This window comes from Homo sapiens, chromosome 20 (assembly GCF_000001405.40).
Source record: "Homo sapiens chromosome 20, GRCh38.p14 Primary Assembly".
In the NCBI taxonomy this organism is placed as follows: Eukaryota; Metazoa; Chordata; class Mammalia; order Primates; family Hominidae; genus Homo; species Homo sapiens.
Window position 1 is genome coordinate 31317218 of NC_000020.11, and position 122640 is coordinate 31439857.

The 122640-nt window shown below is 41.5% G+C and overlaps 3 protein-coding genes, 1 non-coding gene and 4 pseudogenes across 13 annotated transcripts; 4 read left to right on the plus strand and 4 right to left on the minus strand.

Annotated features, from left to right (window-relative positions):
* Positions 1–23956: 23956 nt before the first annotated feature.
* HAUS6P2 (HAUS augmin like complex subunit 6 pseudogene 2) lies at positions 23957–27836 on the minus strand (annotated as a pseudogene).
* RNA5SP480 (RNA, 5S ribosomal pseudogene 480) lies at positions 39653–39761 on the plus strand (annotated as a pseudogene).
* DEFB117 (defensin beta 117 (pseudogene)) lies at positions 43558–43686 on the plus strand (annotated as a pseudogene).
* On the plus strand, positions 51384–56706 carry DEFB118 (defensin beta 118). The gene is made up of 2 exons (NM_054112.3): positions 51384–51491; positions 55640–56706. The coding sequence occupies exons 1-2, from the start codon at positions 51434–51436 to the stop codon at positions 55951–55953; spliced, it is 372 nt and encodes a 123-aa protein (NP_473453.1). The 5' UTR covers positions 51384–51433; the 3' UTR covers positions 55954–56706.
* Positions 56707–59101: 2395 nt separating this feature from the next.
* On the plus strand, positions 59102–59229 carry LOC124900462 (small nucleolar RNA SNORA40). The gene has a single exon (XR_007067765.1). It is a non-coding gene; the product is annotated as a small nucleolar RNA SNORA40 (small nucleolar RNA).
* A 716-nt stretch (positions 59230–59945) lies between these two features.
* Positions 59946–73432, minus strand: DEFB119 (defensin beta 119). 7 transcript variants are annotated; one of them, NR_073152.1, is made up of 4 exons: positions 73206–73432; positions 71106–71142; positions 61170–61174; positions 59946–60134 (listed from the first exon to the last, which is right to left on the minus strand). NR_073152.1 is itself a non-coding variant. In NM_153289.4 (2 exons), the coding sequence occupies exons 1-2, from the start codon at positions 73264–73266 to the stop codon at positions 60029–60031; spliced, it is 255 nt and encodes an 84-aa protein (NP_695021.2). In that variant the 5' UTR covers positions 73267–73373; the 3' UTR covers positions 59947–60028. The 7 variants fall into 7 exon arrangements, 3 of the variants coding, with proteins under 3 accessions (NP_695021.2, NP_001258138.1, NP_697018.1); NR_073151.2 differs by having other exon boundaries at positions 59947–60222; positions 61135–61174; positions 73206–73373; NR_073153.1 differs by lacking the exon at positions 71106–71142 and having other exon boundaries at positions 59946–60222; positions 61135–61174.
* A 14195-nt stretch (positions 73433–87627) lies between these two features.
* Positions 87628–101305, minus strand: DEFB121 (defensin beta 121). 3 transcript variants are annotated; one of them, XM_005260383.3, is made up of 4 exons: positions 101277–101305; positions 95791–95954; positions 95405–95665; positions 87628–87868 (listed from the first exon to the last, which is right to left on the minus strand). In XM_005260383.3, the coding sequence occupies exons 3-4, from the start codon at positions 95424–95426 to the stop codon at positions 87696–87698; spliced, it is 195 nt and encodes a 64-aa protein (XP_005260440.1). In that variant the 5' UTR covers positions 95427–95665; positions 95791–95954; positions 101277–101305; the 3' UTR covers positions 87628–87695. The 3 variants fall into 3 exon arrangements, with proteins under 3 accessions (XP_005260440.1, NP_001165303.1, NP_001011878.1); NM_001171832.2 differs by lacking the exons at positions 95791–95954; positions 101277–101305 and having other exon boundaries at positions 95405–95621; NM_001011878.3 differs by lacking the exons at positions 95405–95665; positions 95791–95954; positions 101277–101305 and adding an exon at positions 88878–88998.
* A 2916-nt stretch (positions 101306–104221) lies between these two features.
* On the minus strand, positions 104222–111963 carry DEFB122 (defensin beta 122 (pseudogene); annotated as a pseudogene). The gene is made up of 3 exons (NR_045677.1): positions 111801–111963; positions 111326–111418; positions 104222–104461 (listed from the first exon to the last, which is right to left on the minus strand). The product of NR_045677.1 is annotated as a defensin beta 122 (pseudogene) (transcript).
* Between the last annotated feature and the right edge of the window lie 10677 nt (positions 111964–122640).

Genomic DNA, 122640 nt, shown 5'->3' on the forward strand with positions numbered 1-122640 from the left:
TCCTTAATGGTTTTAACACAAATTATGGTCCTTGCCTGAATCAATAAATTCTTTAGGCGTTGCAGAATACAATTCAGTAAAATATAGCTTTCCCTCATCAACAAGAGCTATTTGATTACTAGAAATACAGCTCTTACTGGAGAGGCAGGATAAATGCTTAATTCTTTCAAATTACTTATTGGTCTTTGAAGTAAGTAGTTTGCTTAGTAGCTGCTTCAAATGGTGACATATGAGTTTTTCTGGTTATCCCATCTCTGAGTATCTTTAGACAATCATGCCTTTTCATTGATTCATTGTATTCCAGTCCATTTTATTTGTTACTATTTTTGATGCTCAAATTGTTATAACCTTATCAAGTAGAGATTTCCTCTGGCTGGATTATATATCCCTTTACATGACCCATTCGTTTTTTAAAGCTTTGATGATTTCTGCACAAGAAAATGTCCTGGGCTCACACTGTAAGTCCACAGCACTAGACCAGGGTTCAGCCATTTTTCTAAATGGCCCTGGTTGCTTTGAGTGAAGACTTGACTTGCAGACCAAAATCTGGGCACTTATGCTCATTGCTAATACGGTGCTATTGGTTCTAGTCAATTTAAGTTGGAAAAACTAAAATATTTACATTTTAATGCTTGTGAGGTTTCTGGATTCTGTTTAGCCACCTAAATTTAGGTCTCCTTACAATACTCCAAAAGTCATATATATCATATGAATCAATAAGAAAAGCATATAAAATTATCCATAACAAATGCCTACAATATAATCAAAAGACAGAGCTTCCATATATACAATTATAATTTGTCAAGTAACAATGGCAAATAAATAAGGCAGATATTCTTAGGTTATTCATTATGTTGATATGTGATAAGATGTCCCATATCACTCAGCCTGTGATAATATTTTATAAATGTTCTTGTCTCTATTTGAGAACAATTTGTATCATTTGGATGCAGTGTTCTGTATATTAGATTAATCCTACTAACTGGTGATTACCACATCTATATTCAGAGGAGGATTTCTAAGTCCCCGACTTTAATTATGGATTCATCCATTCCTCTTTATTTCTGATGATTTTTATTTACATATATTTCCATGCTGTATTAATAAAGGTACAAAAATATGTTTGGAAAACATGTCTTCCCAGTAAGTTGAACATTTTATCACTACGCAGTTATACTTTTTATCTCAATAATGCTTTCTTTCCTGGAAGTCTATTTTGTGTGATATTAATTTAGCTAAACTGCTTTCTTTGGGTTAGTGTATTTCCTATTCATTTCAACTTTATTTTTTTAATCCCAAATACTCATCTCCTAATTTATGTGCAATTTTAATTTTATCTTATTGTTTTTGGTTAAGAAAAATACTATTGTTATTATTTTATCAATGAATGATTGCAAATTTGCCACATATTTACAAGTATTGACCTTCTGTCTAAAGCTTCTCTCTTAGAATTTCCTTTGGTGATAGCCTATTATAGAAAATTCTCCTAGATTTTATCTGAAAATATCTACAGTATATCTTCATTCTTAAATTACAATTTCATTAGGTGTAGGAATATATGTGAGAGTTATTCTTCCTCAGCACACTGAAAATATAGTATCATTGTCTTCATGCTTTCTTTGTTGATGCTGAAAAAGTTGCTGTCAGTCTAATATTTGCTCCCTTGCAGGTAATAGGACCTTTTTCTCTAGCTGGTTTCAGATCTTCTCCTTGTTTTCATTATTCTACATTTTCCCTGTGTTCTATCTACATGTGCATTTTTCATATTTACCCTGGTTTTGATTTATTAGGGTTTTTTTTGAGTCTGAAAGATTGGTGTTTTTCATCAGTTCACAAGTTCTCAGTCATGTTAACTGGTACTATTACTTCTGCTCCCATTTTCTCTCCTCTTTCCTTCTAGAATTCCAAATAAACATGTTTAGGACTTCTCACTATATTTTCTATGTCTCTTAACCTCCCTTTTATTTTTTTAATCTTTTTGTCTATCTGCACTAAATTCTGAATAATTTCTTCTGAATAATCTCTTAATTCACTAATTCTCTCTTCAGCTATGTCTAATGTAATGTTAAATCCAAGTTTTTATTTTCACGTTATTTCAAGTTATTTCTATTTATTTTTCAGATCTGCTTCCTTTTTTTTTTTTTTTGTGATGGGGTCTCACTCTGTCAGTCAGGCTGGAGTGCAGTGGCATGATCTCAGCTCACTGCAACCTCCACCTCCCTGGCTCAAGCAATCCTCCCACCTCAGCCCCCTCAGTAGCTAAGACTATAGGTGTGCACCACCACATCCAGCTAATTTTTTGTATTTTGGTAGAGACAGGGTTTCATCATCTTGCCCCAGGTGGTCACAAACTCCTGAGCTCAGGCAACCCACCCGCCTCGACCTCCTAAAGTGCTGCGATTACAGGCATGAGCCACTGCACTTGGCCAAGATCTGCTTGCTTTTTATTTATAATTTCAAGTCTTGATTTTTTCTTGAAACATATTAAAGATGATTATTTTTTCTTTTTTTTTTTTTTTTTTGAGATGGAGTCTTGCTTTGTCACCCAGGCTGGAATGCTTTGTCACCCAGGCTGGCCCAATCTCATCTCACTGCAACCTCTGGCTTCTGGGTTCAAGCGATTCTCCTGCCTCAGCCTCCCGAGTGGATGGGATCACGGGGACATGCCACCACGCCTGGCTAATTTTTTTTTTTTAGCAGAGAGGGGGTTTCACCATGTTGGCCAGGCTAGTCTTGAACTCCCAGTCTCAGGTGATCTGCCCACCTTGCCCTCCCAAAGTGTGGGATTACAGACGTGAGCCAATGTGCCCAGCCATAAAGATAATTACTTTCTATTCTGTGACTGACAACTTCAATATCTGAATTGTTCCAGGTTTGAGTTTACTATTTATTCTTTCTGCTGCTTCTCATTCATAATGCTTTATTTTCTTGAGAGTTTTGTGATTTTTGTCTGCGAACTGATCATTTTCTTTAAACTTTTTTAAAGAGGTCTAGGATTAAGATGAGTTCTTCAGAGAATATTTATGTTTACTTCTGTCAGGCAACTAAGGGCATTACCAGTCTGGGCCTGTGTAAATTAGATTCTCAGCTTTAGATTTTTCATATCATCAGAGTGCCATGATTCAGGCTATATACTAAGTGAGGGCCTGCTTGGGATTACAAAATCTCAGAGGAGACTCCCTTGCACACACACACCCAATCTTCTCATTAACTAAATTAAAAACAGTTCATTTTCCTTGCAATCCAACTGGGGAGTAGGGATTGTTTCCAGCTCACTGTTATTGTAAAGACGCAATTCTTTGAAGTCCCATATTGATGCAGGAGTCTCTTATTAGGTTTTTTACCACTGGTACTCTGGATAGTAATTTCCATTTCTCAGTTCCATAAGGCCATGAAAAGCATAACTCAAGTTCATATGGTTCAGGAAATACCCTCAAGGTGGAAACTGTTTCAGTGTTTCTTTTCCTAAAAGGACTCCCTTCTCAATTCAATTTCTTGGTTCCATATTATTTAATTTTTGCAAGCTTATGAAATCATTTAAGAAAATATGAAAAATATCCATTTTAGAGATGTTTTCAGCAGAAAAGTACTCACTCTGCCATGGAGTTCAAGGCAAATGCTTAAGCCCAATGTTAAGCTTTGTTGCTCAGCATGGCTACTAGGGAAAGAAGATTCTTTCTGCCTATTCTTGAAATTTGGTTGCTATTTGACCAGTATCTTCTCTTTTGCTTTTTCTAAACAAGTCTAAATATGTCTGAACCTCAAGGTTATGTGCAACTTGAGTTTTTTTCAAACTTAGGTTTCTTTATCCTCTTATAAATTAGACAGTGTCACTTTATAATCTCCTTCAGGTAAGTACTTTACTGCCCATAAGATTATCTCATGCCCCACCAGAGAAATCTTTGAACTAAAGAAGTAATAAAATATTTTCCCAGTGTTGGACTTACCTTTTAATTTGTGTATGGTACATTTTGCCATAGAGAAGTAATTAAATTTAAGTAGTTAATTCTTCATAGCTGTTTTCTGGTTTTGTGCTTACAAATTTCCAGCAAAGTCTCTCTAAATAGTAAGTAATAAAGCCAACATTCATATCCCAAACCCTCAACTATATCCATTGTACCACACCATCTCTACATATAGTGAAACAGCTGGAGAAGGCTGACTCCTTTCTAGATAATGCCAGTTGCAGCTGCGATATCCATTGTTCTATAGGTTTTTGTGGGGGGTTTTTTTTGTGTGTTTTTTTTTTCCTTTCTAATATACCAGAGGTGCATACCATTATCTTGGTCCATACAAAATTTTTGGCATCTTTATAGCCCTCTTTAATGTTTATTTATTGTAATGTTTTTATTCATTTATTTTAAAAATAACGAGTCCTTCACAAATACAAGAGCTAAAATAGCATCAATAACTTAAATTTAAATACTCCTGTATTCCTCTAAAATCCCACACATCCTGCCTTTCCTTATCCACTCCCCAAGAATTTAACATATTTATTTGTATTTCTAAGTAGCATAATGGTAATTTTTATTGTTTAAAGTTTAATTTTGGGGAGAAAAATAAAACTGGGAAAAAAATAGTTTTATTTTTAAAAGAGGTAACAAAGTCTTCTTTGGTATGCATAGTCTTCTAAGATTTGTCTTTTACAATCCATAATATATTATTATTATTAAAATTCAACTATTGTGTGTAGCTGAATTTTACTTCTTTTCCCTGATATGTAGCTCATTCTTTGAATATATCACAATTTATTTATCTATTTGCCTGTCAAAGAACATTTATGTTCCTTACAGTTTGTAGCTTACCTTTTTACTTTCTTTTGGGTATCTTTTGATGGACAGAAATTCTTATATTTTTACATACTCAAACTTATCAATGTTTTCAATATAATTTTCAATACAGTGCTCACATGAAGACTCAGGTTATATATACATAAAATTTCAAGTGCACCCGTTTTCATAAAAGAAATGGAGTAAGTGAATTCCTCCACAGCTGTCACCATAAGTTCTCAGCATTTTAGTCTATTGAAATTCCTCCACAGTGATGCTCCCCTTGACAATACATTTATTTATTAGCACTCATTTCATGCTTATCCTTCTATGAAGGGCCAGGTATAATAAATTCTTCAGTACCTAAATAAACTAAAAATAATTCCAATATATAAACAATGCTCAAAGTCATCCCTTGTTTATAAGTATTTGAATAAACTAAAAATTATTTCTTCTATTTTCTTTGGATCAGGATGGCAGCAAAAAAAGGATATTTTTTTTCTTCGCTGAAGTTTTGGAAAGAAGGAATGCCTTTGTGTCAGGCTAGTATATGGCCTCCCACAGAAACCCAAAACAGTAGCTACATCTGCTGGCCTCCTGGTAGATCCCAGAAAACTACCAAAAACTTTTACAGTCCTTGCTGCATTTGAATCACAGTGCCCCTGTATGTCCCCTCCCACATCCAAACAGACAGGGGACTCCTCCCTGCTGCCTGGCATGCCTTCTCAGCAGGCCTCACATAGATAGGGAGAATAAGTGCTGCAGGGAGCCCTCCTCAGAATGAAACTCAAACCTGATCTAATTCCGCCCCAGTCTGAAGGGATTGCCCTCTCCCAATCGCCCTGAATAGGAAGACCACTACGAAATACTCAAAACTCTCTCAGAATCCACCAGAGCAATGGGCAAAATGCTGACACAGAGAGAGGTGCAGGAAGGTAGTCTCTCTCTCTCTCTCACTCTTTCCATCCGGACAGAGACACACGGCTGCATCACCCAAAGCAAATGTCAGTACCTTTTTTAAGTTCCTTATTACCACGGTTTTTTGGGTAATACTTTGTATCGCCATCAGACTTTGTATCGCCAACATCAATTTATTTTCACTTCTAATATTTCCTCATTGCTCAGTCTGATAGTCAGAAGAAATCTTCTTTTGAATTTCACCATTGTGTGTGACCCACTGAATGCCTGTGTGAAGGTCACTTTCCTTTCTGAGGCTCAGTTTCCCCATCTTCGTCTTCTTCACAAAACAATCTACAGGGTATAACAGTGTTGGTGGGATATTTTTTAAAAAGAAAACAAAAACACTGGCAGTGATTAGTTCCCATATGTAGAGAGAATTGAGGAGCAGCGCAAGAAAAAAGAGAGTCTGGATGAGGGAGACGAGAAGGACAGAAAGATGATTGTGTTGACTTTGAAATAGTGGAGGGATGTGAGAAACTACTCTCAGGGTATTCTTGTGGAAATGCTCAGCTTCAAGAGGTGCCCTCTCTGATCATACCAGCCTTTTTCTTCCTCTAGCCAACTTCCAAATTCTAACATTTGAACCATTCAGTGCCTATGAAGTTCTCACCCAAGGAATTTGGGAAGTTATGGAGAAAGGCCTCTGGATATTTTCATTTGGAGGAGGGAACAGAATAAATTTTAATAGACCCCGATCTACCTGATTACGTGGCTCCATTTAAGCCTAACACAGATTCAAGTTCCACACAACTACAGACCAATCCCAAGTTCTGATCACTCACACTTTTGTTCAAATTGAGCCTAAACTCTGTTTCCATCTTAACTCCAAACTCCAACCCTACTCTACCCAAGGTCTATCCATGTTTAACCCCAAGACAACCACAACCTAACTTTACTACCACTAGCTCCAGTTCAGCCCATCACCCTGCCTAATCCCTATATCCAGATTCATTTGGCCATAAATTTCACCCCCTCTCCAGACTACCTCATACCAATCCTAATTCCCCCAATACAACTCCTCACCTAGTATTTATCCCGAACCATCTTCCAAATATCTCCCTAACTGCAAGCTCCTCTTCCCACTGTTCAACAAAATTCATCCCTGGTGTCCAATATCTCTCAGAGATCCCTACCCCTCCTCAACTGGGACTCAATCTCTTGCCCTTAACCCTTCATCTAATTGCATATTGTATGAGTCACAGTTTTATCAGTTATCTTAACAGGGATTATTTAACATTTAAGTGTAATATTAGTGTTCATATTAATAAATTTAATATTAACTTTAATATAAAGATTTGTTATATAGGCATTTAAGAATTGAAAAAAATAAAGAGGACACTCAGCTATCACAGATGTAGCAACTGCAGGAATCAGCTACCAATTCCAGGGTGGGAATAACAAGAAAAAAGGTTGGAACCATTAAAAATAAATTAGAAGCTTGGAGGAAGATACCTGCTGAGCTGAATTTCAGATCTCTGAGGAAGGAGCTCTGCTCAGCTAGAACTAGTATCTATGAGGCATCATGAGGCTGGCTGTGTTGGAAAATTGCAAATTGGATTCAACTGTGCTAGAGGAATGCCCTCCCAGTGTTGGGGTGAAGAAGCAAGAATGAGTGATGCTGTTGGCAACAGGAAATAAATAGGAAGCCCTTAGGAAGTAAATAGGAAAGAGTTCTTCCCCCTCCAACTTTGAAATGTGCTCCTGGCACCGCCTATTGGCAGAGCTTAAGGAAACATTCTGCAAAGGAGAACCCCTGTTTGTAGTGTGCTAGCCTCAGCATTGCAAAGTAGAGCATAGACGGTTGGATGTGAAGCTGACAGACAACAGGCAATAGCATATTAAGTGACAAACATATCAGCGCCAGCCTTGACTGACACATGCCCAAGTCTTCCACCCTTCCACCACTGCAAAAGCAGCAACCTCTTAAATCCACCTTGGCAGAAAGCCACAAAGAGATGCTAACATGAAATGGACATGGGGATAACTTCATCAAGCTGCCTGAAACCAGGCTTCAGTTGCTGGCCACCCTACACAAGACCAGAATCCTAAAAAAAGACCAGAACTCCAGCACACTTGAGAGAGTCCTATATTATTTGAATTCCATGAAGCAGATTGACAAAGATCAGGATATGAAACTCTGTGGCTGCAGGGTCCCAGGAGAAGTAGGTGACTGATTTATGAAGGATGCAAAATAATTTTTGCAGCAAGTCTGAACTCTGACTATATTAGCTCCTGAAGCATGGTGGGGTATTGGTCAGCAAAATATAGAGAGAGGCAATTTATCTGAAGTCAACATAACAGAGATACAACATTTAATATATATTCCATCTAGACATTGGAATGGGAAAGTGAGATACTGGCCAGCATCCATAACAAAAGTGGGCTTTCTCTCCTGGTAAAAGAAAATCATTTGTCCTTTCAGAAAATGAGTAACAAAATAGCTAAAGCCCTCGCCTATTAATAATTACTTTAAAGTAAATGAATTAAACTTCCCAATCAAAAAGGGAGAGTATATGAATGGGTTAAAAAAAAAAAAGAGTCAATGATATGCTGTCTACAAGAGACTCACTTTAGATTTGTGGGCACACATAGACTGAAAATGAAGGGATGGAAAAAAAAAATACTCCATGTAAAAGGTAACCAAAAGAAAGCAAGGGTGCAAGGATGGCTATACTTATATCAGACAAAATAGACTTAAAGTCAAAACTATCTCTAGGGACAAAGAAAGTCATTATAATGATAAAAGGGTCTCTAGGGACAAAGAGAGTCATTTATAATGATAAAAGGGTTAATTCAATAGAATGATATAACATTTATAAATATAAACCTACCCAACACCAGAGCACATAATTATATAAACCAAATGTAGACAGATCTGAAGGGAGAAACTGGCAACAATACAATAATAGTAGGAGACTTCAATACCCCACTTTCAAAAATGGATGGAATATACAGACAGAAAAAATCAATAAACAGCTGACTTGAACAATATTATAGACCAAACGGACCTAACAGACATAGAACTTTCTATTCAATAGCAGAGGACTACACATTCTTCTCAAGTACACCTGAAACATTCTCCAGAATAAATCACATGCTAGGTCACAAAACAAGTCTTCAGAAATTTAAGAAGATTGAAATCATATCAACCATCTCTTAAAAAAAATAGGTGGCCGGGCGCGGTGGCTCACGCCTGTAATCCCAGCACTTTGGGAGGCCGAGACGGGCGGATCACGAGGTCAGGAGATCGAGACCATCCTGGCTAACACGGTGAAACCCCGTCTCTACTAAAAATACAAAAATTAGCCAGGCATGGTGGCACGCACCTGTAGTCCCAGCTACACAGGAGGCTGAGGCAGGAGAATGGCGTGAACCCGGGAGGTGGAGCTTGCAGTGAGTCGAGATTGCACCACTGCACTCCAGCCGGGGCGACAGAGCGAAACTCCGTCTCAAAAAAAAAAAAAAAAAAATAGGTATAGGAGGAACTTAACACAATAAAGCCCATACTGAATCTCAACAATGAAAAGACCTCGACACTGAAGGCTCTCAACACTGAAAAAGCCCTTGGCAGACAGCCACAAAGAGATGCTAACATGAAATGAACATGAGGATAACTTCATCAAGCTGCCTGAAACCAGGCTTCAGTTGCTGGTCACCCTACACAAGACCAGAATCCTAAAAAAAGACCAGAACTCCAGCACACTTGAGAGAGTCCTATATTATTCATAATCAATGAATTGAAAAACTAACATAATCAATGAGGATAAACTGGAAGTTTTTTCTCTAAGATCTGGTACAAGGCTAGGAGGCCCACTCTTGCCGTTTCTACCCAATACAGTATTAGAAGTCCTAGTCAGAGCAATTAGACAAGACAAAGAAATAAAAGGCATCCAAATTTAAAAGGAAGAAGTAAAATTATCTCTGTTTCCAGATGACATGATCATATATATAGTAAACCATAAAGACTCAACAAAAAAACCCTGTTAGAACTAAGAAACTAATTCAGTAAAATCGCAGGATAAAAATCAACATACAAAAATCAGTGGCATTTCTATGCACAAACAATCTGAAAAGGAAATTAAGACAACAGTTATATTTACAATGGCAACAAAAAGCATAAAATACTTAAGAATAAGCCTAATCAAAGAGGAGAAAGGCTCGTACAGTGAAAATTATAAAACGTTGCTGAAGGAAATTAAAGAAGGTACAGGTAAATGAAAAGACCTCATGTTCATGGACGGGAAGAATTAATATTGTTAAAATGTTCATACTACCCAAAGTGATCTAGAGATTCAATGCAATCCTTATCAAAATTCCAATGCCATTTTTCACAGAAACAAACAAAAACACTAAAATTCATGTGGAATTACAAAAGACCCCAAAAAGAACAAATCCATCACACTTTCTGTTTTCAAAATATATTACAAATCTACAGTAAATGAAACAGCATGGTACTCACATAAAAACAGACAGATAGACTAACAGAACAGAATAGAGATTCTAGAAACAATTCTACACATTCAGTCACCTAGTCTTCAACAAGGATGCCAAAAACATACCCTTGGGTAATGGGTATTTTCTTCAACCTATAGTGTTGTCACCCTCATAGAGGCAGAGCGTACAATGGTGGTTGCCACGGTGGGGGAAGGGGAAAATGGGGAGATATTTGTCACAGGGTACCAAGTTTCAGTTATGCAAAGTAAGTTCTGAAGATAATATGCAGTATAGCGATTACAGTTAGTAATATATACGTGATATTTGCTAGTACATGGTAAGTGTTCTCACCACAAAAAAAAAGGAAAAAAATAGCAACTATGTGAGGTAATGGATATTTTAATTAGCTTGATTGTGGTGATCAATTCACAATGTATACATATATCAAAACAATTGTACAATGTAAACATATAAATTTTTATTTGTCAATTATACCTGAACAAAGCTAAAAAAAAAAAATTTGTTATCATCCCTCACAAAAAAACCATTAGTCCTTTTGTGTAAGACACAAATAATAATGAAAAGCGTTTTTTAAGAAACCCTTTAAAATAATAAATTGTCCTTCCCTCCTGTTGTGTAAGAGCTATGGAGCACTTATGCATTCAGCCTTGTGCTAAGCACCATAGGAACAAAGAAGAAAGCAAAGAGATGAGAATAAAAATTGAGGGTAGCAGGAAGAGAGGGAAGATGACAAAAGCAACTACTTTGTGTCAGGCTCTGTCCTAAACCCAACGTGGGCAGTAAGTACAGATATAGATACAAAAATGGAAGTTCCAAGAGAGGTGTTAACCTTCCCAAGCTCATGCAGCTCCTGAGAACAAGGATGGGAATGCAGATTTATCTGAAGTCTTGAACAAAGTACATTTTCTTCACAGAGTCAGGGTAGGATGGAGGACAGTAGAAGAAATATTTATAAAATAATAATGTATCAATATTTTCTTAATACTCATTATTAATTTAAATGTGTCCAATGTTGGTTTAGATAAGAAACCTCTGGGGTCATCATACTTGTTTGTTCTGTTTTTATGGGAGGAGTGGGAAGATCCAGTGATTGCCATCTGGTTTTTTATCTTTGAGAAAAGATAAAATATGGCAAATATAATAAATAGGACAACCAAGTGGAATTACAGACCTCAAGAAGGTTAAGGTTAACTTCACAGGGCAGAGCAACAAACTTTGAAGTCTGGGTATTTTACAAAACTTCTTTGTTAGCATGAATCTTCAAAAGAATAGTTTTATCAACCTGAATATTACCTGCTTTCCTCACAAACTGCATGGGAGCGGGGAACATTTTCTCCTTGTTGAAATTTACTTCACCAACAGTGAGTAGAATTTATAGTTTCAAGGACAGGTGCTGGAATCTCAGTGATCACTAAGAGGGGGACGGAGATGCAAGTTTAAAGCTTACAATATAGAAAAAGACAAAAGAGAGTTTTTAATAAACAAAATATGAGCATGTCATGTTTTACATTGATGGTGCCCCTCTCTGTTGCCACTCAGTGGCACTTTACTTAGACTTGAATTTGTAGAAGATATTTTAGCTCCTTTTTTTCAGATTTATTTTTCCAGTATGCATTACTCCTTAATATACATGTAAGAACTTTTAATTTTCATTAGTAAAGGTTGCAAATTATGCAGCATTCTATAAGTGTCACTGCTAAATTTGAATGGTTTCTTCCAGCTCCATTACAATACTGTATATTTTAAAGGCAAGAAAACAGAAGTGAATAAGTGTTAAATTTTTTTTCCTTTTTGAGACAGAGTTTCTCTCTTGTTGCCCAGGCTGGAGTGCAATGGTGCAATCTCACCTGACTGCAACCTCTGCCTCCCAGGTTCAAGTTATTCTTCTGCCTCAGCCTCCTGAGTAGCTGGGATTGCAGGCTTGCACCACCAGACCTGGCTAATTTTTGTATTTTTAGTAGAGACAGGGTTTCACCAGGTTGGCCAGGCTGGTCTCGAACTCCTGACCTCAGGTGATCCACCCACCTCAGCCACCCAAAGTGCTGAGATTACAGGCGTGAGCCACCACACCCAGCTGATGTCTCCAAATATTCAGAATCCTTCTATATATACTTTCCATTTGCCAAACCTCTTCCATCAGGGCCCATTCACATTCGTCTTTTCATCCTTCACATTCCCTTTTCTACATTCAAGTCTTTCTGAAAACTTCTTTGCCTCTTAATCAGATAACTCTCACTGCCGATTTCTCATTTATATGCAACTTTGTACAAGAGATTGGTTCAATCAATTTATGTCAAGTCTTTGTTCTCCTGAAAGACACCCAATTTGGATAAGGATTTGTAAATTGGGGCTTCAAAGCCACCATCATCTGCAAGACTCAGTCCAGCCAATAAATTATAACTTAATAAATCATTGCATGCATTCAAAAAAGAAAATAATAGAGCTTAATCTTTGAAAATCCATATCTGTCCTTAGTCTTCTTTCAGTCTCATGGACAGCACAAGTCTTGGCCACTCTAGCTACCCACGGTTTTTTCAGAGTGTCCACTAGATTTAAGCAGTCAACAATAAGATGTTTCCAGAAAGGTCACACAAACTATACATATCAAAATATATGCTGTGTTGTACCACCCAGGTGCCCATAAGGACTGAAGCTTTCATTTCCCCAGCAGCCAGGAGTGCTGGCTGCTGACAATTCACAGCTGAGTCTCTCTCTCCGGGAATTTCCCTCTACTGAAAGAAGCGGCCATAACCAAGATCTCCACCTTCTCCCCAGGAAGAGCCCTATAGCCAATATCTGGTCAAAGAGAAGGTTCAATGTCCCCCAGCTCCAGCTGAGGCCTCTGCTGCAACTGCATTCTATTTTTTTTTTTTTAAGACAGAGTCTTGCTTTGTTGCCAGGCTGGAGTGCAGTGGCGCAATCTCGGCTCACTGCAACCTCCGACTCCCTGGTTCAAGCTATTCTCCTGCCTCAGCCTCCCAAGTAGCTGGGATTACAGGCATGCACCACCACGCCCAGCTAATTTTTGTATTTTTAGTAGAGACAGGGTTTCACTATGTTGGCCAGGATGGTCTTGATCTGGCCAACTGCATTCTAATTTAACTTCTCCCTCTGCCCAATCCTGCTTCTTCATTTCCTTACAGATGTCGTATGAACCTCCTACATGAAAATCTCTCCCAATCTGCTTTCAGAGAACCTAACCCAAGACACAACTCCTGCAAGAATGTTTCAGTCATTCAGAAGATCAAAAGAAGGTTTTAGGCCAGGTGTGGTGACTTACACCTGTAATCCTAGCACTTTATTAGAGAGAGATGGGAGGATTGCTTAAGGCCGGAAGTTTGAGACGGGCCTGGGCAATCTGGCAAGACTCCATCTTTACAAAAAAATTAAAAATTAGCCAGGCATAGTGGTATACATCTGTAATCCCAGGTACTTGGGAGACTAAGATGGGAGGATTTCTCGAGTGCAGGAGTCCACGGCTGCAGTAAGCTACAATTGTGCCAGTCCAGCTTGGGCAATGAAAGGAGACCCTCTCTCTAAGGAAAGGAAGAAGAAGGAGAAGGAGAAGGAAGAAGGAAGAAGAAGAAGGAGCAAGAGGGGAAGGGCAGGGGGAGGGGGAGAAGGAGAGAAGAAGGAGAAGAAGGACAGGAAGGAGAGGAAGAAGGAGAGAAGGAGAAGAAGGAGAGAAGAAGGAGAGAAGAAGGAGAGAAGAAGGAGAGCAGAAGGAGAGCAGAAGGAGAAGAAGAAGGAGAGAAGGAGAGAAGGAGAAGAAGAAGAGAGAGAAGAAGAAGAAGAGAGAGAAGAAGGAGAGAAGAAGAAGGAGAGAAGAAGGAGAGAAGAAGGAGAGGAGGAGGAGCAGGATGAGGAGGAGCAGGAGGAGGAGGAGCAGGAGGAGGAGGAGCAGGAGAAGGAGGAGCAGGAGAAGGAGGAGGGGGAGAAGAAGAAGGAGAAGAAGAAGGAGGAGAAGGAGGAGAAGAAGAAGAAGAAGCTTCGAACTTTTCACAGAAATGTGCTCAAGGCCCAAAGACAATGGAAAAGAACAAGATGATCAAGAATGGCAAAAATGGAGCAGAAAGAGGAAGGAATAGCCAGGGAACTGAGGAGAGGTAAAAGAAGTCCTCTGAAACAGGGCTGTGGTATACATTCCTGAGATGCCTCACTTTTCTGGGTGTTTGGCCAAACTCATTTGGCTGAACTACATGGTAGAATCTTGTTAGTTGGCAATGGATTCACCAATGCTGAGCCTACGGAATATGGCAGGGGAACTCACAACCTTCATGTACAGCTGCCATCAGTTCCACAGGATAATCAGGGGAATTCAGAGCACCCTTCTTAAAGTTGTAAGTTTCACCAGAAACAATATGGCATTATATTCTGCAAGTATGACATTTTTAGTGCAATCCAGGGTATGATGAGGATTAATATAATGCTGTTGTTGACAACCTCACAAGCCAGGAACACTGGCAACTATATAAAAGGCAGGTACCTCTGTATTTTCCTACCATGGTGATGAAACAGAGAAGCACCAATCCTGCAAGGTTGAACCAGTATCAATCTATTCAAATGTTATGCATATTGTCCCAAGGGAAAGTCCTGGGAATTTCTCCCTTGGTGCCGTGTGGTATGTGAGCAAGCATTTTAAAACATTTAGGTCTTTTACATATAAATAAGATAGTTGAATGGATTTATTGATGTTGTGTCTTTGGGATCTCATACTCAAAAGCATAGCAAAAATACCTAGACACAATCTTATCATTTCAGTTTTAATCTTTTAAAGTGAACATTCTTTACCTTACAATTGAGGTCCAATGGCCAATCTGTAAAGTTCTGTAGAAAACTATAGCAACTATCAAACCACAAGATTTTGCTTAGTGTCAGCACTATTGACTTATTCTTTGAAGGAAAGGAAAAAATTTACATTTTTTCTCAAACTTCCCATGTTGTGAGATATGTCCCATATAAGGACTTATTTCCTGATTGGAAAATGAACACGTTATTGGCAGAAATAGGTTGTGTATTTATGGGAAGAAGATGAAGAAGAAGAATCTAATTTTTAGGAACAAACCAGTGAAGTCCAAAGCAAGATCAACCAGAAAGTTGAATGCTCTCTCATTGGAAATTTTCAGTAATTGTTTCAATGTGGAATTCACTGTAGCAGTGTAGAAGTTACTTGAAAACTCTGGTATTTTAGGGGCGAGATCAATGGCAGAGTGGGTCTTCAGCTGTTCAGGTAATTTTAAGACATTGTTAAGAAGTGGGTCATTTGTCTCTGTGCCTAAAAAAAGAACACGAATTAAGAACAAGATGTTAAACGGGAGCCAAGATGGCCAAATAGGAACAGCTCCGGTCTACAGCTCCCAGCATGAGCAATGCAGAAGATGGCTGATTTCTGCATTTCCATCTGAGGTACCGGGTTCATCTCACTAGGGAGTGCCAGACGGTGGGTGCAGGACAGTGGATGCAGCGCACCATGCGCAAGCCAAAGCATGGTGAGGCATTGCCTCACTCAGGAAGTGCAAGGGGTCAGGGAGTTCCCTTTCCTAGTCAGAGAAAGGGGTGACAGACGGCACCTGGAAAATCGGGTCACTCCCACCCGAATACTGCGCTTTTCCAATGGGCTTAAAAAATGGCACACCAGGAGATTATATCCCACACCTGGCTCAGAGGGTCCTACGCCCACGGAGTCTCGCTGATTGCTAGCACAGCAGTCTGAGATCAAACTGTAAGGCGGCAGTGAGGCTGGGGGAGGGGTGCCCGCCATTGCCCAGGCTTGCTTAGGTAAACAAAGCAGCCGGGAAGCTCGAACTGGGTGGAGCCCACCACAGCTCAAGGAGGCCTGCCTGCCTCTATAGGCTCCACCTCTGGGGGCAGGGCACAGATGAAAAGACAGCAGTAACCTCTTCAGACTTAAATGTCCCTGTCTGACAGCTTTGAAGAGAGCAGCGGTTCTCCCAGCACACAGCTGGAGATCTGAGAATAGGCAGACTGCCTCCTCAAGTGGGTCCCTGACCCCTGACCCCCGAGCAGCCTAACTGGGAGGCACCCCCCAGTAGGGGCAGACTGACACCTCACACCACCGGGTACTCCTCTGAGACAAAACTTCCAGAGGAATGATCAGACAGCAGCATTCGAGGTTCACGAAAATCCACTGTTCTGCAGCCACCGCTGCTGGAACCCAGGCAAACAGGGTCTGGAGTGGACCTCTAGCAAACTCCAACAGACCTGCAGCTGAGGGTCCTGTCTGTTAGAAGGAAAACTAACAAACAGAAAGGACATCCACCAAAAACCCATCTGTACATCACCATCATCAAAGACCAAAAGTAGATAAAACCACAAAGATGGGGAAAAAACAGAGCAGAAAAACTGGAAACTCTAAAAAGCAGAGCGCCTCTCCTCCTCCAAAGGAACACAGTTCCTCACCAGCAACAGAACAAAGCTGGACGGAGAATGACTTTGACGAGTTGAGAGAAGAAGGCTTCAGACGATCAAACTACTCCGAGCTACAGGAGGAAATTCAAACCAAAGGCAAACAAGTTGAAAACTTTGAAAAAAATTTAGACGAATGTATAACTAGAATAACCAATACAGAGAAGTGCCTAAAGGAGCTGATGGAGATGAAAGGCAAGGCTCGAGAACTATGTGAAGAATGTAGAAGCCTCAGGAGCCGATGCGATCAACTGGAAGAAAGGGTATCAGTGATAAAAGATGAAATTAATGAAATGAAGCGAGAAGGGAAGTTTAGAGAAAAAAGAATAAAAAGAAACGAACAAAGCCTCCAAGAAATATGGGACTATGTGAAAAGACCAAATCTACGTCTGACTGGTGTACCTGAAAGTGATGGGGAGAATGGAACCAAGTTGGAAAACACTCTGCAGGATATTATCCAGGAGAACTTCCCCAATCTAGCAAGGCAGGCCAACATTCAGAATCAGGAAATACAGAGAATGCCACAAAGATACTCCTCGAGAAGAGCAACTCCAAGACACATAATTGTCAGATTCACCAAAGTTGAAATGAAGGAAAAAATGTTAAGGGCAGCCAGAGAGAAAGGTCGGGTTACCCACAAAGTGAAGCCCATCAGACTAACAGCGGATCTCTCGGCAGAAACTCTACAAGCCAGAAGAGAGTGGGGGCCAATATTCAACATGCTTAAAGAAAAGAATTTTGAATCCAGAATTTCATATCCAGCCAAACTAAGCTTCATAAGTGAAGGAGAAATAAAATACTTTACAGACAAGCAAATGCTGAGAGATTTTGTCACCACCAGGCCTGCCCTAAAAGAGCTCCTGAAGGAAGCACTAAACATGGAAAGGAACAACTGGTACCAGCCACTGCAAAATCATGCCAAATTGTAAAGACCATCGAGGCTAGGAAGAAACTGCATCAACTAACGAGCAAAATAACCAGCTAACATCATAATGACAGGATCAAATTCACACATAACAATATTAACTTTAAATGTAAATGGACTAAATGCTCCAATTAAAAGACACAGACTGGCAAATTGAATAAAGAGTCAAGACCCATCAGTGTGCTGTATTCAGGAAACCCATCTCACATGCAGAGACACACATAGGCCCAAAATAAAAGGATGGAGGAAGATCTACCAAGCAAATGGAAAACAAAAAAAGGCAGGGGTTGCAATCCTAGTCTCTGATAAAACAGACTTTAAACCAACAAAGATCAAAAGAAACAAAGAAGGCCATTACATAATGGTAAAGGGATTAATTCAACAAGAAGACCTAACTAACTATCCTAAATATATATGTACCCAATACAGCAGCACCCAGATTCATAAAGCAAGTCCTGAGTGGCCTACAAAGAGACTTAGACTCCCACACAATAATAATGGGAGACTTTAACACCCCACTGTCAACATTAGATCAACGAGACAGAAAGTTAACAAGGATACCCAGGAATTGAACTCAGCTCTGCACCAAGCAGACCTAATAGACATCTACAGAACTCTCCACCCCAAATCAACGGAATATACATTTTTTTTCAGCACCACACCACACCTATTCCAAAATTGACCACATACTTGGAAGTAAAGCTCTCCTCAGCAAATGTAAAAGATCAGAAATTATAACAAACTGTCTCTCAGACCACAGTGCAATCAAACTAGAACTCAGGATTAAGAAACTCACTCAAAACCGCTCAACTACATGGAAACTGAACAACCTGCTCCTGAATGACTACTGGGTACATAACGAAATGAAGGCAGAAATAAAGATGTTCTTTGAAACCAACGAGAACAAAGACACAACATACCAAAATCTCTGGGACACATTCAAAGTAGTGTGTAGAGGGAAATTTATAGCACTAAATGCCCACAAGAGAAAGCAGGAAAGATCCAAAATTGACACCCTAACATCACAATTAAAGGAACTAGAAAAGCAAGAGCAAACACATTCAAAAGCTAGCAGAAGGCAAGAAATAACTAAAATCAGAGCAGAACTGAAGGAAATAGAGACAAAAAAACCCTTCAAAAAATTAATGAATCCAGGATCTGGTTTTTTGAAAGGATCAACAAAATTGATAGACTGCTAGCAAGACTAATAAAGAAGAAAAGAGAGAAGAATCAAATAGATGCAATAAAAAATGATAAAGGGGATATCACCACTGATCCCACAGAAATACGAACTACCATCAGAGAATACTACAAACACCTCTACGCAAATAAACTAGAAAATCTAGAAGAAATGGATAAATTCCTTGACACATACACCCTCCCAAGACTAAACCAGGAAGAGGTTGAATCTCTGAATAGACCAATAACAGGCTCTGAAATTGTGGCAATAATCAATAGCTTACCAATGAAAAAGAGTCCAGGACCAGATGGATTCACAGCCGAATTCTACCAGAGGTACAAGGAGGAACTGGTACCATTCCTTCTGAAACTATTCCAATCAATAGAAAAAGAGGGAATCCTCCCTAACTCATTTTATGAGGCCAGCATCATCCTGATACCAAAGCCGGGCAGAGACACAACCAAAAAAGAGAATTTTAGACCAATATCCTTGATGAACATTGATGCAAAAATCCTCAATAAAATACTGGCAAACAGAATCCAGCAGCACATCAAAAAGCTTATCCACCATGATCAAGTGGGCTTCATCCCTGGGATGCAAGGCTGGTTCAATATACGCAAATCAATAAATGTAATCCAGCATATAAACAGAACCAACGACAAAAACCACATGATTATCTCAAAAGATGCAGAAAAGGCCTTTGACAAAATTCAACAACGCTTCATGCTAAAAACTCTCAATAAATTAGGTATTGATGGGACATATCTCAAAATAATAAGAGCTATCTGTGACAAACCCACAGCCAATATCATACTGAATGGGCAAAAACTGGAAGCATTCCCTTTGAAAACTGGCACAAGACAGGGATGCCCTCTCTCACCACTCCTATTCAACATAGTGTTGGAAGTTCTGGCCAGGGCAATTAGGCAGAAGAAGGAAATAAAGGGTATTCAATTAGGAAAAGAAGAAGTCAAATTGTCCCTGTTTGCAGATGACATGATTGTATATCTAGAAAACCCCATTGTCTCAGCCCAAAATCTCCTTAAGCTGATAAGCAACTTCAGCAAAGTCTCAGGATACAAAATCAATGTACAAAAATCACAAGCATTCTTATAAACCAATTAACAGACAAACAGAGAGCCAAATCATGAGTGAACTCCCATTCACAATTGCTTCAAAGAGAATACAATACCTAGGAATCCAACTTACAAGGGATGTGAAGGACCTCTTCAAGGAGAACTACAAACCACTGCTCAAGGAAATAAAAGAGGATACAAATAAATGGAAGAACATTCCATGCTCATGGGTAGGAAGAATCAATATCATGAAAATGGCCATACTGTCCGAGGTAATTTATAGATTCAATGCCATCCCCATCAAACTACCAATGACTTTCATCACAGAATTGGAAAAAACTACTTTAAAGTTCATATGGAACCAATAAAGAGCCCGCATCGCCAAGTCAATCCTAAGCCAAAAGAACAAAGCTGGAGGCATCATGCTACCTGACTTCAAACTATACTACAAGGCTACAGTAACCAAAACAGCATGGTACTGGTATCAAAACAGAGATATAGATCAATGGAACAGAACAGAGCCCTCAGAAATAACGCTGCGTATCTACAACTATCTGATCTTTGACAAACCTGAGAAAAACAAGCAATGGGGAAAGGATTCCCTATCTAATAAATGGTGCTGGGAAAACTGGCTAGCCATATGTAGAAAGCTGAAACTGGATCCCTTCCTTACACCTTATACAAAAATTAATTCAAGACGGATTAAAGACTTAAACGTTAGATCTAAAACCATAAAAACCCTAGAAGAAAACCTAGGAATTACCATTCAGGACATAGGCATGGGCAAGGACTTCATGACTAAAACACCAAAAGCAATGGCAACAAAAGACAAAATTGACAAATGGGATCTAATTAAACTAAAGAGCTTCTGCACAGCAAAAGAAACTACCATCAGAGTGAACAGGCAACCTACAAAATGGGAGAAAATTTTCACAACCTACTTATCTGACAAAGGGCTAATATCCAGAATCTACAATGAACACAAACAAATTTACAAGGAAAAAACGAACAACCCCATCAAAAAGTGGGTGAAGGACATGAACAGACACTTCTCAAAAGAAGACATTTATGCAGCCAAAAAACACATGAAAACATGCTCACCATCACTGGCCATCAGAGAAAAGCAAATCAAAACCACAATAAGATACCATCTCACACCAGTTAGAATGGCAATCATTAAAAAGTCAGGAAACAACAGGTGCTGGAGAGGATGTGGACAAATAGGAACACTTTTACACTGTTGGTGGGACTGTAAACTAGTTCAACCATTGTGGAAGTCAGTGTGGCGATTCCTCAGGGATCTAGAACTAGAAATACCATTTGACCCGGCCATCCCATTACTGGGTATATACCCAAAGGACTTAAATCATGCTGCTATAAAGACACATGCACATGTATGTTTATTGCGGCACTATTCACAATAGCAAAGACTTGGAACCAACCCAAATGTCCAACAATGATAGACTGGTTTAAGAAAATGTGGCACATATACACCATGGAATACTATGCAGCCATAAAAAATGATGAGTTCATGTCCTTTGTAGGGACATGGATGAAATTGGAAATCATCATTCTCAGTAAACTATCGCAAGAACAAAAAACCAAACACCGCATATTCTCACTCATAGGTGGGAATTGAACAATGAGAACACATGGACACAGGAAGGGGAACATCACACTCTGGGGACTGTTGTGGGGTGGGGGGAGGGGGGAGGGATAGCTTTAGGAGATATACCTAATGCTAAATGACGAGTTAATGGGTTCAGCACACCAGCATGGCACATGTATACATATGTAATTAACCTGCACATTGTGCACATGTACCCTAAAACTTAAAGTATAATAATAATAAAATAAAAAAAAACAAGATGTTGTTAAATATGTGAGGAACACATTTCCTTACAGTGGGAGGCAGATACCTCAGGGCTGGACACCATGTTTGAAGTTGGCTCTTGGTGGGGCCCTTTCCAGAGAGGTTTGAGCAAATATCCACTGACTAAACTTGATATGAAATCCATTGCCAAGCTTATTCAACGACATGCCATTCTGGATCAATTAGAGGGCTTCTTGTGAAGAAGCATTGGCACACTTCCTGAGTGCCTTGCAATAATCTAGCTCAAGATTACCTAACACAATTCTTCTTCTCCCATGATTGGTCCCTGAAGAGGTAGCAGAGCTTTAACCATTAATATTTCACAGTGAAGGCTGTGAAGGCATTGTTTTGTACAGTGTGGCCCAAATACCATCAAGAGGCAAGGTATATACAAGTCCTTCTGCAGACAGTCATTGCATACATATTTACACGTGGGCATGGTTCTGCCCTTCCTAACAACATGCACAGAATCATTGAAATATATTTATCTAGACCACATTTCACACATATAAAAATCTATCTAAATAGTTACAATAGGCCTCCAAATGGAAGTATAAGCTACTTTCTTTACCTGAACACCATAAAATGAAATCTCTTTTACAATATTGTAGAGTAATTCTGAAAGACTCTAAAGCATACTAATCGAGGCTAATTATTACTAAAATGCTGTCTTTCTTTCTGTATGTGTGTCGTGCCAGAGATTACATAAGCAAAGTAAGACAGCAAATATTTGGTGCAAAAGAGCAGCTACTTGTGAAGGCCAACGCTAGTCTGCATGCAAGAGATGCCTGTCACTCTCTGAAGGTCTAAATTTGAGTCCTGATATTGGACAAGGGGAATATCTGTGAGCACTACCAGTTGAACACAGGAGCATAGGTACATGAGATCAAGAGAAGGTCACCATCTAGCCTGGGTGAATAACTGAAGTTTTGGTACCTTATAATCAACACTGTAGATGTTAAAAGAAGGATCATTAGAAATTTTAGCTACTCCAGAGGCAAGGGAATTGTTATTCTTTTTATAATTGTCTACATTATAAAATGCACTTAAGGTTAAGTGCATAATGAGAGTCAAAGCTCTTTTGAGATATGAAAAAACACAATTTCTCAAGGGTAAAATGTTGACTACCTGTACAAAGTATACAGAAAGCAAAGAAGTATTTGCTACGGCATATTGAGAACATAGTATATATCTTAAGTTTAACTTTCTTTTCTCTGATCTATCAATCTTTTCTCCTCTATTTAGTTCAAATTTATTGTTTTCATTAGCTTCAATAGATCTTGATATGTACATATGTGTATATATACAATATATTTTTAAACAAACTAATGAAATTTTTGATTTATATTTTTGTTAAAATGTAAAACTAGGATTTATATTTAGTTTAAATATGAGACTAAATATTAGACTAAATTAGACTCAATATAAACGTTACACCACCCACTGAATGGATTTGTAGTTTGACGGTTCCTTTTAAGCACCTTCTTAAAAGGAAAAGATGAGAGTTCCATCTTTTTTCTTCTTTAAAATCATTCTGCCCCAGTCTTCACTTATCATCACATGCACTTTACTCCACCAAACATCATTTCTCAAAATCAATCTATTTGAATAATCATTAAGCCCGTTTAGAGCTTTCCCAGTCTTAAAATTTGTCATCACACACAACGTGTGTGATGTCATGTGTGACTACACATCCCAAGGCCTTTCTCACTTTTTCTGGTTAATACAGAATGTCCCATAAAGAAAGAATAAAAGGTCAGGTGCAGTGGGTCATGCCTGTAACTCCAGCACTTTGGGAGTCCAAGGCGGGTGGATCACTTGAGACCAGGAGTTCGAGACCAGCCTGGCCAACATGGTAAAACCCCATCTCTACTGAAAATACAAAAATTGGATGAGCATGGTGATGTGCGCCTGTAGTCCCAGCTACTCAGGTGGCTGAGGCATAAGCATCACTTGAACCCCGGAGGCAGAGGCTGCAGTGAGCTGAGATCGCACCACCGCACTCCAGCCTGGGCAACAGGGCGAGACTCTGTCTCAAAAAAAAACAGAAACAAAAAACAATAAAAGTTGTATATTTCTTTAAAATGAAAGATCAGTAACTTCAATGGCTATTATATTAACCACTTAGTAAAGGTACAACAAAAACTACACATCCTTATGTTAACTAACTGAAATTATAATAAATTAGTTAAGCTACTTTTGTCACTTAATGTTTGCAAGGGTACTCAAGAAATCAAAATGGCTTCCCATTGCTTGACATTTGCTTTCCAAATACTTCACATTTCAACCCTATATCCCTACAAAGAGAAATAATTCAACATACTTTCCTTACCTAAAAATACTACAGGAGGCTAAAAGGCATTTAGAATTTTTTAGACCTTGAAGAATAATGTTACACTTCCAACATGTATTTAACTTATAAATCAGTTTCTATTCTGTTGCATAGCTTCAGTCTAAGTACATCATAGTTATATTAACTCCGTATTGCTTCATCTTGTCAAGTCAGACAAAGATTCTGTTGCATCAAGGCTCTTATTCAAGATGTCTTCTTCGTTTGAATTAGGTAGAAGTTCTCCAAAACTACATGGTATTGTGGTCAATCTTTGTTCCACTGGAGGAAACTTAATTAGTGGTGAAAGAGACTTTTCTTTCACCAAGGGACATGTGTAAATGTGGTTTTGCATATTCAATGTGCACATCATGAGTGTCCAAATAGTTAAGCATATCATCTGTTTGCACATTTTGGGGAGTAGGGCTCAATTCTGGTTTGTGTCTTTCAAGTGTTTCAAGATTAGACAGGTAAAATTCTTCCCTTTTCTTGGAAAAAGATTTCTTCAGAGCCTCATATCTACTGCAAACAGCCTATAGATTGAAGTCTGATTCTGGAGTAGTTTGTCCATCTACCATAATATCTCCTAGAAAAATGCCACTGTCCACAGGACTATTTGGCTCTAGTTTAAACTGGACTCTAAGCTACTGGAACTTTTAACACTTAGGGGACCACCTTCCTCCGGAAAAGTTTCATGCCAAATGTAAATATGCTAAAATCAATATCCTTACAACTCTTAGAACTAATTCCGCTTGATATCTGAAAAGAGTTCCATAATGTAGTGTTATTCATGGAAGGTTTGTTACAGGAATCCTGTGAATGGTCCAATATTTTCATATACTCCTCTTTACTGCTACCCAGCTCATCTATCCCATTGCTGATGGCAGGGGAGAATGTCTTCTTGGCTAGTTTCTGAAAGCTTGGTTGGTAAAGCTGTACATTCCAAATCTTGCTTGCAAATTATTATTATTTTTTTTTTTTTGAGACACAGTCTGGCTCTGTCACCCAGGCTGGAGTGCAGTGGCATGATCTTGGCTTACGGCAAGCTCCGCCTCCTGGGTTCATGCCATTCTCCTGCCTCAACAGGCGCCCACCACCATGCCCTGCTAATTTTTTGTATTTTTAGTAGAGACAGGGTTTGACCGTGTTAGCCAGGATGGTCTCTATCTCCTGACCTCGTGATCCGCCCGCCTCGGCCTCCCAGAGTGCTGGGATTACAGGCGTGAGCCACCTTGCTGGGCGCAAATTATTTTCTTACTCAACAAATCAGACTGATTTTGTATTGGTGGTTCACCCATATGATTGATCACCATGTATTTCTGAGGCACACACTTGCAGTCTCATTTCAGTCAAATGAGACTGGCCGAAATCTCATACAGTGGTTTAAGAGAAAACCGACTATGCTAAATCCTCTTTGATTACACAAATCAGGTAATGATCCCAGCAATACTTCTCTGTGCTCAGTATCCGTTTGAATTGGTTCTGTAGTTCTGTTTTCTTCCATTTCAATAGTTTTTCTCCATGAGCTCCTAATTTCCATTGTCAAGTTTTATGGGTATGGGAAATCTGGTTCCTTGTTCAGAAGAGGTTAGAACCTAGAGAGTCAATTAGTTCCCCTAAATTTACTTATTTTCTCTCACAGAGCTGTGGTGAACCAAATAAAACTGCTCCAACAACCCCTTCTAGCAGATGATCTTGCTTTTTTTTGGAACTGACCACTTTTTTTTAGCTGGCAGAGACCCTCCAAATGCACTACTCTCTGTTCTTTGCGACATCTGATAATGGAGAATCTTCCACTTCAAAATCTGGTATTTTCTTAGAAATTGTTTTATTTTTCTCTTTGGGAGTTCTCATCTTCCTGTCCTTTTCAAGTGGTGTAGCATTGTTTCTATCTGATGATGAAGCTGACTGCAACAAGAAAGAGGCAGGGCTGTTGGCTAGATCATGTACAGCTCCCAAGGTATCATTGTCTCCTCTGCAACCATTTTCTTGGTGATGTTGCTCAGGTGTACCTAAGGCCAAAATCTGATACAGTGGTTTCTAACAGAAACCAGACAACGATAAATTCTCTTTGATTAAGCAACACAGGTAATGATTCTGGCAATATCAGTGAAGCAGGATACTGAAAAAGAATACTCTTTGCGTGCACTTCTGAGGGAAGACCAAATGAAAGGGGAGACATAGGTGGTAAAAGATCCACAACTGGGCCGGGCGCGGTGGCTCACGCCTGTAATCCCAGCACTTTGGGAGGCCGAGGCGGGCGGATCACGAGGTCAGGAGATCGAGACCATCCTGGCTAACACGGTGAAACCCCGTCTCTACTAAAAATACAAAAAATTAGCCGGGCGTGGTAGCGGGCGCCTGTAGTCCCAGCTACTCGGGAGGCTGAGGCAGGAGAATGGCGTGAACCCGGGAGGCGGAGCTTGCAGTGAGCCGAGATCGCGCCACTGCACTCCAGCCTGGGCGACAGAGCGAGACTCCGTCTCAAAAAAAAAAAAAGATCCACAACTGGAGTTCAACTTTTAATTAGAGTGAAGGAAGACAGACCAAGAAATTCTTTCCACTTCCTATGCCATTCCCCTTGCTTTTCAACAATAGAATGTCTTATAGTTGTGAGATCTTTTTATTCTATAGCTTATATGCTTCAGATCTGATTATCTTTCCCTCTAAAATTTGGTATCTTTTTCCAGGTAGTGAAGGTCTATTGTCAATCGTGCTTGGTCAGCCTGACTTTCCTATTTCATTACTTTCAAGGCTTCATTATATAACAGAATAACTTAAGAGTTTCCATTTTCCAGACTCATAAACATTTCCTATGTGCAACTGACACATCTGTCTCTCAATTTTGTCAAGAGTCAACTAATAGCATTAGTTCCATCTAAAGCATATCGGTTAGACTAAGGACTGAACTAACAACTTCTCTTTTTCCAGAAACATGAGTGTTTCATTCACTGATGTTCACAAAGGCCCAACCTTTTGAGTTTTTTCTTCTATACTACTTTGGTCACCCATAGGGTTCCATTTTTTTAAATTTGGTTTTGCAGTTCTATACATCTAGATCTCAAATTTCAGACATACTTAACTAATAATTGTACATTTTCCTGAGATTTTGGGGTAATACAATCTGCTCTTTGCAAAATTTGTAAACATTTGTTACGTGCTAAATGGCATCTGGCATTGCGCTTGTGCAAACTTTGTGATTTCACATTAAATGTCTGCAAAACATAAAGAATTTTTAGAATTGGTTTTCATATATTTTATTACAACAAATCTCGCAAGATGTTACATCAGATGAGTAAACAGAACCGCTAGGAGAAATAAATAGTGAACAACAATTTGAGGAAAGCTTCCACATTCAGCAGAAATCCTTGTTAACCATTCACAGCAATGTTTCCTGAATATCGTATCACTTTCTTGGTCAAATGGTGGCCAACAAAATTTAAAAACTTCTTTGGTGAGAGACTGGTCCAGCATTTGAAACAAAAAATAAGAAACTATATGAAAGCCATCACGGTTCAGCTTATCAAACATGTTCACTCCAAGGTGCTTATTTGACACCCTTTGCAGGCCATGGTCAAACCCGGGCCTGGCTCAAAGCTGAGCACCTGCCGATACATTCAGAGATGCTTGTTCTGGAAAGAGGTGATCCAGGCCAAGGTCATCCTCATGATAGGCACGGTGACTGCAAAGAAAAAAAGCACAAGCCCTAGCGACTCTTGGGTCCTCAGGATCCCTCCCTATGGGCAGCCTGAGGTCTCAGAGGTCCCTTCTTTGCCACTGCCTGCATCTCTCTCGCTGGAGCCATTTCACCTCAAAGGGCTGTACAGTCTCCAGAAAATGGAGCCTGTCATGGGAATGTGGCCGCAGCTGCCTACTCGAAGCCTACAATATGTTCTTAACTAAACAGTAATTAAAGGACAATGTAATTTAAGCTTAAAAGTTCTAATGTTTAAAACATAAGCACCTTGTCAAGCACATTTTTGGACAATGTATATAATCCGTTGGTATAAACTACCTTCATTTGGGTAATCTGAAGAACAAATTAATTTATATCCATGAGAATAAATAGATTTTTTTTTAAAATGAAGATAATATGGTAACGATAGACTTCACTTTCTGCATCTCTCCAAATTTTATTTAAAAGTGTCAAGATAAATAAAGATTTACAAGTGCCATAATATTAAATTGTTCTAAAGCTCCTAAATGATGGATTTTAGAAAACATAAGTTAATTTTAAAGGATAATGAAATCACAGCTTATAACAACAATTTTACAGGGAAACAAGAACATTATAAAACTAGGCCCAGCTGGTTTAACTGATGAATAAACTCTACATAAATAGAATACTGTCTGAAGTTTATAAGAACCAAATTTATATGCACTACATGTTTAAATTGTGGCTCAATTTAATTGAAGACCTATGTTTTTATTTATATATTTAAATATTATAATTAATAAAAACATCTGATTTACAAATTAAGTGTAAGGAATGTAGGTATTTAACTGTTTTGTAAAATAATAAATAGATTAAAAGTCTTAAATAGACTAAAAATCTCATGTTTGTATTTTTATTTCCCACTGAGGCAAATTCAGAGAGAACAAATATAGACTTCTTTTAACCCAAACTTTATCAAAAAATAAAAATGTTTCCCCTGCTTGGGAGTATTAATGGGAACTGGATATAACTATAAAATCTCTCCCTCAACTAAATAATATTAAAAGCTTTGTGGAAGGATTTTATAATCCTTTTTATGATTACTCATTAAGCCTAAAGTTAATTTGCATATCTTTTATTCCCCATATTGTACGTGGAAGGAACATTAAGGTCATTTAACTAAAATTAGATTTTGCCTTTTCTCATCCAAAAACATTTTTAAGTGAAAGTATTTATATCAGAAAACAAGAACACCATTAAAATTATTTTTAAGATCTTTGTGATTTTGACAGAGTTCTTTATACATTTTTTATTTATATATTTTATGTTATTCCTGAGTATAATATTCCTTTTGACCAAAAGGTTTTAAACAATTCAGTACTTCAATTTCTTCATTTGCAAATAATCTTTTCAAGTACAAACCTATTATAAGATTCAGTCCTCCAAAGATGTATTTCTTTAATTTTCTTAATGTATTTGCACACCTTACAAGGTTTAATTGATGGCTCAACTCCTCAAGCACTTGCCACTTTCTCCCAGGCTGGAGTTTTTTTATTGAAGTGCTAACAAATTTAAGGCACTTGGAATTTGGGTTTGATTTAAAATTGTTTTCCCTGAAAGTTAATAAAACCTTTACACCCTTTCCAATAACCTCCATAGACAGGCTCACCTATCTAATGTAGAGATACCTTTTAAAGGAAACCTCTTTCTCTCCTCAGTCATATCACATCCACACCAACATTCAAGGGTCACACGGCTTCTGCAACTGTCAGCTATTTAGGCAGCATCAGAAAGCATCAGAAAAATGGACATGTTGGTAGGATTAGAGAAACCTCTTGGATTCTCACTCCCTGTTTCTCAATTTGCATGGGCTCACACATAGGAAAAAGTCTCACAATTGTGCCCACCCTGCCCCACCCCCTACCCCCCTACACCTCCCGGGCCCAGGAACTGAATCAGCACAAGAAGACATCTTCCACTCCCTGTGATTTCATCTCTGACCTGACGACCAATCAGCACTCCTGACTCACTGGTTTCCCCCCACCCACCAAGTTGTCCTTAAAAATTCTGATCCCCAAATGCTGGGGAGACTGATTTGAGTAATAAAAAAAATCTGGTCTCCCACAAAAAAAAAAAAAAAAGTCTCACAATCAAAAAACAGAAGAAACTATAGATTTTTGGTCCATCTGTAAATTGCATAGCAACCCCTTAACTTCCAAAGAAAAGGATGAAAAATGAAATTCTATTAAGAAAAGAAAACACTTACCCAGCTGCTTTGAGCATCCTGTGAATTAAAACTTGAACTCGCCGGGCACAGTGGCTCATGCCTGTAATCCCAGCACTTTGAGAGGCCAAGGCAGGTGGATCACCTGAGGTCAGGAGTTCGAAACCAGCCTGACCAACATGACGAACCTTGTCTCTACTAAAAATACAAAAATTAGCCAGACGTGGTGGCGGGCACCTCTAATTCCAGCTATTTGGGGGGCTGAGGCAGGAGAATCACTTGAACCGGGGAGGTGGAGCTTGCAGTGAGCCAAGATCGTGGCATTGCACTCCATAGCCCAGGTGACAAGAGCAAAACTCCATCTCAAAAAAAAAAAAAAAAAAAAGAAAGAAAGAAAACTTGACCTCCAGGGAGCAGCAGTTCTCCAACACTGAAGACAAGCAATACTCCAAGTTAAAGGTTTTTGTCTCTGGGATCTTTTGTACACCAATCCTGTTCCCAAACAGTCAAGGCACAACCTCACTCATTTGCCCAGAAGCAGATTAAATCTACACTAATTAACAATGAGAGGAGGTGGAGCAATATGGGTGAATAGAACCCTCCAACAATTGTTCCCCCCACAACCCAGCCCACTCACAGGAACACCAAATTGAACAACTAACCATGCAAGAAACTACTTTCATAAGAACCAAAAATCAAGTGAGTGATCACAGTACCTGGTTTTAACATCATATCAAGGAAAGAGGCACTGAAGAGGGTAGGAAAAACAGCCTTGAATTACTGACACCACTCCTCTCCCATCCCTTGGTAGCAGCTGCATGGTGCAGAGAGTGTGCTTGGGGGAAAGGGGGTGCAGTGATTGTGGGACTTTGCATTGGAACTCAGTGCAGCAGAAAGCGACATGAAGTGGGATTCAGATGGCACCCATGGAGGGAGCATTTGGACCACCCCTAGCCAGAGGCAAATCACCCATCCCAACAGTCAGAACCTGAGTTCCACCTAGCCCCACCACCACAGGCTAAAGCACTCTGGTGTCCTAAATAAGCTTGAAAGGCAGTCTAGACCACAAGGACTGCAATTCCTGGCTAGGTCCTGGTGCTGTGCTGGGCTCAGAGCCAGTGGACTTGGGAGGCATGCGACCTAGGGAGACACCAGCTGAGGTAGCCAAGGGAGTGCTCACATCACTCTTCCAACCCCAGGCAGTGCAGCTCTGAGAGAGACTTCTTTCTGCATGAGGCAAGAAGAGGGGAGAGTAAAGGGGACTTTGTCTTGTAACTTGGATACAAGCTCAACCACATTAGAACAGAGCACCAAGCAAAGTTCCCAGGCCCCCATTCTAGGACCTAGCTCCTGGACGACATTTCTAAACACACTTTGGGCCAGAAGAGAATCCACTGCCTTAAAGGGAAAGTCCTGACAAGTCTTTGTCAGTCCTGACAAGATTAATTACCTGCCAAATAAAGAGCCCTTGGGCCTTGAATAAACATCACGGGTACCCAGGAAGTACTCGCCGCAGGCCTTGCATGAGACCCAGGGCTGTACTGGCTTCAGGTATGACCCAGCATATTCCAGCCATGGTGGCCATGGGGAGGGACTCCTTCTGCTTGAGGGAAAAGAGAGGGAAGAGTAAAGGGGACTTTGTCTTTCAGCTTGGGCACCAGCTCAGCCACAGTGGGGTGGAGTACCAAGCGGGCTCCTGGGGCCCCTGATTCCAGGCCTTGGATTCTGGGCAGCATTTCTAGTCCCACCTTGGGCCAGAGGGAAGCTCACTGCCCTGAAGGGAGAGATCCAGGCCTGGCAGCATTCACCACAAGCTGACTGAAGAGCACTTGCGCTTTGCGTGAACATCAGCAGTAGCCAGGCACTACTTGCCATGGCCCTGGGACAGTGTTGGCCATGGGAAGACCCTCCTTCTGCGTGAGGAAAGGAGGGAAGAGTGGGAAGGAGTTTGTCTTGTGGCTTGGGTGCCAGCTCAGCTGCAGTAGAGCACAGCACCAAGAAGATTCCCAACTCCATGCCCTGGTTCCCAAGTGGCATTTCTGAACCTGCCCTGGGGCAGAGGGGAGCTCACTGCCCTGAAGGAAAGGACACAAGCCTGGCTGGATTTGCCATTTGCTGACAGAAAAGCCCTTGGGCCTTAAGTAAACGTCAGCAGTAGCAAGGCCATGGGCACCACAGGCCTTGAGTGAGACCCAGTGCTGTGCCGGCTTCACGTCTGACCCAGCATAGTCCCAGTAGTGGTAATCACAGGAGTGTCTGTGTCACCCCTTCCCCAGCTCCAGGCAGTTCACCACAGAGAGAGAGACTCTGTTTCGTTGGGGGATAGTAAGGGAAGAGAACAAGAGGCTCTGCCTGGTATTCCAAGGAATTCTTCTAGCTCTTATCCAAGTGAAAGTTAGTATGAAAAGGCTACATAATTATATGTGATTTGGAAAAGGCAAAGGCTATAGAGCAGTAAAAAGACCAGGGGTTTCCAGGAACTTGGGGGGAGGAAGGAGGGTGAGATGAAGGAAATTTAGGGGATGGTAAAACCATATTGTATGACACTGTCATGGTGAATACATGACATTATGCATTATGAAAACCCATAGAACTTTATAGCCCAAAGTATGCAAAGTAGTTATGCACATTTTAAAAACTGTTTAGGAGGTCAGGGAGTCCCAGGATAGAAGGCAGACCATGACAAAAGACTCTTACTGGGTTACAAATGTGAGAAGTAATCACACTGAAAGGAGTTGGGAGGGTAAGAGCTGACCTGACTAACTTGGGAAATGAACAGGGTCTCTAAGACTAAAGGCAAAAAGGACTGCACATAAGCATCATATACTAGTTAGTAAAGTTACTTTCCCTGGGGATGTGAGTTAACATACACATGTATATTTCTTTGTCCTGTCAGCTTAGAGAGTCTAGAAGCAATGACACCCCTGTAGCAATAGGAATATCTAGTGTCCAGAACTTGGTTTCTAATAGCATTCTCTAGTAAAAGAAACAGGCTTCCTTGGAGAAATGACTGACTCTAGCACTTGGGCAAGAAATATACAAGATGAGCCTGAAGAAGAATTTTAATCTAAGGGAACATGTGGCACCATGACAAAGCTGTGTGTTAGGCACTGAGGAAGGAGCTGAGGTATGAATGAAACCCTTTCCCTGAAGGCAATGGGAATTCATTCATGAAGAAGGGAGATAGACCTGTTTAAAGAGAGTAGCCATGTTTCTGTTCCGCAAACTCACTGAGGTCATTTCCACCTCATGGTCTTGGTTCTTGAGATTTTCACTCCCTGAAAGTCACTTTTTCTGGATTTTCCTGTGGACAGGAACTGTGAGATCTTCTACCAAGAACCAACACCAACTCGTCAACCATGAGGAAGAGAACCTGCAGCTCTAGTTGAGCCTTCAGAGGACTAACATCTAACTGCAACCTCATAAGAGACCCACAGCCGAAAGTACCCTGCCAAGCCACTCCTGAATTCCAGACTCACAGAAACTGTTAGAGATAATGGATTTATATTATCATTTTAAGCCACTAAGATATTGGGGTTGATTATAATACAGCAATAGATAATTAAATGTTTGTCATGCCCCAGGTATCAGCAGCCTCAGCATGGTAAGACTAAAGGAGGAGGTGCTCCCTGGCTGTTCACTCCCATAACTTTGATAGAGGAATTGGGCTATGGGGGAGTAATCTTTAGCATCTGCACACAAGACAGAGGTGGACTCAACATCAATACCCTTTTGCTTAGGAACTTATGCTTGGGAACTCATCTTTGCCTTCATAATCTAACAAACAAAACAATAGTATCTTTGGTCATATATTGAGCCTTTAATGTGATGAATCCTCACAATAAGGTAGATATTTTTATCTTTCTTTTCCAGAATGGTGGCTCATCCAAGAAAAAAAATTGACACAATGTTATACAATGGTTAAATGACAGCTACTCTTGACTCTTCAGAGGCCAGACCAGGACAATAAGCAGAGAAGGGAATTATGTCTAGAGGGGAAAGGAATCCAATAGAGAGCAAGAAGTTGAAAATACAAGGGGATGAGAAGTGATTAATGGAACAAAGACCCAGAGGAAGCAACAGATAATGGTGTCAAGAGGCTCAGGGGAAATATTGCCTTGGACAAAGAGAGGATAGTCTCTTTTAAAGAAGATGAGTGTTTTGCAGAAAGTATATCATAATGGTTAAGACCAAAAACTCTGATGTCAGACAGACTTGGATCTGAATGCTGGCTCTGTCACTTATTAATGAAGGGGCAGTTGTGGTCATTCACCTGTTTAGATGCCCAAAATCTGCACTGACTTATCGTCAGGTAATTCCTTGTCATATGAGACAAAGTGAAAGAGCACATCTTCTCTGAAGACAGGAAGGCCACAATTTTGCTTCTAGGGTAAAGGCATGTGACCCCCAGTTTATTCTGCTCAAGATCCTAACTCCAGGATTAAGTCACCCACCATGGCCCATGTGTCCTCACCAATGGTTATGGAGTTATGATCCTGTGGTTGGCAGCCTCACCAAGAGGCAGTTCCCCACAGGGTCATGAAGTACAGACAAAAGCAGTTTATTTCTACTACATCCTCTTTCAAGAGAAACTAATAGAAGAATCAGATGAAAATTTAAATTTTTAACATAACACAGACTTTCCAGGAAATAGAAATAAAGCATAAAAAAGCACATAACTTAAAGCATTTTGGTCAGTTTAAAATTGTATTAAAAGAAATAAAGGATGGTCCAGAAGTAACAAATTGGTGGTCTAAAAGATGAAATGGAAGAGATATTTCACAATGGAAAACAAAATACAATGAAATGAAAATTGTTTATTTGCGGCATTATTCACAATAGCAAAGACTTGGAACCAACCCAAATGTCCAACAATGATAGACTGGATTAAGAAAATGTGGCACATATACACCATGGAATACTATGCAGCCATAAAAAATGATGAGTTTATGTCCTTTGTAGGGACACGGATGAAATTGGAAATCATCATTCTCAGTAAACTATCGCAAGAACAAAAAACCAAACACCACATATTCTCACTCATAGGTGGGACAATGAGATCACATGGACACAGGAAGGGGAACACTCTGAGGACTGTGGTGGGGTGGGGGGAGGGGGGAGGGATAGCATTGGGAGCTATACCTAATGCTAGATGACGAGTTGGTGGGTGCAGCGCACCAGCATGGCACATGTATACATATGTAACTAACCTGCACAATGTGCACATGTACCCTAAAACTTAAAGTATAATTTAAAAAAAAAATTGAAAAAAAAAAAAAGAAAATTGTTAGCTGGGGTAATGCTTCCTGCACATTCCTCATGCTTTCATGAAAAAACCTGCTACACTCTCAAAGAGGGAAAAGTATTTTAAAGAACACTTTCATGCCACCTCTATAAATAATAAGCTCAAGAATTAGAAAGAAAAAAGTAGAAGTTACAATTAGAAACATAATAGAAGCAAATTTCTCAGAACTGAAGGAAAACATGAGTTTTTAGATTGAGAGGATTCACCAAGTCCCAGGGATATCCATGAGAAAAAGCACATTATCTAGAAACAAATTTTTTTTTAAATTATATTTCCAGGATAAAAAGGCAGTGTCAGAAGCTTCTAGGCAAAAGATACAAGATACCAACAAAGGAAAGAGAATCAAACTAACATCAGACTTTTCATCTGCAATTCTGGAAGAAACACAGTACAGTGGCCAACCACAATGGCTCATGCCTGTAATTCCAACACTTTAGGAGGTCAAGGCAGGAGGATTGCTTGAGGCCAGGAGTTCAAGACCAGCCTTGGCAACATAGAATTGTATGCACCATAAAATAAAGCAACAAAATAAGTATGTAATGTAAAAACTACTAAAAATATAAGAACTTGTTTAAATGCTTAATCACATGGGGATTTTAATATAGTTCTCTGAGTATTTTACCCTTCAAGTAAATAGAAAATAAGTAAGAATATTTACATTGATTAAGGGAGTGAAAAGCTTAATTTAATAGAGGACGTTGTCCCATATCATATGAAAGAACCAAGTTCTTTGGCAAAAAGAAATCATTACTAAATTCCCAAAACCAAAGATTATCAGTCTCTTGTTTCTGACCATAGTCCATTAAGGCCAGAAGTCAATCACAAACAAAAGTGACCAAAGGAAATAAACCACCTGGAAATTTATTCAGAAAAATAACATTAAGCCCCTCTTCTCGAGCTTTATTAGTTCTTCTGTGGCCAAACAGGCATGTAAGTATATGGTTATATGACTCCTTTCCACAGGGGCTGATAGAGAGTGAAAATGAACCCTAAGAGAAACAAGACTGAGGTGGATCCTGGGTGACAGCTGGATGCGAAGTTTGCTCTGTGTGTTGGGCATTCACAGAAGTGACTGTACTCTTTCCAGGATGCCCATGTCAGAAGTAGCATTCCCATGACCCTTCACCTACCCTGGGAAGGGGGCATTTCAGGCCCTGTTATAAGCATCCTTTCCCCAACTCTCCTGCCTGCTAGTCACTCTTCCTCTCTTTACCTCAGTGCTCCCATCTGTAAAATAAGGAAGTCTGACCTATTTTATTTCAAAGAGCCTGATGTTATACATTGTCTAAAAATGGGTTTACTACAATGTGTTTAACAGATTTAAGATTTTTTAATGTGTTAAAAATATGTGTATAAGAAAAGAATATTAAAATATTAATATTATTAAAAGAATACTAAAATATTCTTTTCTGAGCCCCCTAAGTTTAAGCCCCTGGCTCTGGAAACAAGGAGTTTTCAGTTGGTTCTGATGCTATGTGACGAGTGTTAGGATAGAATGGGAGGGGATATTGAGCAGAGATCCCAACACTCCCATAGGAAGGTAGACTTCCTGGTTTGTGGATCCTCTCTGTATATACTTCCATGACAGTTTTACCTTTTCTTCCATTCTTCTGCCTCCCCTCAGTGTATCTAGAACAGAGCTCTGAGTGGGGAATAATCAGTTAATGCTACTGGGCAAAGGACCAATGTCCCTTTATACTTCTCTTTGCCTATGACTCATGCCCTGGACCCCGCCCCATGGAAGCAAATAAAAACCTGAGTCCAGAGCCCCATTGCAGGATGTTCTCAACTCCTGGATCTGCCACATCCTTCTCAAAGACCATAAAATTCTTGCTACTGGCTCTTACTGTATTTTTGGTCCTGTTCAGATGTTCCCAGGTAAACAGAACCAAGGAAGAAGGGAAAAAGAGCTAGCATGGGGAAGTGTCCATGGAAGGCTTAATATCTTTTCCTTCATTGAGATAGGGTTTTTGGGGATGGTTGATTAGGCTTGAATTTATTAGAGTGCTTTCCTCCTAGGACAAACCTAAGGCCCCATATTGGGAATGTGTATCTGGCCAGGATCCCTGGAACCATAAAATAGGGCACGGTGTCTTATGAGAAGTCCTTTTCATACTCAGCTATAACCTCAGCATCCCAAATTGCACATGGTGCTTTGCTCCAATGTCCCAGTGACCCAACTGAGGGGCTGCCTGACTTCAGCTGTCTTTCTAATCTCTACGAAATCATGAGTCCTGAGGCCTTTCTTGGACATTAAGTTCTATTATCACTTCATATAAAGTTCCTGTACTCCTATTCTGGGATAAAAGTATCTGCAGACCAGCTATGTGGACGAAAGTACAGGCCCTTCTGCTCCTTTCCAACCATAAAAGTCTGTGATTTTTGTTAATGATTTCCAGTAAGATTTCACAAACAAATGGCCAGAGTTTTGAAACTACTGCTTATGAAGGCCTGAATAATTTTTAGACAAGGTACCATTCTCCTCTTCTGTCTGACACTTAAAACCTTTTTTCTATGCATATATAAATCCACATAAATATATATGTACCTGTACTTCTTTTTTAACCAAAAAAGGTAACTATACTTTGCTCTAAAATTTTTAAAATTCAGCAATATATTCTAGACATCTTCCTTGTCAGCACATAAAATTTTGCCTCATTGCTTCTGGAAATTACATGTTATTCCATCATATGGATAGATCCTAATTTATATACATCTAATCTCTATTGAGTGTAAAATGAAATATTTCCAGATCTTTGATAAAACAAACAAAACTGCTACTGACCTTTTGCATATATATATATATATATATATATATATATATATATATACACACACACACACTTTTTTTTTTTTTTGAGATGGAGTCTCACTCTGTCGCCCAGGCTGGAGTGCAGTGGCGTGATCTTGGCTCACTGCAATCCCTGCCTCCTGGGTTCACACCATTCTCCTGCCTCAGCCTCCCGAATAGCTGGGACTACAGGTGCCTACCACCACGCCCAGCTAATTTTTTGTATTTTTAGTAGAGACGGGGTTTCACCGTGTTAGCCAGAATGGTCTTGATCTCCTGACCTTGTGATCCGCCCACCTCGGGCTTCCAAAGTGCTGGGATTACAGGCATGAGCCACCGTGCCTGGCCTTGCACATATATTTTTATATACTTGGGTAAAAATGTCTAAACAAGTTCCTAGAAGTCAATTTGCTAGGTCGGGTAAGTGTATCATTTTGTTTTTAATGAGCACCTTTTCTAAGTCTCCTTGGGTCATACATGACTGGATGAAATCACTTGGCTTCTAGGACAAAAAAGTAAAAGCTTTAGAAAACTCAAATTAACTTTTTCATGCAAACCTAGAAAAATTTGGGTTGTGGCAACTTCTCAACTGTAACACTGGTGTGAAAGAAAAACTAAATACTTTAAATAGTGAAGAAAATGAACTTTTAACCTAGAACTTTATATCCATCTACACTGCTACTTAAATATAGGAGCATAATAAAAAATATTATCAAGCGTAGGAGGACTCAGAATGCTTGCCACATAAAGACTGGAGGAAAAACTCAAATAAAAAGAGAAACAAATTGTACCACTGCCCTCCAGCCTGGGCAACAGAGTGAGACCCTGTCTCAAAAAAAAAAAAGAAAGAAAACTGGAGTGGCAATCTTAATATGTGACAGAGAAGAATTCACAGCAAAATGTATAATAAATGACAAAGAGATGGTTTACATACTGATAAAGAAATATTTGAGGTTGAGCACAGTGACTCACTCCTGTAATCCCAGCACTTTGGGAAGCCCAGACGGGAGGATGACATGAAGCCTGGAGTTGGAGGCCAGCCTGGGCAACATAGTGAGACCTGCATCTCTACAAAAAAAGTTTTAATTAGCTGGCCATGGTGGTGCATACCTATAGTCCTAGCTACTTGGGAAGCTGAGGCAAGAGCTCAGGAGGTCAGGGCTACAGAGAGTGAGCCATGATCATGCTACCACTACACTCCAGCCTGAGCAACAGAATGAGACCTTGTCTCTAAAAGATTATTATTATTATCATTTGTTATTATTGAGCTACAAGAACATATTAGCAACTATAATTTCAGCTTTCAAATTTACAAAACAACAAATGACAGCACTTCATGGATAAGTCAACAATAGTATTTAGAGATCTTCAACTCAAATGTTAACACTTGATTGAGAGCAACACATTGAAGGTCTAGCCAATATATTCAATAAGTTTGAATGTATTGAATATATATTTATATCTGGACATTTCTGTGCTCAACAGAGAGTAAGCATTCTTTTGAGCACATATAAAAATTTGCAAAAATGTCCCACATTTTAGACCACAAAGAAAACTTCATTAAAGAATAGCATGCCAAAAAAAAAGAACAGCATACAGATTGTATTCCCCTACATAATAAATAAAATTAGAAATTAACACTAAAAGAATGGCAAAGAACTCATATTTAGAAACTAACACATTAGTCTACAGACATACCACCCTAAATGCAACAATCTTGTCTGATCTCAGAAGCTAAGCAGGGTCAGGCCTTGTTGGGACTTGGATGGGAGAAACTAACACATTAGTAAATAAACTTTTCCCTACCTAAGAAATCACATTTACTAACAAGCAAGTCACGTGGATGAACCAAGAACAAAATGGTGAGGTAGACCCCCTGACTGTAATAAGAGGGCATCATAAAGTTACACAGCAAAGGGCATGGATCCCAGAAGGGATAAAAAATTGGAGCCTTTTTTACAGTCAGTCTACTACATGGTATTAGAAGTCAGGACAGCATTACCTCGGAGGGGAAGAGGAACATTAATGACTGGAAGAGGTCATGAAGAGGTTTTGTAATCCTTGTTACCTGAGTAGTTTTTTCTAAGATGATTCATCCAGCTGTATACCAATAATTAGTGTACATTTCTGGAAGTATGTTCTACTTCCGTTTAAACTCAATTTTTAAAACTCGTGCATAGATTTGTTACATATAGTGTCTAGATGTATACTTTACATAACCTTATCCAGATTTCCTTCAGCTGTTCTTCTTCTATCCTTTTTTTCAGCATTCAAGCTGATTCTTCTATATCCTTTGGTCATTTAGCATGATATGTGGTATCACTGAAGTTACACAGGGTAGCAAATTTCAGCCATTGTTAGTTAAGCACTGAATCCAGTTCCTAAAGGGTTCCCAAAAATCCTTTGGGAACTATTAAGATTAATAATACAACATCAAGGCATGATGAAATGGACAATGATATCAGATGCATTTCCCAACTTATTTTTCTTTTTTCATTAAAGTATGTGGCATTAGAAAAACTATTCAGATTCATTTAGCAATCAATAGCCAGATTTTGTTGTTGGATATCTAAGTGATGGTGGTTCTAAAAGTAAAAATTGTCAGTTGCCTGTACTCTATCCCATGAGACTTGGTAAATTCTATGACTTACCTATACGTTTTCTGTAAAATGACCAAATGCCTTTTACAAGCATTTCTCAAAAATAAAAGCAAGCAGATTTCCATCCACCTTGGAGATGTTACATCTTTAAGCTAAATGTTCCTAAAATTAATATGGAACCATGAAAGACCTTGAATAGCAAAAGCAATCTTGAGCAAAAAGAACAAAGCTGATCACATCACACTACCTGACTTCAAAACATACTACAAAGTTATAGCAACCAAAACAACATAGTATTGGCATCAAAACAGACACATAGACCAGCAGAACAAAATAGAAAACCTAGAAGTAAATTCACACAACTACAGCTAACTGATTTTAAACTAAGGTGCCAGGTACACACAATGGGGAAAGTATAGCCTCTTCAATAAGTGGTGCTGGGAAAACTGGATATCCACATGCAGAAGGATGAAACCAGACTCTTTTTTCTAATCATATACAAGTATTAACTCAAAATGGATTAAAGGCTTAAATGTAAGACCCAAAACTATGGGAAGAAACATGGGGGAAAAGCTCCACAATATTGGTCTAGGCAAGGATTTTTTGTATAAAACCTCAAAAGCACAGGCAACAAAAGCTTGTCTAATCACATATAGACAAATGGGATTACATTAAACCAAAAAGCTTCTGCGTAGCAAAGAAAACAACTAACAGAGCAAAGAGACAACCTACAGAATGGAGAATGTATTTATAAACCACACATCTGAAAAGGGACTAACATTCAAAACATGCAAGGAACTCAACAACAACCAAAAAAAACCCAATTTTAAAATGGGCAAAAAACCTGAATAGATATCTCTCAAAATAAGACATACAAATGGCCAACAGATATATGAAAAAAAAATGCTCAACATCACTAAGCATAAGGGTAATGTAGATCAAAACTACAACGAGATATCACCTCACTCCATTCAGAATGACTACTGTAAAAAAAAAAAGGATAGCAAGTGTTGGTGAGGATGTGGTGAAAAGGGAACACTCACATACTGCTAGTGAGGATGTAAATTAGTACAGACATTATGGAAAATGGTTTGGAGGTTCCTCAAAAAATTAACAATATAATTATTATATGATCCAGCAATCCCACTACTGAGTATATATCCAAAGGAAATGAAATCAGTGTGTCAAAGAGATATGTGCACTCATGTTTGTTACGGCACTATTCACAATAGCCAAGACATAGAATCAACCTCAGTGTCCACCAGCAAATGAATGAATAAAGAAAATGTGACATATATACGCAATGGAATATTATCCAGCCATAAAAAAAAATGAAATCTTGTCATTTGCGGCAACGTGGATGAACCTAGAAGACATTACGTTAAGTGAAATAAGCCAAGCACAGAAAAAGAAATACCATGTGATTGCACTCATATGTGGACTCTAAAAAGTTGTTCTTATAGAAGTAGAGAGTAGAATAGTGGTTAACAGAGGATGGGGAAGGCAGAACAAAGGGAAGAAGGTGAGAAACGGGTCAGTAAGTATAAAACTACAGTTAGATAGGAAGAATAAGTTCTGGTGGTCTATTGCATAGTAATATGACCAGAGTTGACAATAATATATTGTATATTTCAAAATAGATAGAAGAGAGGTGTTTGGATATTCTCATCACAAAGCAATGATAAATGTTTAAGATAATGGATATGCTAATTTCCCTAATTTTATCATTATACAATTTATATATATATTGGAACATCACATTGTATTCCATAAATATGTACAATTATTAAGTGTTAATTATAAACTTAAAAAATGGTTGTCGCCTCTTAAGAATTTATTAGTGTGTGGATATTCTGGCTAAGATATAAACTTTTCTATAGTACAGTGGTTCTCCCGACCACCAGCATCAGCATCACCTGGAAACCTGTTAAAAGTGCAAATTTTTAAGCCCATTACAGATCTACTGAATCAGAAACTCTGAGGGCTGGCCCAGAAACCTGTTTTAGCAAGCCCCTGGGGGAGACTGTGGTGTATGCTTAATTGTGAGAACCAGCAAATAATCTACTACAACTATGGTTCTGAGATCTCTAGTTAAAACACCGATTTTCTTCCATTTGCTGCCTCATGGAGCAATTGTTTTTTAAAACACTTTGTTGAAATATGACTGATATTCAAAAGCTGTACATATTTAATGCATACAAGTTGATGAATTTGGAGATAAGTCTACACCTGTGAAACCATCATCACCACAATCTATGGTATAAACCCGTCCTTCACCCCTAAAAGTTTCCTCCTGCCTAGCGCAATCATTTTTAAGACATTTTAAGTGACAATTGTGGACCCAATTTCAGTTGAAATTCCTATACTTGTGGTATGGGAAATGTAAACAATTCAGCTGAGGTGGAATTAAATTAGCTTCCTTGGCCAGGCGCAGTGGCTCACACCTACAATCCCAGCACTCTGGGAGGCCGAGGCGAGCGGATCACCTGAGGTCAGGAGTTCAAGACCAGCCTGGGCAACATGGTGAAACCCCATCTCTACAAAAAATTAGCTGGGCATGGTGGCATGCACCTATAATCCCAGCTACTCAGGAGGCTGAGGCAGAAGAATCGCTTCAACTGGGGAGGCGGAGGTTGCAGTGAGCCGAGATCATGCCACCGCACTCCAGCCTGGGTGACAGACTGAGACTCCATCTCGAAAAAATAAAAAATAATAAAAAATAAAAATCAGCCTGCTTTATACAACTAATTTCACATAATCTTGCCAAATAACCCCAGTTTCTGCTATCTAGCAAGTTCCTTGGACATTGATGGTAAAATGCTTAGAAATATGATATATACCAAACCTGGCTTTGTTTACATAATTTTCCTTAATGAATTCTCTTCAGTCTGCAGGATCGTTGTGAAGATTACAGATACAGTGGCTCTCATTGTTATGACTATGAGCATCAATATCTTGAATTAATTACCTTTCTTTACTCTTTTCAGTCTGCAGGAGCCAAAAATCTTGCTGGATCATAAAAGGACACTGCAGGAAAAACTGCAAACCTGGTGAACAGGTTAAAAAGCCATGTAAAAATGGTGACTATTGCTGCATTCCAAGCAACACAGATTCTTAACCACAGAGACCATCCCCAATCACCTACCGCAAAAACCCAAACTTTTGGTAATAATTTTGGAAATAACCAAATGTATCAGTAATAATCATTATGGACCACAAGAATTTAGAGTGAAGCAGAAAAAACCGGGGGATTTCTCGGATAAGGGATTGTCAACTATTCGAGTCTCTCTTTCATGGGTCCATTAAAGCACATGACCTCCTGTCTGCTGTTACTCATCTCTGTTCTCACAGGGCTGGATTAAGACCTTGAGCTGCTCATGGCACTGAAAATATCATGGTGTCCCATCCCCACCAATATTTAATTCTAAACAAAAACAATGATAAACTAATTAAATAGAAGGAAATCCCGAAGACTTTCAGTATTTTCCATGAAAAATACTCTCTTGTTCCTTTCAGATAAATAAATTGGATTGGGGGGGGGGGAATGATGAGAAATCGAGCCAAAAGGCAAAGGAAGCTATCAATAAAACATAACTGCTGGGGCAGTGGCTCACGCCTGTAATCCCAGCACTTTGGAAGGCTGAGGCGGGCAGATCACGAGGTCAGGAGATTGAGACCATCCTGGCTAACACAGTGAAACCCCGTATCTACTAAAAATACAAAAAAATTAGCCGGGCATGGTGGCGGGCGCCTGTAGTCCCAGCTACTCGGGAGGCTGAGGCAGGAGAATGGCGTGAACCTGGGAGGCGGAGCTTGCAGTGAGCCAAGATAGCGCCACTGCACTCCAGCCTGGGGGACAGAGCTGTCTCAAAAAAAGAAAGAAAGAAAGAAAGAAAACATAACTATGAGGGTTTTAAGAAGGTGACCTTAGCCATGCAGTGACAGGATGAGTACAGAAGCCAAATTTTAGTAAGATGAATTTGGGGGAAGAAGAAAGAAAATTGATAAACCTCTAGCTAGATTAATCAGGAAAAATTTACTGGTGATGTTCATCCTGAACCTAGAAGCAAAAGTTCTAAACAAAATTTTAGCAAATCAAATCCAATAAAATATAAAAATAATAATACATCATGACCAAAAAATACATCCTGCATAATACATAATCCTTCATGCCTCAGAAGTGGAAGGTCGGTTTAACATTCAAAAATCAAGCAATGTTGTAGCATTATTCACAATAGCCAAGACATGGAATCAACCTAAGTGTCCAACAGCAGATGAATGGGTAAAGAAAATGTGGTACATGTACACAAGGGAATACTGTTCAGCCTTTAGAAAGAAGGAAATCCTCTCATTTGCAACAACATGGATAAACTTGAACCTGGGGGACATTATGTTAAGTGAAATAAGCCAGGCACAGAAAAATAAATGATCTCACTTACATGTGAAATCTAAAAAAGTCAAACTCATAGAAGCAGAGAGTAGAATGATGGTTACTAGGACTGGGGGGTGGGGAGAATTGGGGAAATGTTGGTCAAAGGATACAAAATTGCATAGACAGGACGAATAAGTTCAAGAGATCTATTGTACAACATTGTGACTATCATTAATAACAACAAATTATATACTTGGAAATTGATAAGAGAGTAGATTTTAAGTGTTCTTACCACAAAAAAAGATACATATGTGATAATGCATATGTTAATAAGCTGGATTTAGCCATTTCACAATGTATACATATTAATATTTCAAAACATCATGTTGTATGCTCTAATATATACAATGTTTATCCATTAAAATAAATTTAAAAAGTAAAGTTATTCGTGTTTCAAGTGAAAGAAAAAAGGGACCAAGGCAGGAGAATCACTCCAGGCCAAGAGTTCAAGAGCACCCTGGGCAACCTCCATCTCTACAAAATTTTTTTAAAGAAGAAAATCAAGCAATGTAATTCACTGTATTAATGAAGCAAAAAAGAAAAATCATGTAGTCACCTCAGTAGACACAGAAAATTGGAAGTTGACAATTCCAATAATCTATTTCTGGTAAAAATAAAACTAAAATAGAAGGGAACCTTTTCCACCTGAAAAGGAACATATAAGAAAAGCCTACAGCTAACATCACACTAAATAGGAAAAGACATAATACTTTTTCCTGAAGAATGTCTGGTCTCACCACAGCTATTCAACACTGACTGCAATAAGGCAAGAAAAAGAAATCAAAGGCATCAAGACTCAGGGGCTGAGGGAAGTAGTAAAACTCTATTAACAGATGACATAATTCTCTACATAGAAAATCCCAGGCCAGGTGTGGTGACTCACCCTCGTAATCCCAGCAATCTGGGAAGTGAAGGCAGGCAGATCACGAGGTCAGGAGATGCAGACCATCCTGGCTAACACGGTGAAACCCCATCTCTACTAAAAATACAAAAAAATTAGCTGGGCGTGGTGGCACGCTCCTGTAGTCCCAACTACTCGGGAGGCTGAGGCAGGAGAATCGCTTGAACCCAGGAGGTGGAGGTTACAGTGAGCCAAGATCGTGCCACTGCACCCCAGCCTGGGCGACAGAGCAAAACTCTATCTCAAAAATAAACAAATAAATAAATAAAATAAAAATTAGAAAATCCCACTGAGTGTAGGAGAAAGCTACTAGAACAAATAGGTGAGTTTGGCAAAGTTGTAGCCTACAAGTTCGATATACAAAATCAGTTGTATTTCTATATGTCAGCAATAAACAATCTGAAATTAAGTTTTCAAAATAATAATTTATAATAGCACCGAAAATATGGAATACCTAAGGGAAAATCTGACAAAAAGTAAGTAAGCAAGGCCTGTTTATTAAAAACTATAAAACATTGTGGAGTGCAATTTAAGAAGACCTAAGTAAGTGGAAAGAAATATCATTTTTATGGACTGGAAAACTCAATATTGTGAAGACATCAGTTTTCTCCAAATTGGTCTATAGATTCAATGCAATTGCCATTAATATGCCACTAAGATTTTATGCAGAAATTGACAAACATTTTTAAATTTATATGAAAATGCAAATGATATAGTATAGCCAAAACAACTTTACATGTGGAAAGATTTTCAAAATCATTATTAATTAAGGAATTAAAAATTAAGATCAGCCAGGTGCGGTGGCTTACGCCTGTCATCCCAGCACTTTGGGAGTCCGAGGTGGGCAGATCACCGGAGGTCAGGAGTCAGAGACCAGCCTGGCCAATATGGTGAAACCCCATCTCTACTAAAAATACAAAAATTAGTCGGACATGGTAGTGGGTGCCTGTAATCCCACCTACTTGGGAGCTGAGACAGAAGAATTACTTGAACCCAGGAGGTGGAGGTTCCAGTGAGCCGAGATCATGCCACTGCACTCCAGCCTGGGCAACAGAGCAAGACTCTGTCTCAAAAAAAAAAAAAAAAAAATTAAAACCACAATGAGATGCTGTATTAGTCTGTTCTCACACTCACTGTTATGAAGAAATACCCGAGACTGGGTAATTTATAAAAGAAAGAGGTTTAATTGACTCACAGTTCTGCATTGCTGGGGAGGCCTCAGGAAATTTACAATCATGGCAGAGGCAAAGGAGAAGCAGGCACCTTCTTCACAGGGCGGCAAGACGGAGTGAGTGCAAGCAGGGAAAATGCCAGATGCTTATAAAACTCAGATCTCGTGAGACTCACTCAGTATCACGAGAACAGCATGGGGGAAACTGCCCCCATGATCTGATTACCTCCACCTGGTCCCACCCTTGACACGTGGGGATTATAATTCAAGATGAGATTTTGGGTGAGAACACAGACAAACCCCTGGCCCCTGGTCCCTCCCAAATCTCATGTTCTCACTTTTCAAAACATGATCATGCCTTTCCAACAGTCCCCAAAAGTCTTAGCTCATTCCAGCGTTAATTAAAAGTCCAAGTCCAAAGTCTCATCTGAGACAAGGCAAGTCACTTCTGCCCATGAGCCTGTAAAATTGAAAGCAAGTTAGTTACTTCCTAGATGCAATGAGGGTACAGGCATTGGGTAAATACACCTGTTTCAAATGGGAGAAATTGTCCAAAACAAAGGGGCTACAGACCCCATGCAAGTCTGAAATCCAACAGGGGAGTCATTGTACCTTAAAGTTCCAAAATAATCTCCTTTGACTCCATGTCTCACATCCAGGCCATGCGGATGCAAGAGGTGGGCCCCCACGGCCGGGCGCAGTGGCTCACGCCTGTAATCCCAGGACTTTGGGAGGCCAAGGCGGGCGAATCACGAGGTCAGGAGATCGAGACCATCCTGGCTAACATGGTGAAACCCCGTCTCCACTAAAACTACAAAAAATTAGCCAGGCATGATGGCGGGCGCTTGTAGTCCCAGCTACTCGGGAGGCTGAGGCAGGAGAATGACGTGAACCCGGGAGGCGGAGCTTGCAGTGAGCCGAGATTGTGCCACTGCACTCCAGCCTGGGGCGACAGAGCAAGACTCCGTATCAAAAAAAAAAAAAAAAAAAGAGGTGGGCCCCCCACAGCCTTGGACAGATACCACTGTACAACTACTAGAATGACTAAAATTAAAAAGACTGACTATACCAAGTACTGGTGAGGATATGAAGGAACTGAAACCCTTATACATTGAGAATGCAAAATGATACAACCACTTTGGAAAACCGCTTCCTAATATGTTAAAGAGTTTCCTAATATGTTAAAGTTATGGAATACCCCCTATCTCTCTGGGAAACCATGCCTGCCATGCAATCCAGCCAATCTACTCCTAGGTATTTTTCTCACAAGACCAAAAATCATATGTGCATACAAAGACTTGTACATGAATGTTCATAGCATCCTCATTTGTGATAGTCAAAACTGGAAACAAGTCAAATGTCCGAATGGATAAACTGTGATTTACTCATACAATGGAATACTACTCAGCAATAAAAGGAGTAAACTGGTGAAACATGTTACATGGCTGAATCTCAAATAATGCCAGTGACTTATAGAAACCAGATAAAAAAAAAAGAGTACCTACTCTATGGTTACACTTATATAAAATTCTGGTGAATGCAAACTAATGTATAGTTATATCTACAAAATAGATCAGAGGTCTTCTGGGGGAGGCAGGAGGGAGGGATTCCTAAGGGACATGAAGAATGTTTGGGGGTAGTAGAAATGTTCAGTTTCTTGATTGTGATGAAAGTTTCATGAGTATATACGTGCCAAAATTATCAAATTACGTACTTTAAACACTGGAAGTTTGTTGTTTGTTAATTATATCTCAATAAAGCAGTTAAAAAAAAAAATAAGAACTTGGCCGGACATGGTGGCTCACGCCTGTAATCCCAGCACTTTGGAGAAAATATAATGGGAATTTAAATCACATAGGGTCTTGCAGGCCTTTGAAAGAAAGCCATTCAGAACCTTTGATCACAGGATGATAAGAGAAATGCAGATTAAAACAACAGTATGAGGGAGGCTGAAGCGGGCGGATCACTTGAGGTCAGGAATTGGAGACCAACCTGGTCAACATGGCAAAACCCCGTCTTTACTAAAAATAAAAAAATTAGCCGGGCATGGTAGCGTGCACCTGTAGTCTCAGCTACTTCGGAGGCTGAGGCAGGAGAATCGCTCAAACCCGGGAGGCGGAGGTTGCAGTGAGCTGAGATCTCACCACTGCACTCCAGCCTGGGTGACAGAGTGAGACGCTGTCTCTTAAAAAAGAAGAAGAAGAAGGAAAACAGCTTTCAGCATAATAAAAATCTAATAAGTAAACAGCAATGGAAAGTTCAGGTATATTTCTTAATGGATATGGACTGCATTTATCCCTTGACAAGAGTGGCTGGCTGTGGGCAGTGGACCAGGGACTCGCGGGACACCATGGACTACATGGACTACACCCACCTAGCTTCTCCCCTGTGATGAGTCCTTCCGCTTCAGGCCTTTTTTTTTTTTTTTTTTTTACAGCCCTTCTCCATTCCCACCACCACCACTACCGTCTCAGATATGAGATCAGGCTCTGTGAATTGGGTTAGGGGTAATCCAGATTTTCCTGCTTTTCTGTAGCAAGAGCGAAAAAAGGTGTTTCTCAAGTTCTTCAGTTTAGAAAGGGTCAGGGATCTCTGCACTTATCAGGACATGTAGAGAAACCATTCATAAAATTAAGAACATAGATTTGTATGCTTAGAAGGAACTAGAAAAGACATTCTTTATTCTATATAGAAATCCATCCTATTTAATCACTTAGACCCTGCTTGAAAAATGAGTTATAGAGTACCCCCTCCCTCTCTGGGAAACAATTCCATAGTAAGAGAGTTCTGCCTGTTAGAACATACTAATCTAAAATTAATTTGGAGGCCAGGTGCAGTGGCCCATGCCTGTAATTCCAGCACTTTGGGAGGCCAAGGAGGGAGGACCACTTGAACCCAGGAGTTTGAGACTAGCCTGGGCAACATAGTAAGACCTGTCTCTCCCAAAAAAATTTTTTTAAATATTCGGGCATGGTGGTGAATACCTGGGCAGTCCCAGCTACTCAGGAGGCTGAGGTGGGAGGATTGCTTGAGCTCAGGAGCTTGAGGCTGCAATGAGCTGTGATCGCACCACTGCACCCTAGCCTGGGCTACAGAGCGAGATCCTGTCTCAAAAAAATAAAAACATAAAACAAAATTAATTTGAAAATAGCCCACCACCATGCTACGCTTTCCACATGGTTCCATCCAGAAGAGAAGTCTCCTCAATCACATGGCAACCCTGCTAATTCCCATCAATTATTCTCACAGTGAAAGTTATCAATTCCAGAAGAGAAAAATCAGCAACCTCCTCTGTAAAAGCTTTACAGAGACTTTTAGAGCCGAGTAAACAAGAGGGAGCAAAAGTTGAAACACGATGAAAATGCAACTAAAGCAATGCAGGACCTAGGCTGACTCTGGGGGTGACATCGAGGTTCCACATCCCAAAGGCAAGTCTAAATGTTGGGGTCTTCATGGACAGCTCCCAGACCTCTGATGACCCTCATGGTGCCGTTGTCAAAGGTAACATCCCAAATTATTGTAGATCTGTCTTCAGCAGGGATTTTTTTTTTTTTTTTTGAGACAGAGTCTCACTCTGTTGCCCAGGCTGGAGTGCAGTGGTGCGATCTCAGCTCACTGCAACTTCCACCTCCTGGGTTTAAGCGATTCTCCTGACTCAGCCTCCTGAGTAGCTTGGATTACAGGCACCCACCACCACACCCAGCTAGGGAATTTTTTTTTTAATGACATTGGGTAGCATCCCCCTTTGAGTCTTATAAATGATCTCCCTCAAACTTCTGCAGCAAGTGACTTCTTGGGCAAGTCATTTTCCCTGTTGGGCACATATGTAAGAGAGGGATTTGGCTTATAGATTGACATGTGTTCATTATCGTTTATTTCCACAAACCTTCACTGAGAGCATGCTTCGTGCCTTGGGGGCTCAAAAATGAAAGACACGTTCCCTACTCTCAGGAATTTCACAGGCTGGTGCGGGGAGACACACAGATAAGTAGACCATTCAAAAGTAGGTTTATGCTAGAGTGAGAGGGGCTGTGAAGAAGGGCTGAGCCCTAATGAGAGATCGGGGAAAGCTAGGGAAGATGTCCCAGTGTGAATCTTCCCTCTCCATTGCTCCAAACACCTCCTCAAAACCTGTGACTTGTAACCCTCTGCATGCCCTCCCAGTGCCTGGATCAAATGCTCAGCTTATGTGCCACACACTAGACTGATGTTATGCATGGATAAGCTCTTAGATATCCGGCTGGTTCTGTGCCCATCCCTCTGCCCCCACTGCAGAGAGGCCAATAAAACTCTTGTTCAGACTCACACTGCACACAGTATTCTGAACTCCTGGATCTACCACCTCCTGCTTCCCAAGGACCATGAAACTCCTGCTGCTGGCTCTTCCTATGCTTGTGCTCCTACCCCAAGTGATCCCAGGTAATCAGAGGTCAGGGAAGATACAAAAATAGAGGTATAGTGGGTTCTGGCTCATGAAAATTCCAATGTGTCACGGTACTCCCCAACATGGGCAGCTCCACAGTTCCCACACTGGGACTATGCTCCTGGCTGGGGTAAAACCTGGGAGTAGAGCAAGTTATCCTCAATAGACAGGGGCAGTCCCACCATCCAGAGTTGTCCTTGGTTCTATATTCCAAGTTGCCGCCTAAGAAACTAGGGGAAAGCTCGGCTCACATCTGTTCTCTTTCCAGATTGTGCCAGCTTTTGAAAATGATTCCTGCAGCCCACTTTGCTATGTTTTCTTGGCCCTAAAAGTCCTGCTATAGCTATAATGAGGTTCTTTTTGTTTTCTAATATTCTAGAATTTGGTGAACAAGTCAGAAAACACTGGTAGAGCTGTTACACGGAAGACAGAACTGGCTTTTCTTCTTCCTTCTACAGTGAAAATCTAAGCTTTTCATAATCACTGCTTTCTTAAGTATATCTAAAGGCATGACCAGAACTTTGAAATCACTGGTGAAGAGAGCCTGTTTCTCCTTTATGTTTTTCAAGGTGCATTTCAATGTATGATCGAACTTACATAAAAATGAATCTAAATATTTCTGTTTTATAACGAAGTAAGCACACTCCCTGCATGGCTATGCAGCACTCTTGTGTTTTTTTTTTTTTTTTTTTTTGAAGATGGAATCTCAATCTGTCACCCAGGCTGGAGTGCAGTGGCGCAATCTCAGCTCACTGCAACCTCTGCCTCCTGGGTTCAAGCAATTCTCCTGCCTCAGCCTCCCAAGCAGCTGGGATTACAGGCATGCACCATCATGTCCGACTAATTTTTGTATTTTTAGTAGAGATGGGGTTTCACCATGTTGGCAAGGCTGGTCTCAAACTCTTGACCTCGGGTGATCCATCCGCCTCGGTCTCCCAAAGTGCTGGGATTACAGGCATGAGCCACCGCACCCGGCCCTATGCAGCACTCTTCTTTCACTTATTATTTTGTGGCCATCTTTCCATGTCACCATCTAAAGATCTGCCTTATTGTTTGTAAAGTTGTATAGTTCTGCTGTAGGATAAGCCATATAAAGTCATATATAGCCATTTGAGACATTTCTTAATTTTCGAACAAGACATCAATGAATATGCTTGTACAAACATTAATATATTTACATATATGGATATGGGCTTAAATAGGATAGATTCCTAGAGGGCAAATAACCAAGTTAAATGTAAGTCTGGTGGGGGTGGGCAAGAAAATTAAAAATATATATTTGTTCCATTAATTCCTCTATTCCTCTGCCCTCATTGCAGAGAGGCCAATAACTCTTGTTCAGACTCCCACTGCACACAGCGTTCTGAACGCCTGGGTCTACCCTGGCGTTCAGGGTAGGGAAACAGGGAAACCTCTCCTGTTTCCCAGGGACCATGAAACTCCTGCTGCTGGCTCTTCCTATGCTTGTGTTCCTACCCCAAGGGATTCTGGGTAACCAGAAGTCAGTAATCAGAAGTTGTGTATCTTAAAGGACACTGCCAGCAGAAATTGCCAACTCTGGGGGTTTTTAGTAATTCTTCAGTTACAATTCCAGACACAAACAGGAATAATTCTGTGTGATCACTTTGAAAGCAATTGTGTCTGCTTTGAGTGCTAGTGGAGATATTGAGACTAGGAAAGAGACAGATGTGAAAGATTTTGTACATGAAATCCACAAGTTATAAAAACTCAGCATATGGGAAGTGAAGGAAATATTACATGATCTGGGGTTTCAAGTCTGAGTGTTAAGAGTGATAAATTGGAGCCATCCTCTTGGAGCAAAGAGTTAAGATAATGAAAGAAGCATAAAGTCTTGATGCTTTATCTTAAAAAGCCCCTACATTTGGGGAAGAAGAATAGAAATCAGTGACATTTATAGGAACAGAGATATCTCCCTACCCTCTCACCGAAAATACACAAGGGTTTTTCTATCACCATAATCCTTCAAACACCCAGCTGATGAGTATAAAATAACCTCTTACTGTTGTGGTTGCTTTTTTGTATTTGTTTCTGTTTTGAAACAGAGTCTCGCTCTGTTGCCCAGGCTGGTGTGCAATGGCGCGATCTCAGCTTGCTGCAACCTCTGCCTCGGGGGTTCAAGCGATTCCCCTGCCTCAGCCTCCCGAGTAGCTGGAATTACAGGCACGCACAACCAAGCCTGGCTACTTTTTGTATTTTTAGTAGAGATGGGGTTTCAGCACATTGGCCAGGCTAGTTTCAAACTCCGGACCTCAAGTGATCCACTCGCCTCAGCCTCCCTCGTGCTGTTGTTTTAATCTGCATTTCTCTCATCATCCTGTGATCAAAAGTTCTGAATGGCTTTCTTTCAAAGACCTGCAAGATTCTATGTGATCTCAACTCCCATTATATTTTCTCCAGTTACTCTCCACTTAACTTACTCTATACTCACCATAACTACCTTATTGTTTTTCAGAACCTTTGAGACAGGTCCTGCCTCTAAGCCTTTGCACTTGCTGCTTCCTCTGCCTGATATATACTCTGCCCCCAGTTAGTCTCGTAGCTCGCCCTCTCTCTTCCTTCTCAAACCTCAAGGGAAGTCTTTCACTATTTCCCTTCTAATCACACACTTCCTAAACCCCTTCCCTGCTTCGTTTCTCTCCATAATGCTTATCTTTTTTTTGTATTTTCATAATGCTTATAGTATGTATCCCACATAAAGTATGTTTTACTTTCTTCTCTTATTATCTACTTTTTTTCTTTTTCTTTTTTTTCTTTTTTGAGACAGTCTCGCTCTGTTGCCCAGGCTGAAGTGCAGTGGCACGATCTCAACTCACTGCAGCCTCCGTCTCCCAGGTTCAAGTGTTTCTCCTGTCTCAGCCTCCTGAGTAGCTGTGACAATAGGCATGCGCCACCACGCCTGGCTAATTTTTGTATTTTTGGACATATGCTTATTTTATACTTTGGTTTATAATTTTTTATTTTTTTAATTTCAATAGCTTTAGGGGTACAAGTGGATTTTGGTTACATGGATGAATTGTATAGTGGTGAAGTCTAAGATTTTAGTGCACCCATCACTGGAGTAGTGTACATTATACCCAATAGGTAGTTTTTCATCCCTCCCCCTCCTCTTACTCTTCCCCCTTCTGAGTCTCCAATGTCCATTATACCACTCTGTACGCCCTTGTGTACCCATAGCTTAGGTCCCACTTATAAGTGAGAACATGTGGTATTTGTTTTTCAATTCCTGAGTTACTTCACTTAAAATAATGGCCTCCAGTTCCATCCAAGTTGCTGCAAAAGACATTATTTTGTTCCTTTTTATGGATGAGTAGTAATCCATGGTGTATATATACCACATTTTCTTTATTCACTCATCAGTTGATAGGCACTTAGGTTGATTCCATACCTTTGCAGTTGCGAATTGTGCTGCAATAAACATACACTACACAGATATATTTTATATACTCATGTGAATGTATACTTTGCAGTAGAATGGGATATGACCAATGCAAATAACTTAATCACACTTGTTGAAGTAGCAACAAGATGTACTTTCTGGCCGGGTGCTGTGGCTCACACCTGTAATCCCAGCACTTTGGGAGGCCGAAGTGGGTGGATCATGAGGTCAAGAGATCGAGACCATCCTGACCAACATGATGAAACCCCATCTGACTAAAAATACAAAAATTAGCTGGGTGTGGTGGCGCGTGCCTGTAGTCCCAGCTACTCAGGAGGCTGAGGCAAGAGAATCGCTTGAACCAGGGAGGCGGAGGTTGCAGTGAGCTGAGATCATGCCACTGCACTCCAGCCTGGTGACAGAGTGAGACTCCATCTAAAAAAAAAGATGTACTTTCTTTACTCAGGTACCTTTACTCACAGGGTACAGGTAGCTTCATTATAAGTGGCCCCAATTCCTCATGACTAAAGTTTCTTTTCATTGATCGTAAGATTCATCCCACTTTCAGAATAGTTAAAAATTGACAAATGGGAGGTTGAGTATTTGCCAGACCTGAGGTGGGAGTCTTGCAGCTGTCATCTAATTATGATCCACAGTGTGGATATAGGATGCGAGATATACAGTCATGCTAGTGAAATTGAGAGCATCAGTAACCCAAAATCAATGGTCTTTCCTTTTATTATTCAGCCTATAGTGGTGAAAAAAAATGCTGGAACAGATCAGGGCACTGCAGGAAACAATGCAAAGATGGAGAAGCAGTGAAAGATACATGCAAAAATCTTCGAGCTTGCTGCATTCCATCCAATGAAGACCACAGGCGAGTTCCTGCGACATCTCCCACACCCTTGAGTGACTCAACACCAGGAATTATTGATGATATTTTAACAGTAAGGTTCACGACAGACTACTTTGAAGTAAGCAGCAAGAAAGATATGGTTGAAGAGTCTGAGGCGGGAAGGGGAACTGAGACCTCTCTTCCAAATGTTCACCATAGCTCATGACTTCCTCTCGGCTATCACTCACCCCTGTCCTCAGAGTGATAAACTAAGTCACATACAGATAAAGCACTGAAAACACCACAGTGACCCTCCCACCCCCCACCAATATGTAATTCTATTAATAGAAACAGCTGTGTAAAGAAGTCTAAAATTTTCACTATTTCCAATGATAAACTCTTCAGTGCTCTTCTTGAAATGTCACATTATTTCCACAACAAGTTATAACCTATTTTTAGTATTTCTTGTTTGCTAGTGACCTATGCACAACTTCAATAGCTTAGTTAGCTATTCCAACAACAATTTCTTCATGTATCGTTCTGTCTTCTCAACAGCTGTCTTCATGGCAGCATAAGTGGTCATGATCAAAATTCTAAATCTTTGCATCTGTGAGAGTAGCTACTATGACACTAAAAGCTTTTTTTCTAGAACAGGAGACACTTCAGGTGAAAGCATTCATTCTCCTACTAACTATGGCCTTGGAGCCAGGTTTTATCTCTCACTGTAGGAAATTGGCCGCCCCAGGTGTGAGCTATGAAGACTCCTTTTTGCCCCAGTGGCTTTGGGGTTGAAATGCTGTCGAAAAGCTTTTATGGCTCTGTAGACCCATCTTTTTGACCAAGCCTTGATCACACATGGACATCCAAGGGTAATCATGGACCCCCAATTGTGGGTGAAAGGATGGATCATTTATCTACCTGATTACTGAGAGCTTTATTTGTCTCCCTCTGATAGCAAAAAAAAAAAAAAAAAAAAAAATCTTCACATCCTATCCCATCCACATAACTCTACAACAGACTTCATTTTACAAATTTTCCAATCTTGCTCTTTCCAAGTACCTAAACAACCAGCCAATCTATTACCAGCGTTCATGAATTACTATAGATCCATACCAAGCCTTCCTTCTACTGGAAGGTTTTCCCTTAACCACTGTCTTTTGGGCCACTGCCATATCATGCTGTAATGCAGCACTTCTGTCTGGTGCTAGCATGTCATGCAGACCATTCCACAAACCTGGCCTTGCTTTTTCCTCCTTTATTAAGTAACCATAGGAACCCCTCATGATACCATTAGTGTGTGATGAAGAAGAGGCAATAAAGCAGGAATGGGTGCCATAGGCATCTGAACCACCTGCTTCTGCAGTTTATGCTTGCCAGACCTGCTAAGTTCCAATTTTGAACATATTACTTTCAACTAACATTGGAATTCTTCTTCACAGGTCTAATTGTATTATTCAAGGGGTTAGATAATACCTAATTCATGACGGGAAATTTCTGTCTCATTATTTTTTTAAACTTGTTATTCCTGATAATTCTGAAATTTGAAGTCTTTGAAAGTCTGAATCTCTAGACTGATTTCTGCTGACCTTAATTCATGGTGCCTTATTTCCTTGTGTGTTTTGTGATTTGGGGCTCTGCTCTGTTTATTTTCCTCAGAAGTTTAGTTGAGTAAACTAGTTGAGTCCTGAGTTAAAGGTCTACTCCTTTGTTTTCTTCTGTCTTTTTGGCACTACTAGTCTGGGACAACTTTAAACTTGATTTTTTTTTTCATACGACCCATGTACTGTGAATTCAGGCTGAGAGACTTTATGAGATCTACCTTGAGGTTATAAATTCTCAGTGAAGATTTTTTTTCTATTTACTGAATACTTAGGTTCATAATCAGGCAATTTTCCTTGAAAACCTCTGGTGAAGGAAAAGGAATGTTTTATGTATCTGCTTTATTTTTACACAGCATACATAACACTTTAAGGACTGAGATTTATATAGGGGTCTCCTATTAGACTCGCATATTTTTTCAGACCCTAGTCACTGCCTTCTCTCCCCTGCTTACCCCCACCTTGGCCAAAGCCATGGAAACCAAAACTCAAGTTCACCTGATTCAGCAAGTACCTTTGTGACAAAAGCTAGCGTCAGTTACTGCCTGTGAAAGAGTGCCCACTTGCACTTGGTTTTAATATTCTTTTTTTTCTTTTTTTCTTTTTTTATTTATTTTTATTTTTTGAGACAGAGTCTCAATCTGTCGCCCAGGCTAGAGGACAGTGGCGCAATCTCGGCTCACAGCAACCTCCGCCTCCCAGGTTCAAGCGATTCTACTGCCTCAGCCTCCTGAGTAGCTGGGATTGCCAGTGCACGCCACCATGCCTGGCTAATTTTGGTATTTTTAGTAGAAACAGGGTTTCATCATGTTGGTCAGGCTGGTCTCGAACTCCTGACCTCGTGATCCACCCGCCTTGGCCTCCCAAAGTGCTGGGATTACAGGTGTGAGCCACCGCACCCAGACGGTTTTGATATTCTTGGCCTTACTTTCTTGCAAGGTTAAAGATGCTTTAAAAGTTTTGTTGTATATTTTAAGTAAGTTTTTTTCACTGTTTTCAGTGGGAGGATCAGCCTGGGTTCCTCAACCAGTATTCTTCCTGAAACAGAGGTCCAGAACCAACACTTTTGTCCAGATCATAAACCTTGTTGTTGGGATGGGTGGCAGCACCAGAGGAAGGAGAAAAAAAGATCATTGTCAAAGGATGAAACTATCACTCAGTGTCTAAAACCAAAATGCTGAAATGATTGCTTTCTTAAGAACAGGAAAGCCATGCTGGTCCATCATAAGCTCCTTCACCAGAGTGAAGTGTTGAACTTACACAGCATTTGGGGAACACATTTTGAGGGAGTTGTGTTGGTTACAGAGGTGGGAATTGGTTAATGACAATTTAGAAGTGTGTACACTGAAATGAATTCAAAGCTGATTGGCATAATCAAAGCATAAGGCTGTCACTGACAATGAGCTTTCAGAAGTGTGTTCACTGAAGCAAGTTGTCGTTGATCAATGAAAAAAGTTTAAAACAGTTCAAGGTATGTACTTATTATCACGACCATAGGACTGTCAGCCTTTTCCTAGGAATGTGGAGAGTTTTTATTCTCAGAAGAGAAGAGTAACCCCAGAAGAATCCAATGAGACAAATAACAGAAGAGGAACCCCAAAAGATGATGTAGAAGGGGGAGCCTGAAAGTTAGGAAGAAAACAAAGAGTGAAATCACAGAACCCTAGGCAGTTAAGGTTTTCAAGGGGGGAATAACCTATAGTGGAAATGCTGCCTAGAGGCAGATTGAGATACAAGTTGAGGAACATTCTGAAACTTTCAAAACGGAGGTCCAGCTACACTTGTTTATATTTTTGTTTAACTTGTGGACAAAGATTTATAGACAGGTGCAAAAAATAAATCCTCTTTTGCAACCCAGAACTCATTGTTCGGTATGAGTTTTAATACATATAAGAAGGGATATTATGATGAAAAAAAAAAAAAGGAGGTCCACTGGTGACCTTGGCCAGAGCCAGTTCAATAGCAAATAAGCACAAAGGCAAACTGTAATGAGTTGAGGAGAATCAGAGAAGAAGAGAAAGATAATGGGTTAAATACTACTCTACTTTTGACAGAATTTAGAACTGCTAGTGGGAGGTAAGACACAAAAAGTAAAATTAGAATTTTATATTAAAAAGCTGGTGTTAGTTGTCATTGGGGGCATAAGCCTCTTAGGTTTTGAAGAATTGGAGGACCTTAACTATCAACAACAACAGCATCCAATATTCAAAGACCTTCTGCAATAACCACCAAACAGGCCCTTCAGCCTCACAGCTTGAAACCAACACAGCTTATTCCACATTACAGCAGCTCTGTTGGTTATAACGTTTTTTCATGAACTAGGCCAAAGTTGTCTACAAGATCTCTACCTACTGCCCTATGTATCCATCCCACTGGTTAAAGATCCTCCCTGAGTTCTACATGGCACAGATTAAGTCATAAATCTGCCTAAAGCCTTCGACCCTCCCTCATTCGATTCATTCTTCCCCCTTCCTCACCGGCTTGTCTAGCTTCTCTGTAATTGTTTCCCCAGTTTTCCAGCCTTCTTTCTCATGGGGCTCACCCAGAATGAGACAGACATTGTCACCATGCAAAGCCCAGTCTCTCACTATGATTTCCAGTGGACCAAAGACAGACAAGGGTAGCAGGCACATGAATTTTAATGAGGGGGGTTGACAGCAGGTCTCTGTGCCCAGAGAGCTTGAGAATGGTAATCACCAGCACTCAAGGTAGTCTTGGCCACTGCTTCTCATAAGACCAGTCGGTATTTTCCTCTTTGCCAGAAATGCTTATCCTCATGTAGGACTGGAGGCAGCAGGACTGACAATTTCTGCAATAGAGGTAGGGCTGTTCGTTCTTTTTGCAAGAGGCCCTACAAATTCCACTGTTACCCATGCATCGAAGGATGTGGCGTTTGCCTGCCAAAGGAAAAAAAATACAAATAGTTAATTCACCTAGGAGTGACATAAATCTGATAAGTCGGGAAGCATCATAAAAACCTAAAGGGGGAGCAGGGAGAAAACCTAAAGGACAATAGTGACTTCTACTTCCAGAAAAAAAAGAGTCAATGTCTTTTTCTCTATTTGTCCTGCCAAGTTCGGTTTAAAACCCTGGGTCTGTGTGTGTATATGTGTGTGTGTGTGTGTACACTCTGAAAGGTAAAGTAAAGAAGAACAAGGCAGGGACCTCAGGACCTAAGGAAGGACACAGCCATGAATTCCCTGGGTTTTCTTTTTGCCTCATCGATTCCAGACTTGTGCTGGAGAGACTGACAACCTGGAAACACAAACGAGTGCAGACATAGAGTCCCAAGAAAAGTCTCCTCTCTCTAGCCAAAGAACCAGGAAAGGTCAACCTAGCAAGAAAGAACAATTTAGACAATAACCACTCCACTCCAGGAAAAACCAAAGACAAAACTACACTCCCACTCATACATCCACCAAAGAAGGCTACGTGGAGAGCCTCGACTTCTGCCCTCTCCATGCTGTAAGGAGGTGTAACCTCCCAGAGTGGAACCCAAGTGGGGAGCGGGGACTATTATCACTGCTGGATGGTCACAAGGCCCATCACCACCATGCAGTGTCGATAGGAATCATGTGGGAAGCCTCGACTTCCCCTATCTGGTGGGAAGAAGGCATCCCTCCCTCCACTTCCCTGATGGGGTGGTGACAGAGAGGGCCTAGTGCAGAGTCAAGACTTTCACCACCACACAGTAGTAACAGGGCCACCACTCCCTGAGATGTGACTTGGAGGCCACACGGGGAACAGAACATCCCTCCCCATCCCAACCAAGGCAGTACCAGAGGAAATACACCTGGACTTCCACCCACCTGGCAGTATCCAGGCAGCATCCCACTGTCCTCACCAGAGCTGTATCAGAGGAGACAAGCCAACAAAGATCATTGAAATATGATCCAGCATCTCATAACATAATAATATCAAAAACATCCGCGTTCCAGCAAAAATTACTCATCATACTGAGAACCAGGAAAATCTTAACTTTAATGAAAAAAAAGACAATCAACAGAACTGAGAGCAACCCAAGTTGTGTGTATCTATAGTTCATTCCTTTTACTTCTGAGTAATATTCCACAGTATAAATGTAGTACAGTCTATTTAACCATGTGTCTGCTGAGGGCCATTTTGGTTGTTTCCAGGTCTATTAGGAGTTGGGGATTTTTTTCTTTAAGACCATGTGTTTCTTTATTTAACAACTTCTCCCCAAAAGGAAATGTTTTTGAAAATCCCTATCGTTTATAAATTGAAGAGGAACAACCTGATAATAGGTGAAATTTTCAATAAAATGACAGGAACATTTAAAAATACAATGGACTAAATAAAGATTTTTGTATACTGTTGCTTCTAGCAATAATAAAATAGGTAATTTGGAACAAATACCTGGCAGATGAAAAGTGGACACTTTTTTTTTTTTTTTTAGACAAGTCTTGCTCTGTTGCTTAGGCTGGAGTGCAGTGGCGCAATCTTGGCTCACTGCAACCTCCGCCTCCCAGGTTCAAGCGATTCTCATGCCTCAGCCTCCCATGTAGCTAGGATTACAGGTGCACGCCATCACACCCAGATAATTTTTGTATTTTCAGTAGAGATGGGGTTTCACCATGTTGGCCAGGCTGGTCTCAAACTCCTGACCTCAAGTGATCCACCCACCTCAGCCTCCCAAAGTCCACTGCACCCAGCCTGGACACATTTTTTTAATTTGTCGGAAGGCATTAAAAGACAAAATAATGGAGGTTGAGTGGGCCTAAACTAAGAAAAAGTTTGGAAAATCACTATTTTTAATTTTAGCTGCTCTAATAAGTATGTAGTAGTATCTCATTCTAGTCTTTATATGCATTTCCCTAATGGCTAATGATGTTGAACATCTTTTCAAATGCTTATTTGCTATCTCTATATCCTCTTCAGTGAAATGTCTTTTCATATCTTTTGTCCATTTCTAATTGAGTTGTTTATTACTGTTGAGTCTTTTTTTTTTGTGGAAGAAGTCTCGCTTTGTCGCCAGGCTGCAGTGCAGTGGTGTGATCTCTGCTCATTGCAACCTCTGCCTCCCAGGTTCAAGCAATTCTCCTGTCTCAGTCTCCTGAGTAGCTGGGATTACAGGTGCATGCCACCACACCCAACTAATTTTTTTTTTTTTTTTTTGGTGAGATGGAGTCTCTGTCTCTGTCATCCAGGCTGGAGTGCAGTGGCACTATCTCAGCTCACTGCAAGCTCTGCATCCCGGGTTCACACCATTCTCCTGCCTCAGCCTCCCCAGCAGCTGGGACTACAGGCACCTGCCACCACGCCCAGCTAATTTCTTGTATTTTTAGTAGAGACGGGGTTTCACCATGTTAGCCAGGATAGCCTCGATTTCCTGACCTCGTGATCTGCCCACCTCAGCCTCCCAAAGTGGTGGGATTACAGGCGTGAGCCACCATGCCCGGCAAATACTGTTGAGTCTTAAGAGTTGTTTCTATGTTCCAGATACAAGTTCTTTGTCAGATATATGGTTTGAAAATAATCTTGCCCTGTTGTAATTTGTCTTTTCAACCATCCTCTTCACAGGGTGTTTCACAGAGTGAAAGTTTAAAATTTTGAGTAAGTGCAATTTATTGATTCTCTTCTTTTCTAGGTTGTTCTTTTGTATCTAAGACCTCTTCACCAAACACACGGTCTGAATGTTTTTTCCCATGCTTTCTTCTAGAAATTTTATAGTTTTACATTTTATATTTAAATATATATTCCTTTAAAAATAATTCTCTTTAGAGACGGGGTCTTGCTATCTTGCCTGGGCTGGAGTGCAGCGGCACAATCATAGCTCACTATAACCTCAAACTCCTGGACTCAAGCGATCTTCCCACCTTAGCCTCTCGAATAGCTGGGAACTAGAGGCACAGTCACCACACTCAGCTAATTTATTTTATTTTTGTAGAGATGGGATCTTGCTATGTTGCCCAGGCTGGTCTGGAATTCCTGGGCTCAAGTGATCCTCCCGCCTCAGCATCCTGATTCACTGGGATTACAGGTGTGAGCCACCACGCCTGGCGGTTATGATCCATTTTAAGTAAATATTTGTGAAAGGTGTGACGTTTAGGTTTAGGTTTAGATTTTTTTTTTTCGCCTGTAGATGTTCAATTGCTCCAGCATCATGTGTCGAAAAGGACCTTTCTTCCAATGAATTGCTTTTGCACCTCTGTCAAAAATCAGTTGGCTGTACTTCTATGAGGCTATTTCTGAGTTCCCTATTCTGTTCCATTGATTGATGTACCTGTTTCTCCACCAAGACCACACAATCTCAATTACTATTACTATATAATAAGTCTTAAAATCTGGTAAAATAATTCTTCCAACTTTATCCTTTTTCAAATTTGTTTTAGCTATTCTTATTCTTTTGCAGATTTCTCTTCAGGCAGGGTATAGACAGAATAATCTGGTCTATATCTACAAAAAATCTTGCTGGGATTTTGACATAAATGCCTATGTCAATTTGAGGAGAATTAACATCTGTTATTTGAGTCTTACAAGATAGGAAGATGGTGTGCCTCTTCATTTATTTAGCTCTTATTTCTTTTATCAATATTCTATAGTTTTCAGCATACAATTTCTCTACATAGTTCATTAGATGTACACTTAAGTGTTTTATTTTCTTGGAGTGACTTTGAATGGTATTATATTTTTAACTTCAGAGTGCACATGTTCATTGCTATTATATAGAAATACAATTGATTTGTGTATGTTTACCTTGTATCCTGGGACCTTACTGAACCTACTTATTAGTTTTAGGTATTTTGCCTTTGCTTTTTGTTTTGTTTTGTTTGTAGATTTCTTAGGATTTTCTACATAAACCATTATGACATCTTCAAATAGACACCATTTTATTCCTTCCTGTCTAATCTGCATGCCTTTCATTTCCTTTTCTTGCATTAATGCAATGGCTAGAAATACTCAGAACTAAAAGGAACGAATTATTGATACACATAGTGTGGATGGATCTCAAGAGCATAATGCTGCTTAGCTGGGCACAGTGCTCACGCCTGTAATCCCGGCACTTTGTGAGGCCAAGGCGGGAAGATCACTTGAGCTCAGGAGTTCGAGACCAGCCTGGGTGACATGGCAAAACCCATCTCTACAAAAAATAAAAAATTAGCCGCATGTGGTGGCACGCATTTGTAGTCCCAGCTACTGGGGAGGCTGAGGTGGGAGGATCACTTGAGCCCAGGAGGCAGAGGTTACAGTGAGCTAAGATCACACCACTGCACTCCAGCCTGGGCGACAGAGCCAGACACTGTCTCAAAAAAAAAAAGAGCATAATGCTGAGCCAAAAAAGAAATAGCCAATCACAAACTCTCACATATGATTCTATTTACACAGCAATGTCAAGTGACAAAGCTATAGAGATGGGAAAACAGATTAGTGGTTACCAAGGGTTAAGCATAGTGACAGTGGGTGGGGACAGGGAAGAGGGCTGGTATGACTTTAAAGGAGCAACAGGTGGCAGATCTTCGTGGTGATGGAACAGTTCTGCAGCTTGGTCATGATGGTGGTTACATCTACACATGATGAAATGGCATAGAAGTATACACATATATTGAACCAATATCAGTTTCCTGGTTTTCATATTGTATTACAGTTATATAAAATCTAAGCATTGGAGAAATCTGGGTGAAGAGTACACAGGACCTCTCTCTTGTAACTTCCTGTGAATCTACAATTATTTCAAAATAAAAAGTAAAAATATCAATAAATAACCTAAGGGGCTATAGAGAGATTAAAAAAACAAAATCTAAAAAACAAGAATCCCTAGGTGACCAATCCCAGTTCCCATTTTACTTGCTGTGTATCCTGGGGCAAGTTTCTGCACCTCCCTGTTCTACCCTTTTTCTCATATGTATAGTATAGACCGGAAAAATATCTAACCCCTAGAATTTTGAGGATTAGTGGCTGAATACATAGAAGGCAATAAGGGACTGACACATAGTAAGAACTAAATGAATGTTAATTATTATTGTTGTTTTAAATTATCATTTGAGCAAGACCCAGAAACTCCTCTGCATCCTTGCTAACCCTGCCAGCCAGAACCACGTAGACCTAACACAGTGGTCCTCTGCTCCCTCCAGCCCAGAAGTTTCTCCACCCAGATTCCTGGAACCTGGAGTCAGCCTTTTGTGCCCCCACCAGATCCACTCATGCTTTCACTGGTGAATTCATTATTCATGTTCAAGAAACACTCACTAAATCGCATTCGTGCCCAGCACTGGGCTTAACATCAGGCATGCAGATGTAAATAAAACATCATCTCAGCCCCTAAGGATTTCCACCTAATATGTGTGTGTTTGGGGGATTGATGGAAAGGGGACAATAATTCAAATAATTACACAATAACATAATACGTGTCATAACTTCTTAAGAGTGACAGTTTGTGACGCCAATCAAAACTCAGTTTGGAGAAAAAGTGATAACCTAGAAAAGGGACATCAAATTCTCCATAGCCTTTAAAGAGCCAGTAAACAGAGAAAGAAATGTTGAGTGCTGAGGGAAAAGTTCAAGCTAGAACTGTGTACGTAGCTAAAATTTTCTTAACTGATGATATAGTTTGGCTGTGGCCCCACTCAAATCTCGTCTTAAATTGTAGCTCCCATAATCCCCACATATCATGGGAGGGACCCAGTGGGAGGTAATTGAATCATGGGAGTAGGTTTTTCCTGTGCTGTTCTTGGGATAGTGAATAAGTCTCATGAGATCTGTCCAGGCGCGGTGGCTCATGCCTGTAATCCTAGCACTTTGGGAGGCCGAGGTGGACGGGACTCTTGAGGCCAGGAGTTCGAACAAGCCTGGCCAACATGGTGAAACCTTGTCTCTACTAAAAAATACAAAAATTAGCCAGGCATAGTGGTGTACATCTATAATCCCAGCTACTTGGGAGGCTGAGGCAGGAGAATCGCTTGAGCCTGGCTACAGTGAGCCAAGACCGTGCCACTGCACTCCAGCCTGGGCAACAGAACAAGACTCTGTCTTAAAAAAAAAAAAAAAAAAAAGGCCAGGTGTGGTGGCTCACACCTGTAATCCTAGCACTTTGGGAGGCCGAGGCGGGCAGATCAAGAGGTCAGGAGATCGAGACCATCCTGGCTAACACGGTGAAACCCCTGAAACCCCATCTCGACTAAAAATACAAAGATTAGCCTGGCATGGTGGCAGGCGCCTGTAGTCCCAGCTACTAGGGAGGCTGAGACAGGAGAGTGGCGTGAACCCGGGAGGCGGAGCTTGCAGTGAGCCGAGATCCCACCACTGCACTGCAGCCTGGGCGACAGAGCAAGACTCTGTCTCAAAAATAAATAAATAAATAAATAAATAAAGTCCAACAAGATCTGATGGTTTTATAAAGGGCAGTTCTCCCGCACACACTCTTTTGCCTGCCATCATGTAAAATGTGCCTTTGCTTCTCTGCCTTCTGCCATGACTGTGAGACCTCCCAGCCATGGGAAACTGTGAATCATTAAACCTCTTTTTCTTCATAAATTACCCAGTCTTGGGTATTTCTTCATAGCAGTATGAAAATGGACTAATACAATAGATAAGGATACATTTAGATATTTTCAAAAGTAAACCCACTGAGAGACTTGATCACCAACAGGAGCTTCTTAAGAGTAAATTACAAGGGTTTAAAAATATAATTCCATAGAATGAATAAGATCTGGTATTTGATAGCATAACAGGATGACTGCAGTTCACAATAATTTATCGTACATTTTAAAATAACTAAAAGAGTATAATTGGATTTTATGTAATACAAAGAAGAGATAAGTGCTTGAGGTAATGGATATCCCATTTACCCTGATGTGATCAGTATACACTAAATTCCTGTATCAAACTATTTCATGTGCCCCGTAAATATATACACCTACTATTTATCACAAAAAATAAAAATAAAACAACTTTTAAGATAAAAAAAATTCACCGAAAACAAAAAAGTAAACTATAAGAAGAAAGAAAAGAGTTCTTATATGAAGATCTGAGAATCAAAGTGAAGGAATAATAGATATGGTATGGGAAATCAAATCATAGTGGATGAGAGGTGAGTCACAACCACAGTATAAAACATTAAGTTTAAGCAGATATCTGCAATTTGAAAATTGGAATTTGGAAAAAGTGTCCTCTAGTCTGCAAGTGTGCTAATTAGGATCAGCTGAGATCCCTCCATTCTGACATTATCCTCCCTAAATACGTGAAATGTAGACTTTTAACACAAATTTTTAAAAATTTTTTCTAATGTTCAGAAACAGTTTTTCCACTGTTTCCATGTCACTTCATGTGAGTGGTAAGAACAGTAATGATCATTATCATTCTTTTCTTTTTGTTTTCAACCTAACCTGAGTCAATTCTCTCTGCCTTCTATTTTTGTAAAATATAGACACCAGAAGACACCATCCCAACTGAATTTAGACAATGTTATTGTAAACTTCAAAAATAAAAGAAAAGAAAACTGAAAAAAATAAGCTACTGCTCTCACCTTAATCAGAATGAATGTGAATCCACAATACAATTAACAAACATTTCTGCCTTAGACCCCAGGAATACAAATTAACAAACTGCTAGACAAGACTATTATTCTGCTAGATGGAGAGTGAAGAAAGTCTAAAAGAGGCAAGGAATGATATCACCTCAAGCCTCACTGTTTTCTCAACTGAAAAATCCTTTTTCTACTCCAGATCTCTACTCAGGCCTCATTTTAGGATTCCCTGAGAATTGTTCCTTTCTCATAGAATGCCCATATCAAGTGATAATCCAATGTCTGCCATTACTCAGTGACAGTTTAGTACCTACTTTGTATCAAAGAAACAAGACAAATAACAAAAGACAAAAAAAAAAAAAAAAAACACAGTTTGATTCCCTGCTCTATCTTAATACTGTGTGACTTGGGCTAATTATGTCACCTCTCTGGACTTCAGTTTCCTAATAAGTAAGATAGAGATAATAAGAGGATTGTTGTAAGAATGGAATGACACATAGCAAGGGTCAATGAGAACTATTATTATAGCTATTATAATTGTTAAGAAATAATGACACAGGGCTGGGTGTGGTGGCTCATGACTGTAATCCCAGCACTTTGGGATGCTGAGGCAGGTGGATCACTGGAGCCCAGGAGTTTGAGAGCAGACTGGGCAACATAGTAAGACCCTGCCTCTAAAAACACAAATAGAAAAATTAGCCAGGCATGGTAGCGCACACGTGTAGTCCCAGCTACTCAGGAGGCTGAGGTGGGAGGATTGCTTGAGCCTGGGAGGGTTAGGCTACAGTGAGCCATGATCGCACTACTGCACTCCATCCTAGGCAACCAAGCAAGACCGTGTCTCAAAAAAAAAAAAGAGAGACAGATAGTGAGACAGAGTTTATGTGAAGACTTTCATGGGTGGGAGCATCAACTGAGCTATGAAGGATGAGAAGGCGTTCATCACAGAGGTGAGCTGAGTGTTGGGGACCAGCTGGAGGGAGCCATGAACAAACGCAATGTAGGGGGCAGGAGAGGATGGCGAGAGGGTTGCAGTGGCTGAAGAGAAGGTCTGTGAGGGACAGTCATGGGAGGTGAAACCGGGTCACCACGTGAGGGCTTTGAATGTCTGGACCCCGGGTGGTGATGAGCAAAGGAAGAAATCTAAGCAGGAGAATGACATAGAGAAGTTTCCTACCAAGAATCCCTCTAATAATAGAGATTAATGCAGAGAAAACCTGGGGGCAGGGAGACCAGTGAGGAACCATTTTTGGTGTTCTCACCCCGGGCCTCGGGGCACAGGTAGCTCTCATGGGCAGCCTAAGTGTCCCAGCTCCCAGAGAAGCAGCAAAACTGTGAAAAGATTATGCAGCTCCTGCCTCTGAAGTGGGCTGAAAAATAGATTGTGAACCTAAGTATGCATCAACAGATGAACGGATAAAGAAAGTTTGCATAAACACAATGGAATACTATTCGGCCACAAAAAAAGCATGAAGTTCTGTCATTTGTGGCAACATAGATGAGCATGATGTTAAGTGAAATAAACCAGATACAGAAAGATAAATATTACTTGTTCTCACTCATATGTGGAAGCTTAAAAATGTGGATTTCATTGAAGTAGAGAGTAAAATAGAGTTTATCAGAGACTGGGAAGGGTAAGTGGGAAGGGAGAATAGGAAGAGGCTGGTTAAACGGATACAAAATCACAGCTAGATAGGAGGAATAAGTTCTAGTGTTCCATAGCTCTGTAGGGTGACTATAGTTAACAATCATTTATTGCGTATTTTCTTTTTCTTTTTCTTTTTCTTTTTTTTTTTTTTTTTTTTTGAGACGGAGTCTCGCTCTGTCGCCCAGGCTGGAGTGCAGTGGCGGGATCTCGGCTCACTGCAAGCTCCGCCTCCCGGGTTCACGCCATTCTCCTGCCTCAGCCTCCCAAGTAGCTGGGATTACAGCCACCATGCCTGGTTCAATTTTTATATTTAGTAGAGACAGGGTTTCACCATGTTGATCAGGCTGGTCTCAAACTACTGACCTCGTGGTGATCCACCTGCCTCGGCCTCCCAAAGTGCTGGGATTACGGGGGTGAGCCACCGCACCCAGCCTATTGTGTATTTTCAGTTAGCTAGAAAGAGGACTTTGCATGTTCTAAATACAAAGAAATGATAAATGTTTGAGGTGATGGATATGCTAATTACCCTGATTTGATGGTTACACTTTCTATACGTTTATTGAACTATCACACTGTACACCATAAATATGTGCAATTATTATTTGTGAATTTAAAATAATTCTTTAAAAGAAATGGGTTATCAGCCAGAGCAGGATCCAATACCAGGCACAACCCTAACATTTGCAGGTCCTGAGGCAAGAAGGCAAATGAAGGCTACTGTGTCATGTCCTTTGTCTGCATACTTAAATGTTTTAATCAAGCTAATAAAAAGAATACATAAAATATATCTATCCTCATTTACGAGATAGCCCTTCATAATGACCTGAAAGGTCAGGTTTGAATTTATAATTCTCTGATTCCTCAGAACTCCATGCAGGAACATGGCATTCCGAGGGAAGCCTGCCCAGCCCACAGCTCACCTCTCTTCTCACCCATCCCTAGCTCTGCCCACAGACCCTGCAAACAAGAGCATCCCTTGATGCTTCTCCTGCCTAGGGGTCGGCACCCAGTGGGCCCCACCCTCCAGGGAGGGACCTTGAGGAAAGGCCCCTGCAGCTCCTTGAAGCAGGCACAAGGTTTCTCTGGGCAGGCAATCCCAGGACCCAGCTACTCAAAGCATGACCCAGAAAGGGAGGAGGGCAGGCAGAGGCTCCTCGTGGGCATATTCCCCTTGCTCCTAGCAACTCCTCACCCCATGAGGAGGGACTTAGCCAGAGGAGGGGCCCCTCTTTCCAGAGTCTAAGGGCAGAAATATTGAGCTGAGAGCAAATAGTCTTCCTGGATGATAATGAACTCCTTCTGTCTGTCTCTATGCCATGAACCATGCTTTACCGAGCACTCTTGGTCCCTGGCCTCACTGCAGAGGACGCAGTTCAGGGTGAAAAACTAACTGTGTTGGTTAAATGGGGCCCAGAGAATAGGACTTGAGAATAAAGTCTGGGAAGACACCCAGATTCTCTAGATTCCCAAACAGGATTCTTAAATGTTCCCCATGAGTGAGTCTTCTCCCCAGCTAAAGTACCAATTCAAATGAGACAGGCTTCTGTCTCCCTCAGACTCTAACACAGTTGGAAGGCACACAGTTCATATTTCATAAATCCTTGAATAAATCAATGAACAATAGGTGACGACATTTGTTGAGTGCTTACCTTTGCATTATTATGTCATTTCATCCTTACTGCAATCCTGAAATAGATTCTACAATTACTCTAATTTACAGAGGAGGAAGATGAAGTTCTGAGAGGTTTATATGCAGAGTCTGCCAGTAGTAAGTGGCAGAGCTGAAGTGAATATGAATGAATGAATCGGTGAAAGAATGGAAAAAATGAATAATGAACAAATTCATATATAAATAAGCAAATCATGTGCTTTATCTTTTTTTAGTACTCAGACACCTTCTAACCCCTGGGGCTGGGCCTCTTGAGCACTAGAAAGCATCAGCTGGTTTCTCTAGAACCCCAAGGATTTGGGTTATATTCAGCCCCATCCACTCTCAGCCCATTCACTCTCAAGATGGACCAACTCTCCCAGCCTAAGGATTCTCCCACTCTTTAGGCATCTGCTATGCCTTTAAATCTCTCAGCTCCCACCATGTTCTCCCCAGTCCACTCCTGACTCAATAGCCTCTCCTGCAGCTGGTAGATGGGGAATCATCTTCAAGACTGTAATGATCACACCATCGCTATGACCCAGCCCTAGTGACTTCTCTCGACTAGCTCTTCACCTCCCCCTGCCATCCCCCCACCCTCAATCCATTTGAAGTATCATTCCTTATGATTGACAGACACCAGAAACAAATTTGTGAGTTTTAATGAAATGTGGACCCTAAGCAACCTGAAACAAAGTCATTTCTATCTATTAGTTATATTTGTCTTCATTTTTGGAGCTGTTGTGGACATCTGAGGAGTGGTCCAGCCAAGGATTCCATGAATTGTTACTGGTTGGATTGTTAAATAACGACTAGGAACACAGCACCGTTTACGATTTCGGCAGCGTATGATGCTGTCTTCACCATCTTTGCACAACAACCGGCAGTGTCCATCCATCCAACACTCTACTTTGGGGCATATGAACAACAATTAAGCAGATGTTAGTATCCCTCAAGCGGAGAGAAAAGACAAGGCAGAGGAGGAACAGGAGGACAGGGAAGAAGAGAAGAAAGCCAGCTGAGTGAGTAATGCCAGACCCAGTCCCAGGAAAAGAGAGAAGAGACCTTGAGAGGGAAGAGAACTGAGACAATGGTTCCAACTGAGAGCTCCGAAGTTTTTGGGAGAGCCTTTTTTGGACTTCTCACCCTTCTGTCTTCCTAGCCCCCAACTTCCTACTCCTTACTTTGGAATCAACTGAAGCTAATTAATGTCCCACCTAGCAGAGCTAGGGATGAAGGGAAAAGGACATGATCACCTGTAATATTAGGGAACGAAGAGGATTCACTCACATTACACAGACCCTGTTTCTTATCAATAACCTGACCCTATTTCACATAAGCCCAACAAGCCTCAGCTCCAGCCGCATCCCAATCTGCAATCTTCCTTGACCCTATATTAACCCAATTCAAACTCAAACTCATTCAGGCCTGCCTTAATTAGAACTCCCAGCCTTACTCAACTCAATGCCCCCAAGCCCCAACTCCAAGCCAAACCCTAATCTAATCTAATCTAACCCTAATCTAATCAAGTCACTAACCTCAATTCCCAGCAGTATGCCATGACCAAGCTGAACCCAATCACCCTGCAGCATCCAGCACCGACTCCCAGCCTCAGCCCAAGCCCCAGCCTAATCCTCAACACCAGCTCCACTCAACCCCAAATCCCATCCTGTCTCCAACTCTGCCCTAAACCATCAGGGAAGCCCAGCTCCTCACCTCCAGCTCATCCTAATATTCCTTCTATCACTCCAATCCCAAGGTTTTTCCTCCACATCACAACTCACCCCAGCTTCCACTCTAGTCTCCCGAAGTCCTCAACAAGTCCCCAACCTGCACCCACGCTTTGCCCCTCAAACCTCTCCCAAGCTCCCACCAGGATACCACCCTGGCCCTCAAGCACCAGATGCTCCAAACATCTATCATCCCACCACTCTGGCAAAAAAGAATCAGAGAGAGATATTAACTTGAGATGATCCTGGGCAAACCTCCCGAAGCTGCAGGAGAGAAGGAAAGGCTTCAGATGATGCCCACAGTGAGAGGGAAGGGAAAGACGGGAAGCCCATGACCAGGAACCCAGACCCCCGAGAGAGGTTCACGTTACCTGATATCACTGGTTCTTCTATGGCCAGAAGGATGGCAAGAAACAGGTAAAGAAGTTTCATGGCTGGCAGACCTGAGAGGAGGAGGTGGCTGAGCTGCAGGGGAAGGAAATAGGGTTCCCTGCAGCACGGCAGAGATGAGCTTTGCTTTTATCAGCAGGGCTGTGGGCAGTGAATTAGAACAGGAGGGGATTTATATGAGGTCATCCAGGCCAAAGGACAGTGTGTAGCAGATGTCTCAGCAAAGCACAAGATGAGAGTGTGGGAAACTGGCCAGTACCAATGCCAGTAAAGGGACAGGTCAATTAAAGCCATTTGGCCTGTGAGACCCACAAAGGAATTAATTAATGCATAATAAATACATATCAAGAAATATTTAACTTAAAAATTACTTTGCACTTCTCTGATAAATAGTAAGAACATTTATTCAACACATGTATTTGTCTCTTTGTTTCTTCCTTTTGAATTATTTAGTCAGATATCTGGACAATTCTATTGGGGTGTTGTTGGGTACTTGCTGATTTGCAAGAGCTCTTCAGTGCTGTTATTATATTAACTGTCTTGTCATGTTTGGTGACAATATTGTTCTCCATGATTATGTTCTGTTTTAAAATATATTTTTTCCTATAAATGTTTAAAAGATATTTAAATCTTAAAAACTAAATTAAACAGGCCAGGTGTGGTGGCTCACACCTGTAATCCCAGCACTTTGGGAGGCGAAGACAGGGAGATCACAAGGTCAGGAGTTCGAGACCAGCCTGGCCAACATGGTGAAACCCCGTCTCTACTAAAAATACAAAAATTAGCCAGGTGCCTGTAATCCCAGCTACTAGGGAGGTTGAGGCAGGAGAATTGCTTGAACCTGGGAGGCAGAGGTTGCAGTGAGCTGAGATCACGCTATTGCACTCCAGCCTAGGTGACAGAGCAAAACTCCATCTCGAAAATAAAAATAAAAAAATTTTAAAAAATAAATTAAACGAGAATTACTTATTCTCAGCTTTCTAACAGAAGGATACACATGTGTCTCAGCTTTCTAACAGAAGGATACACATGTGTAATGTCTTTCAGAACTTTGAACTTGCCAATCTTGTTTCCAGTTCAGGGCCTTAGCAGTTGTCATCTGTTCTCCCTGTAAAGCTCTTTCTCCAAATCTTCCCATGAAAATCTCCTGCTCATCATTCCATATCATCCCAAATGTCACCTCCTTGGAGAGACTTTCCCTGGCCACCTTAGATAACGGTAACTCCAACCCACAGTCACTCTGGACTGTAATAACTTGGTTTATGATCTTCATATATGTATCTATTCTTTTAAATTTTATTTTACATGTTTGATTTTTGTCTCTCCACTTAGAATGTCAGAAACCTGGCTTATAACCCCAGTACCCATAACATCACCTGGTGTATTAAGATACTTATTCAACTGTTTTAACTGATATTCCCCCCAAATAAGAATGATTCCAAAAGACAGACATGGATTTCTTTTTTATGTAAAAGTCTGGGTATGCAGTTAAGTGTGACAGCTTCACCATTCAGCAGGGATCTAGGTTCCTTTTGGCTTGATGCTCTGCCATCCTCAAGAGGCTGCATCATGTGATGACCCTGAGCTGCTCCAGTTCCCACCGTCAAGTTCCCATCCAGCCATCAGGAAAGGAGGAGTGATGGAAGTGAAATGCAACACCTTTCCCTTTAAGGACACCACTCAGAAGTTTCACCCCTCGGCTTGGCACAGTGGCTCACACCTGTGATCCCAGCACATTGGGAGGCCAAGGTCGGTGGATCATTTGAGGTAGGAGTTCAAGACCAGCCTGGCCAAACTGATGAAACCTCGTCTCTACTAAAAATACAAAAAAAAAAAAAAAAATTAGCCAGACGTGGTGGTGAGCACCGTAATCCCAGCTACTCAGGAGCCTGAGGCAGGAGAATGGCTTGAACCCAGGAGGTGGAAGTTGCAGTGAGCTGAGATCGTACCACTGCACTCCAGCCTAGGCAACAGGGTGAGACACCGTCCCTCCAAAAAATAAGAATAATAAGTTGCACCCTTTGCTTCCAATCCTGTCCACCTCCCAGAGCTCATTTAGACCATCATGCGCAGCTGCAAGGGAGGCTGGAAATATTTTCCTTATTCTAGGCAACCATTTCTAGCTAAAATATAGGGGTTGTCTTATTAAGAAGGGAAAGAGATACATGGGGGGTGGAGTTCTAGCAATCTCTAACATACCTGACATTAAATATTAAATAATATTTAATAAATATCTGTAGACAAATAAATATAGCTTACTTTAATAAATAATTATAGATAAATAACTTATACATTGAGTAAGGCTATGAGAAGTGATCTAGTGGGGAGGAAACCCAAGTCCCTGTAACTCCAGGGCTTTGGGAGGCCAAGGGGGGAACCAGATTGAGCCCAGGAGTTCCAGACCAGCCTGGGCAACATATGTGACCTCATCACTACAAAAAAATTTTTTAATTAGCCAAGTGTGGTGGTACACACCTGTAGTCCCTGCTACTCAGGGGGCCAAGATGGGAGGATTGATTGAGTCTTGGAGTTCAAGGCTGCAAAACATTCAATTGTTGTTTTTCTGCCTTCCCTGCAGCTAGAATATGGACACGTGGGTAGGTTCAGCCAATCAGATGACTCCATACTATTTTTTGAATCAGGTGCTCAAGATTCCAGGAAGAAGGAACAGTAGATAATTTATCTTAACAAAGGAGTCCATTATGATGTCCAGTTTCCAGGGGCAATAGGGAAGCAGGGCAAATAGGGGTAGAGTTTAGGGTCCTGAGCAATGGCGTTTGGTGGCAGCTGTGTCCTCACTAGACCAGGTCCATGGGGTGATTTTTCACTCTGGCTCCTCCTACCCTTCCTCCCTGGTTCCTACCCATTTTCTAAGCCTCGCTCTAGGAATTCTCTGAACTTCCAAACAGCCAAAAGATTCCCTTTGCTAAACACTCTTACGGATGCAGTGACCATGGGCAAGTTGTTTAACCAATTTTGGAGATAATAATACGGGCTCATGGTTTGTTGTGACCTTTAAGTGATAAGTGCCTATCCAGAGTTCAAAACAGTGCCTGGCAGGTAGTAAGTGCTCGATACATTTTAGTTACAATTTCTTTGTTTCCAGGTAAGGGAGGAGAGAATTTAGAGCCTTGAGCGCATTTGACCTCTACAGCCTCAGTGAAAACGAAGCCAAGTTTCTCTGTTGTGTCAGGGATTAGGGCTTGGAGAAAATAGGCAAGATCTCAAGAAGCCCCTGTCAGGCATGGAGGAAATACACTGGGCAGAAAGCTGTGAGGGGGGACCTGCGATCAGGGCTGGATGGCTCAATAGGAGGACTGAGCACCTGCCCAGGCTCAGGGCACTGGCAAGACATGGGCCAAAACAAAGCAAGAAAATCTAAAGAACCCCCTTTAATTTCAGTAGACAGGAATGCTTTGTATCATTTCACAGAAGTAAAATTTTATTTCAGAGTTGAATGTTGTTTTATTTTGAATTCCACTGGGAGTGCTGTAAACTTCTTGGTGTTTAACGTTACTAAAGTTGTTCATGAGGACTTGCTTGGTGTGTAATGGAGCTGACCAGGATAAGGGAATTTGGGGGTGCTATTCAGCAGTGTGATGAACACACCAGGCATGCAATTTGGTCCAAAACTGAGCAACTTACCATGTGTCCTTAGCATGTCATGCAACATCTACAGGACTCAATATTGAAATGAGACATCATAGCAGAGGAGTTACAAGCCTATATTCTGGAGTTAGTCTCCTGGCTGTGTTACCTTATAAAAGTTACTTAAGGCTGGGTGCGGTGGCTCACGCCTGTAATCCCAGCAATTTGAAAGGCTGAGGTAGGCAGATCATTTGAGGCCAGGAGTTTGAGACCAACCTGGCCAACATGGTGAAACCCAATCTCTACTAAAAAATACAAAAATTATCCAGGTGTGGTGGGACATGCCTGTAATCCTGGCTATTCAGGAAGCTGAGGCAGGAGAATCGCTTGAATTCTGGAGGCAGAGTTGTAGTGAGCCAAGATCACACCACTGCACTACAGCCTAAGCAAAAGTGTGAGACTCTGTCTCAAAACAAAAAAAAGTTAGTTAACCTCTTTGAATCTCAGTTTCCTCTTCTATAAAATGGGGGTAATAATATTTCATAGGGTTGATGTTAGGATTAAATGAGTGATTACACATAAGGCACTTCGAACAATACCTGATACTTGACTTCAATATAAATATGTGGTGTTATTATTGTACTAGACCAGAAGTTCCCAACCTGGAGGTTCCAGGCATTTCCTCACTATAGCTCTTTTCAATATTTCATAAGCCCTCTTAGGAATCCCTGTTTGCAAAGGACTGCCCAGGGAGTACTGTGATGACTCAGAAAAATGGCCTTGACCAACATAAGGAGAAATTGAAAAAGATGATTTAATTGCAATAGAACGTTTATATTTCAATATCTGGGTTTATATTTGTGTTGTATTTTGTTTGTGTGTACTTATGTATACATGTGTAGATTTGTGCAAGTGTTTATGTGCTCAAATTTTATATATTTTATGTATATTTTATGTGTTTATATGGTTTATATGTATTTTGCGTGAGTATTTGAATGTGTATGTGTACATGCATTGATTCTTACATTAGTTTGCATGTAGACATGTAGAACATGTGTTTCAGTGTTGTTTAGTACCTGTGTACATGTGCATCTGTTCTCAGATCTCCAAATGCCGTAGCCTGAGCTCCAGTGAGCTCAGTCCCTTTGTTCCTCTCAGGTCTCTACATCCTGTGACTCTGGAACATGACAGTTGCTTGATGATTCTTCTATTCAGCTAGGAGATCTGGGCCAAGGCTAAGGGAAGTATGGGGAGCATCGTGGCCAAGAAGCAGAGGCCACTAAGGGAAAAGAGGCCAGGAGATACGGGATGAGGGGAGTCTTAGTCAGAGAGCCAACTTGGCCCATAATTGCTGCCTGATATCTTCTGGGGCCCACCAAGACTAGAACAGACTGTAGCTTCAGCCTTTGTAATGCCTCCCACATGGGTACAGCCTGGCCTGGCCAGTTCTGAAGACTGGACACCACCCACTCCCTCGAATCTGTGCAGTTGCATTTGTAAGTCCTTGAAAAGCCACCCATTCCCTGCAGCCTAAATTCCACAGCAGGGAGAGTAGGGAACCATTCATACTAGTTATCAAGTTCCCAGGAAGGAGTTCACACAGGCCAGGTATTTTTACCTTATCTCATTTACTCCTCTCACTAACCTATTAGTTTAATAATATGACAAAAAGATGAAAGAAATAAGAGTCATAAAGTCACAGCCTTTTATGGACATCTTTCACCTCCATGCATTTACACCATCTCCTTCCTTTCCCAGTGACGTAGGAAAAGTGTCCAGGCAAGGGTAGGTGGTTCAGAGAAAGATAATATGAGGACCAAGTTTGCATAAAATTGTGATGCAGCTATTTTAGAGTGGCTGGATTCCAGAGAAATCCTCTACACCAGCATATCCCCAACTGTGTCCCATTTCAAGCACTGTTCCATGGAAAAAAATAAATGCTAGTGAGAATATTTATCCTACAATTTATTAAAATATTAACAGTCACATACCAGCTATGAATGCCCCCCACACTCAAGCCTCAGGAAATGCTGTAATTACTTATTTGTTTTAAGTGCAGCTCCAAGACACTACTTGCCAAATTAGTGAGATGTCCAATGTCAGTTATTATTGGGATTTCATGCCATCCTCCACTTGATCCCACTAGGACCCCATGGTTCTGGGAAATGGGGAAGGATCTGGTCCTTATTCAATGATGATGACCTTTATTTCCTTGCTCTTCATGGTTGGGATATTGCTGATGGACTCCATTGGCTGTTCATTGAGGTGTGTGTGTGTGTGTGTGTGTGTGTGAGTGTGTGTGCGTGTGTGGTGTTGTTGTTGTTGTTTTGTTTTTTCTTGTTTTTTTTTTTTGAGACAGAATTTCACTCTCGTTGCCCAAGCTGGAGTGCAATGGCATGATCTCGGCTCACTGCAACCTTCGCCTCCCAGGTTCAAGCAATTCTCCTGCCTCAGCCTCCCGAGTAGCTGAGATTACAGGCACACACCACCACACCCAGCTAATATTTTGTATTTTTAGTAGAAATGGGGTTTCACCATGTTGGCCAGGCTGGTCTCGAACTCCTGACCTCATGTGATCCGCCCTCCTCAGCCTCCCAAAGTGCTGGAATTACAGGCATGAGCCACCATGTCTGGCCCATTGGGTAGTTCTGGGCAGCTGGAAAATTGCTCTTCATCATGTCTACCTCCACCAACCACGAGCTCAGCCATCAAGACCTTTGCTGCCCCTCCCAGGGCTATGGTCACAGTGGCTGTCTCCACAGTGACTGCCTTCCATGCAGGCAACCCCGTCCAGCACCTGCTACCTTGGGGTGCTTCATCAAACTCCCTTGGAGCCAAACCCCCATCTCCTCTCCCAGTTCTGAGGAAATTCAACACCCTTAGATGCCATGACACTCCTCTCTCTTGCCCTCGAAGCTAAAATTCCTCATCTCACTTCTGAAACGATACAATTTTTTTCTTCCAAAAGTTTTATACTTTTTTAAATTTTATTTTACTTTAAGTTCTGGGATACATGTGCAGAACGTGCAGGTTTGTTACATAGTTATACATGTGCCATGGTGGTTTCCTGCACCCATTAACCTGTCATCTAGGTTTTAAGCCCCCATGCATTAGGTATTTGTCCTAATACTCTCCCTCCCCTTGCCCCCCACTCCCCAACAAGCCCAGGTGTGTGATGTTCCCCTCCCTGTATCCATGTGTTCCCATTGTTCAACTCCCACTTACGAGTGAGAACATGCGGTGTTTGGAAACCATACAAATTAATTGCCCTCTTTGTGCCTACTCCTCCCAAATAAAAAATTGTAAGGGTTGTCTTCAGGGCAACCCCTGACCTATGCACGCGCACGCGCGTGCACACACACACACACACACACACACGGTTTCAATTCCCCAGTAGAAAAGGAAGGCCAGGATTTAGAACACAAAATCCTGACTTCCTTTCCAAAAACAGGACAGAAAAATATCTTTTCATTCTTTCTGCTGATATCTGTTCAAACAAAATGAGGAAAAATTTTGAGGTAATTGCTACACTAAATTCTTGATACATCACCCTGCCAAAAAGTTTATTTAAAAAAGCATTAAATATGTGTATATAGTTGATCTGATTAATACACAAGACTGAGCAACTTACCATGTATCCTTGCTTTTTTTTGTTGTTTTTTGAGATGCAGTCTCACTCTGTTGCCCAGGCTGGAGTGCAGTGGTGTGATCTCTGCTCGCTGAAACCTCCGCCTCCTGTGTTCAAGCGATTCTCCTGCTTCAGCGTCCCAAGTAGCGGGGATTACAGGCTCCTGCCACCACGCCTGGCTAATTTTTTTGTATTTTTAGTAGAGACGGGGTTTCACCATGTTTGCCAGGCCGGTCTCGAACTCTTGACCTCAAGTGATCTGCCCACCTCAGCCTCCCAAAGTGCTAGGATTACAGGCATGAGCCACCATGCCCAGCCAAGTTCTTGCTTTTAAATGAGAATACCAGACAGTGAAGGAAAATGTTGCCTAATTTATGAAAGCACAACCTTATTTATTTATTTATTTATTTATTTATTTATTTATTTATTGAGATGAAGTCTCGTTCTGTCACCCAGGCTGGAGTGCAGTGGCATGATCTTGGCTCACTGCAACCTCCGCCTCCTGAGTTCAAGCAATTCTCCTGCCTTAGCCTCTCAAGTAGCTGGGACTACAAGCACACATCACCACTCCTGATTAATTTTTGTTTTTTGTTTTTGTTTTTGTTTTAAGATGAAGTCTCACTCTGTCGCCCAGGCTGGAGTGCAGTGGCACGATCTTGGCTCACTGCAACCTCCGCCTCCCAGGTTCAAGCGATTCTCCTGCCTCAGCCTCCTGAGTAGCTGGGATTACAGGTGTGCGCCACCATACTCGGCTAATTTTTGTATTTTTAGTAGAGACAGGGTTTCACCAGTCAGGCTGGTCTTGAACTCCTGACCTCGTGATCCACCCGCCTCAGCCTCCCAAAGTGCTGGGATTACAGGTGTGAGCCACCGTGCCTGGCCTAATATTTGTATTTTTTAAATAGAGACAGTATTTCACCATGTTGGCCAGTCTGGTCTCAGACTCTTGACCTCAAGTTATCTGCCCACCTCGGCCTCCCAAAATGCTGGGATTACAGACATGAGCTACCAAGCCTCACACAACTCTCAGTCTACTCATTGATAATGAAAACATTGACTGGTGACTATCACAGTGATGGACGTGACCACCACATATTTCTGTTAAGTGTCTCATCTTATATTTTTAATATATATTTTAGTATCATTCTGTGCTCATTGAATATCAAACACTCTTCTAATGTGAATAAACCTGAAAGAAGGAATTTTCTTGTGAGGCCATTTCTGCTGTCTATTTTAAGCTAGTTATATATCTCATTTAGACCATCAATTGCTCAACTAATATTGGTTGAATATGCAATTTATGCCAGATTCTGTTCCAGGTACAGAAAACAAATCAGTCATGGTCTGTGTCTTCATGGAGATTACAGTCTATCATGAAGATGAACAGTAAGCAAAGGTTAAGTACAGGTGCAGTGGGTGCTGCAAAGGTGACGTGCAGGATGCAATTGGCAGGGCTGGATCCAGGGTGAAGTGAGAAGTGCAACAGGTACTTAAAGGGTGACATTTAAGGAGGCATTTGCATGAGCCTGAGAGTGAGTGCCTCTTTATGTGTCACACCCTAGACACCTCCTGCTCCTCACCCTAGTCTTGGCCCTGGCTATCAGAAAAGCGAAGGTGGGGTGGAAAATATTCTGCTGTAATATTTGGGGTAACATTCTCTGACAGTTGTCATTTACTGCATCTTTGGACACTCAGTATCTGAGCTCCTTTCCATTAGGGAAGCTAGTCTCTATTTTTGTGGTCTTGGTGGAAAGGAAGGCTGACCTTCAACTACAGAATATCTTAAAGGCAAAGATTCTCTTTTGCCACCTTGGGAGTTAGCAGACAGGTGCATGACCCAGGCTCAGCCAACTGGGTGCTCCAACAAGGGACTTGAATCTTAAAGGGCTAAAGCCAAACCACAAGGAAGGTGGAGGAAATACACAGTGGCAGCAGCAATGGCAAGAGTCCAGGTGTGATACTGATGCACAGTGCTCTGGCAGCAATGCTCATGGTAAGATCTTGGCAGGCTATTTCTGCTGCCCACTCCGTCTCAGTCTTTCCAAGCCTGATTGTCCAGACTTCTGGTCAATTTTATGAGCTACATGTTATCCTTCCAAGAAATTATCCTGTTTGCTTAAATTGCTCTCTAATGAACTCTTACATTACATCCAATAATAAATGTAAGGTGTTTCATCTTCAAATATGTTGAGGGAATGTTGCTATATTCAGTAAGGAACTCTTGTGAGATTGGGTGTCAGAACGTGGGACAATCTGACCTGGCAGAGAGATTAGAGGGACAGCAGCAAAACTCAGGGTGGAAGGCCTCAATATGGGAAAGAGGAGGGAGACTGCTAATGAGGGACTGAGCTGAGATAGCAGTCCCAAAAAGAGTAAGGAGAGTAAGGTTTGCACCAAAACATCACAGAGGAAGAATCAAGGGGCTTCGATGGCTGACTTGATGTGAGAAGTCAAGAAATGAACATACAAAGTCAGTCTCAAGACAGCATAGAGCTGCCATCAGATTATTTTTTTTTCTTTCTTTCTTTCTTTTTTTTTTTTTTTTTTTTTTTTGAGATGGAGTCTCGCTCTGTTTTCCGGGCTAGAGTGCAGTGGCGTGACCTCAGCTCACTGCAACCTCCGCCTCCTGGGTTCACATGATTCTCCTGCCTCAGCCTCCTGAGTAGCTAGGACTACGAGTGGCCACCACCACACCCGGCTATTTTTTTGTATTTTTACTAGAGACGGGATTTCACCATGTTGGCCAGGCTGGTCTCAAACTCCTGACCTTAAGTGATCCACCTGCCTCAGCCTCCCAAAGTGCAGGGATTACAGGTGTGAGCCACAGCATCCGGCCTGCCTTCAGATTCTTGAATGACTGCCTGTACACAGACAGATCTTTGTGGACTCAAAATATAGAACAAAGGCTTCATGTAAATGTAACCAGAATTTAGATAACTCCAGTTTGGGCACAAACAGTATTTTCTACCCCTCCCTTCCCACCCACTTCCCATTGCTAGATGTGTTCTATAATGTACTCAAACCCCTGAATGCTCAGATTGAGTCCTTTCTTCTTGAATCTAATGTTCATCAGAACCTCAGAAAGAAGCGCTTGAATATCTTAGACTTCCCCCTTCTGTAAGGTCCCTTAAACTCATGCTGTGCCACTTCTCAGAACATCCACATCAAGGAAAGAGGAGTTTTCCTAAATCATGGAGAGTAAAACATGGGTGGAAAAAGAAGGCTTGAGTTTCAGGCAATGGTAAAACACAAGAACTTGAAAAGGAAAACCTGTTTGAGTGGGAAAGTGACCATCCTTGGAGTTTAACTATTCATATAGGTAGCAAATACTTATTGTGTTCTGATAGTGTGCCAGGCACCATGGAATGGTGAGCAAAACCAACAGGGTCCCTGCGATCATAAAACCCAAATTCTCCTGGAAGAGAGACAAGAAACAAGTAAATGAACAAAATAATTACTGATTTTTGAGAAGTGCTAGGACATACATTTGCCTAGTGATATAAAGGACTTCATTAGATATAATAGTCAAGAATGACATTTAAATTAAGGCCTGGAGGATGGGACAAAAACAGTCATATAAACATCAGAGGCAGAGCCTTCTTGGGAAGAGGGAACAGCATGTAGCAAGGCCCTGAGACAACAAAAGAGCTTGTTGACATCAAGGAACAGAAAGGAAACCTGGGTGACCTGAGTATAAGGAGGAGGCCAGAGAGGTGAACAAGGCCTGGTAGGGCAGGGCCTCCCAGTCCATGACAAGGAGTCTGGATGTTATCTGGATGTTATTCTTAATGAAATGGAAAGCTATTGTTTGGTGCAAAACAGAGTAGTGACAGGATATCCTTTACCTTTCTGGATTTAGGACTAGATCTGAAAAAAATGAAAATAATTTACCATTTGGCTGCTATGTGGAAAATTAATTACAGAAAACAGGAGACTATTGTAAAAGATCAGGTGAAGATAGCAGTGGCCTGAACTAGATGGAGAGAAATGGATAATTTTGATATGTGTTTTGAAGGTAGAGCCACAGGACTTGCTGAGAAATTGAATGCAGGGAGGTGAAGTGAGGAATCACACATGACTTGTAGGTTTGGTGCATCTGGGCACATGTTGTTACCATTTCCTAAGAAGGGAAATAACAGGGTACTAACAGTGCCTAGTGAGGTGAGGTCCCCATTAGGAGTTCCATTCTGATATGTTAGGTGACCAGATGGAGATGTCATTTAAGGGGGAAGATATACCAGTTTAGACACTAGAGAAAGTTTAGGGTAGGAGCTATGAATTTGAGAGTGATCAGCATATAGAGGGTAGTCAAAGTACCTAGTGAAAAAGAGCAGAGAGAAAAGACAAAAGGAGCCTAGAAACAAGTCCCTGGCCTTTGGAAAGGGAAGGAGGAGCCAGGAGAGAAGACTGAAAATGAATGGCCGAGGTGATCAGAGGAAAACCAGGGGAGTCTGCCATCTTAGAAGGCAAGAGAAGAAAGCATTTCAATGAGGATGTCGTGGCCTCAATGTCAAACACCTCTTCAGAGGTCAATAAGAGGAAAACAGGGGTGCCTCTGTTGGGTTTGGCAACACTGGAGATAGTTGGTAATCTTTACTAGAAAAGGTTCAGAGGCACAGTCAAAGCCAAATTGAACTGAGTTGAAAGGTGAATGAGAAAAAAGGGATAAAGTGAAGGCAGGCAACATTTTGAGAAGTATTTGTTTAAGCACTGCAAATAAACGAGGCATCGTCCAGAGAGGAATGTGGGACTCAGGGATCTTTTTTTTTTTTTAATCTGGGAGGTACTCGAACATCTTTGTATGATAGAAATGATCTGGCAGAGAAGGGGAGAATAAGGAGAATAAATGAATATGAAGTTATTGAGTAGGGGAGAGGAGACAAATGTGAACAAGTAAGGGGGCCAGTTTCTCAGGTGTAGACATCATTCTTCCACTGAAAACAAAAGGAAGACAGGAGCTGTAGGACCCAATACCGGAGTGTGTAGACTTAGTAGAGAGAAGATGAAGGAGTTGCTTCTGATGGCTTCTATTTTCTTGAAATATGAGGCAAGAAGTGATATTTTGGTGGGGACAGGGAATGGTAGAAGATTGAGGAGAAAGGAAAAATCATGGACTAGTCATTTCAAAGAATGAGAAATCAAGCTTCTTAGGGAAAAACAGGAGATTAGCTGGGCAGTGTTGAGTGGTCTTTGAGGTTGGAGGCCGTGAATTTCCAGTGAAATCAGTGAGACTAGTTGGATTATTTTTTCTAAGAACAATCAGCTGCTGACCTATATAGGTCAGGCACAGTGGCTTACGCCTGTAATCCCAACCCTTAGGGAGACCAAGGCAGGAGGATGATCACTTAAGGCCAGGAGTTCAAGACCAGCCTGGGCAACATAGCAAGACCCCCATCTCTATTAAAAAAAAATTTTTTTTAACTGCCAAGAGTGGTAGCACACACCTGTAGTCCCAGCTACTTGGGAAGCTGAGGCAGGATAATCCCTTGAATCCAGGAGTTTAAGGCTGTAATGAGCTATGATCACACTACTGCACTCCAGCCTGGGTAACAGAGTAAGATCTTGTCTTGAAAAATAAAGTTTACCTATAGAGAAAGCAAGTAGGTGGTTGTATTCTACCATGGTTGGGAGTTTGGCATTGATACAATGCAGAGTAGAGCAAGGGAGCTAAGTCTGCAAGAGAAACATTACAGGGCTAGACTGGACGGAAATTGAGTCGGGAGGGTAAGAAAATTAGTGAAAAAATGGTAGGGTATAGAGCTTTACTTCAACTTTAAGAGTTATTAACTCTGAGAAGTAGGAGTTGGTGGCAACGTAGTGAAGGAGGATTTAACTTTTTCCAGGCAAAAAATTGCTACGCAGAGCCTAGAAGTAGCAAATTACAAAATGAGATCTACCTAGATTCTACTTACATTTATCAAGAACTGAATGTGGGCTAGATTCTGTGCTGGGCACTTTCCTGTCTGTTATCTCATTTAATTCTCATGACATCCCTATGACTTGAGTAGGAAAGTTCCCCATTTTAGAGACAAGAAAATAGAGCAGAGAGGGTTAAATGGCTTGCCTAGGGTCATGCAGCTGACATGCGATTAAGCAAAGATTTGACTCCAGATCTTCTGATCCTGCTTCGAACGCTCTTCCCTAGACAGCTTGATGATACTTAGACACTGACTCTGAGGCTGAAGTTTGTCATCAGGAAGGTGAACTGGGGACATAGGGCTGAAGCCAGGTCAGGACTCCAGTATGAAAGGGCTGAATAGGAGGCAGGTGACTCCAAATAGAACTTTTCAACTCAGGATAAAGAATCAAGTTCTTTTACATTAGTCAGATAAGTAGCAAGAGTTGGGGATACTTGGGATCATGGGGCTGAATGTGGTAAAATTCCTGTCGTCTCAGTTCAGGATCTGTCCTGCAAAATGATTAGCCAGCAGTTTAATGTCCCATGGCCACAACTAGAGGGAATGGAAAGAGATGGAGCAAGGATCCACAGATGGCCTGATGCCAGCACTGTCCACCATGAGGAAGACTCACAAGAGGCATTGCCCTAGAGCCCCTGAGGGGCAGAACTGCAGGTGTGATCAAGGGAAAGTTATAACCTTTGGTGTGGGAGTAGAAAGAGGCCATGGGCCAAGAATGGGTTCTTGTGTTCATCATACTTGCCTCCTGGACTCCCCTAAAATACTCATAGATTGAGACCCACAGCATGCCTCAGCCTAGACTCTAAAGCCATTGCTATACAATACAATCACCACTAGCCACATTTAGCTATATAAATTTAAAGCTCGATTGAATCAAATTAAAACTTCGGGTCCGCATTCACACTGGGCACATTTCAAGTGCTCAGTAGCCACATGTGGCTAGTAGCTACCATATTGAACAACATAGACAGGAAATATTTCCATCATGGCAGAATGTTCTATTGGCAGTGCTGGTCTAGAAGAAAACAGGAATCAAGTAGATATAATGAATATTCTTTAATTCATGCCCTCTTGGACCAGCTATGGGTCAGCAGGCTAGGAGCTATTTGCAAGGTTTAGATTGTTACCACCTACTGGTCCATCCTGTTCTTCCTAACATGCACACCGGACACACACACACACACACACACACACACGCACACAACCTTTCTTCTTTATTTACTTGTTTCTAAATGTAACTAGGTGGAACTATCAGACAGAAACAGGGTGTTGCCAAGAATGATTTAATAGAACTGCAGGATCCCATGATGTTGAGACTCAAGGTTGGAAGAGAGGTGTCAGACTGCAGAAGTTGATTCCAGGCTTGTATTTGTGTCTGTTAATTTTGGTTTTACAGGTACATACTTGGGATCCACACAGCACTTAGCCTCAGTTTTGCATAATATATAGTATACTTCACTTTCTTTACATGTTGTTCTGCACCTGCCTGACTTGCCCCAACATTTCATGACTGAAAACAAAAGGGAAGAAGAGAATAGAGTCAGTTTTGAAAGAAAGCAGAAAGGTGTGAAAGGAAGAGGCTAAAGCCCAGTAGAGGAGTAGGAGGGAAATGAGGAGGTCTGTGGGGAAGAAGCTCTTACACAGGATCCCCTAAGTTTAAGGGAGATTATAGACCACTACGCTTTCTTCCTTCACTTGTGCCCCCTGTTAGAACCCCCAGAGTCCCCCCAACTCAGTGGCATAGGACCTACTGGATAGCTTCCCCTCCTTGGCCAGCTCCTTGGGAGGGGGAAGAGGACCCCTCTCCCAAGGGTTTTATCTCCCCCATATTATAATGTACCCAGGTGCCCAGTAGCAATTAGCCACCTTTTCTCATTGTTCTTTGGTACCCCCTCTGACCATATCAATGAAAGGTGACAGGAATATTAAATAAACTCATTTAACATCTGTAAGTCTTCTAGGGCACCTTTAAAACTCCCAAGAATATCATACTGCCTTCTTCACAACATCCTGGGACTTTTCTCTGGCCCCAACCAGTCAAGGGAATTAGGAACAGCTATTCCAGGGAACCTACAACCTAAGGTAACCCAGATGATTTGAGGTTGCATTAAAAAGTGGAATCAGAATCCTCAAACAATCAGAAATTTGAGAACCATTTTCCTAGAGGCAACAATGCATCAAAATTCAAATCCTTTCAATGAATGTTTTTGAAAAAGTCCCCATTTTCTCTATACTCCATACCCAAGTCTCTCTCTTTACACCCTATCCCATCCTCAGGTCATCACGTTCAGCTTTTCCAGAGCTAACCAGAGATAAGGTTGGAATGGTCAAGTACTGGGCACTGGGAAGACCATTTGGTACCAGAGAACTCAAACTTCCCCATAACTAGAGAGACTACCTAAAGGCCTCAATGAGCTCTACCAGGCCATTCTCCCAGCCCAACCTGTCAGAGTCCCCAGAGTTCTCTGAACATGCATCAGGTTTCCTGACTCCCATCCCCTTCTGGAGATCCTGTTTACCTGGGGTGACCTGGGCCAGGAGCAGAGTAACAGTCAAAAGCAGAAGAAGGAGCTTCATGAATGATGAATGATCAGGGAGGGATAGGAGGCTTCTCAACTGGTAAAACAGACAGAGGACTCCATTCTGGGCAGTCCAGACTGGTATTTATTGCCTTGAGGAGCATGGCAGAGCCAAGATCAGTGAACCAGAACGGGAACAGTCATTTGAGATCAGACAGGCAGGCAAGGAAGGTATCAACCACACTGCCTGAGGAGGCTGGGAGAGGGGGAAGGGACGTTAACAAAGAGAAGATACGGCCTTGCCTCTGAAGAATTTTATAATACAGCTGGAGAACCAAGAAGGGGAAAAATATTTTCATCTCTAATTTGTTTTTCATTAATGAGAAAAAAAGAGAGAGAAAAAGAGATAAGACAGAAAAGGAGTGATACTTCTCTGCGCCTTGGGTTCTTCCCAGCAACAAGGACATCTTAGGATGTCCCATATGTTGATGATTCATTATAATACCAAATGAAGGGCAGAGCAGGGGAAAATACCTTAATAGCTCCATGGCCATCACCACTGGAAACCAGAATGTCAGTATTCATGGAGTGGAATGAGCAGGAAAGCCATAGCCCTTACTTTTAACAGTACATATTTAATAGGAACAAGTAGCACCCTCATAGGTAGCAAAAGAAAAGCCATTTATTATTGTTGTGGTCTTTTTTTTATTATTACTTATTTTTTTGAGACAGTCTTGTTCTGTCACCCAGGCTGGAGTGCAGTGGCACAATCATAGCTCACTGGAACCTCGAATTCCTGGTCTCAAGCAATTCTCCTGCTTTGGCCTCCCAAAGTGCTAGGATTAAAGGCATGAGCCATCATGCCCAGCTTGGTCTTTCTTATAAGAAATGGTAGATTGCCCCAGCAACTTGGGAGGCCGAGGCAGGCGGATCACAAGTTCAGGAGATCGAGACCATCCTGGCTAACTCAGTGAAACCCCGTCTCTACAAAAAAAAATACAAAAAATTAGCCGGGCGTGGTGGCTGGCCACTGTAGTCCCAGCTATTCAGGAGGCTGAAGCAGGAGACTAGCTTGAATCCGGGAGGCGGAGGTTGCAGTGAGCCGAGATTGTGCCACTGCACTCCAGCCTGGGCAACAGAGCGAGACTCTGTCTCAAAAAAGAAAGAAAGAAATGGTAGATTGTAATCTTGGCCCTACTTCTTCATCCCTACTTGAATTCACACATTTGCCAAGGTCTCATCCTAGGAGAACTCTATTTCATTTTCCCTTCACTTTGGCCTTGGCATGTGATTTGCTTTGGCTAGTGATATGTGGGCAGAAGTGACGGTGTGCCGGTTGTAAGCCTAGGTTTTAAGAGATGATGAATATTTTCATTTGCCCTTCTGTGTCTCTGCCATCACTATGAGAAGAACATGCCCCAGTGGTCCAAGGAGGATGAGAGATACGTGGGGCACAGCTACTCCAGGCGACTCACAGATCTACAGTGAGAAACAGAGCTGCCCCAGGCATTCCAGCCTCAAGCAGGGCAATCTAGCCAAATATAAAGGATTGATGTTTTAAGCCACTGAGTTTTGGAGTGGAACATTACATAGTAATGGCTAACTTATACACAAGGCCAGCAGATAGATCAGGAAAGAGCCAAGTGCTTTTTAGGACAATAATGGTAAGGTCTATCTTTCTTTTCTTTTTCTTTTTTCTTTAAGACAGAGTCTTGCTCTGTTGCCCAGGCTGGAGTGCCGTGGCACCATCTCAGCTCATTGCAACCTCTGCCCCCCGGGTTCAAGCAGTTCTCCTGCCTTAGCCCCCCGAGTAGCTAGGACTACAGGCACGCGCCACCACACCCAGCTAATTTTTGTATTTTTGGTAGAGACGAGGTTTCACCATGTTGGCCATGGCTTGTCTCAAACTCCTGACCTCAGGTGATCCACCCGCCTCAGCCTCCCAAAGTGCTGGGATTACAGGCGTGAGCCACTGCACCTGGCCTAGGTCTATCATTTCAAAATGGACAGAAATAAAGACATACTAATAAGAGGAATATCTTCTTTCTAACATGGAAGAAAACAACAAGCCAGGAGCAGAGGCTCCTGCCTGTAATCCCCACAATTCGGGAGGCTAAGGCAGGAGGATTGCTTGAAGCCAAGAGTTTGAAACCAGCCTCAGCAACATAACGAGACTCCATCTCTACACACACACAAAAAAAGTTTTAAATAGCCGGGCATGGTGGGGCAAAGCTGTAGTCCTACCTACTAGGGAGGCTGAGGCAGGAAAATCATTTGAGCCCAGGAGGTCGAAGCTACAATGAGCTAAAATTGCACCACTGCACTCCAGCCAGCTCAACAGAGACCCTGTCTCCAAAAACAAAAAAAAGACAAGATAAATTTTCTTGTTGTCTGAAGAAAAATTAATGCTCCGGAGGTCACTTTTTCTATAAAGCCCAGATGGTAAATACTTTAGGATTTGCCAGCCACAACTATCACAACTACTCAACTCTACAGCTATAGGACAAAATTACCCACAGACAATATATAAGCAAATGAGTGTGGCTGTATTCCAATAAAACTTATTTATAGACACTCAAGTTTAAATTTTGTATAATTTTCACATCTCTAAATGAAATTTGATTGTTTTCAACGATTTAAAAATGTACTGGCTGGGCATGGTGGCTCACGCCTGTAATTCCAGCACTTTGGGAGACTGAGACAGGTGAATCACCTGAAGCCAGGAATTCGAGACCAGCCTGGCCAACATGGTGAAACCTCGTCTCTACTAAAAATACAAAAATTAGCCATGTGGGGTGGTGAGCAACTGTAACCCCAGCTACTCGGGAGGTTGAGGCAGGAGAATTGTTTGAACCTGGGAGGCAGAGGTTGCAGTGAGCCGAGATGGTGCCATTGCACTCCAGCCTGAACAACAGGAGTGAAACTACATCTCAAAAAAAAAAAATGTACCAAGGCAAACAGATCACTTGAGGCCAGGAGTTTGAGACCAGCCTGGATGACATAGCAAGGTCCCTTCTCTATTTTAAAAAAACTTGTTAAAAAAATAAAATAAACAAAATTATTGCTGATTTTCTTGGTATCTCCACTTTGGAAAAACAGTTTAACAGTTTCTTATAAAGTTAAACATAAACTTATCATACAACCAAACAACTCCTCTCTTTGGTATTTATCAAAGATAAATGAAGACATATGTCCACGTCAAAACTTGAATTGTCATAGTAACTTTATTCACCATAAGTGAAAACAACCCAAAAGTCCATTAATTAGTAAACAGATAAATTCTGATATCTCCATGTAATAGAATACTATTCAGCAACAAAGAATTAACCACTGCTATGCAACATACGGATGAACCTAAAGAGCAAGCTGGGTGTGGTGGTTCACGCCTGTAATCCCAGCACTTTGAGAGGCCAAGGTGGGTGGATCATCTGAGGTCAGGAGTTCGAGACTAGCCTGGCCAACATGGTGAAACCCTGTCTCTACCAAAAATAACAAAATTAGCCAGACATGGTGGCGGGTGCCTGTAATCCCAGCTACTTGGTAGGCTGAGGCAGGAGAATTGCTTGAACCCGGGAGGCGGAGGTTGCAGTGAACCTGAGCCAAGATCATGCCACTGCACTCCAGCCTGGACAACAAGAGCGAAACACTGTCTCAAAAGAATAATAATAAAAATAATAATAAACATTTTTTAAAAGCATTAGCCTGAGTGGAAAAATCCAGACCAAAGAAGAACATACTGAACAAGCTTATTCACATGAAACTCTAGAAAACACAAACCTAATCTACAGTGACAAAAAACAGATCAGTGGTTGCCTGGGGCTGATGGGAGGAAGTGGGCATTGACTGAGATGGGGCATGAGGGAACTTTCAGAGTGATGAAAATGTTCTATATGCAGATGTCAAAATTCATCAAAATTTACACATTATGTTTTATATAAATTATACCTCAAAAAAGTTGACTTTAAAAAAAACCTGTGCAAATAGTTTTTAAAATAAGCAACAGAATCCGATAAATAACATAAAACCACTTAAAATATATACACATTTAATGTGGTACACATATACCATGGAATACTATGCAGCCATCAAAAAGAAGGAAATCACATCCTTTGCAGCAACATGGATGCAGCTGGAGGTCATTATCCTAAGCCAACTGATGCAGAAACAGAAAACCAAATACCACATGTCCTCACTTACAAGTTGGAGACAAACCTTGGGTACATGTGAACATAAAGAGGGGAACCATAGACACTGGGGACTACTAGAGTCAGGAGAGAGGGAGGGAGGCAAGGGCTGAAAAACTACCTATTATATACTATGCTCACTACCTGGGTGACAAGATACATCATAGGAGTTAAACATCATAGGAGTTGCCTATGTGAGAGATGGATAGGAGTTGATTATGGGGATAAAAGTTAATAAATCAGTAAAATAAAATAAGAGAAGGGCTTTGTATAAGGCCAATGACAATAAATCTGCCATAAATACATAACCCTCTGCAACAGAGGACTAAAATAAAGTGCTATATTGACAAGGGGCTTACTTCTAAAGATCATTAGTAAGGTATCAGCCCCGTGGACTGGAACCCATTTCCTCTCCTTCCAGAAGGGACTGCAGAGAGGAAACCTGAGATGCCATTCAAGCAAACGGCACAACTTCCTCCACTCTTGAGAAAGGGGATTGTTTCTGGTTAGAAGGGTAGGATACTGGGCTGAGAGCCTTGAAAAATGAGAGAGAGAGAGAGAGAGAGAGAGAGAGAGAAAGAGAGCAACTCATGGGAGCACCATCCTTGCAGAAGTCTTAGTCTAGAAGGTACTTTCTTTATGCATCCAAGGAACCCCCAGTGGCACAGAGTTTCATCTACACTGAATGGTTTTGAGATCTACTTCCCTTCTTTAAAGAACTCCATCATAGCCCTGCAAGTTTGCTCTTGTGAACACTGATAAGCAGAATAAGGCTGCCTAATAAAGGGATGACCTGAATCCATTATGTGCATGATTTATCGGAATTAATAGTAGTTTTCAGCAGTAGAGAAGACTCTCATAAAAGACCCTTTTCCTATCTGTCACAAAAAACTGTGAAACAAAATGCCTTGATTGCTTCGTGAGCTAAAAAGGACTTCCCACAGCTGAACTATATACATCTACAGTTCTGGAGTGTCCACCATTCTTAGATTCTGCTTAAGATTCCACATCTTAACTTCTACTGATATCCAACCATGTTGCCAAGACTCCCATTTCAAGCTCTCCAAGGAAATAATCTGATTGGCTGAACATAATCTTATTCATTATCTAATAGAGATAAACCATTTTAAAAGGATAGAAAACTGTGGAACAACCTCCCTTACTGATATCTGCACATTTCAGCTTTTCTTTGTTGCCACACATGAAGTCATATCATATGCTCTCAATAGATGGGGTGAATGCCTTTCAGTGAAAAAAGAAAAGTAAAAAAGAATGTATGAACGCAGAGCAAAAAAAAAAAAGAAAGCGATAAAGATCTGAGGAGCGAATATGTGTTTTCCAAAGATTACAGAACTACAAATGAATCTGCAAATGGTACATTAGGAAAATTATCTGAGGATGAAGAAAGGTAGGAGGCACTCAGTAGAGAAAGGTTGGTACTGATGAGTGGACGGTGCTGTGAAGTGTCCAGGAGCCTGGAGTCCACATATTAAAGGTGTACGCAGTTACCTGGACCTAAGTCCAATTCAGTGTACTCAACCCCTTTAAGTAGGTTTCTGCAGTGCTGTGGTCCTTAATTCAACATCATTCCCCTCTTCTTGAGCCTCAAGTGGGTACCACTGCCATCTCTGGCTTAGTAGAAGATAGGGTGGTATCTGAAATTCAGAAAACTCAGAACCTGTTCCCTGCCTGGCCATTGACTCTTGCTTTGGCCCATAAGTCATAAGTGACCCTAACTGAAGAGTTTGCCCAGCATCCTTCTACTCCCTTCTCAGATTTCTTCCACCCACTTCTGGTTAGTTCCTTGCTCTCAGCACTGCAGCAGGGAAAGGAAATATATCTACATATCACTTCTTTGTAATCTTTGGGGATAGGAAGCATTGGAGGGTAGTGGGCAAAGAAGATGAAACTTCAGGCCCAAATAAGGCTTGGAAATTTTCTGGAGTTCTATTATATTCCAACTCTCTGGTTCCTGGTGCTATGTGTAACTAGTAATGGTAATGGATATGTTGGGCTTTTTTCTTTGATTTATTTGAAGTGACGTTTGACAATCTATCACTAGGGGTAATGTGGGGAAATGGAAAGAATACAAGATTTGGAGCCAGACAAATCTGGGTTCAAATCCTCACTTTGCCACATATTAGCCATGTGACTTTGAACAAGTTAGTTAATCTCTCTGAACTTCAGTTTAATTATCTCTAATATGGAGATGATACTACTGACAGCAGAGGTTTGCTGTGAAGATTAAATTAGGTGATGCTTGTAAAGCTCAGGGAATAGTGCCTGGCATAGAGGAAAGCCTCTGACAACTGGTAGTTACTGTTATTTACTATGAATCCTCACCTTCCTTGACTTCTTGAAACATTTGGCTATTGACCTCTTTCCTCCTTGAGGCTCTTCTGGCTTTTCATTGTCAACACAGTCAACGCTCAATACAAGGGACATTAGGATTGGCAGTAGCTCAGAGATCTCTCTGCTCACCGTGATCTTCAAGTTTGAAAATTGCATCTCAAATCTAAGACCCAGAGGGCTCACCCAGAGTCGAGGCTCAAGGACAGCTCTCCTTTGTGTCCAGAGTGTATACGATGTAACTCTGTTCGGGCACTGGTGAAAGATAACAGAGGAAATGCCTGGCTTTTTATCAGAACATGTTTCCAAGCTTATCCCTTTTCCCAGCTCTCCTTGTCCCTCCCAAGATCTCTTCACTGGCCTCTTATCTTTACTGTTACCAAATCTTTCCAGAAGCTGCTCTTTCCCTCAATTGTTCATTTGTCTTCTTGTCCAGGAATGAACCACTGCTCTCTTCTTGTCAGATCAGCTTCTCATCCCTCCTCAAGGGCCTTTAACTACTCCACATCCAAAGCTACCCAGGCCATTTTAAGTTTCCTGTGGACTAAGGACAAAGGTGCGGGGAGATGAGGCCAGAAATGTTCAAGAGGGTTTCTGTCCCTAACATGCTTACCGCTTATTGAGGAAAATGGGAAACAAGTATTTTTAAATGAGCTTCATATCCCTCAAAAGCACACACAAGAAATGTTTTCTAAATAAATCAAATCTTGATTAAGTACCTTTTACATACAGAGCACTCTCCTGAGCACCAGGAATTCAGAGCAGTAAGGATACTGTCCTCTAACAGCCAGCTCTGTTAGGATAAACCAGGGTATGCCACAGTAACCAAAAAAAGAAGAATCTTGGTGGCTTCTAAGAACAGAGGTCTGTTTGTCTATTTCCCATACATGCTGCATATCCACTGAAGGCTGGCTGGGGACACTGCCCCATATCTCAGTGTGGAACCCAAGCTGACTGAGTAGCCACTCATTTGGTGCTGATCACCATGGCAGAGGAAAAGAGAGCTCTAGAGAGTCTTCAACTAGCCATTATATGCCCTGGCCTTGGAAGTAAAATGTAACCACCTCATAACTCCACTGGCTACGACAGTGACATGGCTCCATCCAACCACAAGAGGGCCAAAAGTACAATCCTACAATGGGCTTAGAATGCAGAAAGCCAGAATTATCCAAACAACAAAAGACAATTGTGGGCAAGGCTGTGGAGAAAATGGAACCCTTGCACACGCTGGGTGGGAATGTAAAATGGTGTGGCCACTATGGAAAACGGTATGGAGGTTCTTCAAAAAATGAAAGATAGGCGGGGTAAGGTGGCTCACGCCTGTAATTCCAGCACTTTGGGAGGCTGAGGCAGGCAGATTACCTGAGGTCAGGAGTTCGAGACCAGCCTGACCAATATGGAGAAACCCTGCCTCAACTAAAAATACAAAATTAACTGGCCGTGGTGGCACATGCCTGTAATCCCAGCTACTCAGGAGGCTGAGGCAGGAGAATTGCTTGAACCTGGGAGGCAGAGGTTGCAGTGAGCTGAGATCATGCCATTGCCCTCCAGCCTGGGCAATAAGAGTGAAACTCCATCAAAAGGAAGAAAGAAAGAAAGAAGGAAAGAGAGAAAGGAAGGAAGAAAGGAAGGAAGGGGAAGGGGAGGAAAGGAAGGAAAGGAAGGCAAAGGAAGGAAAGGAAGGAAAGAAAGAGATTATATGACCCAGCCATTCCATTTCTGGATATATATCCAAATAAACTGAATCAGTATCTTGAAGAGATATCTGCACACCCACGTTCATTGGCATTATTGACCATAGCCAAGATATGGAAACAAGCTAAATGTCCATCAACAAATGAATGGATAAAGAAAATGTGGTGTATACACACAGCAGAATACTAGTCAGCCTTTAAAAATAAGGGAATTCTGCAACATGTGATGACGTGAATGAGCCTTGAGGGCGTTATGCTAAGTGAAATAAACCAGTCACGGAAAGACAAATGCTGAATTATTCCAGTTATACGAAGTGTCTAAAACAGTCAAACTTATATCAACAAAGAGTGGCATGATGATTGTCAGGAGCTGGGGAGTGAGGGAAATTAGGAATTACTAATCAATGAGCAGAAAGTTTCTGTTAAGCAAGATGAATAAATTATAGAGGCCAGGCGCAGTAGCTCACGCCTGTAGTCCCAGCACTTTGGGAGGCTGAGGCAGGAGGATCCCTTGAGCCCAGGAGTTCAAGACCAGCCTAAGCAACATAGCGAGACCTTGTCTCTATTAAAAATAAAAAATTAGCTGGGCATGGTGGCATGCACCTATAGTCCCAGCTACTCAGGGACAGTGGGGAGGTGGTGCTGAGATGGGAGAGGATCTCTTGAGCCTAAAAGGTGGAGGCTGCAGTGAGCCGTGCTTGTGCCACTGCACTCCAGCCTGGGTGACAGAGTCAGACCCTGTCTCAAAAAATTTAAAAAAATGTTTAAAGTTTTAGAAATCTGCTGTACTACATTGTACCTAGAGTCAATAATAATGTGTTGAACACAAAAAATTGTTAAAACAGATCTCAACATGTTGTGTTCTTACCACAATAAAATAAAATCTTTGAAAAACTTAGAAAGCCAGAATATTTGATGTACAGTCCTTTTTTTTTTTTTTCTGTTGGAGACAGAGTCTCGCTCTATCCCCCAGGCTGGAGTGGAGTGGTACGATCTCGGCTCACTGTAACGTCCGCCTCCCAGATTCAAGCGATTCTCATGCCTCAGCCTCCCAAGTAGGTGGGATCACAGGCACCAGCCACCATGCCTGGCTAATTTTTCTATTTTTATTAGAGACAGGGTTTCACCATGTTGGCCAGGCTGGTCTCAAACTCTTGACCTCAGGTGATCCGCTAGCCTCGGCCTCCCAAAGTACTGGGATTACAGGAGTGAGCTACCATGCCGGCGATGAACACTCTTACTGACTACCAAATATATCATCACAGTGGTCAGGCAGAATGTCCACATACATAAAAATACTGCAAAGTAGGCTGTCTAATCAAAATAAATATATATATATTACAGTAGAACGGAGCATGGGAACAACCACCCAAGGGCCAGGGCATTCAGGGAGGGGTTCATGGAGGACCTTCTCCTTCTCCAAGGCTTGAAGGAGAATAGGTTTCAGAGAAATGGTGGAGAAGGAGAGGGTGTAAAAGAGTACTTCAGGCAAGGGAGCAGTGTGAACTGAGGAGTGGTGGCAGGAACATTTGCAAGCCATCTGGAAATAATGAAGATACTGCCTGGCTGCAGCTGCCAGCTCCTGCACCATATAATGTGGGAAAACTGCATAAAAATGAGATTTTTATAGTCTTTGAATGCAAATGTAAAATACTTAGACTTGGTTCTCAGGTCAAAATCAGGGAACTGAGGGAGGTTGAAAAGGCAGAGATCTGCGCCCTTCTTCCCACTTTTTTGTTTGTTTGTTTGTTTGTTTTTAGACAGAGTCTTACTCTGTCACACAGGCTGGAGTTCAGTGGCACGATCTCGGCTCACTGCAATCTCCACCTCTGGGGTTCAAGCAATTCTCCTGCCTCAGTCTCCCAAGTAGCTGGGACTACAGGTGTGCGCCACCACGCCCAGTTAATTTTTGTATTTTTAGTAGAGATGGGGTTCCACCATGTTAGCCAGGCTGGTCTCAAACTCCTGACCTCAAGTGATTTGCCCGCTTTGGCCTCCCAAAGTGCTGAGATTACAGGCATAAGCCACGGCGCCTGGCCTTCTTCGCACTTTAAACTGAGCAGCTCTACTTTGATCTGTTTGATATATTGAGTTTCATGTAAGTTTTTGGTTTTAAAAAGTTTTCTGCTCCTTTAAAAATAATATTTGAAAAACCTTAGTTTTGGAAATACAGAGCCATTTTTTCTTTAAGTTTGTGAGTGTAGAGTCTCAGAATTCAGACCTTAGAAGTTGTTGCATCTGCCACGTATCAAAAGCAAGAACACCCTCTAAACAACCCTTGCCTTCTCTCTTAAAGCTCTTCCAGCAATGGAAAAATCAATACATGTCAAGATAATGCATTCCATCACTGGACGCCTCTAATTTTTAGGAGATTATATCAATTAAGCCAGAATTTACCTTTCTGTAACATCTACCTATTATTCCTAATTCTGACCTTTAACAGTTCCAGAGAATAAGTCCAAAAACAATTCCACGTTAAGCGCTTGAAGACAACTATCATGGGTCTATTTGGTCTTTTTTTTCCTAGGCTTATTATCCCAAGTTTCCTCTCCCTATAAAGTAGAACAGTATATTCTCTTATACTGGTGAGGCCTCTCAGTATACTCTGTTTATCTGAGTCCTCTCCCTTTCTTAAAGCAGGGAGACTGATCTCAAGCAAAAACCTTAAAAGGGGTGTTTTAAGACGGATAAGGCCCAGTAGCTTGTCTATATAGGCCTCCCTTCACATTAGAAAAGAAAGAAGGCCGGGCGCAATGGCTCACATCTATAATCCCAGCACTTTGGGAGGCCGAAGCAGGCAGATCACTTGAGGTCAGGAGTTCAAGACCAGCCTGGCAACATGGTGAAACCCCGTCTGTACTAACAATACAAAAATTAGCCAGGTGTGGTGATGTGTGCCTGTAATCTCAGGTACTTGGGAGGCTGAGGCAGAAGAATTGCTTGAACCTGGTAGGTGAAGGTTGCAGTGAGTGGAGGTCACACCCCTGCACTCCAGCCTGGACAACACAGCCAGACCCTGTCTCAAAAAGAAAGAAAGAAGAAAAACCAGTAATGATAAAAACTTAGAAATTAAAAGTACAAAGATGAAATTTCCAGAAATTATAACAAAATGACAGAGATAAAATAAAAGCAGTAGAGAAAATATAAGAAAACCAGCAAATCAATCAAGGAGTCCAACATATGAAAAATAAGTAGACCAGAAACAGGGAACAGGAAAAACAAAGACCAGGAAATTATCAAAGAAATAAGTAAAGGAAGATTGTCCTAAAATTGAAAGACATGAGTTTGCAGATTGACAGGGCCCACCGAGTGCTCAGAAAAATTGATTTCAGTAATCCCACACGAAATTTAGGGACAATGGTTGGGCACAGTGGCTCACATCTGTAATCCCAGCACTTTGGCAGACCGAGGCAGGCCAATCACCTGAGGTCAGGAGTTTGAGACCAGCCTGGCCAACATGGTGAAACCCCGTCTCTACTAAAAATACAAAAATTAGCCAGGCATGGTGGTGGGCGCCTGTAATCCCAGCTACTCAGGAGGTTGAGGCAGGAGAATTGCTTGAACCCAGGAGAAGGAGGTTGCAGTGAGCCGAGATTGTGCCATTGCACTTCAGCCTGGGCGACAAGAGCAAAACTCCATTTCGAAAAAAGGGAAAAAGGCCGGGCGCGGTGGCTCACGCCTGTAATCCCAGCACTTTGGGAGGCCGAGGCGGGCGGATCACGAGGTCAGGAGATCGAGACCATCCCGGCTAAAACGGTGAAACCCCGTCTCTACTAAAAATACAAAAAATTAGCCGGGCGTAGTGGCGGGCGCCTGTAGTCCCAGCTACTTGGGAGGCTGAGGCAGGAGAATGGCGTGAACCCGGGAGGCGGAGCTTGCAGTGAGCCGAGGTCCCGCCACTGCACTCCAGCCTGGGCGACAGAGCGAGACTCCGTCTCAAAAAAAAAAAAAAAAAAAAAAAGAAAAAAGGGAAAAAAGAAATTTAGGCACATCAACATGAAACGTCAAAATCCTAGAGAGAAGACCTTAAGAGCTTTCAGAGAGAAATAACAAGTCACAGACAAAGAGAAGAACCCGAATGGCTTCGGATTTCTCCACAGTAAAGAGGTAGGAGGCAGGACTCAACTCTAGATAGAAAACTGGCTGAAACAGGGAAGAGGCACCAAAATCACCTTTTCATAAGACTCGCCCACCAATGTCGTGACAGTTTACCATTGCCATGGCAACACCCGGAAGTTACCACCCCTTTTCTAAAAATTTCTAAAAAACCCTTCCCTTAATTTTCGTGGAATTAAAAATGGATATAAATATGACTACAGAAGTGCCCCTGAGCTGCTACTCTCAACACACTGCCTGTGGGGTGGCCCTGTTCTGCAGGAGCCTACAAGGAGCTGTAACACTGCCACCGCCTCCATAAAGCTGGTTTCTTCTACCACCGCTCACTCTTGAATTCCTTCGTAAGAATTTGCCCAGCATGGGTAACACTAGATATTGGAAAGAACAATGAGGCAATGCCTTCGAAAGTCTAGAGTAAAATAATTTCCAATATGGAGTGACCAACCAAACCACTAACCAAGTATAAGGATAGTACATTGAAGTCAGACATTTTCAGGAAGCTATCAGGAGGTGCTCTGTCCAAATAAGAGTAAATCAAGAAAGATCTAGGATCCAGAAAGCAAGACATTGATCTCAGGAGAAAGTCAAAAAGAATCCACAGGATGATACAAACAGAGATCCAGGATAATATCAGGTCACCAGGTGTAATGTCAACCAGTTCAGAGTGAAGCAGGTCTGAATGCCCAAGGAGAGAAGTCTCCAGGAAGACAAAATTGATAAAATACCTAAAGGTTCTGAACATATTCAAAGGATATGGCAGACAGCTAAATCCTCATTTTCCATAGCAGAAATCCAATGGAAAGTGCCTAAAACTAAAAAATTAAGAAGTAACCATATAAGCATATTAGTAAATAATGACGGAAGAGATGGAAGTGAAATCCAAAGGAAAAAAACAAAAGATGTGAAAGTAGTTTTTTGAAAAGCAGGAAATGAGGAAAGAGAGACAGATGACTCCTATATTTTATTATAGTCTTATATTATACTATTATATACTATTATAGTCTCTTATTCAAAGTTGATTTTTAAAACTATGTAGATGTATGGTTTTGATAAACATTTAAACTAAATATGAAAATTAAAATAACAAATATAGAGAGAAAGCAATGGATAAGAATTAGACCTGTGGATAAATTTAATTTTCCTGCTTAACTGTTCAACTTGTCAAAGGAAGGACTTGGTGGGAGGTGATTGGATTATAGGGGCAGTTTCCCCCATGCCGTTCTTGTGATAGTGAGTTCGCACAAGATCTGATGGTTTTTGAAAGTGTTTGGCAGTTCCCCCTGGTGCCCTCTCTCTCACCTGCTGCCGTGGAAGATGTGCCTTGCTTCCTCTTCATCTTCTGCCCTGATTATAAGTTTCCTGAGGCCTCCCCAGCCATGCAGAACTGTGAGTCAATTAAACCTCTTCTGTTTATAAATTACCGAGTATCGGGTATTTCTTTATAGCACAGTGAGAACAGATAAATGCATGGGTAGATAGCCAAAGGAAATGAATTCAGTATGTTGAAGAGATACCTGCACTCCCATGCTCATTGCAGCATTATTCATACTAGCCAAGATATGGAGTTAACCTAAATGTCTGTTTATGGATGGATGGATAAAGAAAATCTAGTATATTATACAAGGAAGTATTATTCAGCCATAAAAAAGAAGAAAATCCTGCCATTTATGACAACACATATGAACGTGGAGGATATTATCTTAAGGGAAATAAGCCAATTACCAAACGACAAATACCGCATGATCTCACTTAGATGTGGAATCTAAAAACGTTGAATTTGCAGACACAGAGAATAAAATGGTGGTTTCCAGGGGCTGAGAGATGTGGGAAATGGGGAGAAGTTGGTCAAAGGATACAAACTTTCCATTATAAGAAGAGTAAGTGCTGGAGATCAACTGTTACGCATGGTAATTTTCTGGGATCATTTGTGCTGCCATAACAAAATACCTGAGGCTTAATGACTTATAAAGAAGAGAAATTTATCTCTCACAATTCTGGAGACTGGGAAGTCCAAGATCACGGTTTGTGAGGGCCTAGTTTCTCTGGTTCCAAGATGGTTCCTTGTTGCTGCATCTCCCAGAGGGTAGGAATGCTGTGTCCTCACATGGGGGAAGGGACACATGGGGTGAAAAGGGGTAAACTCCTTCTGTCAAGCCCTTTTATAAGGTCGTCTAATCCCTTTCATGAGGGTGGAGCCCTCCTGACCCAATCACCTCCTAAAGATCATACCTCTTAATACTGTTGCATTGGGCATTGTGTTTCAACATGAATTTTGGAGGGAACAAAAACGTCCAAACCACAGCAGTGACTACAGTTAACAATACTATACGGTATACTTGAGAGTTGCCAAGAGAGTAGATCTTAAGTGTTTCAACACATTGTTAAAAAAAAAATTGGTAACCATGTGAGGTGATGGATGTATTAATTAACTTGACTGTGGTAATCATTTCACAATGTATTTGCATATCAAATCATCATGTTGCATACCTTAAATATACATAATTTTTATTTGTCAGTTATACCTCAATAAAGCTGTAAAAAAAATTTAAGGAATAGATGAGATTTCTTTTTTCATAAAAAAGGAAAAGCTCTGGGTGTGGCAGCTCCTGCCTATAATCCCAGCACTTCGGGAGACTGAGGCAGGAGGAAAGCTTGAGGCCAGAAGTTTGAGACCAGCATGGGCAACAGAGCAAGACCTCATCTCTACAAAAAAACAAAATTATCCAGGTATTAGTCCCAGCTACTCGGGAAGCTGAGTCAGGAGGACTGCTTGAGCCCAGGAGTTCAAGGCTGCAGTGATTCATGATCATGCTACTGCACTCCAGCCTGGGTGAGACAGCGAGACTCCATCTCTAAAACAAAAATAAATAAATAAAAAGGAAAATTATCCAAAATAGCTAGCACATAGTAGGTCCAGTTTCCTCTCATGTATATACAACTTTACCCACACCTTTTCTGCTTGAGTTTGATTAGGTATACTAAGAGACAAACACAGAAGTCAGCCAAAGATGTTTTAATAAAGCCCAGGAATCTACTGACATCAGACTTAAGGCAAGTTTATCTTCATTTTTGTGGCCTCAGACTTTAAAGCACTAATTCTTTATATGCTGTGGTAAATGTGGCTGGTCCTTGGGCTTCAAACAGCACAGTTTACCACTCACGCAGAAAACATAGACCCTTTCATTCTTCAGGCATTCGTCACGGCAGGAGCCACGAAAATTCCAACATGTTTCAATCCTGCCTATTACAAAAAGAAAAAAGAAAGGAGCTGATATCAGTTATGAGGGGAAATGAGTCCTGGACTGAGAAGACTAACAGAGGACCAGACAGAAGAAGGGGGCTGTAGAAGAAGGAGGCATTCCCTCTAGGTAACTAGGGTGGTGGTATTGTCTATCACCATATTGAAACTCAGGAAATATCCAGTGAAACCCATGAGCCCTTTCTAAAGAATCTACTAGAAAAAGAGCTGTAGACAAGCAAATGAGAGGAGCATTGACACAGAACTAAATATTAAATATAAAGATACTTGTAGAACCAAAATGAGGATTTTAAAAGAGGTAGTAAAGTACATAATGGCTATATGTTCTGACAATATAAATAGAGTACAACATAAAAATGAGAGAATAATGGTGAGAACATATGCAGACATCTTAACTAGTTTGAGTAATCATGACATTATGGTAGCATTGATATTATTTTACTAAGACTATTGTATATGTAATGAGAGATCAATCAAATGAGTAAGTCATGGGATATTCTATCGTCCCCTGTGACCTTGACAACCAGAATTCTCAGTATAGAAAAGAAAATACTGATGTAATATAAAAGTTGATTCTGAATTTGAGTTCTGAATTTGAATTGAAAATGCCAATATGAACTCACAAGTATTTTATATTTAAATAGATAAAATAAATAGATGATTGATGGATGGATAGATAGATTGAAATTTTTCCAGCTCTGGTCACTGAGAAAGTCTAGAAACAATAACTAACTAGTAGAAATTAGTATTCCTAGTACCCATGCTATAATCTTAAAATACTATCTCCCAGTAAACTTTTTTTAAAAAACAGGACTTCTTGGAGATATGGTGGATTCCAGTTCTTGGGCAGTAAATTACAAGATGATCTTGAAACATTCTGTCGTACCAGATACTAAGAAAGCACCAAAGATTAATAGGGATATATCTAAAAGACATACGAGCCAAATTAAAGAGACTCCTATTGGCCAAGAATAAGACAATGTATACTTCAATAGCGAAAATAATTGCAATAGATTGAACTCATTGCTTAGAATCATCAGTTCAAAATAAATAATATTTAAGAAAAACTAATGGCTTAACCTCAGAGGCTGATAGAAAACTAATTCATTATCTCTCAAACCAATTAAGCAAAGATAAACTCAAGCATTTATCCTGTCTTCCTCTCTGAACTCTCTAAACCCCAAGGTAACCAAACAGATGAGGGAAAATGCCTCTTTGATAAGGAGTTCAGCTAATAAATGAAGGTTCTTCCCAACATATCTGTACGGCTCACCCCTCACTTCCTTCAAGTCTTCATTTGAATGTCACCTTCTCAGTGAGGCATTCCCTTGACACCCCTTTTTAAGTTGCAAATTCACGTACCCTGATACTTGCTATCCCCTGCTTACCCTGCTCATTTCCTCCCCTAATAGAATCATAAGCTCCAAGAGGATGGAGATTTTGTTTGGTTGGTTGGTTAGTTGGTTGATTCATTGCTCTATCTCCAGCACCTGTGCCTGGCACACGGAATCCACTCAACAATATTTACTGATTGAACGAGTTATTTAAGCAATGACATGTCCACTATCCCCTAAATCCAGCTGCCATCCTGAGAAGAAGAAGGGGGTGAGGTGAAAGTAGAAATGCTGAAAGACTGAACATTTTAAAGCAAAATGAGCTAATCTGAGAGGTTCTTTTAAATCAAAAAAGATGAATACAATTGTCTTCTGAAGTTGTGTACATCCCTGTGCCCTTTCTAACTCCCACTTTTCCTACCAGCAGGATGGGAGTTCCTGGAAACATTCAAATGAATTACAGAAAATTTAAAAAGCTATATTTGTTGTACATCAAAATGTCAGTGTCCTCAATGTTGATCCTTCAACCTAATTTATTATTTTAAATTGAGAAAAGAATAAACTGAAACTCACAGGCACCAAGTAGTTTGCTGGGGGCATCACAGAACTTGCAAATGGTGAGGCAGGTTCTAAACCAGGATCTGGGGACTCTTTCCTCTTCCTCCAGACAATTAATATTTCACACTGCTCCCTGTCAGCCCATCCTCCCAGGCCCTGGTGTGCCCTGACCAAGACTCACTGTCTACTCCCAGTCCCTCCCCTAGAGAGGTCTAGGTTATCTGGAATGACTTGGAGGAAGAGCAGCAGCACAGCCAAAGTTACCAAAAAAGTCTTCATGACTTCAAGTAGCCCACAGAGTAGTCTCGGCTCTGGTGAAGTGGCAGGAAATGGAGGCGAGCTCAGGACTCTCTGCTGCCTCTAATCAGCTGGGAAGTGTGTCACTCACACGTGCCACTATCTGCCCATGGGTACAGTTTGCTCTGGGACAACCTGCCTTTTTTTTTCATGCTCAGTCACCATCCCAACACCCCTGCACCCAGAGTGTGGACCCCACACCCCTGAGCTCGCACGCCTCCCTTTGTCCACCATCATCTTTTAGGGACCAGCAAAAATAAATCATACAACACCCAGAAGGATACTTTTAAAAATGTATGTCAGCCCTTGTTATAATACAGCTTAAAAATCCTCCAAGACTCCACAACTAGAAAAAAAAAATCCACAATCTTTACTATGCCCTGCAAAGCCCTATATTCTCTGGTTTAGAAATCCACCATTATCATGGTTCTAATGTAAATGAAGCAAGCTCCTTTTTTCAAATGCAATTCCCAGTTTGAGAGCAGAGGAGTAAAGAAGAAAGGACGATCATTCATATTTTAGGGAGAATGTGTCTATTGGATTATTTCCTAAGAAAGAAAGCCCGAGTACCTAAAATCCTCAGTTTCAGGAAGCATTTTGGCATGGAGGGTGAGAAAAGACAAGCTGAAATATTCAGCTTGTTGTCCTGGCTGTGCCAGTTAGTGGCTGTGTGACCTTGGGAGAGTCACTTCCCTTCTCTGGGCTTTAATCTCACCAATGAGCAGATTGGAGCAGATGGGCTGTAGGGATTAACTCAATCCTCATATACTATGATTCTTTGGGTGTGAAAAGGCATGGAAAATGGAATGCCTGGAACTCTAGGTTTTCAGCCCCAGCCTAGGCAACACTCATTGGGTTTACACCTTAGGATTCTCAGGGCTGCCCTTATCAGACTCCAATTCTCTTTACACACTGGGGTCAGAGGCCTCTTCCCCTGATACCTACACCTGATATGCTATATGGTCCCTGCAAAACACAGTCCCTCTTTGGGCCTGCTTCTTGTATAGTCAAAGCACAAAACTTTACTCTGATTATTATAAAAGCTTAATATTCTCCCTAGAGCCCTTGAAGGGGTCTCATCACAGCAGGCTGTTTTGGACATGAGATCCATTAGCTACTGATGAAAGAGCAGGGAAGACCTTGTTCTGTCTGTGTACCTCTGGGCACATGTCAGACATCACAACCTGTTCATGGTGGACCAAAACTCCTTAGGGCCAAATCTCATCAGGAATTAAAAACAACAACAACGAATTAAAGTGACATCAAGCTATATTTTTCACCTATCAAATTGACAAGAAGCTCTTTTTTTATAATGATAATCCCAGAGTTTCATAGGATCAAGGACCTAGTTTCTCAACAAATGGCTATCCTTGTCTTTTCACTTTTGCCCAGAATGCAATGTCCAGAACAAATGGTAGGGGTCTTCTGTGGTATCCTGAACAGGAAGCCTCAGGATACCATAAGAGGAGTCTCAGGAGCTATCTCCCATGTTTGTGGCAAAGGCCAGCCTACCTATCAGTGAGTCCTTTGGGTTTATTGTCATCTTAGGTGCTACAGGGGTTGTCACACCTTCCCCCAGTTCATGTTTGGCCACTGGCAGATTCTACCTTTGACAACACCAGCACCTTCAACTAGGATGTGGTGGAGACCCAGATAAAGGTACTCCAGTCTGGATATGCTTCTGGACAAAGTGTAGATGGTCCCTCAGTACCATTCCCATCGGTAGCCCAGAATCTCTCCTTCCAGTTGGTTTCATAGAATCTTGATGCTGTCCAGACCACAGGGATATTCAGCCTTAGGGGTTTCTGTGTTGTCCAGAGCATGATAGGGGCCTGCTTTGTAGCATCACTCAACATTAACTCTTAATGTATCTTTTTTCAATATTTATTCAAGATTTTAAAGATGCAACACAAATGCCTTCTTTCCAGTGACTTAATTGGCTGTAGTTGTAGATGGGGTTAGATGGGATGGGACACTCAATACATTTTGTTTCTTTTTCATTGCTCAGAGGTAAACTCAGTGTCCAAAAAGAGGCAAGAGAATGCATTAAGAATTTCCTTGCCTAAATAGCCTATGGTGGATTTTTCTTTCCTCAGAAATGGGGAAAGAACAAGGGTATAGTTGTTTCTATTTGAACAGAAACAACAACACTCTTGTTCATTGCATCATGAACATCTAAAGATATACTAATGCCTTTGTCATAATAAATTGGTTATCATGAAGTGTTAGTTTCCTAGCACTGCCATAATAAAAGTACACTTGTTTTTGTCACCTTGAAAAGATTTGTTCACTTATATTGACTTCAATTTTTTAAACTGTAAATTGCATTTTATTAGTAGAGCTTGAAAGGTTCAAAAACGCTCTCCCCTCTCCCCTCTCCCCTCTCCCCTCTCCCTTTTCTCCTCTCCCCTCTCCCTCTCGGTCTCCCTCTCCCTCTCTTTCCACTGTCTCCCTCTGATGCCGAGCCGAAGCTGGACTGTACTGCTGCCATCTCGGCTCACTGCAACCTCCCTGCCTGATTCTCCTGCCTCAGCCTGCCGAGTGCCTGCGATTGCAGGCGCGCGCCACCACGCCTGACTGGTTTTCGTACTTTTTTGGTGGAGACGGGGTTTCGCTGTGTTGGCCGGGCTGGTCTCCAGCTCCTAACCGCGAGTGATCCGCCAGCCTCGGCCTCCCGAGGTGCCGGGATTGCAGACGGAGTCTGGTTCACTCAGTGCTCAATGGTGCCCAGGCTGGAGTGCAGTGGCGTGATCTCAGCTCGCTACAACCTCCATCTCCCAGCCGCCTGCCTTGGCCTCCCAAAGTGCCGAGATTGCAGCCTCTGCCCGGCCGCCACCCCGTCTGGGAAGTGAGGAGCGCCTCTGCCTGGCCGCCCATCGTCTGGGACGTGAGGAGCCCCTCTGCCTGGCTGCCCAGTCTGGAAAGTGAGGAGCGTCTCTGCCCCGCCGCCATCCCGTCTAGGAAGTGAGGAGCGCCTCTTCCCGGCAGCCATCCCATCTGGGAAGTGAGGAGCGTCTCTGCCCGGCCGCCCATCGTCTGAGATGTGGGGAGCGCCTCTGCCCCGCCGCCCCATCTGGGATGTGAGGAGCGCCTCTGCCAGGCCGCGACCCCGTCTGGGAGGTGAGGAGCGTCTCTGCCCAGCCGCCCCGTCTGAGAAGTGAGGAGACCCTCCGCCCAGCATCCGCCCCATCTGAGAAGTGAGGAGCCCCTCCGCCCGGCAGCTGCCCCGTCTGAGAAGTGAGGAGCCCCTCTGCCCGGCAGCCGCCCCGTCCGGGAGGGAGGTGGGGGGGTCAGCCCCCCGCCTGGCGAGCCGCCCCGTCCGGGAGGTGAGGGGCGCCTCTGCCCAGCCGCCCCTACTGGGAAGTGAGGAGCCCCTCTGCCTGGCCAGCCACCCCATCCGGGAGGGAGGTGGGGGAATCAGCCCCCCACCCGGCCAGCCGCCCCGTCCGGGAGGGAGGTGGGGGGGTCAGCCCCACGTCCGGGAGGGAGGTGGGGGGGGGGGTCAGCCGCCCTGTCCGGGAGGGAGGTGGGGGGGTCAGCCCCCCGCCTGGCCAGCCGCCCTGTCCGGGAGGGAGGTGGGGGGGTCAGCCCCACGTCCGGGAGGGAGGTGGGGGGGGGTCAGCCCCCCGCCCGGCCAGCCGCCCCATCCGGGAGGGAGGTGGGGTCAGCCCCCCGCCCGGCCAGCCGCCCCGTCCGGGAAGTGAGGGGCGCCTCTGCCCAGCCGCCCCTACTGGGAAGTGAGGAGCCCCTCTGCCGGGCCAGCCACCCCGTCCGGGAGGGAGGTGGGGGGCTCAGCCCCCCGCCCGGCCAGCCGCCCCGTCCGGGAGGTGAGGGGCGTCTCTGCCCGGCCGCCCCTACTAGGAAGTGAGGCGCCCCGCTGCCCGGCCAGCCGCTCCGTCAGGGAGGGAGGTGGGGGGGTCAGCCCCCTGCCCGGCCAGCCGCCCCGTCCCGGAGGTGAGGGGCGCCTCTGCCCAGCCGCCCCTACTGGGAAATGAGGAGCCCCTCTGCCCGGCCACCACCCCGTCTGGGAGGTGTACCCAACAGCTCATTGAGAACCGGCCGGGATGACAATGGCGGTTTTGTGGAATAGAAAGGGGGGAAAGGTGGGGAAAAGATTGAGAAATCGGATGGTTGCCGTGTCTGTGTAGAAAGAAATAGACATGGGAGACTTTTCATTTTGTTCTGTACTAAGATAAATTCTGCTGCCTTGGGATCCTGTTGATCGGTGACCTTACCCCCAACCCTGTGCTCTCTGAAACATGTGCTGTGTCCACTCAGGGTTAAATGGATTAAGGGCGGTGCAAGATGTGCTTTGTTAAACAGATGCTTGAAGGCAGCATGCTCGTTAAGAATCATCACCACTCCCTAATCTCAAGTACCCAGGGACACAAACACTGCGGAAGGCCGCAGGGTCCTCTGCCTAGGAAAACCAGAGACCTTTGTTCACTTGTTTATCTGCCGACCTTCCCTCCACTATTGTCCTATGACCCTGCCAAATCCCCCTCTGCGAGAAACACCCAAGAATGATCAATAAAAAAAATAAAAATTAAAAAAAAAGAAAGGTTCAAAAACATTTACAAAGGGCATAAAAGTGGTGGGTTTCAAAAAATATTAATATCTAATCATATATTTCATTATGTTAAAAATTCTTACTTACCTTTTTCTTTCCCAGAGAGAGTTTAGGAATTTTCTCAGGTGTGTTTTCTGTAGGTGATTTCAAACAGAATTCCAAGGCTCAGCTTTTAGAATGCTACAGAGGAAAATAATAGGGAAAATCTCCTTTGATTTTGGCTGTAGAAAATGAATACATTTCCACGAGGAAATATTGTAGATAATTGGTGAGTTACATAAATTTATAAAACATTAGTTCCTCTTTCTGCAGGGTAAATTCCTGAGAGTGAATATCTCTGGTCTGTATCCTGTTATCTTGATTTCTGAGTTTCATACTAAATTTCATGAGATGAAACTTGGTACCTCCTACAAGTTTTTCCCTATGACTAATTGTTTACTACATTATTTTTAATAGAAATAATACAATAATAAATTTATTATCTGAAAGAAAATAAATAAATAAAGTACACTTGCCATAACAAACTGAGTGGCTTAAAGTAATAAAAATTATTTTCTCTCACAGTTCTGGAGGTCAGAAGTCCAAAATCAAAGTGTTGGCAGTGTTGCTTCCTCTTTAGGGCACAGAGGGAAAATCTGTTCCATGCTTCTCTCCTAGTCCATGGTGATTGCTAAATGATCATTGGCTTGTAGTGGCGTAACTCCAATCTCTGCCTCTGTGGTCATACAGCATTCTCCCTGTGTGTCTCTGTCCAAATTTCTCTTTTTTTTTTTTTCTTTTTTTTTTTTTTGAGACAGGGTCTCACTGTGTTGCCCAGGCTGTAGTGCAGTGGTGAGATGTCAGCTCACTGCAACCTCCACCTCCCGAGTTCAAACAATTCTCCTGTCTCAGCCTCCCAAGTAGCTGGGATTACAGGCACCTACCACCACACCCAGCTAATTTTTGTATTTTTAGTAGAGATAGGGTTTCACGCTGTTGGCCAGGCTGGTCTCAGACTCCTGACCTCAAATGATCCACCAGCCTCGGCCTCCCAAAGTGCAGGGATTACAGGCATGAGCCACTGCGCCCAGCTGAAATTTCTTTTTTCTTATAAGGACACCAGCCACTGGATTAGAGCTCACCCTTATCCAACATGACTTCATCTTAACTTCATTACATCTGCAAATATCCTATTTCCAGATAAGTCACATTCACAGGCACTTGGTGTTAGGACTAGAACATATATTTTGGGAAAGACACAATTCAACCCACGACAAATTTTTTTTAAATTCTTATTATGAGTGAAACTGAACATCTTTTCATATGTTTAACGCCCTTTTTTACCTTTTTTTGTGGACTGTCTATTCGTATTTTTGTCTATATTCAAATAATTTTTAGTAATATCTTCCTCCTCTTTGTATTTTTTTGTTCCCTGTTTCTAGAATTCTTATTTTCCAGATATTGGGCTCTCTGCACTGATTCTCTAATTTTATGTATTTTCTCTCCTGATTTCCATCCATTTGGCTTTTTTCCTCTAGTTTCTCAAAAATTTTAATCAAATTTGTCTTCCAGCTTTTCTATTAATCTTTCTTTTCCATTTTCTGCTATTATATTTTTTATTTCTAAGAGTTCTTATTTATTCCCTAACTTTTCCTTTTTGTAGTATCCTATTCTTGTTTCATGGTTGTAGTAGCATCTCTAATTTCTCGCGAGGCTTTTAATAATGTTTTCCTGTCTGCATAATCTATTTCCTATAACTTGTTTGTTGGTTGGTTGGATGGTTGATCTGTTTTACATTAGATGTTTGCCTCTCATCAATGATCATATGACTAATGATTCTTAATTATGTACTTATATATAAAAGTGTTTCACTGCAAAGCTTATTAGAAACTCAATGAATGATTTTGTTCTGTTTGGTTTTGGTATCTAATTTTCATAATAGATACTTTAATGGCAACATTTGTGGTTCCTTTGTTTGTTTGTTTGTTTTGTTTTGTTTTGCTTTGCTTTTTAAGACAGTGTCGCTCTGTCACCCAGGCTGGAGTGCAGTGGTGCTCACTGCAACCTCCTTCTCCTGGGTTCAAGTGATTCTCCTGCCTCAGCCTCTTGAGTAGCTGAAATTATAGGTGTCTGCCATTATGCCCAGCTAATTTTTGTATATTTAGTAGAGACAGGGTTTTGCCATGGTGGCCAGACTGGTCTCAAACTCCTCACCTCAAGTAATCTGCTGGCCTCGGCCTCCCAAAATGCTGGAATTATAGGCATGAGCCACTGCACCTGGCTGATATTTGTTAATTTTTAAGAGTGAGAGACTAAAATGCTGATTAAGCACACGAACGGGGCTTACCAATTGTGACATTGACAGTGAGGTGATTTGACTGGGCCATTTAGTGGAGAAATGCCAGTGTCAGTTTTTTTAGGATCTTTTCTGCTTCTCTGCTAATCTCCTGCTGGGAATTCTGAGAGCTAAGTGGAGAATGAAGCCTGGGGGCTAAATAGTTTCTCAGCAACCAATATACATGCTTCAGCTAATCCTCCCATTTTCTGCTTACTAAGTTTATCTTCAGTGATGCTTGGAATCCCCAGGTTCAGAGAGCCTCTGTTTTACCCTTGCTACAAAAGCCGTTAAGTCTTTTTTTTTTTCAGGATTGGGGTAGTATAGTATGATAGGTATAGAGTGATGGCTGCCTGCATGAAAAGGAGAAGGAATAGAGTATCTAAGGATTGATTCTTAAACACTATTTCAACCAAACCTCCTTATTTTAACTCTTCCACATTTCTCCCTGTTTCTAGATGTTTATGGTGCCACTAGATTCTGAGCTCTTATTTATTTTGTGGTTTAAATTGGGTCGGTCCTTTGTTTTCCCCACTTCCAGCTTTAATTCAGTTTTCTTTAGACTGCTTACTCATTTCCAGCTCATCCAGCTGCCTTCTATCTTCTAAATTGTTGTGTCCTCTATTTCATTCTCCTCATATTTATTGGTTTATGACTTTTAAAAAAATGTTGCTATAATTGCTGTCGCTTAAGTGGGGTTGGGGAGCAAATAACTAAAAATATTTGTATTCAATCCACTATTTTTACCCAAAAGTCAATGGTGTGCTTTTATAAATTGTATCTTATTTTAATTTGTGATGTTTAAAAATGCTATTGGCCGGGCACGGTGGCTCACGCCTGTAATCCCAGCACTTTGGGAGGCCGAGGCGGGTGGATCACCTTAGGTCAGGAGTTCGAGACCATCCTGGCCAACATATTGAAACCTCATCTCTACTAAAAATACAAAAATTAGCCAGGTGAGGTGGTGGTGGGCACCTGTAATCCCAGCTATTCAGGAGGCTGAGGCAGGAGAATCACTTGAACCTGGGAGGCGGAGGTTGCAGTGAGCCAAGATCACACCACTGCACTCAAGCCTAGGCGACAGAGCGGGACTCTGTCTCGAAATAAATTAAATTAAATTAAATTTAAATTTAAAGTGCTATTAATATTGTTTTTTATTTTTAACCAGAAAGTGTTAATTTGGCAAATTATATTAACTGATTTTCTAATTTTAAATCCAACTTGCATTCCTAGGATAAACCCAACTTAGTCACAAAGTATTGACATTTTTACATTTTCTGGACTTGCTGTGCCAGTGTTCCATCTAAGATTTCCACATCTATGTTTCTAAGTGAGATTGGCTTTCCTAATTCTGTACTCTTCAGGTTTTACAGTCAAGTTATGCTGGTCTCATAAAATGAATGGGGAAATACTCCTTTTCTTTTCTTTTTTTTAAAGCATTATTTATACAAATGCATTTTATTGTTTTAAACAGAACAAAAGAAGAGGCAGAAAATATTTGCATACAACAAATCCTAGCTTATAAATGTAGTTTTTTAGCGGTGATGTCTCTAATCACCATTCAGGGATTTTTTTTTTTTTTTTTAATTTGCTTCACTGTGTCTTGAGCACTGATATTGGAGAAAAGCACATCCGGCAAAAAGTGTATGCCAGTGTCTCAAACCACTGGAAGAACTGGGAGAGCAAACATGATTTTTCTTAGGGGAAATACTCCTTTTCATCTTCTCTGGAAAAATTTGTGTGAAGTGAAATTTTTGTTATTATTATTTATTATTTGTCCCACAAATGTTTGGTAGAACTTGTGGGTAAACTATCTGGGACTGGGACTTTCACTCTTGACCAAGATGGAGTGACTGGGACTATATTGATCTTCCCACCTGAAACAACTAAACAATCAGGCAGAAAATATAAATCGATACTTTCTAAAACATTAGACATTGAGGAATGGAGGACAGTGTTTCTTGAGATATGATAAATAAACAATGTGGGCTCTGTGATTGCCCCACCTTATTGCCTTGAAAGAAATTTCAGACTATAAGACAGGAAGACAGGAGGCAGGAAAAGTCATGTTTTTGTGTTTCTTTTTTTCTCCTTTCTTGATCTCATATTTGAATTGTTTTTCTCATTCCACTTTTCCCTTCTGCTATTTTAAAAGTTACGCCTTCTATTTATATAGCTAATGGTATGTTTTTCAAAATCTTTTTGACCATGACACAATATCTTTTACATAGTGATCAAGATATATATATTATGGTATATGTAATGACATAGAAATCATAATATGTGATATACATATATTGAATTATTATCATTGAATTCAATTATTGATTGATTGAACCAAAAGTTCTATGAGACATGAGTTGCTTTTACAGAAAGCAATGTCTTCTTGTCTATTTTATCCTACTCTATCCTGTTTATCACTTTCTAAAATGATTTCTTGACTGTGATGGAGAGACTCTAGGAGTCTTTCCCCTTATCCCTGCCTCCTGTTACTCATGCATTTGAGATCTCCTTCCCTTGAGTGTAGGTAGGATCTGTGACTTGCTGTTAACCAACAGAATACAGGTGGCAAAGGTGATGGAATGGAATGTCTGGATTACATTGCATAAGATTATAATCTATCTTGCTAGAAGTCCCTCTCCCTTGCTGACTTTGATGAAGCAAGTGACCACGTTAGGGAGGCACACATGACAAGAAACTGAGAACACTCCCACAAACATCTGGCAAAAAACTGAGACCCTGGGTCTTACAACCTATAATGACTTGCAGGCTGCCAACAACCACATGAGCATAGAAACGTATCCTTCCCCGGCCGGGCGCAGTGGCTCATGCCTGTAATCCTAGCACTTTGGGAGGCCAAGGCGGGCGGATCATGAGGTCAGGAGATCGAGACCATCCTGGCTAACACAGTGAAACCCAGTCTCTACTAAAAATACAAAAAATCAGCCGGGCATGGTGGCGGGCGCCTGTAGTCCCAGCTACTCGGGAGGCTGAGGCAGGAGAATGGCGTGAACCTGGGAGGCGGAGCTTTCAGTGAGCGGAGATCGTGCCACTGCACTCCAGCCTGGGCGAAGAGTGAGACTCCATCTCAAAAAAAAGGAAAGAAAAAAAAAAAAAAAGAAACATATCCTTCCCCAGTTGAGCCTCAGATGAGAGGAAAATAAGAGCTGGTTCTAAAATCAAAAGCTGTTGTTCATCCTGAATTGAATTTTCTTAGTTTGGGTGGAACAGAGTCGTTTTGAAGTCTTGTTCTGATCTAGTTCTATTGCATTGTTGATGATAACTGTTGACTTTGTGTAGTGTAGAAGCAACAAGCATGTCCTTTTAGTACAAGTACAGTGAAGGGTAGAACAAACTTTCATTGATGCAAAAATTTAAATAGTCACGTTACTTCTGTATCCAGTGTCTTAAAGTTTTAGGATTAGTTTTAGTTTTGTGTTTGCTTACATGAGCTTAGCATAAAGAATATTTTAAACATCTCGTTTTGTCTTCAACATTTTTTCTATTAAGAGGTAAAATGTAGGCCTTGTTTGACTCTTGACAATCCAGTGTATGTTTGATCTTAGATCTCATGACCTGAGTGCATCTCTTCTCCAGGAAGGAAACTGCACCAATGTCTGTTCCTGTTAAATAGCAATTTTTAGGGCCGGGAGTGGTGGCTCATGCCTGTAATCCCAGCACTTGGGGAGGCCGAGGCAGGAGGATCACCTGAGGTCGGGAGTTCGAGACCAGCCTGACCAATATGGAGAAACTCTGTCTCTACTAAAAATACAAAATTAGCTGGGTGTGGTGGCACATGCCTGTAATCCCAGCTACTCAGGAGACTGAGGCAGGAGAATCGCTTGAACCTGGGAGGTGGAGGTTGCAGTGAGCCAAGATGGCACCATAGCACTCCAGCCTGGGCAACAAGAACGAAACTCCCATCTAAATAAATAAATAAATAAATAAATAGCAACTTTTAGTCTCAGCTTGTTTTGTTTTGATGTCAATAAATAGTAACAGCATTCAAAAAAAAAAAAGAGAGAGAGAGAAGGCACGGTGACTCACGCCTGTAACCCTAGCACTTTGCGAGGCTGAGGCAGGCAGATCACCTGAGGAGGTCAGAAGTTCGACACCAGCCTGGCCAACATGGCGAAACCCCATCTCTACTGAAAATACAAAAATTAGCCAGGCATCGTGGCGCATGCCTATAATCACAGCTACTCGGGCTGAGGCAGGAGAATCGCTTGAACCCAGGAGGCAGAGGTTTCAGTGAGCCGAGATGGCACCACTGCACTCCAGACTGGGCGACAGAGTGACACTCCGTCTCAAAAAAAAAGGATTTGGGTATCATCTAGGTATGCGAATTTTGTCTGCAAGCCCATGTGAGGGTTTAATTATATTTACAAGTCCTTCCCCCATCTCTATTCAGTGTCGAGACTCAAGATAGGCCATTTTCTCTATGATTCTCTCAATGGGGCATGTATTCTTATTTCTAATTCACCTTCACACTGATGTCATAGCCCTTTGAAGCCCAAGATTTACACAGAGGGGTCTCCACTAAAGGTTCCCCAATTTAGCTTTCTTTTCTGCTTGTTGCATCACTTAATGTTATAAAAACCAAGTAGTGTATGAGTTAAGTTGCTATAATTTTTTAAAAATCAAAATACAATGACTTAAATAAGAAGAAAGTATATTTTCTTCTCGCATGATGGTTCAGAGGTAAGTAGCCCAGGGATAATGAGACAGCTTATCATTCTCCACAGATAACTTTCATCCCTTTTTTTAATAAGTGGCTACTCCAGTTTTCTTGATTCCCCAAAACAATGGGAAAGGAAAAAGAAATGTAGGGCAAGCAGGTACCTTTTGTAAGAATATGACCAGGAAGCCATACACATCACTCCAGTTCACATCCCGCTGTTAGAACTGACTTGCATGGCCACACCTACTGGATCTTACCCAGCCATATGGTTCTAAATACCTCTATACCCTGAAAACTCCAAAATTTATATTGATAGCCTGAAGCTCCTCTCCAAGTTTTTCTGACTCTTAACATATCTAACATGATACCTCCATTTGAATGTCTAACATGTCTGAGGTGGTTTTAAAACATAACTGAAAATGGCCGGATGTGGTGGCTCACGCCTGTAATACCAGCACTTTGGGAGGCCGAGGCAGAAGGATCACCTGAGGTCAGGAGTTCGAGACCAGCCCGGCAAACATGGTGAGACCCCGTCTCTACTAAAAATACAAAAATTGCTGGGCATGGTGATGCATGCCTGTAATCCTAGCTACTGGGGAGGCTGAGGCAGGAGAATTGCTTCAATCTGGGAGGCAGAGGTTGCAGTGAGCCGAGATTATGCCACTGTACTCCAGCCTGAGAGACAGAGAGAGAGTCTATTTAAAAAAAAAAAAAAAAGCCATAATTGACAATTATTTGATATGCCTCCATCAAGGGAAGAAATTTCCCTCTCCTTGAATCCAGGCATGCTTGTGACTACTTTGACCAATCGAGTTCAGCAGAAGTGATGCTTTCAAGGCTTGATCTAAAAGGGTCATACAATCTCCTGTTTGTTTGCTGTAACCCTCACTCTTGGACCCTGAGATCCCATGTAAGAAGTCCTGCTACTCTGCATGAAGCCCAAGCCACATGGAAGGATCATGTGGGTGCTTTGGTTGACAGCCCCAGATAAACCCAGCCTTCAGGTGCCACCCATGAGTGAAAAAGCTTCCAGATCCCACCACCCTAAACATTCAAGTCTTCTCAGGTGAACTCTCAGGTATTGTCATAAGATAATGCTTTCTGTACTATTTCTACATGTCAGATTTATTAAATGATTATTATGATGTTATAGTTTATTAATAATAAACAATTCATGTATTGTCCTAAGCCTTTTACATACATTATTCCCTGTGATAATTCAGTGAAATAGGTAACTTTAAGATCTCTTTTTACTGATGAAAACTTTAAGTCCACAGAGGTTAAGCAATTTATACAATGTCAGAAAGTTCACAAATGGAAGATCAAGCACTTAACCCAAGTCTGTCTTGACTTCAAAGTTTATTCTTCAGAACCAGCATCTAATAGGGGCTCTGTAAAGTCAATATGGAGTGACAATTTGTGACATCAGAATTAGTGGTTAGGAAAAACTCTCCCAGGAGTTTCCTATTTGAGCTAAAACATGAGTGGGAGGAAGGAACCAGTCACAAGAAAATCAGGAAGAATATTGCACGCAAAGGAAATAGCAAGCACAAATGTCCTGAAGTAGGAACACGATTCGTGCATTTAAAGGAAAGAAGGAGAGCCAGCGTGGCTGAAGAGTAGTGGGAGAGGAGCAATTGCTATGAGATGAGGTCAGAGAAGTATGCAGCAACCAGATCGTGCAGACCAGCAGAAAGAGTAGGAATGTATCCTAGTGCAAAGATAGCCATCAGATAAATCAACATCTAATTCATATTTTTAAAAGGTGAGTCTTTAAAAATTCATCTTTTTAAAAGGTGCGGTGGCTTATGCCTGTGGCTCACACGGGGGCTCCCAGCACTTCGGGAGGCCAAGGCAGGAGGATCACTTGAGGCCTAGGGTTTGAGACCAACCTGGCCAACATGGCCAAACCCTGTCTCTACTAAAAATACAAAAAAAATTGGCTGGCATGGTGGTGTGTGCCTGTAATCCCAGCTACTCAGGAGGCTGAGGCACGAGAATTGCTTGAACCTGGGAAGCAGAGGTTGCAGTGAGCCAAGATCGCACCACTGCACTCCAGCCTGGGCAACAGAGCGAGACTCTGTCTCAAAAAATAATAATAATAATTAAATAAATAATAAAAAATAAAAGGTAAGTCTAGCAGCTCAGTAGAGAATGCAAAATCTAAAAGCAAGATGGGAACCCTACCCGAATATCTTGAGCTGAGAGTGAAGGCGATTTGGCTCCCCAAAGGAAAATTAAGGGGCTGTCACTAGAAGAAAAGGAAATCACTGCTGAGCATGCAAAGGTCCATTACAAAGCCTTAGAAGTGAAGTTTCTGGATTGCAGGGCCTGCATGTTTTAAGGATTTGATATTGACAAACAACTTCCAAAAAGTCTGGATTTGGATTTGGATTTCTATGATCAAGGTATCGTTCTTTCCCTACATCCTAGAAAAGTCTAGGATCATCAATAAAATAATACTCTTGGCTAGTGTGGTGGCTCACACCTGTAATCCCAACACTTTGAGAGGCTTAGGCAGGCGGATCACTTGACATCAGGAGTCCGAGACCAGCGTGGCCAACGTGGTGAAACCCCGTCTCTACTAAAAACACGAAAATTACTTTTTTTCTTTTTTTTTTTTTGAGATGGAGTTTCGTTCTGTCTCCCAGGCTGGAGTGCAGTGGTGCGATCTTGGCTCACTGTAACCTCCGCCTCCCGAGTTCAAGCAATTCTCCTGCCTCGGCCTCCTGAGTAGCTGGGATTACAGGCACATGCCACCAGGCCTGGCTAATTTTTTTTTTTTTAGTAGAGATGGAGTTTCACCATATCTGCCAGGCTGGTCTCAAACTCCTGACCTCAAGTGATCTGACTGCCTCGGCCTCCCAAAGTGCTGGGATTACAGGCATGAGCCACTACACCTGGCCTAAAAATACAAAAATTAGCCGGGCATGGTGGTGTGCGTGCCTGTAGTCCCAGCTACTCAGGAGGCTGAGGGACAAGAATTGCTTGAACCCGGGAGGCAAAGGTTGCAGTAAACCAGGATCGCACCACTGCACTCTAGCCTGGGCAACAGAGCAAGATTCCAACTCTCTCTCTATATATATATATATATATATTTTTTTTTCTTGGCAATTTGATTGGAGAAATGATACCTCACTGTCATCTGAATTTGTTTGTCCTTGATTCCTGGTGAGGTTGAGAAGTAGGCCCTTCTGACTCACCATGAACAGGCCATGATGTCTGAGGTGTGCCTGGTGTCTGATGTCTGAGGTGTGCCTGGAGGTGCACATATAAGTCTCCCTCTGCTCCCTTGACATCTCCCTTATCCCCTGCCCATTGTGGATACACAGCTACTCCAGAGTCCTCAGGAGGACTACAAAGGCTTCAAAACAAGAGCAAAATTGCTACATTGACTATGCAAGGAGCAGGCCCAGAGATGGACAATGATTTTGCAAGACCCACACAGTGTACTTGGGAGTTGGGGTCAAGAGAAAAGACCTGTGATATAAGTGGTTCAGAGACTTGGGGGCTGATAAGGGCAGGCTAGAGAATCCTTATCTGAAAACCCAATTACCTTGCCCTGTTTTGGTGTTGAAAACCTGGATTGCTGCATTCTTTTACTTTCTGTGTCTTTTATATAGAAAACCATATAATATGATGGATATATTGATCCCTACTGCACATCTGCCCCAAATCCTTAATTGAAGAGATTGAGACCCAGAAAAAAAAAAAAAGTAATTCTTCCAAGGTCACATAGAAAGCTAGTAGCAGTGTCAGGACTAGTTACCCAATATTTTCAACTCTGCTGTCACTCTCAATACAAAAATCCTCCATATATCCTGGCATTTCAGGCAGTGGGAAAATCTCTTCTTTTAGGGAGAAAAGAATCCAACAGATACATTATTTCTCCAGGCCTGGGCAACAGAGCAAGACCCTGTATCCAAAACAACAACAAAAACAAAAAGATAAAAAATAGTTTTTAAAATTAAGAAAAAAAAAGAAATGAAATGAGCCTCCTTACCAAAAATGAACAGCACAGGAAAGGTGGACTTCCAGGCTTTCCACTGAGTCCCTTCCTAGCCAGTGTCTCTTCTTCTCTTCATTGTAAGGGTTTTAGAAAGAATTATTTACACTTGCTGACCTCACTGTTTCACTTACCTTTCAGTTTTCAACCCCATTGACTGTTTTCTGCCCCTACAGAAATGGCTTTCACTGTTGTTGTTGTTGTTGTTGTTTTTCCCTTGTAATCCCTCTGTATGCTATTATACCCTTGACATCTGTTTCAAGCAGGGTCCAGTCAGAGAAACAGTAACTACAGGATGCAGCTACCACCCGAGGGCTGAGGGAACTAAAGGAAAGAGATGCCTTTTCTTTTCTTTTCTGAGACAGAGTCTTGCTCTGTCGCCCAGTCGGGAGTGCAGTGGC

What these genes read in the sequence shown, in the direction of transcription:
- DEFB118 (NM_054112.3), top strand. Translation starts at nt 51,434, where the DNA reads ATGAAACTCCTGCTGCTGGCTCTTCCTATGCTTGTGCTCCTACCCCAA. An exon ending in CCTACCCCAAGTGATCCCAG is followed by an intron (nt 51,492 to 55,639) that starts GTAATCAGAGGT and finishes TTTATTATTCAG; the next exon opens with CCTATAGTGGTGAAAAAAAA.
- DEFB119 (NM_153323.5), bottom strand. Translation starts at nt 73,266, where the DNA reads ATGAAACTTCTTTACCTGTTTCTTGCCATCCTTCTGGCCATAGAAGAA. An exon ending in AGAAGAACCAGTGATATCAG is followed by an intron (nt 72,014 to 73,205) that starts GTAACGTGAACC and finishes TATGCCCCAAAG; the next exon opens with TAGAGTGTTGGATGGATGGA.
- DEFB121 (NM_001011878.3), bottom strand. Translation starts at nt 88,935, where the DNA reads ATGAAGCTCCTTCTTCTGCTTTTGACTGTTACTCTGCTCCTGGCCCAG. An exon ending in CCTGGCCCAGGTCACCCCAG is followed by an intron (nt 87,869 to 88,877) that starts GTAAACAGGATC and finishes TTTTGTTTTCAG; the next exon opens with TCATGAAATGTTGGGGCAAG.